Source organism: Platichthys flesus, chromosome 3 (genome assembly GCF_949316205.1).
Source record: "Platichthys flesus chromosome 3, fPlaFle2.1, whole genome shotgun sequence".
NCBI lineage: Eukaryota > Metazoa > Chordata > Actinopteri > Pleuronectiformes > Pleuronectidae > Platichthys > Platichthys flesus.
Window position 1 is genome coordinate 17398468 of NC_084947.1, and position 141399 is coordinate 17539866.

Genomic DNA, 141399 nt, shown 5'->3' on the forward strand with positions numbered 1-141399 from the left:
GGCTGGATATGAATCAAGCTTTTCAATAACACACACAGTCGGTGCAATTATGGCAAAAAAACGGTGTCTTTGTCATTTTTCAATTTGAGTTTTTTTATGCGCTCGAGAAGGACTGCACTCTCACTAGCTCTTTATCCCTTTGTTATTTGTCTTTATTCTATGTCCATTGTTTTAGAAGCAGATTATGGCCATTAATCTGGGGAGGTTCTAATTTTAATCTAAATCCTAAATAGAGATGAGAGGCAGACGAGAGGTCGTAACCAGTACAAAAACATCCCTCTGAAAATGAATGCCGGTGGAAATCTGCTTACTTTGGACTTACATCCCCCCTCCTCCTGGGGCTGGGTGTGGGGGGGGGGGGGGGGGGGGCCTGTGGAGTCGGTCCATATGGCAGAGCAGTTGGCACATGTATATGTTTTGAGGTCTTCGTGGTGCTTCATGTAATTTACTGGGATATCACCAACAGCATCCTCTCTTACTCAGTGGAGGGTGTGTAATTTTTTCTCTCTCTCACACAACCTTAGTGTCCAGGCTGCCTCCTTATCTGAGAGGTGACACGTACGCACACAGCTAAATGTGCAGTTAGTGTGTGCGTGGATTTGGTGCCTCGGGGAGGACCACTGGAGAGTGATGAGCTGTGTGTGGCTGCATGACGGGATGCTGACGAGGTTGACTGAGTTTCAGTGTATGGTCACACGCCAGTTGGAAAATCCCACCCACTCACTCACTCAATCACTCACTCACTCACTCACTCATCTTTCTCTCTCTCTCTTCTCTCTCTTTTATAGGTTTTAATCCATCCTCTGTGGCTGCACAGGAGTTGAGTAAACATCCTGCAGAGCCCAGAGCAAAAATGAGATTTTATTTTTTCAGAGTAGGAGGAGGAGAAGGAGGAGGAGGAGGGGGGAGTTCAGAGGCTTTGGTGGCACTGAGGGTGAGAGAGAGAAAGAGCGACAGCTAGAGAGAGCGAAAGAGGTGCCTGTGTGTTTGTTTCACCTCCTAATCAGTTTTCCTTGGGGATATATCATCCACTGCAGCAGAGGAGAAGGTAGTGAAGCAGAAACAGAAGATAGAACAATTCAGCCCCGGCGAAAATCTGCTTCCATCAGGAATTTGAGCCTCACACAAGTAAGAGATTCCTTTTGAGTCAGTCTTTCTATTGGTGGCTGTAGAGCTCACAAGTTATGGATGCAAAACATGCTGGAGCGTTTCATTCTTTTCTTATCAAGTCATTTTGCTATGAAGTCAGATGAATACAGTAATTCTTTTTGAATGGGTGTGATGTGTGATACCATGATATTACAGTCCTCCGATGCCGTTTCACTTATTAGATCTGTTGTACAGCATCACTGACATGTAATTCGATTTTGTGCGCATTTGCCCTAAATGTTAATGCTTGGTTTAATTGTGCAAGAGGGATGAAACTGTATTAGTCGCACAAAGTATCTTTTTAACAGCCTGCAGGATTCCACACAGTACAGAGTGACCGTTTCATGAACAGCAATAAACATTTAATCCATATAGTCACATTTTGTTGTAAAATTATGTCTTTCCCTCCTCTCTCATGCAGCCATCTAGTTGTGTTTTAAAGTATTCACCCTGGAAGGACAAAAAAAAAAACCTGTCTGTGCCCTGCTCCATATGCATGAGTGCAGCATCTTCTTTCATGTTGCTGTCTAGCAGAGATCGCGACATCTCTCTGTGTGTTGTGTATTTCAGCCCGTGGAGGAACTGTAACTGAGCACTACTCAATTTCTGATTCATTATGATTTCTAATGTGGGTCCCTTTTTAATAATTTGCACTCGCCTTATTTGGAGCAACTGTCTATCAAAGCAAGTGCCGCAGCAAAGATCATTCTGTCCATTTACAGACAGAAATGAAGACTCAATGTTGTCGAAACCAGCTCGTGAACTGTGCTTACACGTAATCGATCCAAAAGTGGAACGCACTGACATACATGGGGACTTTGATGACTTGTCCTGAGAGATCCTGCTCCTGCCCCAGTTACCATCTCTGAAAAGACGGCGTGCTAAAAACTGAGAGCAGCAGCTGGAAAACGGGCGCCTGGAAACACACGTGCGTGACGCAACGGCTCTCTCCCCTGGCCCGAGTGCAAACGAGCAACCGCACAAATTTCACAGTTCACAGGCTTTAATGAGCTGCTGCAGCCTGTCCATCATACTGACTGGAGAGCACCTTACAGCAGACCTATAGCACCCAGACAGTGACACTGCACCAGGCATCTGCAGGATGTTAAGATCGTTTGTACTAAATCGCTCGGAGGGTATTTGGGGCACATCTGTGATTTTGCATCATCAACTGTTAGAGGAGTTTTAATGAGGAAAAAACATGCTGCTTTGTGCCGAGATGCTACAGCGCAGAGAAATAAAGCAGATGATTCTTTAAGCCACAATATCATTTAGGAAACTAAAGGAAATTATCGCATAACAAAAACCCAAAGATGGATGTAAAATGACATGCAAACGGTGAAAGAATGGACAAGCACTGATTCTCAGGGTAAAAGAGGAAGACCATTGTGCACTCACTGCAGAGACTCACCATCAGTTTACAAGAGGGCAGGTGACAGCTAATCAAACACAAATGCAGCCTGACCCAGCCCGGTACTCGGGCCTGTGTGCAGCAGCCTGGATCGAAATTGCTCTTGGGCAGCTAAAGAAATATGACCATACATCACCGGCTGCTGATACCGACTTAAACCTCCCCCATTTCTGCCCAAAAGCTGTTTGAAGATTTCCCTCGAGCTGCAAGGAGCTCACTAGCTCAGCGGTTTAAAAAAAATGTGTCCACTTCAGCAAGGAGTGTTTTAGAAAAGTTACCTTAAGTTTAAATTGCCACTGACGGGTGCAGCACTGATCCCTTCCTTGAGAAGCACAGGAGGAGATTGAGGGAGGCTGCAGATGTGCGCCGGTTGCCGGGAGACTGCTGTAGGTGGGTTATGAAATGCACGGGGAAGGCAGAGGCCAGTCACTCAGCTGGGAGCGTGTCTCGTTGTGTAATGGGAAATGACAGTTAAGGGCAAGGAAAGAGGGGAGGAGGAGAGAAAAGAGCAGGAAGGTAATGAAAAGCCGGTACAGATGTTACCAGATGTTGTCTCCATCACTGCTATTACAGTGCCAGTCGTCTTACTATCCTCTTGTATCTCTAGGTGACAGAAATGGACGCCCCTCTCGCCACCCCATGCAACATCCAGATTTGCGAGGTCACCTGTGACTCCTTCCGCATCATGTGGGACATGACCTCGGAGGACACTGCCCGAGCCACGCACTTCTTCATCGACCTGAGCCGCAAAGAGAGCAGGGACCCCAACCGCTTCAAACACAGGGTCTGACCATTTAAAACAGCTACAAATGCAGGCTGCTCCCTGCTATGTTGTCTGTGCTCCTTTTCCAAATTCAATTTACAGCATGTGATTGGCTGAGGAGTCCACCCTGCACTTTATTCCAAAATAATAATAAATGAATAAACAATCAAATAAAGCCTTAAGGTTCAGTGTGTAAGATGTAGGTGAATCTAACATAGGAGTTGAATATGAATGAATATATTAGTGAAAACCTACGTTTTCACTAATGTGTAATCATCTAAATTGTAAAAATTGTTGTTTTCTTTACCCTAGAACAGACTCTTTATATTTAAATACTTTATAGTGACTCTGGGGGTGGGTCGTCTCTACGGAAGCCCCCATGTTTCATAGAGTAGCCTAAACTAAACACCTTTTGAGTTTTTATGACAACTGAAGGCTACCACAGGTTTTCTCTCATGATAGGAGGGGGAGGATGAGGTGAGGGGTATTCGGCTGCAAAATGTAACCTCTAGTTGCAACAAGATTCTACACACCGTATCTTTAAATTAGACAGGGCTATTATAATTTTTATTCAGTTCTGCATGGATTAACACTTTTACTGCTTCATAGAAAACCACGGTTACACCCTTTCAGTCACTTCCGATACAGGCACAAAATTAAAATGAGTGCAGTCAACAGCCTCAGGCCCGTGACTCAGTTTTACATTGTCTCCTCATAGAGTGGACAAAAGCTGACAAATTCAGCTTCAGCACAAAACTGTTTTCATGTGAATTACTCTCTGTGCACACCACTAAATTCAGTACGAAAGGTGTAAAGAGACAATCTGATATAGATAGTTTATCTCTTTTTAAATAAACCTGTTTCTCCGGGGACTATCAATCACAAGCGCTGGGAGGAGATGCTTTGTACAGAGTTTTGCTGCCAGCTACTTTTCAGCTGCAGTCGTTGGATCTGCAGATGAACTGAACCTCTTAGATGAACCACATATATTTTCCAATTACCATACAGATGTCTAACTATTTTTAGCCGAGCTAGCTACTATGCCTAATAATAACTCTGGGGATGCGAAGTCGGTCAGTACGCTCCCACAAGATAAAATATCCCAACAACTAATGGAGGGATTTAGATGAAATTGCATATTTCTGACCCCAGCAGATGAATCCTACTGACGTCAGTAATCCTCTGACTTTACCTCGAATCGCCATTAAGTTGACATTTAGTGAAATTGTTTATGTGTTCTCGGATGTTCGGCTGCCATGACATTTAAACTCTGTCATCCCTCTGGATATATTAGTCACCTTGGTTATTCTCTGATTCGTCATTTATTATCTATCATGATTAATCAATTATAACTGCTTATCACCAGCATGTTAGCATTTTCATAATGCGCATGTTAGCATGCTTCGGTTAACATTTGGGTCAAAGCATCACTGTGCCAAAGTAGCTATAGCGAGGCCACATTTTACATAATTTTGGGAAAGGAAAGGATTTATGCACATTGATGTAAGTAATGCAATTAGTATTTTAGTGAATAATTTGATATGATTAAGTCAGCTCCTGTAGCTGAATTGTAAAATCTATTTCAGATGCACAACACTGACTGTAATTATGGCTCATTACATTGAACAGCTGAAAACTGGTTTTGGGAAGTCAGGGCAGGTGTAGGACTGAGTGAGCTCTCTGTGTTTCTCTCTCTCTGATACACAAAGTGGCACAAACAAACTTGCATCAGAGATGTTACCATGGATATATGGTCCTCTGAGTCTGTAGTAATTAGCTGCGCTTCTAAGAGGCCTTGGTCAAAACAAAGCCGCTGATTTGATTAGATGTATCCTAGTTACTGCAGCTTGGGTTTGAAGTGGAATATCAGGCTAATCAGGCAAAGTTTATGGAGGGAACTAGTTGAATTGACAATCGCATTTACATTTGCTTTGAAATGGAAATGAAAACCCCGGCAGTATGTTAAACCCTAGCATCCTGTCCCCGGTGTCAAGTCTTTTCTTGCTTTTTGCTCCAGGATGTGCCAACCAAGCTCGTGGCCAAGGCCGTTCCTCTCCCCATGGCAGTGAGGGGACACTGGTTCCTCAGCCCTCGGACAGAGTACTGCGTTGCTGTTCAAACGGCTGTCCGACAGCCAGACGGTGACTACCTGGTGTCAGAGTGGAGCCAGGTGGTGGAGTTCTGCACTGGAGGTAAGACACAGCCTGAGTGACAGCTAAGGTAACCCTGATATAAGGTATACAGCGGGATATGAGAGCAACACAAGAAAAGAACAAAGAAGTACAGTGCACAGATATGGCATAATAACAAGCCTGTCTGAGCACTGGGTAGTCATTAGCATATGAAAGAGGTGCAGACTTTATGTGATTACACAGTTCTTACCCACTTTGCAGACTATGCCATGGAACACCTACAGCAGCTTCTTGACAAGGCAAAAGGCTCCGCAGGGAGGCTGCTGAAATTCTCCGTGTTTTATCGCAACCAGCACACAGAATACTTTGACCACGTCAGGTAGGTGCTGCTCTCTTTTCTCTCTATTGTAAAACTACATCCATACCTGCAGCAATTTAGTGTAATGCTGTTTTCCTCTTCACCTTTTGGATTAGGAGGGAATGTGGGGGACTGATGCGTCCAGCTCTGAAAGACAACAGTGGCAGTCACGGTTCTCCCATTAATGCCAAACTACAGGGAGTCTTCTTCAGCTGCAACACTGAGTTTGACACAGGTCTACCTCCCAAAGACTCCCCTTATGGCCCGCTGCGTTACCAGGTCCCAGCTGGACACCTGCTGAACCCTGACATCTGTCTGTACTTTGCAGACTTCTACTGTATGTACACAGCCTACCACTATGTGGTGTTGGTGCTAGCCCCTGTCGGCTCAGAGGGAGATACCTTCTGTCGCACCCGCCTCCCCATGCTGGACTTGGCTGCCAACCCCTTCCTGACATACACTGCCCCCCAGAGGGAAGGGGAAGAGCCTCTGTTCTGCCACTCCAGCGATGTCATCCTCGAGGTGCTTTTCACAGAGCCGGTTCATTTGGATCAGGGCAGCGTGGAGCAGATCAGGGGACATCACCAGCTGATGAGTCTGACCACAGCCAATGCCAAGAAAGACCCAAGCTGCAAAGTGTGCAACATTAGCGTGGGACGCTGAGGAGGATGTGAGACGGAGCTGGGAGTGTGTGAGCCTACAATGCTGAAAGACAGAGTTCTGCACAGGACGAAACAGTAGAGTTCATTGTGTGTAGGTTAGAAAGCAGAGGAAACAGCCCACCTCTCGGGGTGTGTGCATGCTGCTTTGCTTCTTCCCTCCTACCTGGATTAGAATAGTGAGTAACTTCCAGTGTGTTGGAAGCAGGAATGTTTCATAATCACAGATGGAAATAGAAAAAACTTCCACCCGTGACTGCTGAACAAAACATAATTGAAAAACTACACTAAACATGATAGGCTTCAGAATAATGGAAAATCTGTGATCCTTGTTTGTGAGAGTCATCTGTCCTCTCTGGTGTTTTTATGGCATTTCCTACCTTTCTTTGACATTTTCTTTCCCTCTTCGATTTAATTTCCCCCAATGCTTGATGACTAGTTTCATGAATTTATTTTTAAGTTTGATACAGCCCACAAGTTCAAATGCACAAAGTGGGCCCCTTTTATAAGAAAATGGCTTTAAATATAGAAATCATAAAAAACATCTGACTACTGCTGCTTCTTGTGATGCTCAGTGAAGTCACTGCCAGTCTTTAAAAAAGCCTTATAGTCAAATATCTAAACATTATGTACTTGAATCCTTCATTCAAAGGTAATCAAAGAGTTAAAATTGATGAATTAACTGTTCCTCTGCCCTGCAATTTGCTGGCAACCTGTCCAAGGTGTGCGCCCCCTCTCCCCCAGTCAGCTGGGATTGGCCCCAGCTCCCATCACGACCAGCAAAAGATAACAGATTAAAATAATGGATTGATGGATTGTAATCCTTAAAGACACTGTCGGATCTATGTGGCGAAGCAGTGACAAGCTTGATGCAGCTGTCTTTACAAGTTACAGCTCTAAATGGACTTGTACTAATTGCTTTAAACAATGCAGTAAAATTGTCAAAAAAGAGCCCAATGTCTAAATGTTGCAAAGCTACAGTAAAAGTAGGGTGATTCATTGTGTTGGAGTTTTGCACACCATGGAGGAAGATAATGACGATGCCAACACAGTGAGCCCTGCCATCAGTCTCTGACAGTAAGCCTCGGCTCTATAAACAGGACCGAGCTAAGATTAGCTTCTCTCGTGTTTCTGTTTGTCGGTCCACATGACCTATGTGGGAATCCCAGCATCCCAAACATGTGAAAAGGGATCCACTCCCTCGTGCACTTGGGCTGATGAGTTGCCAGCACGTAGGAAACGACAATAGAGTGCCCCCGAAGAACAAGGCCACCTAGTTGTGGATGAAATGTGAGAGAGAGCTGGGGGAGAAAATTTAGTTACACAAAAGTGACCAGTATTTAGGTTTATGGAAATATAAGATTCAATTCAGTGTGATGCCAATGTAATAAAAACTCTTCACCTTATTTTTATCGAGAACAGATGTATTACGTATGATGAAAAAAATGATATTTTTATAAGGTCAGTAAGTCATGCCCTTTCACTTAGGCTCTTCCCACAACAGAGATGTGAACTCAAACACACTGCAATGCTGTAATTTTGTCCATCGTTATTGTCCCAAAAAGGTTTGCTCTGCCCTCCAGGTGAATAACATAAACAGAACTCTATCTTCCTTTTGGCATCCAGCACTTTAGGAATGGCAATGTCAAACTCAAAGATGTCCGTCTGTGGTCCTCCGAATCGTTTCTGCAGGTACGTACAGGGCACGTCTTTGTAGCTCTGCCAGGAGTCAAAGGTGATGCGCACACGCACGTCCTTCTGGAAGCTGAGGTTCCGGATTCGAACGGTACCTTGGAGGGCCTGTTCTGTGACACTGCAGTTCTCCAGGGTAACCATACTCTCTGCCAGCTTGGCCCGGAAGGCCTGGAAGTCTGCAGAGGGTTGCGGGAAGCCCAACTCGAGCCGTGTCCCTGGGCAACACGTGCTGACGGTGCAGCTGTAGCTGTTCGCTGTCATGCTTCCCATGTCAGGCAGTGACGGCAGGAGGTTGAGGTCGGACTGCTCCTCTTCATCGGAAAACTCCCGCACAGCTGTCAGGGACAATCCTCTCGAGTCAGCGAATACCACATGTTTATTCTTAATTGGGATCAAAACATCATCGTCAAAGTCGTCATCATCCAGAAAGGACAGAAAAGGGAGGGCTGGGTAAGCTTGGCTCAGGATGGGCAGCTGATCTGACACCTGAGCACGGAGGCATGGCCGCTGAGGTTTCAGGATGGGAACCCAAACGTGAGGACACAGTTGTTTACGCTGGTTCAAGCACAGCCTGACGGCGATCTCCACAAGTCCGGCAGACTGGGCCCTTGACCCGAAGCCAGCCACTGGCCGGACACTTGCAAAGAAAAAAAAAATGGCTTTATGGTTTCAATAAAGACTGCAGCTTTGATGATTAGAATTCACCCTCACTCAAACAAATTGAAAAATTGATGAAAGATAATGCAGCAGGGACTCTTATTATGGCTTACTTTGTATTGGAGATCTCCATGTTGGTGGTCGAGGCTGAATTATGGAAATATTATCCTCAATGTTTGTGTGGAGTTCTAGTGTGGTGGCAATTTCTGTGAATCAAGCACAAAGTTAAACACTTCAGCAGCTGCAGATGGACTCACAGCACTATTACCAGAATGACATGTGCTATTGGCAAAGAACAGAGGAAAGCCCTGTGTTCTTATAACACCCCCCCCCCCCCCAACCTGCCTTCACGTCTCGGTTAAAGAGCCCTGGAGTGACACCCCAGGTGTGACATCCCAACCATATCCAATGAGACCATAAAGTTGAAGCCTCAATATTCATAAACCAAAAGTTGCCCTTTTAGATAAACAATCTGGTCAAACTTTCCACACAGGTCTGCACATGCTGTATCACATACACCAATTCAAACATTTCCAGTACACTGGAAAATAGAGCAACAGTATTTTAACTAATCAAAATCAATGCTGCGACATATCGAAATAGTCTCACTTAATTGAAAATCTTGCTTACACACATGAGCAGCAGGTGGTCGTCTGCAGTCTCACTCATCCCCACAGGAGTCTTGCACAGTGTCCTATATACACTACCTCACTTGTCATGTCATGTTGCTTGCTCCTCCCCCTTCACTCTCCTGACCAATCAGCTGGATGTTGTGGTTTTTTGCACATCCTGTTTCAGAGCATACAACGATTTGAGCTCATGTACAGCAGAAGTCCTTGTTTTTTATTTTGCCATGCTTTCATTGTATGTAGCTTAGTTCAGTTTGACTGTCACTACATGGAAATGTTATAGCATCAGTGTTTTCTGTAAAGGTTTATGTGAATTTATGTCTTTGTACAGTCACCTCAGATGTGTCATCTACTGAGATAAAACCACATACAGGTGTACTGTACTGAGCGTGTGGTCTACATGTAATTCTACCCTGTGGAAACTATTCCAGTCATCCTGGGCTCTATTCTCAGACATGTCAATAGACACAGATCCAAGTTCACGGCAGGTTGGCTTGGGTCCTGATGAGATCGCTGTCCCACAGTCCATAAACATGTTTGACGCATAAGGAAGAGCCGGATTACATACGAGCCGCAGCATGCCAGTCAGCTAACGGAGGAAGCTATTCCAGAATTGAGCCAAGTACGTGCATACATATCGAGTTACATGACACTCACCTGCTATATGCAGAGATGTATTTAGACACCAAATTTAAGGACATTTGAATGATTTAAATTTAAGAATTCTTATGACAGAGGCATAAAATTCAAAATTTGTCAAAATTTGACTTTCCGCCATTGCACGAAGACAACAAGAGATCTCACAGAGGTCGAATAATGAAGTTGATTTCTGTGCTGGATGAATAATAAACTGAAATACTCTCATAATCATTCAATCATTCACATTTTTAAGGTTTTATTCTTTTAAATCCACATCTTTAACAATTTCCAAAGTAAATGTGAACACTGCTTTTGATTTCCAGCATTTAAATACAAATAGGGGCATTCATGTGCTCTAAATACCTCATCTCTCCACAGAGATTCAGGATTTGATATTATCTAGATCTGTAAATCAAGATGATGACTGATTGTTGACGCTGTTTAGTTCAGTGCAGGCAAAAAATAGGCACTGACCGCTCCCTCTGAAATCCTTACATAACAAAGCTATTAAAACAATCACAGATAAGACAATGTTCCACACATCCTCTCAGGGTGAGACTACAGAGAAAGAATCCAAAGGATCTTCCATGCTGTGAAGCAGAGCGGCGCTGAAAGGCAGATAAAACCGGATCCGGTAGTCAAGGTGAAAAGATGCATGAGAGTTAGGAAAGAACGACATCAATAAGAATACAAATATTTATAATGATAGTTTACATAAGTGTGAATATCACCATAATGAAACAAGTCTTTCAAATATACACGCAAATTGATATCTGCACCAGGGAGTGATAGGCACTGTGATGCCAAGATAAAATGTCACCTTCAGGTCATTGGATGTTTCCTGTTATTGAGCAGCAAAGGAAAAAATCCAATAATCTGCAACTGCATGTAGAATAAAGGAACGATGACCAGTAGATTTGATCTGAGTCTTTACATGTCTCAGAAAACACGAACACCAGAATGCGTTATAACCGTAAAAAATTGAATTGAACTTATGTTATGTAATGATTTTTTAAAAAAGGCCATGATTAACACCACAGCACTGCAAAAGCTGGTTCTGTAAAGCGAGTTCATTCCCAGCCTTCACTTCTCATTAGTGGTGATCTTATATTTTGCAGGAATAGTTTCCACTGGGTTACATCTCCTGGAGCCAATGGTGTCACAACTTGGGTGTTTTCAAGGACGCGTGATCTCTGCAGGTTCATGATCACCTGGAGCCATCCACACCAACATACAGACCTGGAACAGAAAAATCACTGTGTGATGGCTGTATTTCCTTGTGAATTTATTTATATGTATTTATTATAAATCTCAGACTGTTTTACAGATATATATCCTTTTTTATATTTTTTTTATTTATTCAATTATTTACTTTCTCAGAAATGTTTTCACATATAGTATATAGTATCTTTATCACATCTCTTTTAGCATTTGACTCTTTCATCTTTACCATTTTCATTGGATTTGCATATGATTGTTTTATCTTTATCATTTTATTAGCCATTGTTGATTTTCTCATTTCAAATATGAGATTCACAATAACGTTTCCTCGGTTCTTGTTAATATTGTCTTGATTCGTGTATTTAAAACTGGTCACTACAGTACATGATGCAGTAACCACATCACCTGAAATGTCCCCTTTGCTCACACTAAGCTGAAGGGTTACACACCTTTTAAATTGAATGACCTGCAATCTGTCAATCAACTGAAGTCTAACATTCCCCTTAGTGATTTAAAATCTTTGTTATCTGGTGGTTTTCATGATTCTTGTAAATGTTTTAATTAAGTTCTTGTTGTGCTTCTTTTATTTATCAACTCTTTGTTGTGTTGTATTTATTTTCCGATTGTAAATGCCTCCTAATCCCCGTTTTTTCTTGAAAAAGAGATACAAAAATTTAAATAAATGGATGGGGTGGTTAAACAAGTGGAGGGTATTGTTTTTATTATTGTGTAAAGCACTCTGTATTATATTGTATGAAGTAAAGTCTTACTGCTAAGTTATGCAAGATGAGAAGTCTGACACATTGTAAACAGCCTTAAAAAAAGGTTTTCTGTCATACTCTGTTGCCAAGAAACAATGAACACTGCAAAAACAAGTTAGATCTAAAAATACATCCAGATGTCACAGCAACGCAGCAGCTTATGTAAGATCTGCAGATATGAATTAGCAGACTTCTGTTCAAGAGGGTCTGAGGGCAGTGTTGAGATAATGAGACAGATGAAACAGTAACACTTGCCGTTACTTACCTCCACATTCATATCAACTGCACAGCTCCACTCGAAACCAGTGGTGCTATAGTTCGATACCGCATCAGGTGCTGAGAGCCCTCTTCAAGATCCACAACATATTCTCTGATAGAAGAGATGCAGCAGAGATATTATCAGTTGTTTTAGTATCTATAGAGAAACATGGAACAGTACTGAATGTGAAAGGGTAACACTGCCACCTACTGGGGTTTTAAAACAGTGACAAGGAGTCAAGTGACTAAAGTACCTCTGGTCGTCTGTCTCAGGCTCGACCAAGATGTTTTCCTGTCTCTCTTTCACCCGCAGAAACACAAAGGAGTCCAAGTAGGGCTGAGGCACTGGGGTTACATAAGAATACATGGGACAGTCGGTGAAAATATCAGTGCAGGTGCCACCATATAGAAGCATTTCAGGTATTAGGTCATGTCAGAACAAAAATGATAGAGCCTGTGTGTTAAAACTAAGAGTGAGTTTTACCTGCTTTGATCATATCCACCGTCTGTAGGTTGGGGGGCATGCGCTTCAGTGCCACAGCCTTCAGATAGGTTTCTGTGTTTGCTAAATACCTGTTTGACAGACAAGAGTTTTAAATCTCAGGCTACATCACATGCAGTTTGAAATTTGCATTTTAAAAGGAAAAGTATCTACATCCAGAAGAATCAGGAAGCGAATGAGTGCGGCTGTGTCATCCTTTCCGAAATATCTGTTTCTACCCAGCAAGACTCAAATGCAGACCAAGCTTTTTAAAGTAAAACTGGGCCAGCAGCGTTTCCAAATGTCTTTGTTTTTCTCTGAGTAGTGGCAATGGCAGGTGTAATGGTAGGAACACCGGTCCCTTTTAAAACTAAAATGTTGTTGTGTGGATGAAGCCACAAGTATCACAACAAAGCAGCAACATACACAAACAGCTCTGACATTGTCCAGCTATACTCACTCTTTGGCAAAGGCAAACTCTTCGGGTGAGAGCAGAGAGGGCTCCCCCTCGCCTCGAGACTTTTCTCTCTCCAGGACATGCGGGAAAAACTTCTCAATCTTGACATGAGAAAAAGATAACAAGGTAATCTTGTCAACAAATCTGAGTGGAATTAGTTTTTATTTGCACGATGTATTGTTGATGTGAATGACCTTCTGCAGACGAGAGCGCAGGTAGCTGCTCAGAACGAAGCGGATCCTATCTATCTCCATGCGATGGATACTGGCCTTGGCGTCACCTTTCTTCACCCGCTGCAAGTTGGCTTCCTATTGACATGAACATCACCACCATTTTATTCATAACTGACAAGGACAAGAAAAGCAACAACGTTCCCTGGTTATATTATTTGATTATTATTATTTTTATGAACGAAAAAATAAGTACGGTCAACTTCTGTGTCAGCAGCTGGATCGGCCATAGGTATTCCAAACAATAGCAGTAATACAAGTCAGTAATCTCAGTCAAGTTGAACTATGTGCTAGTTAATTAGCATGGTAATGCTAGTGCAGTGATATGTTCAGCTTCTCAAATCTGCGCTTATTTTTAGTTTCACAGCTGACGACAGACATTGATGAAAATAAATAATAAAAAATACTTCATCCAGGCCTGTATGCGCCTATGATATAATTTGAAGTATATTATCAAAGTACTATTTCAGTCAACACTACAGCACTCACAGATATTCGTTTGTCTAAGTACGTTTAGCTCCAATGTGTGTGTACTTGTGCAAAGTTTACAACACAGCAGGTCTTTCCCAGCATGTTTAAAGTGCAGTATTAATACTTGTATTGACGCAAGGGACGTGAATACTTTCTCCACCACTGCAGCCTCATCCGATGTGATGTCAGTGCAGTTACACGGAGCTGTGGTCCACACTGTGTCTGCTGTGTGCTGCCATGTAGGACGAGTGTTTGTGAACATACAGTGACGATCAGCAGCTGCACTTACCATGTGAGTGAGCTGCTCCATCACACACTCCACCACCTCCGACCTGTTCTCCATCAGCTCCGGGGAGAACTTCTCGTTCAGCCATGCCTGCGACAGGTTGAGACGAGAGCATGAGGACCGAGGAGACAAGCTAACCGGGGACAGAAGAGTGTGTCTGCGGCTCACCTCCTCCAGCTTGACGATCAGCTCCGCCGGGGTCATCACGTCCTCCTGGCTGTCTTCATGGCTGCCGTCGTCTGACAGAGCGTCCGACATCGTTCGCCGAGTAAAAACAAAGCACACAGAGCTCAACAGAAACTTAACATGTGCATTTACATCAGAGCTACAGTTTCAAACGACCGGAGCAGACTGAGTTGGATAGTTTAGCTCGGAAGACAAGTCACGAGGCGGCGTGTTTATCTCTGGACTTATTGTGTGTTGGCGCCACTCTGACGGTAGTCTCGCGATATTTGGTTCCGCACACGTTTTCCCTGCACTTAGACTTGAAGGCGAGTTTTCCCCACAGGTTGGACGACTGTAAAAACCAACGCCTTATACAATTATTGTGATAAGATGTTATAAGGCTAGAGTTGCTATCATGGTTCATGTAGTGTTCGGAAAGACTTTTCCACTGCAAGAGGCGACATTGTAACACTGTCAAGCTAAAGCGGTGCTTCCTGACAGTCTGAATGCAGGGAGATGATGCTTCCCAATAGTGCAATGAACACATTGAAAGAAAGTATATAGAGACCCTGATGAGCCAAGATATTTTTTTTAATATTGTGCACACAAGATAAATGCTGATCAATAAACTATTTTTGTTTTTAATCACAGACCACGATTACTGACTTTGATTTTCATCTGTAAATAACTTTTAAGTGTGAATTTGAACATCTTTTGAACAAAGGCCTATAAGATAAGGCCTACAATAAGATAAGAAGTCCTTTATTAGTCCCGCATTGGGACAGCAGCAGAAGACAACACATAAGTAGCATGCAGTACTTGGGTGAAGGAGTATAATGAAATGGAGATATACAACAATATATAGAAAAAATAAATTTATATATATTAAGATGCATTTATTAGTCCCAAACACATGCACAGACATGCAAAGGCACACTTATGCAGGTAGGGAAATTTAATCTCTGCTTTTGACCCATCTGGTGCAGGACACACAGAGCAGTGAGGGACCATGTACGGCGCTCTGGGATATATGTGTGATTAAACTGTAATGTGTAAAGAAATACATTATTTTTCAGAATATGAACAGTAAATGGATTGCACATAACGGTTTATGTAAATATAGAGCATGTAAATATTAAGTGCTCATTCTAGGATAAAGAGAGCAACAATTCGTACAATTTAGATGAAACGCACTAGTGGAAACATCACTAGGATTATTGTAAATTCAATTTCTGCAATTATATCCCTTTCACCTAAATGGACCTTTGGTGCATAACAAAAGAAAAATATGAGAGTTTTGACAACAGTGACACAAATTTTCAAGCACAATTTTGAGTCAAACATCACACATCAGCAATCCTGTGACCATACTCAATGCAGTAATCTCATCGGGTCTGTGTGGGTGGGGGCTGCCTCACTGAATGCTCCATAACCACAGGTTCTCAGTCGGGTTGGCGAGTATGCCCTGTATCTGAGGACTGTACGCTATGGGCAAGACGTCGGCCAATCCATTATTTAAAGTAAGATTTTTAAGATTTTGCCAATTAGTTTAAAGGCTTTCTCAAGGCCTACAGCCTTGTGTATATATCCAACCTTTTAGGGCATATTTAATTATCGCTCTCACAACATGAAAGTAGTACCTTTGTTGTCGGATCTCTATCTTCGGAATGCCCTTGAAGATTTTCCCAGTAGTTCACCATCAACTGCTTCTGCTTAAATTAAAAAGGCATTCGCGTCAACCTCAACTTGAGGCAGACTTACCTACTTGCTCCTCATTCTGACCCTGTTAGCTATCAAATATTAATTCACGTGCAATGATCCAAACCAAACCTCAATCGTGATCAGTAGCTTTCAAAATACATACCTTTGTCATCACTGCACACTTTTAATAGATAAATTCACGTAAAACCAGCTGTAGACGCATATAAACAGGACAATTAAAACTTTGACATTTTCTGGCAGGCAATAACTTTCTGAGAGTTTAGTGGTTTAGCTGTTTGTTCTAGTCGCAGGGAAGAACATCATGGAGATCCAGACAACAACAACAACGACGGTGAACACGTGGAAGGCGATGTTACTTGGGCTGACAAAGGAGATCATGACAGAGTTTCTGGGGATGTTTATCCTGGTAGTGAGTACCTCCCTCTACACCTGTCATCCAGTTTAAACTGCCGCTCTTAATATGAACCTGTATGCTAATAAGGTGTAAAACTGTGTCCGCAGGGTCTCTTAATGCTGTCTGTCATATGTCTCCATTAGCACAAATAAATCTGTGTCTTGTCAGAGAGTTGCTAGAAATAATAACAAGCTGTGACTCATCTTTATTCATCATATCTCATCCATGGTGACCTATTAAACAAAAAAAACTAACCATATTATTGTAGATGCATTAAGTAATTTTTCCATTCAGTTGAGGTCAGTAGAGAAATTAGCAATTGGTCAATTCACTTTACACTTCAGAGCAGAATCTGTATTTCTCTTCTTTTTTTAAGAGTTGTTTCTGTTTCTGTTAATGTTGGGTATAATTACAATTACCATTCTTCCATCCTTTGTGTTTTTTTTTTTTCCTTTCTGTCCCAGCTCTTTGTACGTGGTTCAGTAGCCCAGGCGATGTTCACTGGAGGGGCTTGGGGCAACCTCTTAACCTACAACATGGGAGTTACTCTGGGACTCATGTTGGCCATTTACGTTGCCAGTGAAGTGTCAGGTAACACTCGCACTTCATATATATATATATATATACATATACAAAGTCATTACACAATTGCTTCTTAGTTCAGAGAAAAATGTTTGATCCTGTAAGTCAGTTTTGTGACTATCAATTATTTTCATCATCATATAAGCATTAATGTTGATGATCACTGGGGCAGAAAAACCCGCATGGCTGATACCCCCTGGGGTGTTACCACAGTGAGGTCAAAACCAAGATCCCAGAGAGTTAAATAAATGACCGGACACACTGCCACCACAAAGACTTGTGGCATCTCAACGAGCTTGGGGACAGAAGTTGGACCATTTTAGTAAATTTATTAATTAATTAAGAATCAGCAGCTATTTTGTCATTTATCGTTTAAGGGCAAACTCCAGTTGAACACATCTGGATGTCTTGTGGGGGTCCACTGCATGACAGAAGGGATGGAATATAAAGCTTTTTGTTGCTTCCATTCATCTGCTTTGTTGTAGGAGCCTACTTGAACCCTGCAGTCACCTTGGCCATGGTGGTCCTGAGGAGGCTGCCACCGATGAAGTTTCCTTTGTATGTGGCGGCACAGTTCCTGGGTTCTTACGCTGGAGCCCATGTCTTCTATGGGTTGTACTATGGTAGGTGTCAACGTGTAAATCATCACTATGAGTCACTATCTCAGAAAGCAGAAAAATCTGGTCATGACCCAACTTATCTATAAATCCTGCTTCCTGATATTTCAGTACAGTTTTTTAAGTGTGATCTATTAATGATAATGATGATTGAATTTTGCTTTTCTCAGATGCGTTGATGGCATATACTAATGGAGTATCTCATGTTTCTGATGCCAATGGCACAGCCCACATCTTTGCATCTTGTCCTATCGAATATAACTCAGTCCTAAATGGGTTTCTGGATCAGGTAGGGGCTTAAGGTTTATAATAACAAAAAACGTCTGCTGATACTCTGTAACTACTTTATCCACATGGATGATAGAACTTAATGGGCTTTACGAAAACGGCCTGATGACATGACAGCAAAGCCCATTTAGTATCTTATGTCAGCTATTAGCCTTGGAGGGCTTTTACCTCTTTTTATGGAATTATTGATCTGTGAGCGTGCATTTTTTTAATGCCATCATAAATGGAAAAAACCCTCTAGTGCTGAGAATAACTATCATCTGTTATGGATGTGAGGTGAGATTGACATGGAAGTTATTGTATTTGTGTAGGCTGCTAGGAGAGTTTGGGTCTAACAAGTTTTCTTTTCTTTCACTTGTTGTTGATCATATACATGTTGTGTGCTTTCAGTTTGTGTTGTTTGTTAAAATGGCTTCCCAACTGATTTGATTTTTAAAAGGCCATGCTTTCTGCATGTAACAGCATTAGTGAAGTAAATCAAATAGCAACACCAGCAACATTAATAGTTAACGTCCAGAGTAATGATCAACTCACCCAGGAGTGACTTTTTTATGGAGCTATAGTAACGCTGATTTATACAGACTGAAAGTAGGATAAAGGGGAAGCCTCATGATGAAGCTTACACAAATCAACAGGGCAGATGGGGTTACTGAAAAACATCCTCTCAATAACAACATCAATAGAACGTAACTGTTGTTAATTACCTTATGCTTTTTTAAGGTGATTGGCACAGCCGCTCTCATCGTGGGCATCCTGGCCTTCACGGGCGAGAACAACAGCGGCAATCCAAAAGGCCTGCAACCTCTGGCCATCAGCCTGATCATCATAGCCATCGCAGTGTCCACGGGTCTGAACCCCGCTCCCCTCAACGCAGCTCAAGACATCAGCCCATGGCTCTTCGCGGTTGTGGCCGGCTGGGGCCTGGATGTGTTCAGGTAATTATAATGATGTAGAAACAAAACCTGCTGGTATAATCTATGACAGACTGTGTTTAAAATTTGCAAACATAAAATAGGGAGTTTAGGACTTTCTGAACTATGTTGTGATTATTACCAGAGAGAAAAATGGAAGGAATCTTTTTTTACCCTTTTAGATTTTTGGGGGTTTAAAGGGGATGGCATCCCCCCCTCATCCACCGACAAGTCACCTACTCAGTACAAGTTTTTGAAAATCATTGTATCAGGCCAACTCGTTTATATCCTTTCAATAAATGAGCAGCTTGACATTTTTGGGGATAGTTAATACTCTTCAGGGATACACGAAGGTGAATATCTCTTTTTGCTCAATACGCCTCAATGAACCAGAGAGTGATATCATTCATCTCTCTTCTCTTAAAGCAAAAATACGATATAGTGTTATATTGTCCATGTAAAGTCATTTCTAACCCTTAGATGAATGAGGAAATTGTCTCATATGAATGCTAACAAGGTCTTAACATGGGAATGTTTAACCTCTCTGCTATACTCCCATATGATAATTAAGATTAGTTTCTCCCTCACTGGTAAACTTTCTTACTCCATGCACCCAGTTTGCAATCCAAGCTTTCTGTTAAGAATTTGTCTGATGTCAGACCTTGATTCAGTAATTTCCTTAAACTTGACAAAGCTCTGAGCCAGAGAGGAACTAAAGAGGTTGTGTTGACCTGCTCAGCAGTGGCCGACCCAATCAAGGCAGAATTTAAGGGTTTAATTCATGCAGGAAGCTGTGATAATAACTACAAAGCTAATTTGTGCCTTGTCATTAATAGTCATGTGTACGTGTCCCTACTGCAGAGGTGGAGATTCCTGGTTTTGGATCCAGTTGATAGGGCCCATGGTGGGTGGAGCACTTGGAGCTGGCATTTACGCTCTCTTCATGGAGTGGAACCACACTGAGCAAGTTATAGAAGAGGAGAGAACTACTTTCACGGCATTGTTTGAAGTCATGGCCATGATTTAAAACTGGAGGAGACGACAAAAATGTTCTTCTAGATGAAGCAGTTTTAATTATTTACATCAGCAACTCAGATGATTTAGGGTTGGTTCAAAGCATTGAAAATGTATCAACAACAATACATAAATTAAAACATTACCTATATGTAAAATTGTCAAAACACTGTTTTTTCCCATGATTTACTGTGTTCTTGTGATTAGTTATGCTTAAATCCTGTGAGCAGAAAAATGGGAAGTTGCAAAGACAATAATGAGGTCAACAGGCTGTTACATACATAATCCTGTAACAATGGATGACATGCTGTGAGCACCACTGTCAGACGATTAATGCATATAGACCTATACAGAGTGCTGGTGTCAGATGTTTATTTTGTCGGTGGCTCTGTTGTTCAGGTCTGGGATTTTGGGTGTGGAGGGCCGATGATTTTAGGAGCTGTGTGTGTGTGATTCAAGGCAGTAAAATAAATTGAAGGCAGAGGAGAGATGGGCCCAGGGCTAAAAGCTGTGGAAATGGAATGGTTGTGTGTAATGAAATTAATTGTGACAGTGATATTCTGCTTAAAACCTCTCGCCTTTAGGCACGGTGTAGGGATGGTTTGATATATGGCAATTTAGTTATTGTGAATGGAGTTTGAGATATTTCAAATTAAATGTATTCCATCTGAATAAATTTGTAATATGTATTGGAAGTAAAGTGTACTACCTTATATACAAAAAGACGTGTATAATAAAGTTTGTTTGTATAGCCCGGTGGAAAGGTTATTTTGGGTCCTTGAAAAGTCATGTATATAAACTTACAGACTCATTTATTTCATTGTTAAGACGTAAAGACACATCATGGAAATAAGGAAATTGAACAATGTGACTTATTGACTTGTTTTCATATTGGAATATTTATTGTTTGTGTTGCTTCATGAAGTGAGAATAATCAGATGCATTTTCCTGTTTTGTCCACTAGGTGAAGCCATTGTTCACTGATTGGTTTCAGAGTTGTGTCAGTGAATACTTTCTTTTTAAGATATGGCGATATGTGGCCCTTACATTGAACCTGTTGAATACGTGTTGACCCGAGGATCTGCATCAGTTTCACATCTCAAGCTCAAATATAAAGTAACATTAGATAAAACACCTGCTTTCACTTCCACTCACAGTCTTAGTCCAGGCGAGACACAAACTAACGCCTTCTTCTGCTTTGGTTTCAAGCAAATATAAAAAAATTGTCAAGAAAGTATAATGAGACAACAAATAAGCCACAATGAAAAATATCATCCTCGCGCCTTCCACCCCCATGTTTTATAAACACAGTCCCAATGACATCATGAGGAGCGAAATCTCATGATGTAATTGTGTGAACTTCTCAAATACCTTATAAGTTCAGTTTCAGGCGTATTTCATGAATTAATGACCAAAGGTTATATTTTTTTGTGAATGTTGGTTTATTCATTCATTATCATTTAATAAAAATCTATTTAAATACATATAATTGAGATTTGCGTGAACATTTTTTTTAACACTGATATGAGTCAGATATTACAGAAACATCTATTCAGAGTACAGTACAATGAGGAAAAGAACACAAAGTTCTTAGTTTCAAACACGGGCAAACGTGTTAAGTGACAAAAGAGACGTATTGGGCGAATAACAGACTATACACAAGTGTAGTATTATGTGTGACAGACCGTTGTTGAGTAATGTCCTTCAGAGTGCATGCAAAATTGGACTCATCCAATGACAAGGCCTTGTATGTTTCCCACTGATACACATGAAGCTATCACTGCCCAGGCGTGTGCAAATCTGTAGAGCCTATTGTGTGTGTGTGTTGCGTAACTCATTACATCTTTAAAACACTAAGGCCTCCCCAGAATTACACAGCGCATTACAAAAGTGGTAACAAGCTCAGTGTCTGCCTTTTTCAGTGGGAACGAACTGGAATTGAAACCTCAGAGCTTGGGAGGATAACTTGGATTCATGGCAGGCATGGTGTATCCAGTGTGAGGGTGGTGTAACAGTGGAACAGGGTAGGGATATGGATAAACGAAAGAGCCAGCTAGAGCAGAGGGAGCTGGACCCACTGGTATATGACGGTACATCAGCTGGGACTGTGGTAGCCTCATTCTGTTGGGGAGAAACACAGGGTGGAATGGAGGAGGATGCCGAGAGTCTCTCCCTGATTTGTCGTAGCTTGACAGGACGCACAGCACCGGCAGGGAGGCGGTGGCCTGGGACACACTCTGCTGAGAGACAGGACCTTTCTGTAGCAGCGCCCTGGATTTCTCCCTCTTGTCTGTCGGATAAACCCATGGAACCCCGTTGCTCAGCTTCTTAGCATGATTCTGATGGCCGTCCGGGTGCACCAACCTGCCCTGGTGGATTTTATAACTCGGCCGCATGGGAGCAGGCCGCAGGAGCTGAACCGATTTTGGAATAACTTTGGTAAAACTGGAGGAAGGAGTCGACTGGAAAGGATGGGTGAAATATTTGCTACCCACTTTGTGGACTTGTTCCAAATCTTTAATTTGGCTTTTTATTGAGTCAGCGGTTAGTGGTTGGGAGCTGAGCTGAGAGATGTGCTTATTTGGTCCTGCAGACTCTTTTGATACCTGAGTAGAGCCCCCAGACTCATTGTCCTCACCACAGTTGGATGTCACAGAGCTACAAAAGTTTTGGCTCAGCTTTGAGCTTGATGCAGGCTTATTTTCATTCCCTGTTGGTTCATCCTCTGATGACACAGAGAGAGGGGAGGGGCTGCGGGAAGAGGAGGAGGATAAAGGCAGCGGGGAGCCATCATCGGAGGAGCTGCAGTTGTGGCTGGAAGAAGCCCGGGCTGGAGACTGGGAGCAGCGGATGACCGAGGGCCTTTCTTTATCCTCGCTCTGTGGACTCGGGGGCAAATTCAAGCTGGCCTGAGCCATGCGCTTTTTTTTCTCCAGAGGAGAGATGACCTCTGCAGCAGCAGCAGAAGGGATGTGAGCAGTCCAAGGATTCGATGTGGACACTGGGAGAAGGGCGTAGACAGAAGTGCAAAGATCAGTGGGGGCTCTGATTGGCTGAGAGCAGTCTGGATACTTTCTGTCAGACGCAGCAGCCCAGAGAGCCGGGTGAGGATGAATCACTGGTTCACTTTGGCAGTCGGCCTCTGAACTCCTCTGGGTCTGTAAAATACAAAGGATATTAAAGGAAACGCTCTATGTACAAATTGTGGAACATATTTTTCTAGACTTTTTCTTCAGAGACACGTTACCTCACAATCCATCTCTCGATCCGACTGGCTCCTTTTTCTCTTAAGCTCTACTTTTTTAATCTTCCCATCCAAGTTTCTCTTGTACGGTTTCCGTGGTTTGCTTGGGGGCAGAGGTTTGTCCTCCTCTCCTTTAACGTGTCTTTCAAATGGCAGCACAAGCCTGAAGAAATGGGATTATCAGTCTGATCAGAATCTGTCGTGCTGATTGAATTGACAGGTTGGGAAACAGAATAATCCTCACCTCTCATAGTGCCTACGAGTGCATGTAGCAGCACTGGTGCTGCCAGGACTTCCTCCCAGCTCGTCATACACTTTCTTCCAAAGACGCTGTGTCGTCACCTTTACACAGAAGGGGGGGGGGGGGGGGGGGGGGCAGCTCAAGTCAATAACTGTTACAGTAATTTAGTTTTTTTTCAATGTGTGAGGTATAAGTGACAGCTTTTAACAAGGATACACCTTTCTGTGATTAAGTTAGAGGCATTGGTACCCCTAACATGATATATCAGTGGTTTAAAGTCGAACAAACTGCTGCAATGTGTATTTTCCATGTCCTCTCTTCTGCCTTTCTCTGGAGCTGCAGACAGAACAGGCTGCCTTCGCCGGCCTCTTGAACCCCTCCCCTGATTGGCTGACTGCACTTTTAATGACACGCAGCCAGGCCTGTCAATGTAGGAGTAACATCCCGAGTTACAGTACAGTCCCTACTGACACCCTTCAAGTAATCACAGATAATAAAAGACCAAAACATTTATTTTACACAATATGGGCCCTTTAATACAAAAAGGCTCCTGGTCTCTTCTTCTAAATATAAATTAAAGGCTGTATATAACGATGGACGACATGACAGCCCCCCAATAGTGAAGCTAAAGTTAAACTGGTGGCTGGCTGCAGTATAGGTCACATCCTGCCTCCTCCATGTAAACAGATGGGTCATCATGAACTGAATAAAAAGTAAAAGTCAATGCCTAATAAATTATTGTCAGAGATGTTTTCTCTCGTTTTAGGTAGTTTTATCACACTGGTATATGTTCAAGTGCTTGGTTTGGTCATGATTTGATGCTGTAAACATGGAGTGAAACGTTATGATCGACAGCTCAGGATGACCTCACTTCCGTAGCTCCATAACCTGATCGCTTCTGCCCAGACCCTGGCTCCAAATATGCAATATTGCATCGTTCATATGTGGTATATTTTAGCTTTATCTGTTGATAGTGGGAGGAAGTGGAGACATGTCATCCAGTCTAGAGTACAAACTAAAGGGCTGCATGGGGGTTATACAATGAGAAACAACTGTTGATAATAAATTGTTATCTTCTTTTTGTTCTGAAATTGTTCAAAAAGGTTCATTTATTACTATGTGTTTATCATTTTTATTAATTAACTTGCTGTTGTGTGCATTCTCACACTGCAAAATGAACTTGCCTTTGACCTTTGGTTTCACTTTGTATTGAGGGTTCAGGCCCGACTCTACCTGCTCTCAGGTCTACTTCCAAACTGTTTTAAAGAAAGGCGATTGAAGGTTATCATTCAAATGTCACGTCTGCTGAGAGAACCCTTCCATTTTTACATTTGTCAATGCGAAGGCGGCTTTATATTTACACCCAGAGCCGCGGTGGAGACAGAGATCAGGGTCTGCTCTTCCTTTCTGCTATTTCAGTATATGAGCTTCGCTCTCTCTGAACTTGTCCCTGTGTTTCACCTTTCATTATCAAAAACAACTGTGCGTGTGCGGTGACGCTTTGACAGCTCAGAGGAATTAATGTCCTGCAGTGTGGTACAAAACCACAACGTGTGCAGCAACTGACATATTGCGCATTTTCCACTGACAGACAACAAAAACTTGTTCTGCATCAGCCACACGACTGTGAACAATGAAGAACTTGAACTTACCAAATCGTAGCCTCCACGTTTCTCAACGGCTTTGTAGATCCTCCAAAGATTAACTGGGGGTGGAAAAAACACACGTGCAATCCTATTTATTTCAAATTCCCCTCGAATATTGTGAAAGCATGACGCTGATGAATATAAACTCACTCTGTTTGAAGCCCAGATGTGGGATCCTTTCTATAGGGGAACCTTTTTCCTTCATGAAAGAGTGCAGACTTGACACAAAAGCCTTCTCCTCCATCTGCACTGGACTGGGCCTCGTCTCGTCCTCACATTCAGTCGTAGAGTCATGAATCTCGATAACAGCGGGAGAAGCCTGGCAAAGCATGCGAGAGCCTGTCAGGTATACAGCTCCTGTAAATATGAAAGGGTCCACTGCACTGATGTGAAACCTGTTTTACAGTTGAAGGTATTTTTTATGGATGGGAAAATGACACAGGCAGTCCTCTCATGGGACCCAAAAGTTGAAATGAAACATCACAATCAGAGGAGGTTTTCACCGCTACTTTCTATAGATAACCGCTGCACATCCTGTCTGCAGAGATAGTAGCAGACTTGTGGGGGGTTTGGTCTGGAGTTGTCATAAATGTCACTTTGAAAAACAAACATAAGCCAAAATAAGGAAGTTATATATTAAGTATTGAAAAAGGGTATAGAAGTGGTGGTAGATGAGAAGTCATCATGCTGAAACTAGCTCAGTAGAGGGTATTAAATAAAGAATAAAAAAAAAAGAAAACACTAACAACTTTTTGAAACTAACACTTTAGTAGCACTTAAATGGCACTTACTTATAGCACTTTGTAGTTTTGCTTTATTTGAAGAAATTGTACTTTCTTGATTCTTATCGTCCTTGGTATGTACCCTCGGGTTTGAATGCACTTATTGTAAGTCGCTTTGGATAAAAGCGTCAGCTAAATGAAATGTAATGTAATGTAATGTAATGTAATTAAAACGTATAGCCACTGTAATACAGCAAATGACGTTTCATTCAAGATCTTCACTGCAGATAAACCAGGTAGGATGAATACAAACTTCACTCTGCACACTTTATATCAAATCCCAGCACACAAAGGAAGAACATTTTTAAGTTGCTCTGGAGCATTAGCACAGGCAAAGAGAACAGTCCATTCTAAACAGGCAGGTATAGAATGGACACTACTCTATAATAATATCTAAAAACACTGTACTTCTTCAGAATTTGGGTGTGTAACAGCCAAGACGTCCAGAAGTCCACTGTAAGAAATTGATAATGTCACTTTTTGTGGTTTGCAGGAAAGCAGAAATGAAACCGTGAAGGCATGCACAATGAAGTACATCAGTTAGGAAGATGTCAAAAAGAGAAGTGTCAAGCAGCGGAAACATAAGAAGAGAAACTGTGAATGCAGGCGACACAGTGTCTGAACACCGGTGATATTCTGGGTTTGATTGGACGATGGTTGTTCTCAGAAAATCTGAAATGCTGAAGCGAGCTGAAAAACTTGACCTCGTTGTTTTGTGATGTGGACGATGTTAAGTGAATACAATGGATCCGCCTTGTTAATAAGGCCTGACAGGAGAATCCTGTGCTCTATCCAGAGCTTGGGACATGAAAAGACACACTTTACTCTTAAAATGACCAGCTTCCATGTGAACTGGTCAATTTAATTATTCGTTAATAACTTTAAGTATTTTTTGTAACAGCTCTTTTAGGGTGTTTTATTGTTTGAGTAGATGTTTTTTTAGAGCTTGGCTGTATCTTATTTCTTCGGGCTTCTTTTTTTGCCCTCAAACACATTGCCTTTGGGATTAATAAACTTGTATTGTGTATTGTATGGCATGGTATAGTTATGGTATAGTATTTCTATTGTATTATATTGGACTATATTGTATTGTAATATATTGTATAGTATTATATTATATTATATTGTATTGTATTGTATTGTACACAATACAGCAACAACCTTTTTCCGGTTATGAGGACTCTGACTTAAACAGCACAACTGCTCATATAGTCACTTCTGTTATTGTAGCAGAATCACACCTGATGGTCAATCATATCAAATATTTCTATGTGAAATCTCACTTTGCCACTGCGTCGATCAATTTTCATAGTCTGGATGTCACCGGTGACCACAATGTCAGTATTTCACGTTGAATCACCGCACGTAGCAGCTGCTTTATTTCAGTCATTGTACCACACAACGGCTCGAGGTGGTTTCATATTGAATCAAGTTCCTGTATGCGGTTCCTGGTTCCGAGAAGTAGGCCTCCAGTGAGTAATAGTGAAGGTGCAGGCCTCTAACCAAGATAACCCGACTGAGTCACAGTCGGGTTGAGCTGTGATGGACTTCACAGCTCAACCTGTCTGACTTTCCACTGTTACTCTGCAGCGCCAAGTAGAACAGCTCGATATATTTCCAGGACGATTGGCTGCTTCAAAGTGAAACACGGTGTCTACCTATATTTGCATTTGCAGACAAAGTCGTGCGAGAGGGACGACAGCATATGAAATTTCAAAATTTGGCCTCGGGTATTTCATCAGTAAAATTCACCGATCTTCACTTTCAGTCAGTGATTCACAATACTTTCAGGTTCCTGCCTCAATGTCTGCCTACAGGAAACGTCTAAGCCACACAGGGTGGCCTCTTGTCTGTAGATCTCTCTCTACACCGTAAAGCAAATATCATGTTGTCACATTCAGTTGATTTCCACTGTCTGATTATATTTTGTGGAAAACCATGTGGGTGATGTTGATGTCAAAGTGTAGATATGTGACTCTCTCAGTGATTGTCAGTGGCGCTCTGGGTCGCTGCTATCGACAGGCCTGAGGTCACCACACAAACCACTGGGCTTTCGGCTCGCATAATCAGTCTTGGAAATTTCTCATATCGTTCGTTTCGCTTCAGTTACCAGAACAGACTACCGGCTGTGGAGACCTCGTGCAGTCTCTTTGTGCGAGGTGAAATACCGTGTGGTGGCTGCGTGACGAGCGCGTCCCCGTCAGAATACGAAGCAGAATCCTCTTACTCATCTCACAATCGAGACGAAACTACTGGACGCACGCAATCAGCACTTCAAAGACCAAATCTGCCCACTATCTCAAATTCACCAAAACAGGGAAATGAAAACACAACTCGCTGTGAGGAGTCATGTCAGAAGTCCCAGATTAACTGTAAATGATTGAACAGCTTGCTAGAAGAAGGCCAACTGACACCTCATCTGAAGTTAGTACCTGGTTCATGGTGCGCTTCTCTTCAGTCTGTTGGGACGTCTCTCTCTGGTCCTCTAGAGCTTCACACATGAAACACAGACATGGGATTTACAACTTCGCCCTGAAATCGATTCCGGTGAACTGTGTGAATTTGAATTCAGGGAACCACCGTGTCGAAACTAACCACTTCTTCATTTCTGGAAAAATTCCTGTGTAGCAATGAACTGTCTGAACAGGTTAAAACATGGGTTTTATATATTATAAATAAGTAGATTTCTTTTAAGTATATTTTTGCTGGTTGGGTATGATTTACTTTTTGTTCATTGATCAGGTGACCCTTCTGTGGAACATATTGTCAAATGAGCCTGATATGATACCACAGGTTGCAAAACCACTTCCTGCTTGTAAGCTGCACTGTATGACAGTACTAAAACATCTGTGACTATAATATTACTGTCGCTACTGGAATAGAATACATAGAGAAATGTTGCATGTCTAATTCGCACCGTGAATAAAGTAATACAACATGCTGGAGCCCTGAGGATGAAATGTAATTCAGATGAAATATCACACACTCAATTCCACGTATCGCCCCCCCCCCCCACCCACACTGATATCATTTATGTGCACAACCAACATACTTCTCTTTTGAGATCACTTGTTTCCTGTGCTGCGGCTTGAACCTTTAATTCTGCTTTAATTCGCTCTAACTTCTCCATTTCACGTGTTGAAGAAATATTTTTGATGAACTCTGTCTAACGTGCACTGACACTTCATACATTTCTTCAACTCTAAATTCAAACATGTGTGTAAATTATATATATTATAATATTATCAAGCGTCATATTCATCTCAGTAAAATGACTGTCACACACATTTATTTAGGGTTGAGGTTACTGACATATTCCTGAGGCATTGAAGCTTTAGTAACATTTTCACAAATCAGGGAAATGTAAACAAGTTTACTTTTGCAAAAGCAGACAGTTTTTAATAAGAACAAGGAAAATGATTAAAAGTCTAATATTTTTCGATTTTTCAGTATAAATAAAAGTATTTAAGTATTTAAACCTGCTGCGATCAGTGTCTGGCTTCAGTGAAGATGAAAATAATTCTCACCCATCTCTAGAAGTTGTCCTCTAGTCTCCGGCTTGGCTGTGTTTTGTGACAATAACTCACGTGGTGCCCCAATAACTCCACACCTCGAAAAAGGAAGGTGTCTCCACAAGACAGTTTCATTGGTTGACTGGTGGCACCACAGTCCTCCCCCCTCCACCCCCCCCCCTTATTTACTCCTTCTGAGAAAGTTTGTTCTCCTCAGAAAACTTTTTAAATTGTGTATCTAAGCACAAATGCTGCACAGAATACAATGCTGCACAGATACATTTGCTGTTTGTTGCTTCATTCCTTAAGAAAGATTAAGTTGATGTCCAATGTTATAAGCGACACATTGTAAGGTCATAACTAAATCTAACATATTTTACCACAAATTACAAAAAAACACTAATACAGTCTTCATTATAATAACTTATAATAATTTAAAAACGTTTATTTTTTGAGTAAAAAGTGATTAAATAGATTAATATAATAAATACAAGAAGACACAGGATAAAATATTAAAATTAAAAGATATTAATAATCCAAGACAAAAATGTAGAAGACAATAATAAATCCTCATTCATCATTCGTCAATTTTTTTATTGAATGTAACTTTTAGACAGAATAAGACCAAAGCCAGTGATTATAGCCTGGTCACCCTCATTGCTCAGGCAGAATTTACCGAAATTCATACATTTCAGGAAGTGAAACAAACATTCAGCCCATGCCCAGAATAAATGTTAAATGTCTCTAAATGACTCATATCAGTTCCCATATGGCTTTATTATTGGAACAATGTATTTGAGGAATATTTGAAATAAGGTACAAACTGTCAGATGTACATCAGTGCCTCAATAAGTGTTTTTACTGTCTCATTCACCATCAGACAGAGTTTTCTTATCAACTGAGTTATCTTGATTAAACGTCATTGTTTCATGTCACTTGGGCTCTACTACATCCGACATGTGTGGGGTTGTGCAACATGGAAAATCCCATTGTGTTGAGCGATTGTACATGTGTGTGTTAATGCTTGAAAAAGAGGAGGAGTCACAAAGCATCTTCTGAGAAGTAACACAAGAAGTATTAAACACCACAATGATTCAACACCTTCAAAGTGTCTTGCTTCCCTCGACGTGTGTATAGTTAGTGTGATGATTAAAACACTGCAGATGTGGGGGGAGTTCAAGAGTTACCAGCATAGCTCATTGGGAGAAAAGCGATTTAATGTGATGGTGCTGTAAATATACATGTTTACAGTATGTCTGAAGAATAATTGTTAAGGAAGTGGGCTCATCGGTTTGGAGTGAATCATGTTTGAAACAAAATACAAAGTCTACTATTGTCTGACAAAAGGTCATTAGTTAGTGTATAAGCATTATTCAAACAGGAGTCGCATTTGTAGTTTTGAGTCATATAAGCTAACAGTTCCAAGTTTGATTTAACAGAAAGGAATTGGACAATAAGGAACAGACCAGCACAGCAGTGCAATGGGTGCAAGTTTAAAACAAAGTAGAAAGAGTTACAATACTAAAGATGCAGGGCCTGTGTCTCTGTGTGTCCCCCTCTTGCTAATGTGTGTTTCTGTGTTGCCGGTTACCTGTTACCTGACCCGTCTCCCAGGAGCACAGGAAGCTGCCCAGTCCCTCCATCGCTCTGTGCTCTTCACTCTTCACTCCACCTTGCACAAAGTTCCTGTTTAGTTTGCTGGGACCATACACCATCCCACTGTTACTACATAAACACTCATTCATTAGCTGTCCCATTGATATCCCTGACAAACACAGCTCATATCACAGCATGTCTTTTTGGTGGTTTGTTTGAAAAATTAATTTGTATAGATTTTCCTCTGTAGCACTGTGTACTCCCCATTTATTTGTATTCTCTGTCCTGACACTGTATTGGAATATGTATATATTCCAGAGAAGTGCAACCAGGGAGGTAAACAGATATGCAGAAGGGTGTTGGGCATTAATTGACAATGAATTTATTAGCTGAGTAAACACATTTTCTAACTTGTCAGAGATTTTAGTCTTTACATTTCAAGGAAGAGTCAAAGACCCTACTTCTTTAAACTGGTTTCTACTGACCATTGTCTGAAATATAGTGACTAAAAATATATTGCCAGATTAATGCAGAATCAGCTTTTTCCACTTCAGTGGCATGTGGGTAAAGCACATCATATTTGTCTGTACTGTTAGTAATGAGTCAGAGGGCGATGTCTTTAATTTCCCTGTTCCTCATGGCCACACCAGTGACCTCAGAGGGTATCAGGGTCAAATAGCTTGCGTTCATGTTTGATTAAAGAGGAAAGTTGTTTTATCAGTGTTGAAAGTAGTAAGATGTATGAGTGACAGCTATAAAGGAACACCCGATGGAATTTGCAGTGAATATGATTAAAAACATTTAAAAGAGATTCAAATAATTTAATTTGATAGTTTTTTTGAATTTCAGACTTACTGTGTTTTCCCTCTAAAACTACACATCTCATGACAAAAACACTGTCGTGCCAGACAGCCGCGCTCAACACTATCCACGTTTCCTCCCCATGTTTTTCGAACCTGCTCAAAAAGGGGAAACCCTTTCGGCCATCTGCTGTGGATAGAATGTGACATTTCAAAAATGATTAGCATCTAAATGTCAAATGAACCTAGAATCTACAGACTGTCCAAATATCGAGGGAGTTTTTGTTCTCTTTGGTTTGATAGATATGAAACTCATTTTGGTTTTTGAGTACTTTTTGAGTGTCAAGATGATGATTTACGCTCTCGGCACTGCTCCTGTACAAAGATGTAATGTAGCTGACAAGCTGGGTTACCCGTGATTCGATATATGATTTATTTGCAAACATCAGGCGTGTGTTGAGAAATAACTTAGTGAGTGTTTATGTCATTAGGTTTTATGAGAGAGGTGCTTTTATTCCAGGTAACTGCAAATCTCTAGAGAAAGAATCTAACTCACATAACAATTGTGGAGACGATGAGCAAAAACATGAGAAAAAATCCCCCGCGATTCATTTCAGACTTTCACTGACATAAACACACAAGGTTGAGGTGAGGGCAGAGCAGTGAAAAATGAGAACATGAGGAGAAAATATTGTGAATAAAACATATTTCCTGTCTAAGTGAGTCACTTTCCTGGGAACAATCCTTTAATGTTTCAACGGGCTGATCTGATTCCCGTCACAGTGAGAGACAGTCACTTTCTGGGTCAGACAGTAGAGTTTCCCACAATATATGGATTTTAAAACGGTGGCTTCTTGTTTTAGGGTTGAAAACAAAGTGACAGAAGATCTGTAATCATTTAAAGCAGAGATGTAAAGGGTGAGATTAAATGTTTCTGGATGGTGTAGGTGTATGTGGAAAGGATCCCTGAAACTGAGACCAGATGACAGTTTGATTCATTTTGTGAAAAGCACAAAAATAATTTAATTGAGCAAAATTTCAGTTCTGATTCCATACGTGATTAGATATTATTTAGGCAGAATTTAATGTTAGTCAGGGTCATTAAACCCTCTGGTTATCATTGCACAAAATGAGATTTATAAAAATTATAACAGAGAATTTAACAAAGACGCTTATAAATTACGAAGCATAAATGGAGATTGTTGTTTAATATTAAGTGTTAATTAATAAAATTGTTTTCATTTTTTATTTTATTTTTTCTTTCAACCCAGGGGAAATCTATTGTGACATCTTAACCTGCCTGACATGACTTTATGTAGATACTCTCATATGAGTGTGAGGATGGGACATACCCCCAGTGAATAATGTGAAAAGGACAGAACAAGTGGGTCTGTTTGATTTGAGGGGAAGGAGCAGGCAGAGGTCAAAATAACCAGAAATCTCATGTGTGTACATTGTTTTGTAATTATAAATATTTATTTAATTTGTCGGACACATCCTTTCTCATTCACTTCAACAGAGTGAAGGATGTGGGCAGAGGTTAAATCAGATGTTTCGTGTGAAAATGAAACTTATACCTCAGGTAAATTCCCCCGTCTGTTGTCTAATTCCAGGAAACTGATTGTAGAACACACATATAGTCTGTGTATATACGTCTAAGTTCCTGTTAGACTTCTCCTTTCTGAGATGTCTGCAGCCGACACCAGATGTGACCGCTTAGAAACGATAAGAAAATACAAGTTTGTTTATTTATTTTAATATGAAGAACGTGTGTGCATTACAATAGACTCTGGAAAAACAAACATGAATAATGCAGCGGATCCATTATGCCCTTTTTCTATTCGTGATTGATATCAATGTTTCTTGTTGTCGATTGACCTCAAAGCTTTAAAAGAACAAGAATTTACTTCCGAGATAAAAACAGTGAACTTGCATAACTTTGTCAAATGTTAAAATGACACCAAGCACTTTTCAATACCACTCATTATGGCACCGCAATATCATACATGACTCTTTGAGATCTGAACTGAGCAACACTAACGTTGACTTAGTGTGCTCCTCTCTTCAGCTTGTCCCTGAAAAGTTTAATATGTTGAAATGATTTGGTTCAAACGAGGACTTGAAATGAAAACAAGCCGTTGCAGACTCACAGTTTAAGGGAGCTTAACCATTTTTTGCATCCCCCACTAAAAGTCAATCACAGCAAACATCAGGGTTTTTTTCTTCTTAAATATTCACTTCAAACACAGTCAGGTCAGTACAACAGGGTTTGAAATCCACACAGAATGCAGGTTCAATTGCATTAAAGAACAAAAAGGAAAATTCAGTCTCCTGGTAAAGAAAGGCAAATCAAGGCAAAAGATTACACTGTAGCTGGTACCACAATTTTAGATTTTTTTTCCTGAAATGTACAGGCGCATACAAGTAAAAACTAAATAATACCTCAAATAGAACTGAGGTCACTTTGTAAGGAATGTGAACTAGAAGTGCTTTTCAGCTCTCTACTGAATTTAAGACTGAACAAAGGCAGATACTGTACTCCATCACATTTACAGGTAAAGACTCATTTTAGGGGGAGTAGGAGGGAGTTGTGATCAGTTTATGGGTTTTCACAAATCCATAAACTAAGCCAACAGTTTCTTCCAACATCAATAATTCAATGGAATTTCTTTCTTGATTTAAGAGAGATTTCAAAAGATTCTGGCCTACGACTACCATCTGTTCATTGGTCTGTGATGTGGCGGCTTGTTTGCTCCATTTCGGCCTGATTGCTTTTGTGCGAGGACAGACGTTGCTGTGTTGTTCTGTTGCAGAGGTCCTCTGAGGCTGTCAGTGGGATGATCTGTGTGGGTCGGGGCGGGGAACTGGGAGGGCTCTGGGCTAGATGAGCTCCACATAATTGGCTGGAAACATTCCAAAATGGCCGTCAGGGCTATAGCCTCGCCACCAGCCCTCGTCTATCATCTCGATCCCGGCAATGAGGTCTTCGGGATCAAACGAGATTTCTGTGTCATCGGCTAAAGCAGAAAAAGAGCAGAACAAGTATGACACACAAGTTCAAACATTACAAGTAAATAACATCTTATTTCTATTTTAAGCAGAGATTCACTTGTTTATAATTCCTACATTGAAAGAAATGTGAACTAGTACAAAACCTGGAGTGCATACCTCTGCTAAGGCTAATGCTCAATGGAGCCATGTTAAAGTAAAACAAAAAAATCTGGATCCACCCAATAGGTTCTTACTTATAAATAAAAATCTGTGAAAATCAATTACTACCACTACTTTTATTTCAACAGTAGTTTCATTGACTGAATGGCACTCAATACAGCGCATATCTCCGCCAAAGCCAAAAAGTCCCCTTAAATTCAATGAAGCTGCACTAATCTTCCTTCACTCATATCAGTCCTGAAAACATGCATATTTGTTTAAAATCAAAACCCATGAATTATTCTCTGAGAAAAGAGTGTATATGTTCCTCGTCATCTGCCCCCTGACGCTGATCCGCACCAAAAATTAATGTGTTCTTCCCTGAAACACAATGTAAAAAAAAAAACTCACCAGCCTGATAGTCATACAAGGCTCTGGCACAGAGGCCTTTGTCAGAGGCCTCCTCAGGAGTTGCCTCATATGAGCTAATCTCCTCCACCTAGGAGAGAAATGAGGTCAGGTTGTGTTTCATTTTGATTTTGTATGATTGAAAAGAATTGATTACTAAAATGTAAGTAAACAAGCACCTGAGCAGGCTCTTCAAACGCCGTCTCCTGGACGGAAGAGCTGACAGCTGGTGCCTCCTCTGGAAAGAGAGAACAATGTCAGTATGATACTGTCTGAGCTGTCCCTCTACCAGCAGGTGGCAGCAGCAGCTGATCCCGGCAGCACAGTTTAGCTGGAGGGAATAACACAGTTGGTGCATTTTTATAAGAAGCAGATGGGAGGGTTGGAGGGATGATGATAACACTGAGGCGGGTGTTGTGTGAAATGGGCCCCACCTTTCAACTGCTCCTGGGGGGCTGCCTCTTGCTCATCATACTCACACCTGGACTGCCCATCATCCACATCAGGCTCTTATCACCCAAAACACAAGCACAGACATGCATGTACACAGAGGAACACGATCACAAGTTCACACAGGCGGGAAACCACCACCAGTCTCAGACATGCAGGCATGTTTCACACAGGGAGGAACAAAAACCCACAGTACTCTCCACGATTCTTATGTACACAACAAGAAGACTGAATGGAAATATGCCACATGATGAAGTTCATGATCATGAGGAAAATGACTATGATGACTAACAAGAATAACAATGAGAAAAGAGAGCTTTTAGTTTGACTCTGTGTATGCATTTGTGTGTGTGTGTGTGTAAAGCGCACACCTGTAGCATGGACAGGAGAGGCGGAGCCTGCTGGCACAGGCGAAGCTTGGCGCTGAGGTGAGCTGGCTGGCTCATGTTCAAAAGCTGGCTTAGAAAGAAACGGGCTTTGCAGACGCCCTGATCAGAGACACACATGGAAGCCCCAAACCATGCAAAATATGGACGAGAGAGAAAAACAAAAGAGCAGACAGGGTGAGCAGAAAAAGAGAAGACACCATGATGGAGACACCGCGTTAAGTATGACTATGAGACAACTAAGCCGTTTTCAGACATGACCTCAGGGTAAAATCTGGAGAATTGGCTATGGAGTTACCAGCAGTTTGCCGTACACACATGCACAACACAGCGGGAGGTTTTCTGCACAGACGAGTTGACAACAGCAACAAATCCTCTGCATTATTAAGGCAAGAGGTGGAGCAGCCGGGTACAGCAGACAGAGGCATGAAGTGACGTATTAACTCTACTGCGTAGATCATGTGATTTTGTTTACTGCACCCAGACACAGTCGTCAGCTCTGACATCTCCGTCAGTGGTTTCTACCTGTGTCACCGCTTTCTCACCGGGAGACATTTGTTTTCTTTTAGTTTGTTCATTTTTGTGTCTGTTGTGTGTTAGAAGCGTCATCAACCCCTCACTTGCTCGTGATGAATCCAGCGGAGATTCCCTGCTGTGTTCACACATACTTCTCCTGGATTTCTATGGACTCTATACAAGGAGGCCAGGCGGATAAAGTCCTTAGAAACTGTGGAGCGTCTCACTCTGTCATTTGTGTTAACACATGCGCCTCCTCGGGAGAAAATACAGAGGAACTGCAGAGTTGAGTGCATGTCTGAAAGCAGCTCTAGACAGTCTTGATGGAAAGTAAAAGCTATAGGTTGGCGTTGGTAGCCACTGCTACCTGCCAAGAGGCTACAAGAGCCTGACAGAAATGTAGGAGAGGCTTTGGCATTTAAAGCAAACATATATAAGCCGAGGGCCCCGGTTAACGTCTGCATGATACCTGGCTGGGGGCTGACAGGGGCAGCTGCGGGAACGTCTGGCTCAGCCGGAGCGATTCCCCTCTCTCTCTGCTTAAACATCTCTCTAGGGTTCATAGCACGCTGAGAGATGAGAGAAGCAGCCTCCTGGGAAACAAGGAAACAAATCATACTTACAATAAGCAACTATTTGTTTTTTTATGTGGTGGAAAAGAGAGTTGACTGTCTTATGGAAAGAGGCCATGCAATAAAGACAGGTGAGTGAGGTTGAGCTTAAAAGAGACAAACTGTTGTCTTGGGAAAGATAAGAAAAAGAAAAAGAGTTTGGCCAAAGAGAGATCACTTTCAGGGAGGGGAACTCACGTTGGCCTTCTCCAGAGATACACCTCTCTTGACTGACTTCCTCTGCACTGCTTCCTTCTCCTCCTGCTCCTCCTGATGACGTTGACATCATTGTTGGCACTGCTGATATTCGCTACCTTGCTGACTTTAGCGTTTACAAGATGCTTGCGCTACTGACACTTACTCAACTATCAACATTATCATAGAAAAGTAGTAAACGCTCAATGTAAACATAAACTTAAAAAAAAAAAATCACACTCGTCTCAATCACATCAGTGCATCATCTCAGTGTCAAGTTAAATCATAGTTGAAACCCATCAAATCAAAATGTGATCATGTCAGACACTCACCCAGCGATGCTTCTCCATCTCTTTGCTGTCAGCCTCCTGCTTCTGCTGGCTCTTCCTATTACACAAAAGGTCATTTAGAATTAGAGAGAAATATTATCTGAAACTCAAGCAGAATGGTTTCGCCTAGTTGCCACCTACTTTTGATGATCGATTTGAGAGGACTTCTCCTTGTCCCTCGTCTCCCTCACAACCGCCTCCTTGGCCTCGCGGTCTTTCCTCTCTTTCTCCAGCTGCTGGCGCTCCTCGTCTGCCCTGCGCCGGTCCTCCAGGCGACGTTTCTCCTCGTCTTTCTAAAAGCCACACAGACCAGCCAGGTCAGCTTTGATTCATGATTTTGGCAAATATTTTAGAAAAATGTGGCCAAAAATAATTCAGTGCAGGAGAAATACTAAGAAATTAACTAATATGTTCAATTCAATATGGAACTGAAGTGGGTCAGAGGACTTCAGCCGCATAAGAGGTCCTTCAATGTGGGCCAGGACACATTAGTGCTAAAAGAAGGTGGCTACATCAAAGTCCACCTCCAAATGTGGTCTGAGTGATCAGATCTTAAATTTTTCCTCAATGCTTCTTTGGAGCCTTTACACCTGATCACTCCAGATGGATGTTCTGATACCGAGTCTGAATGGAGTATTGGTGAGAGCTGCGCTGCTCAGCAAAAACTTTAAAATGGCAAAGTTACAATCAAGCTTTATGCTGTCTATAGTTACATGGTTTGTGGATAAAAAAACTGCCTAATTATTGTTTTTCAACAGGATTTTAGGTAAATGACAAAGTATTATGGATGTTTGAACATTGCAAATATTTCTTGAATGTTAAATTGTTACATATCAGTTGATCTTGCATATAAAACTAAAAGTGTTTGTTTTTAAACTTCAGGTTCTTTTCACACTGTCTCAGAGGGGAAGTTCAGTCAGAGTTAATTCAACCTAACTTCAAGAGCTTACCTCTGCCTGAGCCCAGAAGTTGTCTTTATTGGTCTTTCTGATTTCAGACATAGCATTGGTCTTTTGGTACACTGAGCCCTGCAGGGAGGAAAATATTATTTAGTATGATTGGGTTAACATGACAAGACAGTTTTACAAAACAAGTAAAAAATAGAGTTGTCTGTTTGACTAATTCACAAAAAAACATACATACACATTATGTTTGAAGTGGGTGTTTTTTTTTTATTATCTTTAACAGCCACGCTCAGATAACAACCAATGATTTATTTCTCTCTTAAAAGAAGTTTAAAAAAAGTTTTTAGTTTAAAAATCTGTTTTTAGGTTATCCTAGTACATTGGCATTTTCAAAAGGTTTTGCTTCAGTGTGTTTGAAAAGTCTGTTTTCAATGGTAAAATTCCTGGCTTAGAGAGAATGGAAAGCCATAACATAGAGAAAATAAATAACTCAAAGACATATCAAATGTCCCCATGTTTTGAGATTAGGGAGCCACGTCATAATTTAACCCAGAGTTTATCTTATCCGTCGAACAAAAGCAAACAGGCGAGTGCATACCACAGGACCCTGAGGACCACTGTCCTGGAAGCGGCTGGAAGTTTCTTTGTGGAAACTGTAGTTGGCTCCTGAGGCTTTGCCCACTTTTTGCATGATCACCTCGGGTTCCACATCCTCCTCTGCTCTGGCATTTATTGTGACATGGGCCCCCTGAAAAAGCACAAAATGTAAGTTCCTCTTCATATACGGGCAATCACTAGTTGGTGTTATCTCGGTTACTGCCTGCACCACCAGGTGGCTTGTTTACATGCTCTGTCTGCTGGAATAATATGACATTGACCCTACTCATTAAGCTGCTGCATTATTCCAATAATTGCCTACACCATGCTATATGCTACTTTCTCCAGTCTTTGTTAACAATAGTAGAAATTTAAATGGATTTAAATCTACAGTCAAGTCTAGTATGGCATTCGATAGAGTAGTTCTGTTTTTTTTTTTTGTCTTAGATATCAATTGCCCAAATGTGTCTGATTATTTTCAAAATCCATGAAAATTCTTCAGTGTAAATAAAATGCCAAAACTCACAATGTTAAGAAAAAGAAAAATAGGTCATGGATCTGCCCCCTAATCTGGATCTGTACTAAGGTTAATGGGTTCTTAATTGGTCATGCCCCACCCCACCACAAAATTTCGAGCAACAATCATACAAAAACATGAAAACATAACCTCCTCTGCTGAAGTAATAAAAGCGTTGTTACCCTGAGAAAATTGCCCATGGAGCTGACATGATTTGCACATAATCCTTTTCTTGAGTCATTCACTCCTTCCCCAGTCTGAAACACAAAGAATTGTTCTCCAAGTTCCAGGATGGCAACAACAAAGCAGACAAATAAATGAGCAAATTGTTGAGTGCAGCACTAACCCAGTTGATGAGGACATATTTAGGCAGACCAGAGTTTGGATCCTCCACCCGGCAGAAAGCATACATCACTTTTCCACTGTTGAGCTCCTCAACCAGCTCCTCCAGGCCTCCATCTGATGCATAAACATTGTGGAAAAAGTCAAATGGTTTCTGTGGTTGGTTTTGTAACTGTGGACATTTCTTCCCTCTTACAAATCGCAGGGTGAGACAGCGGAGGCAAGCGATCCTTTTGTGCTCATATTACAGCACTGCAGCGGTTTGCTGACAATGACATTCCTGAACATCTCTGATATTATTGAGTTAAAAAGTGTCCACTCAGTTACTCACCTCCTTTTTCTGCCAGGCGGATATCATTACTGTTGCCCTCATAAGTGTACAAGGCCCTGGCGGAAACATCAGATAAATACCATCTTAAACAGAGGACACTGACTGACGGAGAACTTGTTCCAATGTTGATATGCATCTTGTCACAATAAACCAAACAATAGATATTTTGTAAACCCATTCAACCTTTTCTAAAGATAGATAGATAGATAGATTACATAATGCAGATGAAGTATGGTTGAATACTTATACTTAAGTACAGGAGCTGTTTTTAAATCCCATTTTACAGCAGCCGTATCAGTAAACTTTACAGGTTGTGTGGCCTGCACCATTTAAGAGTTCACTCACTTTTCCTTCCTCCTAAATACAATATGAAAATGACCAGGGACTCGCAGTTTGAGAATAGCTGGACCCTTATTTAATGCTGGGCCATTCCCATATTATCATTCCATTTGATGTTTGAATGGGCCTAATAGCTAGTTTAAGTTAGAGATGGGTGGCTGAGTATTTGCTTTCTCTGTAGTAACTTGTAAGAAAATACCAGAATATCACATTGATCAACAGATGATGCTGACATGCACTGACAGAGTAGGCAGGGTTAGGCAAGTCCATGAATGGCATTATGGCAATTTTGTTAATCTTATATTGCCATAATCCAAAATCATTCATGACTATAAAAGGAGATACAGCTCTAATCTAATGCCTCATGAGGAGGATTTTTTATTGATATTACGAATATATGCTATTCACATCTTTGGTTCACATTTCATAGGAATAATATATGCATTTAAGATTTGGTCTAAGATTAGTGCTGCACAGAAGAACCACTTGACCTGTCGCATAACAAATAGGACCTAGATGACACCTGGGCTTGAGATACACTAACATGATGGGCACAGTAACACCGAATATTAGAGCAGGGGGCTGGACAGTATAAATGTCACATGATTATAATTTATTTTAAATTTCAAGACTAATTTTAGCTCCTGAGTGAACATTTTACACTCATTTTAGGTGAATGACAAAATATTTTACTGATATGAGGTAAAACCAGCATGTGTGATACCCCCTCACTATGCATGCACAATGCAGAAGCAATATATCAATTATATATTGAACCTCTGTTGTATTACTATTGATGAAAATTACATTTTGATAATTATTGATATTATTTTATTGCCTAGGCCATAAACAGTCCCTTTCTTCTGATCGATACGAGGGGTGCAGTACATCCAATCACAGGCAGTGAAGTAGAACTCACTGGCTTAAACAAAACTAATCACTTTAATGTCTCATCTTTATATGTAACCCTTTCAGATGAGATATAGAGAGAGACCCTGTGGTGGTTCGGGTTATTTGACTGAGAGAAGAATGTCAGACTCTCATAACATGAATGTGGGGCAGGAACTCCCTGGACAATATCTGCCTCGGATTAATTACCTCAGGTCATATTAAACACCGCAGCTTTAATATGAACCTTGATGCATAGAGGAAGTCTCTAGATTTGACTTTCACACATTAGTCACTCACATTCGCTGATTTACAACCAGGAAGTGAGTGAACTGGTTGAAGCTGCCAGCAACTTGTTTAGTCTCATTTCAGGACAGACAAGCTTATTAACAAAACAAGAAGATGCACATGAAGCATGGAGGATAATTCTCCATGTGTTAGTTAGTTAGTGCACCCAGCTAATGTTAAATGTTACTAGCTCGCCTCCAACAGAGGGACAGTGACTTCGAGAAGCCCCCTTGTAAATTAAGCGTATTCCAGTCAGCCTAATGGCTGGTTTAGTGAAACAGAAGTGTTGTGGTTAACCGGGTCACAGGTTAAGTTTATCTCACGTTAGGTTAACTTAAATACTTATCGACTGGCTCTGCGCTAGCCATCGCTTCAGCTAATTCAATAGCTCCTTCGCAGGGCTAACACTGCTGTTGTTGAAAGATGCTGCTTCTTACCAGTTGGTGCTGGATTTTTCATCCACCACTTCTTTGAATGCTGCCGTTAACGCTGGGCCATTTTTGCTGAGGTTGACTGCCATCGTTCTACTGAGTACAGCTAGCCTGCTAGCTATTCGGGATGCGCCCTTCCTACCGAGGGGAGGAGCGTCGAGGATGATGCTGACTTTCAGCTGAGCAGGAAGCTGGTGTAGCTAGCGGCTAACCCGCAGCCAGGGTAGCCTTCATATGAGGCAGCGGGACATTCCGACAGGGCGGAGCTAGATTGTGTTTGGTTCATTGCAAACTTGTATGTGAATACAGGGGCGGCTCCTGGTACAGGCGACATAGGAGGTTGCCTCGGGCGCAAAACGCCGAGAAAGTGGCACAAGACTGATTTATCATGACGTGACACTTGCAATGTACAGTTACGTTTCACAATCATACACTAATCACGGGACAGTGCGTCCCGGGGTTAGAAAAGGTAGAAGCGCCGAGAAAAGCGGTCCGCCTCCTTTCCTCGCCCCTCTTTAATACTTTTGCTGTTTGCACCAGCAGCGTAGTGCCGGGAAGAACCGGGAAGCGCCGGGAAGCGCCCCGGACACACACACACACAAGCACATTATCTCCTGCTGAATTTTGGCAGGCTGTCGTGTTGACAGGACTTCAACCACCTATTCATTCATTGCACAATATAAAAAAACGAAAAAATATATATATATTTAAAATATATATAAACTAAATTAGATCTTTTTTTAATTTAATTAAATTTAAAAAAAATGCGCACGCACATCCTGCGCAAAAGACTACTGCGCACATCCTGCGCACAAGCCCATTGCGCACATCCTGCGCAGAACCGAACTGCGCACATCCTGCTCACAAGCCTATTGCATATCCTGCAAAGGAGCCCATTGCGCAGGAATTGCACGCGCAGTTTTTTTTTTTTTTTTTAATTTAATTTAAATTAAATTAAATTTTTCATGTTATGGGCCGCCTACGAACTAGGGCAAACCACCTGTTGACTTCAATGAAGAACTAAAAACATTAATAAAAGGGACAAATTATTGTGTGTGTGTCCGTGTCATTCTATGCTGCTTTTGATAGACCCGTCAGAGAAAATATTTTCTACTTTTCTACATATATTTGACAGCCTTACTTAAAAGTTACTTTTATATTTTCGAATTTTAGAAACTGGATGATTTAACATGCTTCGAAAAAACCTATTTTTAGAGAATAACCCAGTAGTTTTGACCTTGTCCTTTGACGCCATACAAGAATTACAGTCTCCTGCTGCTTGTTTCCATGTGATGTCCTGAGGCTGCCCCCTGCTGGCTGCTGGGTTCCTCTGCTGCTCCTGCTTGGTTTGTGAAGCTTGTGATTAACTAAAGTTAACTAAAGAAAATCTTCATTATCCTTCAAGGGCAATTTGATGTACAACCAGCAACCAGTGCACGACAAAAATAAACCAATATATACAATGTAAATAAAACACAATATAAAAACCCTGGAGACTAAGTCGCCTTACAGAAAATTACCCTTCAACTATTTAGATATTCTAGAAACATTTCATTCTACTTTTAATTTCCTGTTGTTTTTCTAATTATTATTATGTTGGTGACATTTCCTTGATAAATGTGTGGAGGTTTTATTACCTCTGCTAAGGAGTTTATGTTTTCATCTCTGATTTGTCAGTCAACAGGTTTATGTAATAAACTACTGGACCAATAACCACACAACTTGGTAGAAGGAAGCTGCATGGATCAGAGATGAACCTCTATGGCTCTGTTGAGCTCTACTGAGTGCCAGTCTAGTGAATGAATCTGGATTCTTCTCTCAAAGAACACCCCCCCCCCCCCCCCCCATAGGGTTTGAAGTGTGTCGCTGATGAGGTGTTTTATAAAGATGTGAAGGAATACGTCAGACCAAGTGAATCCACTTTATTTCAGCATGAACAGAAAAAAAAGAAGGGAGATTATTTCACCGTTTGCAGCAGGACAACCTACTGGATTTTCCCTCTCAAACAATGAAGGTTACTCTATCTCTTCAGTTACTAATAAAGCTCTGTTCAGTTAGACACACAAAGGGATATAAGAACTGGGGTTAATGAAAATGCAAGAGAATTCAAAACCAACACAAATTAGTACTGCGTCCCTGAAATTCAAATATGTGTCCCTTCTGTATTTCCAAAAACCCTTTTAGCATTTGGACACAAAACACTGGCATGAAAATTAATTAAACATGGACACTACAGGGGTTTATCAGGCAGTCCATTCCCAACCTACTATATTGCCATCTTTCTGCTGCACGAACCTGAGAAACTAGAATACATAACACATCAGCATAATTACTTAGGTTTCATTGGCTGTGACCAAACAGCTGCACTCCAGTTGTTGTCCTGAATGAGCTTTGCTAATGAAAGAATACTGCATAGTCACATACGGTATGCGTTGAGAGCGCAGCATCCTGGTTTAAATGTTACTATCAACACATCTTGGTACTCTGTGTGCAACATCATACTGTGTCAAGGTTAAATTAAAATTAATTCCACTGCATACAGTACAAGTGACACAAACGTTTTGTGATAACAGGAGAAAACGTCCTTCAAAGTCATACACAACACAATATGGATGATGGGTACACAGTTGTAGCGATGATGGATACATGCGTATTCAAAACACATGAGCTGTTAAAAGACCTACCTCGTACATAACTCACCATCAAGTAGATAAACCACAGGTCTATCAGAAGAATTTAGATAAACCATTAATATTAGAAGAAATTTCCTTCTCTAACAGAAAAACTGTCTCTGTTCACACCTTAATCCTAATATAGCTTAAAAACCCAAAGCAAAGAACTAAATCATTTCAACATGCATCAGTAGACATTCAATTACCTGAAATAGTTTTAATAAAACATGCACTTGTTAAAGTGTAGGTGTGCTATGTCTTGAAAAACAGCTTTGGATTCCATTCACATGTGCACATGTACCAACTGTAGGCAAGCCAGCAGCTTAAACATCCTCCTGGATGGCTCCCTGTGTGCTCGCACAGAATTTGCGCTTCCGCCTCAGGTGTGTCCCTGACGTACATGCTGCGGTGACAGACTGCGGTTAGAGTCAAAGATGAATCAAAGAAAGATTAAATTATCAGGTGCACAATTCAGAAAGCAACACAAAGTAGAGGAGGAGAAGAAAGAACAATATAGAGGTAAGAATCATCCCGATTGTGGACATCGTTTATGTTTTTTTTTTGTCGACATGACGTGATATGCTATCAGTACAGCTGATTTCAGACTCGTTTTATATTTTTTATTATATATGTTTATTGTTTTATATAGCTTACAATTTTGTCTGCCTGTGTGCATCTGTATACAGTCCAAAAGTTCTTGGGGATGCATGACAGTTTGCGTGTGTATGTTGGGGGGTGCCAATCTGAGATCTCGCCTAGGGCCGGCCCTTTTTGAATATGTTGGATACAGTTTGAAACATATTTTTAACATGCATCATATCAACCCTTTTGGACGATTAAAGTTTGATGTTGGAATGTATGGCGTGGTCTGCACCGCAGAAACCTCGCAGTACAGCCCGTTAAATCAAACACACCCTCTCTCACAGGCACGCTATATATCAATAGCAACTTTTTGTTGATCCCATGTGGATAAGAATTGTATCTACAGTGCATGAAGAAATTGGCCCATCATTGTTTTTCGATTAATACATAGTTTTTTTTTTATTTGGAGGCCACTCACACCACCCTACTAACACAACTACATAGGCTTCTAACTCGTGAGGCTTTTACCTAGGACCAAATTGTGGAATAAAGAGACAGAAATGGCTGCAGACAAAGGTAAACCAAGATGAGCTTTATTCACGTCATGACAAGGTCAATAGTTAATCGTATGTAGGCTGTGTGAGGACATATGGATGTTCATGCTGGCAGTTCAAGCACAAGTATTCCAGATTTTTAAGATGCATGTCAGCTGATCCTGCATTCAGAGAAAGCCAGGCGGAAACATTTCAACAACAAAAACAAAGGAAAATGTATACTGGTACTGTTCAAGCAGGTTTCCACATCTACTGATGAAATGATTTACCCATATGGGGGATATACAGCCCTGATAGCAAATTTACAGTTTATGACTCTGTGTATATACAAACATGAGGGTTAAGGCTAAAATTTTAGTCAGAGGTGTTAGTTGGATGAATTGTAACGAAATCCCTGATATCTTGCTAATGGCTGTGAGGAGGATTCTCCAGAGTGCAAAGCATGCCAAGCTGCCTAAAGAAACTTTACTGAGCACACTGGACAATGGAAGTCAATGCAACATCACCCAGATGATGAAATGAAGAGGCTGCATTCAGTCGGAACAGCTGGAAGATACCCTGCTTTCAAATAAATAAATAGCCAGATGAAGTCATGACAATGCTTAAAAAGTTTGAACTAGTACTATTACAGGCAAGTTATTTTTAATTGTGGTCAGTCAGCAAAATTACTTTGAAACAGCATTTAGAGGATACATTTTTTAATTGTTTTAATATATACTGTATTTCAGGATAACCTGATTTGACTTTTTTCTCCACTGTCATTAACAATCATGACGATCTATATTCTGTGCCTAATCCATTGGGTTTATTCTACAAGCAGATCTACTAATTTCATGCTTTACTATGCATTGTTCTGTCTGAAACCATTCAATAATGCCTCAATAGCAAAAAGAACTTATTCTCCTTTCAAACATCAAATAATTCCCTTTATATTGGCAGCATCAGCACATCATGAGCATGATTTAAAAAAAAAAATTGCATTTGCTAACTACTTAATCCAACAGTCACAATGGGTTACATTAAAACTAATATCATGACAAATCACAATCATGTTCACTTCTGGTGACATGAATGAATGAAACAAAAAACCCTAAAACTAAAGCATTTAAAGATACAATACAAAAGGTCACTAATGTATCACTTAGGCAAAACAGTTTTAGTGTGGATTATGTATCCCAAAAACAAAACAAAAACTTTTGCAGACCGATGATGGATTAAACTTAAGAAAAAACTTCACATCACCTGATACTTAAAGCATATAAAACTGTCATGGTAAGTTACTTAATTTGTCCACATAAAGTAACAAGACACATATGACTTCAAATTACTTGGCTCTGCAAAAAGTGATTCTGCTCAAATTCCTCATTTTGAGTGTAACTGACACCAGCTGTAGCCAAAGGCCATTTCATTTTAGAAAAACACTAGCATGTACATGTTCAACAGCATCATTAAACAGCCGTTCGCATCCAAAGTGTTGTTCAAAATGGAAATAGTGACGAAAAAAGGACTCAAGGACAACGAGTGAAAGAAGCCCTGTGTGATGAAATGACAACACAGACCACCAGGGCCTACATGCATTCAAAACCCCAGGAGTGCAGAGCACTAGGTTTTCTTTTTAGTAGCCTGGTGATATGGGCCCTGGTCATTATTCTCAACATGGGTCACTGCATGTAAAGGCTGATGATTTGGTTTGATACCTGAGTAACTTTACTGAGGAGGCGGCATACAGCTTAGCTCTATGCCAAAGAGTAGCTATGTTCATAGCCACACAAGAAACAAGTCATACAACAGCAGTATTTTGTGCACTATGAACACCAGCCATGGGTGACTACTTATACAGGATATAAGGGCAATGACACCATGTGAGAAAAATGAATGTTGACATTTGCCCCGTGGGGCACCACGATGGTGAGGCGAGGGCCAGCAAGCTCTTCCCAGCAGTTCCCTAATATCTTCAAACCAACTAAATACTGCCACGATATGAAATGCATTGAGTGATAAGAGACCAATCCTTCTTTGCGTCTTTCACATTGTTGCGGGGTAGAGACAGTATGTGCCAACAGATCAGCTGCTGGTAATGGCACAGCACCATTTTGTGTTGAACAGGGAACATTCTGCTTCAATTGCACATACACCATTTGAAAGTAAGGACACAGAAAGGCCACTAAATACAAGGAGATAAAGTAATAACAAGACATCCAGTGGGACACAGACAGTACCTCAGAAATAAAGGGACAGCCAATCTCCTAAATTAATCAAACATTTTGTTTTCTGAGTAGCAAAAATGATATGACTCTTTGACAGTAACAATGATGCAAAGGAATAGCAACAATGACAGTGATGAATACAATAGCAGGAGAAACAGTTGAAAGTCTGAGTGTGGTGGCATGGACAGTGGTTAGTTTTCCAGTATTCCATATGGGAGGGCATAATGAGCCCATCAGGTCCTGCTCAGCAGATCCATACAAGTCATGAAGGACAGCACATGGTAGCAGCTCAGCACACGGAAAGCCAGGTGGCACTGTACCTCATTGTATCGCTTCCTTCTCCAAAACATGGGCTATTGTCTAGTTTATTTTTCCTCTGTTGCTTATTTGTCTCAAGTTACAAATCAAACGTGTTTATTTTGTTCTTGTTTGTATTTTGATCTCCCTGGCATTTTTCACATTGCATACTTCTGGGTCCATTCTCTCGCTAATTTGTTGTACCTGTAAAACACATGCAAAGTTTAGAAGTAATGATTTAGCATAGTCAATATTTTAACTCCAAGATTATTAAATGCCAGTGTGTTACACTCACTTTTCCCTGTCAGCCTTGTATGTGTGCGCAATCTCTGGTACCAGTGGGTCATCCGGGTTCGGATCACAAAGAAGAGAGCAGATAGACAATAAAACTGCGGAGGAAGGAATCAGAAAGTTCAAATTAAAGATTGCAATAAATGGGGAAGAAACAGATACGACATTAATGAGTACAGGCCAATTTTTGTCGAACCTCCAACACTAGTACAGTGATATTTTGGATAAATATGATAGAAGGGCCAGGCAATATTAAAAAACAGTCAGTAAACACATGACCGAATAACTAGAACTGGCTATATGCTACTATTTTGTAGATATCATTTTAATCATCAAACGTACATAGTAATTTGAATGTATCCTATTTAAAATATTAAACTGAAAACAAAACAAAAGAATAATTTTATTTTAAGGTGTGAAATAATTAATCTAGCTGCTTTCAGACATGCACTGAATTATGCAGATCATCTGTATTTTCTCTAATCTAAGGAGGTCTGAACGCAAATGGTCGAGTGAGACGCTCCAGAGAGTCTAGGGATTTTATCTACCAGGCCTCCTAGTATAATGTCCGTAGATATTCAGCAAACTGCACGTAGACTTCATAGCCAATTCACTATTACCCGCAGGGCATGTCTGAAAAATTGCTCACGATACAAACCTGCTATGAACAATAAAGCAGCAACAACAAAGTCCAATCTAAAAGTAACCACTTCCCCTTGTCCCATCACGTTTAGCGAGTAGCATGAATTTCTGCCATTCATTTACTGGTTACAGAGTCAGTGCCCTTGTACTGTGCATGTCGGGTCAACATTAGACATATTTAAAAATTAAAGTCAACAGTGTTAGAAATGTCTTATTTTATCTCTTACCTTTTGATACTGTAAGTGCAGGTGACCATTGTGATCTCAGTATATCCAGACAAATACTTCCATTGCTGTTGATATTAGGATGGTAAATTTTTGTGGTGAATGCAACCTGCGACAGAACAGGAAAAGATTGTTATACTTCTCCAGTGAAGCAAATTATGCTAACAGTAAATATAAAAGACGACTATGATTGAATTTAAATGATGTGGGACATGTGATGCCACAGCAGTAGTGACACTTAAGGCATACCCTTACTCACTTTGGGTGGTTTGAAGGGATAATCTGTCGGGAAGTGGATGGTGAGGAAAAACACTCCGCCCTGATATGGGCTGTCACCCTAATTAAATAGAAATAGAAACAAGATAAGTTTTTCTACAGCCATTATGATGCATTATTCAATTGGTGTAATCTTCAGAGTAACCTACCGGTCCCATTATTGTTGCCTGCCAATGAAACACTGAGGGAGAAACAAATTTTTAGTATATATGTTGAGATGCAAACACGTCACTGTAATCTTAGAAATGTCTCTCTACATTCAGATTTGGTATTTTGGGGTTGAAGCATATGCAGATGCAGCAATTTTCTAACTACTTACAATCCTCTCCGACTGGTCCAGCAGAGCACTGCGCAGGTGGGTCCCTCTGCAGATCTGACAGTTCCTAAGAATTACACAAATATAATAAATCATCTTTGATGTACTGGTCAGTTGCAATGTTGTCACAACAGTATTCTGATAAGAAATCTTATTCATTTGAAATCAGTGCTGCAAAAAGAAATTATATTGGTGTGTGTTAGTTTTAGTAGTAAGCAGTACTGAGTGAATATAATGATGCTAGAACGTCACTCGGGACAAATAAAGTGAATGTCAAAACTATAGATCGGGAATTTATTGTATACATTTTGATATAACGTCTTGCTTTGCTACAGAAATGTCCCTTTTTTTAAACACTATCGTAACTTCAGGCTTGATATGCAATAGGATAAACACATTTGAGGAGGGGACTATAATGTCATGATCAACACTAAAATAAAGACAGGTAGCAATTACTATTCGTCCTTTCAGTGGCTGTGATGTCTGCTTTCCAATCTATATTAATGGTGGTTCATGGACAGATGATTCCATAAACGCTTTCGTCATCAGTTCAGTTTTTCCATAAGGATATCGACTATGAAGGTCACAGAGATAAACAGAATCAAATTAAATAGGTTCTATAGAAATAACAAAAGCAAAACAATAATCTTATGTGTTAAATTCCATTTAATATACCCGAAACGAATGTCAACTTTCACCAAATCCCATTACACGCTCGTCATGAAATGACAATGTGCGCAGGAGGATTGGTTTGAAAAAGACATTAAGCTTGTTATTTAACATCTCTTGATAGGGAAGCCTATCTATTCTGTTATATAAATACACACCATGGCCTGCTCCACTGCCCCATTTGCCATTCCATATATGGCAACGCTGACACCAGGGTTCAATTTTGGCAACCAGCAGGCAGCTGTCATTCAACGATTAAACCCATCATCATCAGCAACAAGGATAGAGATAACGAGTTAGCAGTTCAATAACAAACGCTGTGCACGTCCACCGAGCAAACCACAGCTCATCCTAACCTTTGCTGAATGACTGCTAGCCTAGCGCCGCACTTGGACACGGCTGATTTGGCATAAGCTAGCCACTACGGTGCTAAGTTACGTCAGGAGAAAAACGAAAACACAAATTGCACGTAAACAAGAGGCAGCTGTCACAACAACACGTCGGAGAGGTCCTTGTCGGCCTGCGTTAGTGTAGCAATGCACCAACAGGGCCAGCAGCGGCTAGCTCGTCTTTTGTCTCTGTGTTATTCTGAATATTAGCACACAAAGCCAACACGGCTCGGGGGAGGTACACAAACAGCTACACGCCACTGTTAATCTTCACCGACGCTCCAACGCTTTAAAAGCAGCTGGTTTGCGATGTGACTGACACAAAAAATAAATACACACTCACCTTCTGTATTCTTTTCAACGCCATTGCTCCTGTGGCTATGCTAGCTGGCCCGTTAGCTAACGGTTAGCACCTCACACATACAATTCGGCTTTTGTGGCCGTGCACTCTCAAGTCTCACTTCGCGTACGAGCGGGAAACCAAGTCTGACATACAGCTGGTTCGGAGCTTTTCGGTTTCTAGGTAGACGTTTGCGAGACGAAGTGTTAGAGCTTGATCTTTCTTTAGACTGACACTGAACAACCAAGGGATTTAGCCTCTTCTCTCATCGCTGCTCCTCTACGAGGTGTCTGAATGTCCAACTGCTGGGTAATATCGCGAGACTTCACGAGGAATCACAATTGCATATGTCATGGCTGTAGTCCTTAAGTAATGTATATATTTATCTATTCATATTTCTACATGATCCATTTAACATGTATTCAAATGACACGCTTTTTTTCTATGCGTGCATACAATAAACAAATAACAAACAATACATTTTTTGTCTCTTAACTGAAAGTTAAACATAGTGCCATGAATCAGGTTTGATTTTACTTGTCAGTTGCAGTATTTCATAACAGCTCTACTCTTTGCAAGGGAATCACATTCATTTTACATGAAGTAATAGTTTAAAATCTATTCATAACAAGTACAAATAAGTACATATACTGTAGGTACCGAAAAACATGTATTTCATTTTGACAGTTTTTTCACAATCCATATAACAAAAATGATGTGTACTTGAATTTGGCTATAAGTGCATGTTATATGCCATTCTAATTTAGCTTATAGTTCATGAAAGTTCAAAGGTGATTTAAAAAATATATAATTCCATTTTTAATAACAATATATAATGTTATGAAGCAAAACGCCATACCAATACTAGAAATTTTATCCCAAACCTATCCCTCTGTACTTATCACATTGTCTATCACATTCTACCTAACATAAATTAAATATATCTTTAAAAATAATTAACTCGCCATCATGATCGATACAATTCTTCACACTCATCACTGAGTGCCCTGCACTAATACCAGATTGGAAGATAATGCTCAAACAGCATACATACATACATACATACAATGGCTATAGAACTTTTAACATAATCATAGCCTGTGACCTGAACACAATGAGTGAGGCCAGGTGTCCACAAGATGTCACTGTTTGAAAAGAACAAAAACGAACGCAAACAGGATTAACATGATCAACCATGTGATATACAGCTCTGACCAGCTTTTTGGCAAGAGTCACAGTGTCATTTGTCAACCTCAGTGTTTCAGGCTCATGATCAGCTGATTCATTTAAAGAACTGTTTGTAAGTCATCTTGAAAAAGTGCATTACAATGGAGCAGCGAAGTACAATGAAGTGCATGTGTATTATTTACACGTACATAAGAATGAAGGAAAAGACTATAGGATTGTTCATTCAATACCCAATCATTGTAAAGGCATATTCATCTGAGTCAGCTGCGTGCTCCAGTTTCTGCATAGCCTTGTCTCGCAAAGACTCATGAGCTCCCCTTTATATATCTTAAACAAGGGGGAAAAAAGAGCTCTCATTATTTTAGTGGCTATGTATGAATGGGCAGCAGTGTTCATTCTTCTTAAATGGCTGATTCAGTGTCAGGTTGAGGATCCTATCGTCAGTGTGACACTGAGAGGGACCATTTTCCTTTGGAAAGCTGAGGATTCCTTCAGATAATATCTTATTGTTTGCTCATCTCTGTGCTCTCAATGACCTGCCTGTCCTCGGGGCCTGCCTGTAATCAGATTCTGCCAGCAGCAGAGGTAGCAGTTTGGGTCGTGTGCAGCAGGGGCCTTGTGCTCCGAGTTTGTGTTCTTGGAGAGGCCATTTATCAGCATGAGGTTTTCAGACACAGTCAAGCCCACACTTTGTTGGCTTGAAGCTTCAGCTCACAAAGCCTCCCACAATCGCCCTACTGTAGTTCCCTCTGATATCACATGTGTAACTGACAGAGGCGCTGGTAAGTCCCTTAGTTAGGGGGTGCATGCTACCTTGTAAACATCCGAAGCAACAAGCAAGACATGCCTTCCTTCTTTTGGGAAACCTATCAGTGACCAGTGTGGGGAATTTCCCACCTATACCCAGAAGTTGAGTTTTTAGTTACAGGCCTGGTGCCCCGAGTTCCATATTGATGTACGAGCCGAGGTGTGAAAGTGTCAGAGCTGGGATGATATGGGTGGGGGCAGAAGCTTAGCTGGCTTTCTCATGAGGAATATAGCCCATAGTGCGGTTATTTGAAACCTTGGACTTGGCCGTCAGTGATCTGTCTTTTCGGTCACATGAATCATCATCAGTTTCATTGTATAGCAGAAAGCAGTGCTCTTACTGCGGCAATTATGCTAAAGCTGTGTCTGCGCTCAAGTATTATTCTCTCTATGGTACTTTTCCCATGGTTGCCATGACGAGGCACATCTGCTCACTGCCGTTTTAAAAATCAACTTAACTGGGTCCTGCCAATGTCTGAATTATCCAATAAAAGCCCAACCAATTATTGTTGAGCACAAGCTGGGCTCCCAGTCCCCAGAGGTGTTCTACCTTGGGTCAGTGTATTAGCTTTCTGAGGGCTCTGTTGTGCAACAAAGATCCATTGTTCGCACATACTAAGAGATATTTGTTCACTCCTTGTATCAATTGTCTTGATTTGATTATACACTCAGGCAATATGTGCAAGCAGCGCTCATGTTTGCAGTGAAGTCAGCACTCTGCACAATCTTATAATTCTTGAGCTAAGCAACTGGAAAAGGGTCATTATGAATGGAGCAATCAGCGTTTCATGGCTCATTTCCTTAGCTGTGATTTGATTTTGCTTGTCAGTGCTAAGGTGGCCTTTGACCCAGAAAACCTCTGAATCATTCTTCAAATCTCCCCCGTGCTTTTGTGAGTATCACTGGGAAAGAGTGTTACAAATTTGATCAATATGTTATAGTCCATTATAAGTTTGTTTATTTCACTTCTACTTCTCATCTTCTTGAGTGTTGGACATTAAAACAAGCTGGTACGGGACTGCGTGTTTGTTTTTGGCTCATAAGATTTACATCATGAAATCATATAAACATTTACAGCTTCAAGAACGTGCTTATTAAATGGTATTACATGCACTAATTGTGGCCATGGAGAACTATCCAGCTTTTATTGGCCTAATTGCATAGCTGGTTACTGGATGTCTCATTTACACACAGGGTTGCTAGCACCAAATATTACTTTATTTTGTGTTTTATTTCAGAGCACCTTTTTCTTTTTTTAAGTGACAGGCTTTTTCCCCCCTTATGAACAGCTTTTAGCCAGGTAGTTTAAAGTATTGCTGTGCATCAGATTATAGCAAATGACATGTTTTGCTTTTAAAATCATTATTTATTCTTTATTTGGAAAAAATAAAATAATCAACATTCATACAAATGTAAATGCACCAGTCAGCTGAAAGACTAATTTTGTATTAGTAGTCCCTTTGCCAGATGTCCATGGGTATCCTGCTGTGATAGGGTTGATATACTTGAGGAAAAGAAAAAGCATCACCAAATGTGAAAACTCACATGAACCTCACACTTAACATATGTACCATATCATTTCATTCTTTCCACATATCACTAAACATTGTGGTTATATCAGAAAGAATGACTCATGAATTCTTCATCCCAAAGATGATTAATGTTTTTTTTCTTCTCTGATTATCCGAATGTAATATCTCTCCGACGAGAGCAGAGAGAGTGAGTTCAGATGCAGTCCCCCGTGTCTGCCACCTCTGATCCACCCTTATCAGATGTGCATCATGCCGAGCACAGACACAAATCACACATAGTCATAAAGAACCAGTAATCCTATGGGGTTAAGCACTTAAAGGACCAATCCCTTGGGCCTCTGTGACTCTTGTGTTGCAACACATTTCTGGCACGGTGATTGACAGCTCAGGAAACTGTTTTACAGTGCTGCTCTTGCAATGAGTAGCCCCCAGAGCGTAGGTAATAACCAGTCTGGAGTGTTGACTAATACATTTAGCGGCGACTCTCCGCAATCAAATGTGTTCCAGCTGTTTGAGTTCTGATGACAAATTCAGGTTTTCCCAGTTTGCTGAGCTTCCTTGAGAGACAAAGGAAGGATTTCCTCTGAAACAGACAGGCAGTGGCAGCACCAACAAATGGCCTGGTACTGTTATCAAATAGAAAGTCTGACTAAATATAAATATAATATAAATCATCTGCAGCCTGCATGTGTCAGTGCAGAAACGAAGCAGAGAAGGCGACAGCTGACACATTGTTGTCTACAGGATGTCTCCTTGGACATTGACAAAGATTCATAGACCAAAAGAGGTAAAAAAAAAAAAGCTGCATCATATGATCATAGATTTTGACTTCGATGAAAGCAAAATATCCTTTTTAGCAACCACCAAACACATGCAAGCACTCATGGGAGATTTGAAAAGCCTGTGACAGTTGCTACGTGGTTCAGAAGCTGCCACCTGTTGTTTGACAGGCTTTTACTCTGCGGAGGTGTGCACTGTGTGTGATTGTGTGTGAAAGTAAGTGACTGGGACATCGGGGGGGGGCTGTCCATCCTGCTGCACAATAAACAGTTTGTTTCCCAGGAGCACCCCTCATGTTCCTGTTGTTGGCTCCATCGGCGCTCACTGGGAAACGTCCTGGTCTCTATTGTCCGGGAGGTCAGGGGGTCACAGGATGCTCCTAAAGGCCCAAAAGGGGAGGTAAGAGGTTGGATAGTGAGGCGAGATAAAGAGCCAACCCCCACCTCCTCCCACCACGCAACCCTTCAAAAACAAAACGTTAAAATTGCTTCTTTTTCTCTGTCTCTTCTCACACCGTTTTTCGCTGGAAGCCCCAGTCGTTGTTAAGAGTTTCAGGAAGTGGAATCAGGACAACGCACAGACTGACTATTTCTTATTGAACATCCTGATTGCCTTCAGTACATGTGTAGTGCTCTGTTCCTTGCTTGCGTTCTTTGCATATCTTTAATGGAAGCTGTGGTCCACAAGCTTTCCCATACAAAATTGGGAAATTCAATCTAAGTAGCTAACAGAGGGTAAGGCACATCATTAAAAAAAAAAAAAAAAGGCCAAGAAAGGAGTGGTTGTATTGTACGATTTTCCCTACACTAGTGTTATACTTGAACCACAGGAGCTGAGAAACAGATACATGCCTCTGACTGCAGTGACCTTTTTAAACAGGATAGCACATAAACAACCACGTAAATGCAGTTTTTGGCGGCACAATTAAATATATCACCCTAGAACAGCAGACGTTTATGACGGTTAAACAGAAACACCATGCTTTCATAATGGAAACTTGTTGCACCTCTCCTGAGGCTATTACTAACTGACAGCAGCGGCCGAGGTGTAAATCAGTTTAAGTTCTTGTGTCTGAGGGAAAACAGCATCCACACAACATTTCTTGTGAAGATTATTCTGAATGTTTTTGAGAAATAGTCTTATTTCTTTTATTGCGCTTGAACCAAGAGCTGTAAGGGGCCTGCAGACCGTCCCAGTCTGTGCCTCAGTGTGCTGGAGAAATGGGATGAGGAGACATCCTATTCTCTAGACGTTCACAGGGACACTCATTTATCATTTTTACGGCGCAAACTTAGCAGCAGCTTTGAACAATATTCCAGATGTTTGTTGTTTGGCATTTTATCAGCTGTTTTCTAATGGATTGCGATGAAAAGGCTTCATATTTGTATCTGTCGCCAAATTGATTTAATTTAATTTCAGGCATGTGTTTGTCACATTTGATGCATATTTTAAACTTTTAACTGACAGAGTAAACATTTCTAATTTATCGCACACTCATATGTTAAAAGGACTATTTCTTTCTGACTGTTATTACAAGAGTTGAATAAGTATTGAAAACCTTTGCCGAAGTAAACCTGACAGTGTAAATATACTCCAATAAACTACAAGTACAGAAGTCACACTACACACACACACAAGTGATGGAGCAGAAGTTTCAACAGTATAATGTAACATAACATGGAAGCGCTCAAATAAAATCAGCTGAATGTCCTTAGTTACATTCCACTGCTCCATAATTGTGTGTTTTCATTATTCTCAGGCTTGTTATTGTACGTGTGAAGACTTGTAGTGTCTCGCGTAAGATGAGCCATTAATAGAGGTAATATGAGAGACAATAGGTGCAGCACATGGCCATCCTCATTTTTCAACCACAGGCATTTATGAATATAATGCTCACAGTGTTAGTTACATGTTATGTATCCTCCTCTAGGCCTGACCCTCACCTCATCCTGCCCCTTCATATCAGGTTAGTAGCCTCACTTGAGGAGGGACGTGACAGCTGGAAATGGTTTGAGGCTCTCTGGATAGTTTGTTTTCAGACCACGCTGCAGGGAATGGATGAGAGACACGTGTAGGTTAGCCTTTGGCTAATGCGCCTCATGGTGATAACACTCTTTCTGTGCATGATATCACTGTCAAAAAATCTGCACGGCTGCACACTTAGTTGGTTCTTAGTGTTCTCTGTGAGCATGACGAGCAGATCAGAGCCGTCCAGGTATCCCACGAATGTGTCACTGTCTGAGTTAATCAGACGCGTCTGTGTTTTGAGCACTTTGACCTGTTGGGGATTCATTTCCTGGCCCGTTGTGTTTCTAAGTCTGCAGTTGGGGTTCTGGCATAATTTGCGTTCTCACTTCCCAATCCTTCTCAGATGGTGGGGTGCTTTTCGTCGCTTTATGACCAAATAAATCTGGCTGGTGCCAAATGGGGGGAAAAATGGGATTAAAATTCCCCCTTTCGCTGTCTTGAGGAGCCCAGCTGCACTGCACTGTTTGTTTTCCACTGCGAGGTGCAGCTGCAGAGGCGAGCATTATGGAGAGGTGGGCCAAAGCAAAAAACAGAAATGAATTATTTTTATTGGCACGCACCTTCCTATTCGCTGAGTGATAATTGTACAGTGGAATTAGAAGGCAACAGAACAACAGTCTGGTTCAGATATTGTTAATGTGGTTAAACATGCTTTACTTGTAATACTGACCTCATACACAGCGGCTTTTTTTCTCACAGCTTAATTCCCATCACACAGCATAAATAGTGAGAATACTGAGAATGATAATAACTTGAACGGCGGAGAGGTGGTGTAAACTGTGCAGAGCAACATGTGCAGCAGTTCAGTTGTGCAGTATACAGACGCTTTTTTAACAACCACAGAGGAGTGGCCAGACATTCACACACATAAGGAATGAGCTGCAGACACAGAGAGAGAGAGAGAGAGAGAGAGAGAGAGAGAGAGGGGTTTTGTTGCACCAACGGATACCACAGGAAGAAATGTGGTGCAGCAGGTAAGACTGTGTGTCTTACCTGCTGTGAGTGTCTGTGAGTCATATTATCCGGGCAATAGCACCACTCAGTTAATTCTCTCTTAATGCTCTCCGATGTAAATGAGTGGCAGGTTCACTCTCTCATCTGAGTGCAATCACTAGGCATCTGCCCCGACCTCAGAGAAAAGTTCACCAAAGAAAAGAGGGAGGTGTTTTTATCTTTTTTTGCTCTTTTCTCAATTATCCACCCTGTCTCCTGTCATTTCCCTCGAAGTGCTTTCTATCCTCCACAATCATCTCAATTTTCACTTCTTAGAGTTTTAGATGTGTCTGATCAGCGTGACTCTGGTCCTGCCCGGCACATCAATTTACTAACAGCAAAATACAGCGCCTATTTCCCCCCCTGCACTAATGACAGCATTCAACAAACCAGGAAAATGCATCTGTAGTTTCCACACAGTGTATTTACTATGTTTCACTTGTAAAAAAAAGAAAAAACGGCAAAAATTTCATCCCAAATTAGGGCTAGCCCTTACAAATGATATACTCTAATTGATATCTATCATTTTAAATGTCGGATATATGTTGGCTCTCATTTTCCTCATCACCAATGGGGAAACAAATCAAGTAAAATGGTATAGACGTTGATAGACACCCAAAAGAGCAACATGACCTGTTAATCACTATACATACTGTTCTTCTCCACGGCAACCCCTCGCTTCCTGTGTCTGTGCACACACCCCACCAGATGTGCATGTTCCAGTATGAGGCAATCACCAGCAGAGGGTTGTGCAGTAATTCTATGGAGGAGAATTTTCACTGACCAACACATAAAGATGATGGTTTTCAGACTGTGTGCATTGTTCTGACGCACTGTGTGCTGCACACTCTCATCGTATTACCAGAGACAGGAAAAAAACAACTCAAAAGGCCACTAATAATAAGTCATCCATGTGAAAATCAAAAGCCCTCGTGGACTGGGAATAAGTTTATCTTCTCCTGTGGATACACGCTGACAAAACCAGCAAGGACGCTAAAAATATGCAAAAGACTTGTGGTGCAGTTTCCCAAGGCCAGAGAAGGGAAATAGACTGACAGTTTCTCCCTGACCCCTTAACTGCCCCCCTGTAACCTCCTAACAACCCCCACGGGGGATCCTGTCTCTATGTGTAAAACAGACAGTCAGAAAGCATCCTGGAAACTCTAGAGCCACAAAAACAAGAGGGCGTGAGGAAGTCCAATAAGCTTGTATGTAGAGGGCTCAGTCGGGAGATAATCTCGAGGCCACACAGACCAGGCGCCAAGCCTATAGAGCCCAAAAGCTCTGTGGCGCAGCCGAGCAGCGTGATCATTGTTGTCTTTGGAAAGTAAGCAGATTCAGTGAGGCCAGTGGTGAGAAAGCCACCTCTCTTCTTGAGTGTCTGCTCCAGACCCTGTTGTTGACGTCCTGGGCAGGTGCAGCTGCTCTCTACAACTGCATCAAGTAGAAGCCCCTTGACACACAAACACACACAAACACAAACACACACATGCACTTGGGGCAAGAGCTTGGATGTCACAAGACAGGGTTATATGGACAAAGACAAATCTACCATTTTCTTTAATATCTCAGCAACAATCAGCGAGGCACTGCTGAGTTAACACAGGGCCCACAGAGATGAAAACAATGGCTGGATTCTTCTGGCTTGAAGATGGCTATGGGAAATGGCAGGGATGCCAGGGCTGATAAGTGACTGAGGGGCTCAAGTTACTTCCAGCTGTCTGCAGCCGTGCATGCCTCAGCGGAACGTACGGTTCACGCATAATGCAAACCATTTCATTTGCGTAATGCTCATAAAACAAAACCCCCTCAAAAAACTGCGGACATATTAAATAAAGTCAACAGCCTCTCACTTGGACAGGGTTTACATCACAGAAAAGAATCCCCAGTCCTCGGAGGAGCGGCGCAATGCGTCCTCAGCTGAGAAAACACAGACGGTTGAAGACTGTGACCTTGTGAGCATTAATGTTAACTGGATCAATAAAACCAGGCAACAGCAGAGCGCCTGGATGCAGCATCTGGAAAGAGTCTGACTGATGCTTTGGGGACAGGAGTCAGCCACAGAGCCGTACACAGTAAACGGTGTCCATGAGGACCTGTTGGCATTGTTAGCTGGGCTTCTTTTTTCCCCTCCACCATAAAACACAGACTTCCATATAGACAGAGAAATAAAAAGTATATTAGTCTTCTTGTAATTAAAATAACGAGACATTAAAGTTAATATAAAATCAGGCCAGTAAAAGATTAACAGTGTTTAATACAGACTGTGTTTTTTGTGCTGGACTACACTGAACACTAGTGCCACATTGCATTAGCATCACCTCAGTACCAGTGAGGGCCCCTTCTTGTCCATTTGGAAAATATAAGTACATTTTCAAGCTGCACTCCAAAGGGAGAGTGCTTTTGGCAGGCTTTGAAGTTCACAAAAATAATGCTCCTTAAAAGCATCCTCTGCGATACAGAAAAACATGGACATGTATTTCAGTCAAGAGGCCTGAGTGAGAACTTCTTAACAAGGATGTAAATCCGCAGTGGAAGACTCAGACGTGTTTGATGTCTTTTAAGTCTCATAATGTTTTATCCTTTGCACAAGCAGCATTGATTTGCTTTATGGAGTAATATTCAGTCATTTCACGGAGACGTGTCAAGGCAGACTTTATATCATTGAATTCATTTTGTCACATTTTTTAATTTTATCATTTAATTTAAGAAATGTAATGATTTTTTTCTCCTCCTGCAGATGAACTCCTTCTTGTCTCAAAACCTGCAGGACCCTTCTGGAAAAAGGATACGACAAACGCAAAAGAACACCAGAGAGAAGGAGAAAGGCAGGAATAAAACTTTGCAACCGTCTTTTAGTTTCCCTTCTCTGCACAGTTTAGTGATTCAGTTACACCCTTTAGGCAGTAAAAACTGTCATCTAATCATATCCTCACACAGTCTTAAATGCCACATACGCCCATACCAGCCTGGAAAGGGGACCTTTCTGCGGATTAAAACGGATATGAGGTTATTTTTGTGAGATCCACGATTGCGTGCGGCACTCCCATCCATACTTAGTGTGATGACTGAGGAGTTGAGGTAATATAGCAGAGTGGTGATGCAAACGAGTCGCAGGGGCTCGTCATCTGCATTGCATCCTGCTGTACGGTGCGAGAGACAAATGCTTTGTTTTTGATCTTTTGAATCTGTTGATCCTTCTGTGATGTCAGGGAGAAAGTTGACACATGAGGAAATGCATCTTGGGATGTTTTAGAAGAATGTGGACAATGGATAAAAAAAAAAGTAGAGGTGGGACCATATGTTTTTCTATTTAAAAACTGGATTGCTGTTTGTTTAATGGCTAAACCTTTGCCAAGGTCCAAAACACCACTTAAAATCCTAAAAGCTGCATCAAATTTCACACACAAATCAGTTCCCTAAATATGGCAGATTTTTTGAAATAATGCTAATACACTTTATTTGCATAGCATCTTTCATGAAATGCAGTTCAAAGTTATTAACATACTCTATTAATCAAAAATAAAAAAATGTTAATAAAAATGGGCAAATTGAATGATACAAGAAACAGATTTTTTTATGTAACAAGTAATTAACATGACATTCAAAAGGGAAATGTTATTAAATTAAAAAATAAAACAATTCGAATTAAAAAATGCATAAAAACATAAAACAACAATAGTTATAAAAGTGCTTGAGTGCCGACAAGTTTACAGTTGCTTGCTGAACTAGCTTCTTTGAAATCTTCATCCAGATCCTGACTTATTCCTTGGGAAACTTATAGAAAGTGAAAAAACATTCCTAGATCCGGATCCACAACAAAATTGAATAGGTCCTTCTCTGAACCATACCCAATCCTCCCAGCCTATTTTTGTGGAAATCCATTCTGTCGTTTTTTTGTAATTTTGTTCACAAACCAATAAACAAATGGAAATAGGAGACACGATAACCTCCTTGGTGAAGCTAATGGAGCATGTTATGTGAATAGGAGCATTGCAGATTTTGAGAAAGAGACCCATCTGTTACAAATCATCTAGATACGTTTTGCCCAATTTCTTTTTGCTCCGTCTACCAACATGTGAGAGGTACAAAAAACAAATGGAGACGTTGTGGAGGGCCCTCTGGATTAATGAAGGAGCATGATCAGGGTACACTTCAAAAACAATCAAGTGAAACCTAAATCTCCTGAAGTGAGATGGATGGAAGCAGCAGTAGCACATTGTGTGATCTGACATGTCCTCCACACACTTTAACAAGTATTATTAGAGAGCTTGACAGGGAGGGTTTGGCCTGGCAAGACATGTTGGAAGCACTGCAGCAGATCAGAGGGAAGACGAGGGAACTGCTTTAACACCTCGGAAACAGTGGGGCGAGGAACGTGACAAGGAGATGGGAATTACTGCTGAATTAAGCACCACTTTGATTGGAAACTGATTGACCGATGGTTGGCAAAACATGAAAGGATGACCTTGAATTCTCCAAAGCGAGTATGGATTGGCACGCAGCATCGCTCCCTCTCTCTCTCTCTCTCCTCCCTCGCCTGCTTTCTTTCCCCAACTCTCGCTTCCCGTAAGTCACACACATATACACGTACACACATGCACACACACGCGTGCACCCTGACAGGAACACACATCACATGCAGAGGCACACACATGTACATTGACACACAGTAGCGCTCCAGCTCTGCGCTTTTTCCCCCCTCTTATAGCGAGAGGGGGGAAATGAACACACAGGCACGTACGACAAGCCAGAGTTGAGAGAGCAACTTCAAAGTAAGGCAGATGCAGGGACAGCATCCTCTGAATAAATTTTCTGGCCACCAGTCGATCTGCCCCCAGGCTAAGATTGTGGTTGTTCGCATCTCTCGTGACCCCTCATCAACTCCCAGTTACAACCAATCCTGCTCTAACAAGGCAGTCATGGGGAGTATATGGAGGGATACCAGTGGTACTGTAAAGAAGGAGATATATTTCTGTCGCAGGTGTTCAGAAATACATTTTTCCGCATACATTTGATTGGGAGATTTTCCACAAAAAATAAAATAAACAGTGTGCTGCTGGCTTGATGAATAAATCAGTGTAAATAATAATATTAATAACAACATCTTTATTGATAGAACACCTTTCAACCACAGTTACAAGGTGCTTGACATGTTAAAAATGTAGAATGAATGGCAAATAATAAGAAATAGTGAACAAACAATAAGAAATCATTAAAAGCAAATAGAAGCAAATCAAAATGAAACTTTACAAAATAATTAAAACAGCTTTGTACCAACGTAAAAAATCCTACATATTGAATCTAGCAGTCAGAAAATGTATTTGTCAAAACATAAATTAAACTTTCCAATCAGAACTAAGCGTGACCATTTAATGTTTTGACAATATCCATCTTCTTTTTGCCCTGCTGTCTAATTTTACAATAAAAACTCCTCAGGGACAGTTTCATTTTCTTATTTTCTTTATCACACAGGTGTCATATGTTGCAGGTTACTGTGAACAAGACTCCCTCTGCATGCCAGTGGTGCTTCGTGGCACGCTGCAGAAAGTTAGGCATGTGTGAGAAACGTCAGTGTTCAGGACATGTTTCTGTTCAGAAAAACTGCTTATGCATGTCATTATTCTTCTTCCCGTGTTGACTTGTTTTAATATTTGATTTCTGTATTAATCTTTTATAAGGCTGTGCTACATGAGCACAGAATGATTGTAATTGCACCTGCTGGGACATGCAGAGTCTATTACATGTGTGACATGTGATATATTATGGTGAAAATCTGTTGTATTTTCATGGGTTTTGTGTTATTTAATTCAGGGTATGGAAAAATATGTTGGAGTTTGGAACCAAAGCAAAGGGTTGCATCATAAATGTGGATGAAGAAATAATACAAACTAGTCCGTGCATCTTTTGGGGGATGCACTGTTCCATTCTCTGTACAGAGTAGCCCAGAAAAACAATGATGTGCAGCCCTGAGGGCAAATATTCACCTGTGTGTGTGTGTGAGTGCACGTGTGTTTGTGTGTGTGCACGTGTGTGTATGTTTGTGTGTGTGTGTATGAGTGTGTGTGTATATGCAAGTGCAAACAAGTATATTTATGTGTGAATACAAATACACACAATGTCGCGCACACACACACACACACACACACACAAACACCTTGGAGGAGAGGGGATCTAATGAGGCCCGTGGAGACACAGCAGAATTGTCAGTCAACCCTCTGCTTGCTGACATGCAGTCGACAGCATCAGCGACTTCTTTTCTCGAGCCTGTCGACTTGCATCAGAAGTTCAGAGAAGTCTGAGGTCCGGTGGATTTGGACTGAGAGAGACGAAGACAGGAGGAGGAAAGTAACTTTTCCAAAAGAATAAAAACTTATCAGCAAACTTAGGTGAGGTACAACTTGGAAAACGTTGCGAGTCTCAATGGTAAAATGTTCTTTCAATGCATTTGAAAACATGCAGTGATTCAGATGTATATGGAGGTTATTCCACAGAGAAAAAGAGAGAGAGAGAGAGAGAGAGAGAGAGAGAGAGAGACAGAGAGAGAGAGAGAGAGAGGGGGAAAAGCTGCAACCACTTCCCTTGTTCTTCCAGGCTGCTTGCAAAAGCAGGCCTCCAATCCTGTTCTTCAAATCAACAAAGGGGCCAGAGGCAGAGAGTGAGAGAGAGAGAGAGAGAGAGAGAGAGAGAGAGAGAGAGAGAGAGAGAGAGAGAAAAGTGCAACAGGCTTGTCCTGGGTGTTCAGGGGCGTGTTGCCTCACTCCCTGTCATGCCTATAGTTGTGCCATAATAGGCCATGCTTATCCCAGGTGTTATTGAGCTTTATCTTTCCCAGTGTATTGTTTCACGACATGCAGACATGCAATTTACATGGCAGTGTATAATTAGGACTTTCTCACTGGCCTGTCATTTTCACACAGACAGAGGCAGTGTGGTCTCTGTGGCTGCTCTCACCACATCGTCCATTTTTATCTGAATTTAAATGTACTTAAAACATAATTAGGGAAACACATCATTCGTGCATATTCTCATATGTTGATTTCAACATTTCAACATTGTCAGGTAGTCCATAAAGGGGCCACAATTTACATAGAAGGGGCAATAAAGACCCTTTTCCTCTGGTCAAAAAACCCACAAACACCCACTTACATCTGGCTTTTGTCTGCAATGGGGATTGATTCAATCAGGGATTCACTCCAGGTTCAAATTACTCTGCATTAGACAAATGTTTTTTACCGGCTCTGCGTCCGTTGAGCAGTGAGGGAAACAAGACACCTGGGTGAATGCATTAATTTGGCAAGACAGCGACAAGAGAGTCTCGGTTGATGCGTTTGTGATTTCGAACAGACCCACCAGTTCATCCTCTTATTTTAGGGGGTTGAAAAAATTGCATTTACACACAAATGTTGGTGTAAAAGCTGTAAGGTTCGTTAAGCTTTATAAATGCCAAACAACTTTGAATAAATGTAGAAAATTATTCCCTGTTAGTTTTAAAAAAGAATATTGACACGACAGGGAAACTTCAAAGGGCCTATCAGAGTTCAACTGGGGCCAGCGGCCCCCTCGTCCAATTCATTGAACCGCCCCTGGATTCAATTATATTTGATGAACATCTATAAATGTTCATAAATTAATAAAATATTTATTAATATGTTTATTATCGTTCTTATTATTACTGTTATAATTGTTGTTGTTGCTGTTGTAAATAAGCATTATAATAACTATAGTGAAACGATAATAATAAAAAGATGTAGTGCGGGGGTTTGAGGGTTAAGACTGGGGCTGGTCTCCACGCTGGTGAATGAAGTGTCGGTTTTCAGCTCTAACTCCGCCCCTGGTCGGACGGGCTGCGCTTTTTCTTCCACTTGAACGACCAAGTAGTTTTTCAGGGCGCATTCCCCGGCAGCGATGTGGAAGGAGAGGGCGACCACGTTCACCTGAAACATTTCACACTTACCTATCGCATCGGCTTTTGTTCCTCAGTTCGTTTCTTCTTTTATCCAGTTCACGAGCTTGTTGCAGGAAAAACAACTTGTGGGAAGAAAACACGCGCGAGAGAAGTGAAGACGACTGAGCTGCAGCCCGTGGCCGTTTTTTCCCCCCCGTCCTCTTTCTGTTTTCTACTCGAGCCATTGTTTGGATATTGGGAGATGAAATCGGACGTGTTTCTTCTTCCTTTAGCAGTCGCCTGGACTTGAGTTGTATTTGTTGAGGTCACTTGGATCTGTAAGGGGAGAGAGAAAGTACCCCCCACCCCCCTCCATTCCTGAGCAGCAGCAGCAGCAACAAACACGGGGGCCACAAGTTGTCCGCAAGCTGCGGAGGAGGAGGCGAAACTTTGCCAAGTTTGCGCTGCGCATCCGGCCACCGTCGCCATAATTATCCATCGATATTTTTCCCATCCGCGCGCGTGTCGCAACTTTAAACTGTGGATTATTGTTGTCGCGAGGCTCGCCATGGACCACGGCGCCGCGTTCAGGGGATGAGAAGGGAGTTTCGAAACATGAACAGCGCCTTGTAGTTTTGGTGCGACTCGCTCCGGTGGCGCGTTTGGACTACGCTCGTCCGAGACGCTATATACGTATAATAGAAGTGAATAGGTGCTGAGCCTTGCTGTTTCCCCCTGTGTGATCCTTCATCCACTGCTGTGCCAACATGCCACAGCTTAACGGAGGCGGCGGGGACGACCTGGGGGCCAACGACGAGATGATCTCGTTTAAAGACGAAGGGGAGCAGGAGGAGAAGATCTCCGAGAATGTGTCCGCGGAGAGGGACCTGGATGATGTGAAGTCCTCCCTGGTGAACGAGTCGGAAAACAACAGCAGCTCGTCAGACTCGGAGGTAAGAAGACCCCCGTGCAACAGCATGCACACATGTTCTCCAGCCCGTCCAATGCAAAGGGGTGTGATTTTTTAATGCTGCTGCAAAGTTTCAATATAGTTTTTCTTCCCCATGCGCGTGTGTGTGTTTTCTCCGTGTCAGCAAGCAGAGAGGCGCCCCCAAACCAGAGTGGACTCAGACAGTTATGAGAAAACAAGAGACTACTTCAGTGAAGGTAAAAACTAATAAAAACACCCTCGGTACTTTCCGCGCCGGAGCTGGTGATTGTGCCACTTTCAGTGCCTGCATTAACCATGACTCTCCTTATTTTCTGTACACCCCTGTAGCACTGAGGAGGCAGCAAGATGGAGGCTTTTTTAAGAGTCCTCACTATCCTGGCTACCCGTTCCTCATGATCCCAGACCTCTCCAACCCCTACCTATCCAACGGCGCGCTGTCCCCCAGTGCCAGAACAGTAAGTGTGGCTGTGGATGTTTCTTTATCCTCTTTACATTGCACTCAGCGCGACGGGAGGAGGGAAAAAAAGTTTGGCCGTGCGTAAAAGTTCCTTGCACACTGACACACCGCCATATTCCCTCCGAGTGGCCTCTCAAGGAGTACTAACTACTTCTTTGTTCTTTTTTTGAGGGGGGATATAAATTTCTCTGTGCCACCCAGCCCTCCACCCAGGGCCTGCATTTGACAACTTCTCATTCGGCTCAAAGTTCACACACATCAGTCATTCTAAAGGGATTAATGGCAATTTCTCAGTGAAAACACCCTGCGCTGCTCTCACTGGATCTCATAATTACAGTCCTTATTGTGACCTCGCCTTTGCTAAAGCTCATTTTATCTCATGTGCTGACAGATATTTTGCTGGTGTTATTGTGAGATGTCCATTAGAGGGGCAAGGTATTATTTTCAAGTTTCCCACTGTGATCCCTTTCCTAAAGTAGGTGTATTCCTTTAGTTCGCAGCTTGGCGTATTTTTAGGCTTTGTGCACACATTTTTTAGAAACAAGACGTTCATATCCTGCAGTAACATCAATGTAATACCTCGCTTTGACTCATATGGGAGGCACTTCACCACAGTATTAAGGCTGACAGTCCCATGTGAGTGTTGTTGATGCACAACTTGCTGCATGACCCCAGTTGTTCATTTGGTTGTGTAAGGCCTCAGACCATTCACATGCATGTTTTTTTTTCTTTTTCTTTTGCTGCTGCCGCTGTGCAGTATGTTCTTTCCAGAGAAAAGTGTTTTCTAGTTAGAAATATCACGTTTGACATGGCTTACAGCTAGTGAAGAGCTGGGAGTGACCATCATTTCACACCAGTTAGCAATGAAGTCGCACAAAAACTTTCATTGTGATAAAATCCCATTCTATGGTCAAAGAACATGTCAGAGGAAGTGACGACGGAGAAGAAGAAAAAAACACAACGCACTTTAAACAATTCAACCCACCACTGCTTGGGAGCGTAGCCCATTCAGTACAGTTTAAATGGGACTGTGCAAACTTCCTTATAATAATCCCTGCTGGAGAGCAGAGTTCCTCCGAGCTCGTCCATCCCCCAATGCTTGCCCCCCCCCCCCCCCCCCCCCCCAAAAAAAACAAACAAAAAAAGTACTTTCGTTAAGGCCTGGGAGGCATCTGACTGAAAAGACCACCCCCTCCTATTTTGTCTGTCTCCTTTTCAGTGTTCCATGCCCACTCCCCTCTCCTCCCTGTATCTTCCATTCAATTAGAAAGGCGTTAGTTGACCATTGTTATTCTGAGCAGCCGTGATGGCTTCATTGGAGGTCTCCATTGGAGCTCATTAACTAAATGGCCACTCTGCTCACTCTAGGGGATAAATACCCCCCGTGTGCATGGTCTACCTCCATGCTTCTGAGTACTTATTTTTTAGGAATAATATATTTCCCCCTCATTATATTTACTATATTTTTATTTCTGAAAACTTTTGTTGACATAATAAGGAAAAACCCTAATAGTTAAACTATTAATTGATGTACTAAATAAAGCTACTAACAAACCCATTTAATAGTCTGGTATTTGGTTTGTCTGGTAATTGAGTGGATTTTTTATCGCTCTATTACTTTATCTCTGCTTTGTTTTGACTTGTATCAGTCCTATGGAACCCTCTTGTTACCTTGTGTTTCTTGTCCAGCAAAACAAAAGCTGCAAATCAAAACGGCTGTTCTGGTTCCTCGTGACAAAGTAGCAAATAATTGGAGAGGATTTAAAATTTGAAGGTATAATCCTCCATGTTATGGAAGAAGAAATGAGGTCAATGGGACAGAGTGAGCTGGCTGTGTCAATCATCGCCGTGGCAGAAAACAAGCAGGCAGACAATGGCTGGCATACTTAGCAGATGTCTGAAGGTCCCTACATTGCCCTGTGCTCGCGGCTTAGTGTGAATGCAGTGCATTTGATCGATGAGAGGATTGTTTCAGTGCCTGCTAAGGCTCAAAGTCAGGGGTTGGTTTGTTTACACCTGTGGATAAAGTTGAATGCAGTCGGATATACTGGATGATATTTACAAGTGGCTTGCCCCCACGTCAGGCCAATGACTTAGTGTCACTAATGAGCTCGGCAGTTGAGCATGCAGTATTGTCCTCTAGGATATATGCTGATGAGCTTGTGAGATAAAACTTGCCCACAGGGTGAACTAATTAGTGTTGCCACCTCTCTTGGTCTTTAAATAAGATTTATTTGTCTTTGAAAGCTTTGCTGTTACTGACAGATTTGCTTTATCACTGGTGTGGATTGAGGTTGTACGCGTGCTGCACGAGACAGTATATTCCAAATGACACATTTTTTGCCGATTAAATAGAAATTTAAATTTAGGACTAAAAATAAAATACTACTGAAAGTTATGCAAAATTAAATCAGGATCCCAGCATGTCTGCAGGGACACATCAGTTTGCGAAATGTGGCTAACGTTAGCAGTGCTAGCAGCAGTAGCCCTCCTAAATTTCAGGCGAACATCAAGATGCAAATTAATTTGACATGCCTACACACCACCTTATTTTCTTTTTCTAGATATAAAAACTTATAAACTTTGCTGTTATTTTACGAGATGCCATCTTTCATCAGTTTCTAACTAGCTAGTTTTCATTATTCTAAATTGCGCGTGGAGAGAAGGGATTTCTGCAACTCCTTCTAGTGTCAGATGACTGCATAACATCTTGGGCGCCACCGTGAGCTAGTTTTCTACGTAAATGAAATTTCAATTATAACTTAAACCGACCAGAATTAGTAAAGATCAGACAAATTAGTGAGCGAAGAACAGTCAATTATTGAGCAAACAAAACATGTGCATCCCTACATGACGCATTATCAAATAATGTCTCTGCATAACATTATGCGATGCTAGTCAACAGAGATAGATGTATCGATACTTTATTGATCTCGTGGGAAGTTTAGGAATCAATGGCTTGTATTTCCACACGTAGAACCTCAGTATCATACTGTAGCTGTGAGGCCATGTTAGACCTAAAAAATATTTGGTAATTGTAGATAGAACAGTGTGTGCTTTGTGTGTATTTTTACATTTCCTGCATGTATCTATTTACAACTCCCCCTTCTGGCCTGCAAACGTAGTACTGTTGCGTAATGATAAAGCTATGAGGAGCAGTATAATGCTTACATACATAGCAGTATTTAAAAGAACACCCTGTTAAAGAACAGATACAAGATGTTGCACAAGAGTCACCTTGCAGCAAATTTCACTCCACAATGTGCTACATGAAGGATTTGAGGCCTGAACTTTTAAATTTGGATGTGGCAACCCTATCATGAGCAATGAGAGACAGGGCTACATGGGATCAGCTCAGAGTTCCCCTGGGGGCCAAGCATAACTGATTTAAAGCCTGCTCGGAGCTGACATTCCGCTGTAATCCACCGAGAGCTGAGGAGGAGGTTTTATGTTTGCAGAGATGTTCCACCAGACTTCTGCCTGCCATGGTCTGCGGAGCCAAAAGAGTTTTTTATCCCCCTACGAAGTCAACTCGACGAATGCAGCTCATTGTTTGTCGACTCATTGATGTGATTATCGCCACATTGTCCCCGTAGCGACCGACCAGTGCCAGATTTAACTACGCTTGACGCCATCTCTTGTCAGCTTCACCTGCACTCTGAGATAATTCCGCTAGAACATCATCATCGTCACTTAAGAGTGAAATGCCTCTTGTGTGTGAGAGGTGGCGAGTGAGTGAGAGCGAGGTGAGCCACTCAAATACATCTTCATCAAATCCTGCAGTGGGACACTCCATGTTCCGGGCAGGAGTGTTGAATAGAAAATAGTTGGAGATTGAAATATGAATGGAGAGCTTGTATTAGTCTGAACTTGTCAGGGGCTACATTTGCATGCCTCTCCGGCTTCTTTTTTTTTCTTCCCTTCCCATTCTCTCTGCTGCTTTTGGTGCTTAAAAATGTGCAGACAAAGAAAAGTCAACACAGACATTGTCCCGCTGAATAAAAGGGCCTCTCCCTGCATAAGCAAAGCCTGTTTGTGTTGAGGTGTCTTTTCATCAGGTGGCTCACTTGGAATTTTACTCACCTTGCTGCGTGTGTGTGTGTGTGCACACATGCATCCATGCGTGCTGCACGTTTGTGTGTGTGTAAAGTCTGTGGGGGTGGGGGGGCATTCAGGTGAGGCTATGTGGATACTCTTGCAACAGAGGGAACAGTGTGCCGGACTGGGCTCACTTTCAGACAACCCTCAGTGTTGTAGCCCTGAATGTTAGCGGACAAATATTTTTGCAACCAAGCGCTGTGTCAACACAGCGAACATTTTTGACAGGGTTTATAGTTTTTGAAAGATTTTCTTCTTCAAAGTTAAACACATCAACATCATTGCAGCGGCCCTGTTAAATTAGGAACAGATTGCCAGCGACCGCAGAAATGCCATCGCTTGCTAAGAGCTCTTGCCGGGAGTGAATTATTTTGATAATGAACTCTTTGCTTGTGCTTGAGAACATTGAATTGAAAATGGCAAAACAAATGTTTGGAAAAACGCAGTTTTATTTGTGAGAGATGAGAAGATGCCTTGGATATAATTTGACTTTTAAATTTTTTTTATTTTAATTGATTACCTTTACATTTTATTACGCATTTAAACAACTGTATATCTCAGCAACATTTATAGCACACAGGGGTTATCAAGGTCACGTGCAATTAGTGTAACACAAACCAAAGTAGAGGGTTGAGGTAATTTTATTGCCATAACATGTTTCTAATGTTCCACTTTACACATAAATCAATGGTGACGCAACCAACGAGCCACTTAAACTCTGCAGCTATAGCAGTTTCTTGCAGAATCTTTCCTGTGGAGTTTTAAAAGCAGTTTGCATTTTGTGCTCATGCTTACTTCACAACAGCACTCTTGTAGAACTATGTGAAATGGTGTCAGTCCTGGTCTGTATCCTACCCTGTTTGGTCTCGGCGGAAAGTGTGAGCTGGCGTCAATTCCTCCTGCTACCCCATAGCCCGCTCGCTACCTAAACCCACCCGCCCACCCTTCCGCCTGACATTAGAAATTCTGTTTATAGCGCTCTCTGGCTCTCGAGCGTGGGGCCCGTCAGGAGCATCTCAGCACCCTTTGAGGAATGGATAACCAACATCTCCCCTCTCCAGCCGCAGACTCCCCATGTTCAGTGACATCAATGAATCCCTTTGATGTGCCAAGATGAATATGTGTGCAAATGTGTTTTTATCAATTTATGTGTTTTTCTCATTTGCTATGTTTGGCCAGAGCTGCTGCATAGTTTGGTACGTTGCTTCTCTTTGCGAAACATTTTGGGGCAAACTTGTCTCTGAGTTGAGAGACAGTTGGCCAGAGGTGAACAGGTCTATGACACCTGAGCTCTCACCAGGATTTCCACTTTTCTTACAGCGGTTTAAGTGTTTAAAGATGTTGACTGTGTCTGTTCAATATATGAACAAACAAACTCCTGTTGCAGACTTGGATGTCAAAGCAAAGCTTCTACCTATTTGCAGAGGAAACTGCAGGTCATGTCCTAACACATTCAGTGGTGCAGGGTTAAGCTGGTACGAGACTCAACGGCCGAGGAGTTGAGGTTGAAGGGAATTCAAACCTCACCGTCTTCATTCAGATAAAAAATGATCCGAAAAAGTGACACAAAAGCTTTGACACATGTTGCATGATGGAGGCAGAGGTGTTTATCCCAGGTTATCGATGTCTGTTTAGTGGCATTAATATGGAGTCTCTGTGTGGGGGGAGGGATCCTAGATTTGCCTTTCTCCCAGGTGACCCCAGTCCTGAATTTATCCCTTAAAAACAAACATGAGATCATTGTCATTTAATAAGCTGAATATATATTGATTTATTCTGTGGTAGTCAAACTAAATTACTGAGTTTAATTTTTTTATTATTTTCTCAGGGGTAGGAAGAGAACTAGAAATTTGTAATCAAGTAGAGGTACTCTTTATTAGCTATCTTTTTACTCAAGTAGAATCGAGATTACATTTAACTCATATACATTTTTTAAAGTAAGTCAATCTACTCCATGCGTGACATTTTATTTGTAAAAAAAAGTTGAGGATTGAAATGTCATATGCTGATAATAATGATACAAATTATGAAAATATTTAAAATTTAAGAAAAATATGTATTCTCCCAGGTATGTCAACCCTACAGCAGGCCCATTTATTTATAGAAATATTAAATTACATAAATCAAATAGCTGCAACATATTAATAAACTAGCGTCAAACTACAAACACAAACAAAGTCTGAGTAGTTGTCAATGTAGAGGTAAAGGTAAAGTTACATCTGTCACTCTGAGTCCAATGCACTGCAAAGACATCCTCAACATACTCAATGCAAAATATAATAAGCGATTATAGATAAAGATTATAAATATAGATTTTAAAAATACACTATCAAGTTAAAGGAGGAACCCCCCTTTGCCACTGTAATAAGAGTAAATGTGAAGAAAGTTGCGGGATGAAATTTTGCTTCAAAAATTCTAAAATAATTGTTATTCAAATAAGTACCCGATACATTTCCTGTTGATCAACACATCAGTTAATTGATTTCAGATCTCGAAGACAGAATTTAGACATTGTGGATAAACCGATTATGAACATAGCTCCTGCTTTCAGCCTCAAACTGTATAATAAATGTAAGTGATGAAACCGCAGGGGGAATGACAGTAAACTGTGCTGTGTGGACTGTCCCATAAACGTGCATGTGGGCCTTTTTCATACCTATAACCACTACTGTTTAGCTCACATAAAGAAATGTTTTCCCTGCATAATTGTGCCTTAAATGCTTCGCTCCATGCTAATAAAACGTGATTATACAGCAGGAAGAAAAAGAAAAATCTCTAAACAGGGTTTCATCAGTCTGGTATTCCAAGCAGCTGTTTTCAGTTTAAGCTCTGCAGGCAGCAGGAGAGGGAGAGCGAGCAGGCAGGAGGAGAGATTGTTGATGCGATGTGGTGGTGGGAGCATAAACTGGGGCAGATACGGGTCCTGCGATTCCTCTGCCTGTTATCCCGAGGTGGGCCGGCTTCCAGACCTTGAGGCAGTCGCAGCCCAATCAGCAAACAGCAGGAGTCCATCAGATCATGCACGTAGCATCAGTACTATAAGATTTGTATCAGGATTCGCTTCAGTTCACGTACGGGGCATAAAACGCTCCCTCCCGGCAGACGGTCTGTTAAAGGCCATGTCATACAGTATGTGTGTAGTATCAGTGAGGTTGTAGTGGTCATACTAAATTAAGAAGTGGATGGATATCCGTCGAGGATGAGCTTAGTTGACAGCGAGAAGTGCAGCTGTTTCTTCTTGTTGAAGTTATAAATCAGTCTGGCTGCTTCGCTCTGAGTCTGTAACCGAGCAGCAGGTTGGGTCTGCTGGCGTGGCTCAAGTCCCCCGGCGGATAAATGTCACTTCAACATGTTGCACTTGCAATCACGTGTGGCCCACTGCACAGAGGCATTCGCCAGTTCATTGGACTGGGTCATTTTTACCTCCCTAGAGGATTATGACATTATAGCTTTGTGCTTAAGTTGTAGCGTGGATCTGTCTTTGATTCCGTGACATAAAAAAATTAAACGTACACATTCTATAAACTTACAGCTGTAACTGCTGAGAGTGACATGCCATCTGTAATTCAATTTTTACCTCCAGCTTTCTTTAACAATCTTAAAGAGAGCCACAGGAAAGTTTCCATGTTGGAAACAGTACAAGTGTCCCTTGTGGGATACATTTACTAAGATTCTCTTCCATCCATGTATTTTGGGGGTTAAAGTTGAAATTTTGTATAGACAGTACATAATCATTAGTTTGACCAGTTTTATCGTAGTTATTTTAGCTGCCATTGTCAGCATAAATGTATTCGCTAAACAGAAATGTGTTTGTTTGTACAGGATTTTCATGACCTATTTAATTTAATTTATATGTGGCCGCTGGGGCCACAGATGTCCATGAGTGATGGTTTCTGATCATGTTACACCATTGGGGGGCCAGATGAGTTTTCCCATTGGCCTTTGCTCTTTAAAAATGACTTGGCCAAACAGTTTCTATTATTGGACACCTTATTAAACCAAATCTAGAGACGTTTCGAACAAACCTGAGCCACTTTCCATAGAAGGCAATGTCCAGAAGGCATGTCTTTCTACGTCTACTCTCCTCAAAGAGTGGCAGAGAGGCGGAGCAGCAGTTTTTTATCCAGACGGAGGCCGTGCACAAAAGATGCCTTAACACATGCACAGCAACCCTGAACTTTCCTACATATTACCCTGAGGATTTGTTTGTGTGAATGCAAAATGTCAGAATCAGCCGGAACAGACATTCAATGAAATTGATCCTGCCAGCTCCCAAGCAAAGACTCCATGCAGTGTGTCCAAAAGAATCATGTGCACACAGATGAATCTGATATAACGCAATGATGTCATGCATATGGTAATTTGGAATACTGCGGGTTCCACAAGATCTCAGCTATGTCCAAAATTTTGCACATAAATCATACACGGCCCAGACCTTGTATTGTTGAGTTAAAGTGTGATACAGCTATGTTGCAATAGGAAGAGGTTAATACATATATACGAACAATTTCCCCATGAGATGAGGCCACGTATTGATAATAAGTTAACCACTGGGTGCCCCTTACTTCCCCCAGTTACCCTCATAAACCAATTGTACTTGTTAAGAAGTCACAATGTTCTGCAGAGCATCAAATTCGATTAAAGCCCAGCAAAGGCCCAAGTCATCTAAAATGTGTAGCCTCCTTATCTCCGGCCAGACTTGTGGATCCTGTTAGAATAAACAGCAGAAGCAGCAGAAACTTCTGATGGGCTGATATTTTTACATCAGGCTTGGCCTCAGGATGCATCACTCTTTCCTGACCTTATCTACTCAATTTAAAATTATGAGCTAATGTTCTTGATTAGTTATGAGTAATGGCTGTGGTTTGGGGCCTTGTGCTCCTCAGACATAAGACACTCTTTAGCGATAGCACCATTTCCCCCTTGTGACTGCCTCAGATGATCAGCATGATTGGGTTTCTTTGTTCTGAGATTTTTGGGCTTCGATCATGTACTCAGGTTGATCTTTTGCGCCCTATCTTTTCGAGAATTGTGGATGATGAAGAGCGAGGCGGGTTTCATAGTAGGCGATGGCGATGGAGAGAGCAGGGTTGGATGGCAGCTCCGGGCCCCCTTCGACATAATCCCTACAAATGTGACTGACTTATTTGCTTCAAATTTAGAGTAGCTACATTAGAAAAAAAGATCTAATCAGCCCTATATGACATGGAGTAGGCCAAGGAGCCCTTTTGTTTGATTTGTACATGGGATGGAGGGGCTGGCTATTGGAAATCCCTGAAGCAGGCTTTAGGGGCAGGTCTGATTCTCGTGTGAATTGGGGAGGCTCTATAGCTCTCGGCTGACTTGACTGGGGCTGTATGGGTGTGTTGGCAGGGGGAGCGCCGGTCATGAATAGGGTCTTTGACTACCTCAGACTTGCCCTGAAAGGCAGGACAAAGACCCTAGGGCAACGGCTTAGAGCCTCACAGCTGAGCTACAGAATGCTTGGCCCAGTCTTCCTCCCTCCTTGCCTGATTTAAATACTACAGTGGCTTTCAGCATTCTGGCGACGGAGGCCTGCATTCACCGAAGCACATTTACCATCAACTTTTCTCTCTGTTTGTGTTTACAGTGTGCTAATGCCGGTGCCTGTTTACGTAACCCATTGTATGGACTCCATCAGCGGCGCTGCTGAAAATGCATCAGTGACTCCTAAAACTGCCTGAAGATTACCTTCATGTTGCTCGTATTAAGCAGAATTTATTTAGCTCCACACTAACTGCTGGCATATGTGTTTGTCGCTGCTAAACACAACTCCTCTCTCATTATGGAGCATTCTTGTTTATCTCTGTTCAAGATGGCGATATTGCCCAATAAACAAGATGTAACCCGGGGTACAAGTTGAACTGCTCGATTGTTTTTGACAGATTGGTGCGACTCTTCGGCTTTCGAGATTTGCAGGGGCAGAATAAAAAGCCATAAATCTTTTCTGCAGAGTTAATGGGGTTATTTGAGTCCTGTCCAGACACTCTCTCCCCACAGAGTGTCTAGTTTCAGATGTCACTCAGAGCTTTGTTTGCCTCCCAGGGTGAAGGGTTAGAGGTTAAGGTTCAGGGCCAGTTGGCTGAGTGGCCACAAAAGCCCAGGCTTCCCCTCAGCACATCCGATCTCTTCTTCCACACCAACGTGCGGTCTCAATGAAGGGATCAGTTTGCAACATTTGTCTCCTCTTATTATAACCTCAAATTAATTTTCCCTAACACGTGTGTGATTGTTGAGGTTTGGTCCACAGTTTCAAAAGGAGTTAAGATTCTGGGTTTTTAAACTGTAGTTGTGTCTCAGTGGTAACATGTGTAGTTACGCAGTTACATTTTTCGATTTGTTTAATTGCTTTTGTTGTGCAGCTACTGTGTCGTGCTATGACACAGGAAAACAACTTTTAGTTCATATTATTTGTAGGATTCAAGTTTTTTTGCTAAAACACTCATCTTTTCTTCCTCTGTCGACGTCAGTCACATTTCTAACAACAAAAAAAGACTTCTCCTTTTCTTTGTTCGAAACTTTGTGAGCCCATAGCCTCACCCTTGTCAGCCCCCACCCACAATCTCAACTTTTCTCCCTCCCACCCCCCACCCCAAACATATCCTGCAGCCAGGTTTATTATGCCGTTTCACGCAGACCAAAATTGCAGCTGCATGGAGAACAATCTGGAGCACATTAGCTCAGGCGCTGTGATTTATAAATTGTTTCTCAGGCCATAAATCCCTGCTGTAATTGTGCACAAGCACCCCTCTCTCTCTCTGTCCCTCTCCGTTCTCTCTCTCCGTGCGTTTCTCCCTCTCTCTTGAGTAGCTTACAGTTCTTGGGTTAACACTTAATTGTTTGCAGAAGTGTGCAGTTTGTGTTGAAGAGAGGTTTGTTGCATTGTGGCTCACTTTTTTGGGGGGGCTCCCCGAAAACAGAACTTAATGAAAGATAAACTTTCCTACTCGTTTTTTTTTTTTTTTTCCGCTTATCCCGAAACCTTCTGTGTCAGGTGGTGCGAGATGAATGTCCAAAACGGGGACGTGAGCATTCGTCTTCAGCTGCATGTTGCTTTGGTTCGTGCTCTGCATTCCTGAATCCTGTGTAATTGTAAGGGGCCTCTCCTAAACTCTGTCCCTGGGAATCTGATATTTACAGCAGCCCCTGATCGTAATCACCTTGCCGTTCTCATTATATTGTATTGAAACTGAAAGATAGCAGCAGCTGTACGTATTGTATTAAATAGCATGTCCAGCCTTGAGCTCTCTGTGGGTCTGGTTAATGTAGCGAAGACATTTTCTGACTCGGAAAACTGGAACAGCCGATATTAATCAATGCGAGTTCGTCAGTACCGAGTAATTCCTGTCATATCAACAGATGAGAAAATCTGACGTTCTCAAGTGTTTGCCTCATGTTTCAACTCCATTACTTTTGCTTCGCTTTCAAGAAACTTGATGTTCCTTGAAGAGGAAGGACCCAGCCTCATGCTCCGAAGGCTTTTCCTCCAAACCATGAAAACCTATACCTTCTTTACTAGAAAATGTATTCTATGCAAAGCTCCAGACGTGTAAGACGAGCGTGAATTGAATTTATGGCCGAACCCCATCACTAGATCATGATATAGCACTCGATACAGCTACGAGCAGCATGATGAAAATGAAGCCTCTAGATTCCAGGGGGAATGACTTTTGCAAATGTTTCAGGTGTAAAAACCGAATGATCTGGCCACGTTCCAGACCTCCCTGCAGTCTGCTGACAATGCACATAACTAATCCTCGCGAATGTCATGGTAGTAACTTGTGCACTGTGTCGCACTTCGTAGGGGTTTAAAACTACCTATTAAAAATATTGTCTTATTCAGCTAGATCCAAGCATTGAGATTAATTTCTGCTTCACCATGTTTTGTTATCTGATTTTGCCAGCTAGACGAATAGTTCCTACCGGTTAATTCAACAGATTTATTTGACTAAATTTAAGGTTTTATCAGTCTTATTTTGGTCATGTCCCTAAATGCTTCTAAAAGCATTAATACATGATAGGGTTTTTTTCATTTCTAACAGTCGGTGTCTGTGTCCATGTGTACGACAGGACCGGGCATACCTGTGGCTGGCGAGTGTGTCTGTGTGTGTTTGAGTAGGACAGAGCCGGAGAGGGGAGGCGGGGGGGAGGCAAGGAGGAGGCAGTGGGGTGATAGGGATGTCAGGTAGTAAAAACTGAGATGAGGCAGAGCCCAGAAGTCTGTGGGGCCTGGAGATTTGCGCCTGCACTCGGGAGAGCAAACACAGGAGGCATCTGCAGGCAGCTGTGTGTACGTGTGTGTGTGTGTGTGTGAGAGAACAGGGGGGGAGGGGCTGCCGCCGCTGCTCAGGACAGGGGGGTGGGGGTGTGGAGCTGGGTGGTGGTGAGGAGAGAGCAAGGAGGCGGGGGTGGAGTGAACACAATCAGCCCTCTGTTTTCATAAGACTTGTGGTATGTGAGAGCAGAAACAAATGTGTTTAATTTAGGTCCTTTTTTTTCCTCCCTCTTTCCTTCTCCACCATACACCCACTTATGCCCACCTCTGTTCTCCAAACTGACTTTCTCCCTCCGAGATACCTCAGTGCCCTTCCACCCCCGTCAGCTGCACTCGGGAAGAAGTTTTTAAGGAAAGAGCCAAGAAAAGCAAAAAAATAAATAAGGGGGAAACAATCACCCACTGTGCCCTGTCAGGGAAAAAAAAGACAAACTCGTAGCAAATGTATTCAAGGTTACTCTCGGAGAGGGGGGGTAAATATTTATCTGGAAAAAGAAGAAGAGAAGTATTATTTTTATGTCTTCGCAGAGACTTGATTGCTGTGCTGTGGTATTTGCCCTGTTCAGTGTGTGCTGGACTTATTATTGCCTCCTAAATGCCTTGGCAGCAAACTCCGTATTATATTGGTCACCCATGCTGTCTCCACTCAATTTGTGTTTGGTCATAAATGAAAAATCCAGGTCTCACTTTGGTGTCATTGGCGTAGACTTGGACGCGCAAAGCACACAAATGCATGCACACACACATTTGATTTCTAAGTTGAGCCTTACTGTAAACATCCAGCCAGCCTCTGCTAACCACCTCGAGTTCTGGAGTTAATTATACAGACGTTTACGGCTGTGAATGTCAATGAAACGGGGCTACTCCCCAAACAATAAAAACAGTAGTGTTCCTGTGCGACTGGACAAACAATGCCACGGGACATGGAAGAGGAGGACGTCTTTTGACATTCGAGGTGTAGCCCGTCCTGACACCAGATCACACTGACACTGAGCGGAGCACCTTCCGCGACAATTGGAAGCAGATCTCCCAGGTACGGGAAACCACATAACTGACTTCACATAATTGACTTGAATAGGCTACACACTCTCCTCTCTTGTCTTTATGAGATGGCCTTGCTCTCACCAGATGCATACTTATTTTCCTGTGTTTCTAATTATACAGTGAGTTTTATATGACCTGCTGTTGTGCCGTGTAACAGAATTACTCACTTATTCCTAAATTCAGCCTCAGTTTAAGGACTTTCCTGGAACTGCTCTCTGATTAACAGTACCTGCAAATCCTTGAACCAGGCCAGCAACAATGGCGGCTTCGTTGAAAAAGTTATTCAAGCTCTATGATAACACTCCACAGGCAGGAAGCAATAACTTAGAATCTTGTCTTGCAAAAAGTAAGAACGAAGAAAAATAAACCCTGAAACAAATAATTGCTTGAGTTGCAAAAAAAAATACAAACTCCTGCTGAAGTCGGAGCTCCCTCACTCTCAGGGATAGAATGTTAAAGAAGCCTTTAAAGAGGGGGGGGGGGGGGGGTACCTTGGCCCTGTTCTCTGTTAATGCTGTTTTATTACTGAAACAGCAGTAAATTCACTCCCTGGACTTTTCAAATAAACCCAGCCTGGCCTTGTGCAGAATATGTATGAGGCACTCGACTGCTCTGTGAGAATTTCTGTGTTGGATCTGGGAAATCTTTTGTTCAAAATGTGGACTACAATTTATATGCAGCATAGTAACGCTGCGAGAATAATATTGTGTTAATTTGGAAAAAAAAGAAAAAATCACCAGACCATACAATAGATTCTACAGTGCGTCCTCTAAAGCCCTAGAAGGGACATCTAGAAACTAAACGTGTGCTTCATATAGACGTAGATGATGCTTCGGGCCAAGTGTGGAACCATCTTGGAAAAACCTTGCCGCTGTGTTGTCGGGACCTCCCTCACGCTGCCTCCCCTCTCCTGCTCTTCTCTCTCCCTCTTTGCACTAATAGTTCTTTTGTGTACAAGAGCATGTTAAGAGGCCAATGAGCCTGGCCTTAATAGGGCCGCGTTGCCATAGAAACCCCTGCACTCTGTATGTCTGACCTTTGACCCAGTTTTTTTTTACTGGCTGTGAAAAAGGGAGCAGGATGACCAACCAGGTCACAATAGACGCCCGGCGAATTGAGGGAGTAACCCTGTCATAGTCACTTAACTTCATTCCTCTATGGGCTAATGGACACTTCAAATGTGGTAGCCATTAGCAGAACGCTATTTCCACCGTAGCACCACCGGCTTGTCAGGGTTAATATCATGTAAACCAAGAGAATGGGGCGAGGATCTGAAAATGGGATAACAGTGGTTCTTATCGTTATTTAATGGGTGTCTGAGTAAGTACTGCTGATCTACAGAAAATGATCCGTGGTCAGAAAAAAACCTTCACTCTGCTCAGCAGCACAATGTTTTTATGTCTAGGTCTTTATAGATAGTTTAATTAATAACTTCCTCCGTGACTAATCTGCTTACTTCATATTGAACCGGATAATAGGACACGGTCCCCATTCAGCGGCCCAGTAGTGCATTGCGGGTCTGACCAGCTGAGCCGCTTGTCGTTTCCCCATCAATTACACAGCAATTAGCACAATGACTGCCGAGGTTTGCTTGAGAATTGTCAGCGCTATTGCTGCTAATGTTGGCAAACAATGAGCCTTACTGCAAACCCTAAGTCGAGGCGGGAGCTACTTATCACGCAGCCTTTGTCCTGGAAAGCTTTTAATTGTGTTTCATGCATAGATCAGGTTGAGGTGTCAATGGCCCCGCATGAGCAGCAGATATCAGCAGGGAAAACCATGGAGGGACTGTTGTGTCGGGGCCTGACTGGGCTATTGTATTGAGCTGTTGTTCATATGGGCAGGGGACAGTAATTAACACCTCGGCCAAACAGCAAGCTGTGTGGCCCATTTGTTTTCTGTTGGGGGGTAAAAGAAAACAATGGGGAGGGGTTCTCCACACAGTAGGTGATTGACATTATCTGCTGGAGCGATCCGCCGAGGCATTCCTGCTGCTCCGCCATTCACCACAAGTTGGGAGAAGCCATTTCACAAGCGTCAGGCCTCGTCTGAGCTGCCACTTTATACAGAGGCGCTCTTTTATTTGTTTGCTCTTGATTGATTGAGTTAATCCAATTCAGCACACACGTCTAGACACATATCTGTTTTAGCTAGTACTTACTATTAGGCTTTTCCCAAAGTCAGTCTATGTTTTTAAATTTATTTCTATTTAACAAATATAACAAAAGTCTTATATATTTTTTTTATTTTGTGGATTTAGTGGGATTATCACTTCAGCTCTGAAGGCTGCAGATACAAGCTTGAAAAGTTTGGGATTTTTCTCTGTCCTTTTGGCAGCGGGGCTGACTTAGTTTGACAGCAAATGTCCAGACATCTGTCTCTGCTCCATGCTCTGATGTTGGCCTGCAGTATGGCACCACACACTTCAGAGATGACAAAGACTCTTGGCTGGGTTTTCCTCCGCTCTGTGAGAGCGATGTAACAATTAGAACCCAGCTCTGGCAGGCCACATGCCCCAGAGCATATGTTGTATTCTCTCTGTACGAAAAACCAAAGGGCTCCAGTGCAGCTTCTTTGGAAAAGTTCAGTGGCATCGCTGCCACCTTTGTTGCATCTGGGTCCCTGTAAAAGTAGCACATTCTACTGATGTCTATTCTGAGTGTTGGAGGCAGAAGGGAAGCCTGGAAGACAATTAGAGAGCCACAGAAATGGATCAGCTAAACTTCACTTTAGCTGCACATTTCTTTCAGTTCTCTGTCCGAGTCTATTTACCACAGCTCCCATGCTGAAACAGGCATTTTTTTCTACTAAGATAAGGGCATGTGTAAAGCATTACTAAATGTCTTGCAGTTGAATTGATTTTAGTTTTATGTTTCAATCTTTAACATCATTTAAATCCAGTCTTTATTAATCCTGTAGCTCTGTTCTAACTTTTCTCTCACACTTCCCTCTTTCTTGTCACCCTAACACTGAGAAAGTTTTCGCTGTGCAGCACGGCCTGCAATTCCTCGCCTTTTGTTTCCTGAAACAACTCGTAGACCCACACACCCTCCCTCCCTCTCTGTCTCATGTGTTAGTGAGCGGTGCGCTCGCTGCTTCTGGTCTGGACTGAAGCTAATGTGACAGTGTGCGGCTGGCATTACCTGGCTGGAGGTTTCGGGGAGTGTGTGAACCGTTGCTCCACAGGGCACACTGGCAATTAAAAGAAAAGTAGACGCTCAGGAAAAAAAAGTGCCTGGGGGCATGTTCCTCAGTCCTGGCAGAAGCTGTCAAATAAGGGATGGATTGGGTGGGAGAGCAGGGGTGGGCACTGCTGGGCTCGACCAAACGCTCACAATAGCACTTGTTTCATTTGTGGAAGGACTCATGATTGACATAGATTAGACAGAGAAAACTGCATTGTTTTGGATTTTCTCTCTGGAGAGCAGCATTCATTAGGCACCCTGCACACAGCGGAGTAAAGTTTCAATAGGGAGCTAGCAGCCTCTAAAAGCAACTGCCTCCTGACAGTTGTATGGACTTGGGCCCATTAGTTGGAACCTACGATTCAGCCTTGAGCAGTATAGTGAAAATGAAGAGGGCTGATGTCAACTCTAAGAATTCCCCCCTTTTTCGAAGGGAAAAAAGGGTCCCCTTCCCCCTGCCTCAGAGCGCTGTTGGACCCCAGCTGTCAGGAAACAATACCCTCTGCCTGCTCCGACAAACTCATTCCTGAAAATGTTTTTTTTTCTCCCTCCTCTCCCTTTTCCTCCCGCCTGCCATAATGTCTTTTCCATTTTTAACCCACAGCCATCCAAGCTTCCTTCCTCCTTACAAATCCTGAGTGATGAATGAACTTTTAAAAAAATCAAATCCTGAATGCATGACTCCACCGGTTTACTTGTCTGTCATCGTTTATCACTATTTAAGCTATAGTGACTTTTGTAAAGTGGACAAAGCTTTGCACACGTCCTTTAAGAGGGTTTGTCACTAATATGTGTGTCAGATACCATTTCTTGTCTTTCCATTCGTCAGATGTTTGCTTTGGGTGGACGCCAAACTGTTTGTGCACAGGAATTTATAAGCGCAATGCTATGTAAATGATAGGGATGGTAAACACTGCAAAATGAATGTATTGGCGCTGGGGGAAATTGTGCAACCACCTCAGATACTCAGAATTCACTGCTCGTGACAAACTTTCATGCCCAAAAGGCAACATGAATAATAAACCGTGATGCTTTTATTTGTCTAGAATAAACAGAGTTGAATGAGCAAAGCATTACCTTCAATAGGAAACCCATTTAATTAATTTGAAATTGTACCAGGGAGAAAATCCACATGCATGACAAGCTGCTGCATCCGGTATTTAAAGTGATTCATAAACCAGATGGTTGAGCCGTGCTTTCGGAGCTCCGGCCTCATGCTGTCTTCATCGAAGGAGAATGACAAAAAAAGAGAGAGAGAGGAAGTAAAAAAAAGTTCAGCTTCTTGTATCGAGCTGTAAATCACAAAAACGTAGCCCCGACGCCATGTCACAGCAGCGGCAAATATGCAGGCAGCAGCAATAATGAGACCAACTGTGGCGGAAATCTTTGTGACAAGTCTGAAAAAAAGAGAGGGAAGGCGAAACACTTTCACAACATCTTATGATAACTTTGATACATGTGTGAAAATACAGTAATAGTGACAGGAGGAGGAACGGTGTTTCGGGGTCAAATGGCCAAACCCGCTTGAGTCGGACAGACAGGTGTTACCTTCGAGGCCACAGCGCAACCTTTTTCGCGGCTGCTGCGTAGATGGGGCTTCCTTCCAGCTGTCTCTTCCCACCCCCTCAGCGATGGGCGCCCACAGCTGGCCTCCTGTTTTTCCTTGACAAACGGCAATTTCACAGTCTACCAGTCCGATGTGTTCACATCGTTCTCCCTGCTCTCCCCCGTGCCAGAAATGACTGTCTGACTCCAGCAGCAATGTGGCTCTCATACAGGTGTCTGCTGGAGCTCTCTGCGGGTTTGACACCATTCATAGCACTTTTCCACTCTCTGTGAAAAGATACAATCCCTGTGGTCCAGTAATTTTTAAGTTTTAAGGAGTGATTTTCTTCACTTTTGACTCTTTTGGCCGTTGGTTTTAATGTCGTCCCTATTTCCCCCCCAGATTTTATTGCTGTTCATGTTTTCCTTGCAGTGGGTCTGGTTTTGTTGTTTAACTCTGCTCCCTTCCTCTCACCCGCAGTACCTGCAGATGAAGTGGCCTCTTTTGGATGTTCCCGGATCTGTAGGACTAAAAGACTCCCGCTCCCCAACACCAGGACATTTAGTAAGTGGAGATTTTTTGATCAAGCCCCAAACAATGCATAAACTGCAGGTTAAGCAGGATTCTTTGTCGGAGTTAAGCTCAAGTTTCTTGTGTTGTACTGATTCAGTGCACGCACCAGTAAGATTGTGTGTTGAGGAAGCTGCACAAAGTGGGTTTGGCGGAAGAGAAACATGGCTGGTTGGAGGAGGAAGGAGAAAATTCCCATAATTTCCACATTAAAATTGCACACACCAAATAACTGAACCATGGTGGTCAAAAACTTTATGAATCGGAACACCAGCAAAATCTCACTGTTCAGCTTTCCCTCTTTTTGTGGCACTAATAAAACATTTCCCTCGGGCTACTTGCATCGGGACGTTAATCCAATCATCAAACAAATCATGTCAACTTTTTGGGAGGAATCCATTTACTGTAAACCATATCAATTCTGTAATCAAACTATCCCCATAATGTGGTTACTCGCAATAATTAACTTGTAGTGTGCATGTAAATGTGCTGGTTCCCACCCGTGCACCGCTACAGCACCCGCAGGCCAACTGCTGAACAGGCTGTCTGTCTTTGCCACATTAACTCCACCATAAATCTCTCCAGTGTGAACCTCCCTGCCTGAACTTCACCACGCAGGTGTGAACTAGTCATCACTGTGTCTCACTCCAGTCAGACAATGCAGGGCCTCAGCAGACCTGTTTGGTTAGTGGCCGTGCTGAGGGACGTGTGTTTGGGATTCCAAAACATCAGATAACACGACGCATCTATCTCGACATCTCACTGGCTCGATTGCATCGGGGCGTTTTTCTGGTTCGGGGAGTCGTGTCAAACGGTGCGTGGAGCAGAAAGCCACGATCACCACAAGTCAGTAATAAGAAACGTTGCGGCTCAGCCCCTTGACCTCACATACCCTGGCTAGACGCGCCCGCCGAGCTTTTGGTTGAATCCCTGCATCTGCAGCGATGCACATGACAAAGTCCTCATTCAGCGCAGTCAATAGGATCTTGTTGTGATGGGGACAAAGTTTGCTCATGGGAATCCGGGACAGACTTAAGTCTCAATGGAAACCAATTAAAGATATTTAATTAGAAGAAATGCTGACCTTCCAGTGACTCGGTTGATTTTTCCCGGAGAAACAGTCAAGTAGATTTTATTTACATAGCGACAATTCATAACAGAAGTTGTCTCAGGGCACGAAGGGCGGGTCTAGATTATACATACAGTGTTAAAGCAGATTTTGAAATATATGAATCGACATTCTAAAATAGTGTTTATGGTAATAACAAGTGAATTTGAAGGAAATGAAAGCACAGCAATGACTGAGTTGTCTGTTGGTTTGTTTCGCTTTACTTTTCATGCGGCTCCTGTGTTTCTTATCTTCGTTTATCATTTGGCCTTCCTCTCTGTGAACGTCACTGAACCAGAGAAATCAATTCAGATAGAAACATTGTTGAGGACTGTAGAAAACAGTTCTTGTAGAATTGCTACTCACGTTTTCTGAATAATAAGTAGCCTTCACTTTGTGCACATAAATACAGAAACAGCCAAGATTGGAGCAGTTGTTCTTTTGCTTCGTGTAGGTATTTTGAAAAATGCTTGTACAAGGGAAGTTATATATACTTAAACAGGATCTATGACGTCATTAGGAGGCTTCTTCATATCTTTGATTTTGACACTGTTAAAGTTAATTCTTTAACTTTTAACATTTCATTTATTCTAACGACTTTACAGAGTTAATCGCAGCTTGATGAGATAGCTTTAATAGGAAGCCTGAAGCACAGAAATATGAGATAACATCATTGTCTTAAAGCTCGTGCTACACTGTACTTTAAAAGCAGCATAACATGAGAGGAAGTTCACTGAAAGTGTAGCAGTTCCCATAATGCGAACTAAAAGAAGGAAGTCCCCATGCTTGATCTGCTGACCTGTTAGCAGTGGATCATTTGATGTGTTGTGGGAAAGGATAATACTGGGGTACAGAGGGTAGAGAGTGAAGCACCCCGGCTCTGCCCTTACCCCCCACTCTGGGCCAGGAGCCCACATGCCCCTCTGGTGTGCGGCTGCCGCTGACAGGGAGCCAGGCTGATTATGTGCTCATTACTCCAGCCGAGGAGAGAGAGAGAGGGAGATGTGGGAGGGGAGCAGCAGGCTGGCTCCCCAGGCCTCCAGTCTCCCCAGGCCCCTACACTGCACTAATGAGAGCAGGGGGAGCGGATGGGCACACGTGGGGGGCCAGGGATTACTGCCCAGGGCCAAGAGGAGCCGGAGAGAGAGACCTGGGGAGAGGCGGTGAGGAGACACCAGCAGGGACTCCTGAAGCAGACCTGTCCTCCTTCAGTCGTTCAGAGAGCACAGGTTCAATCTGATGTTGTGTTTTAATGACAGACGGACATGATTTAGTATATCTCGTCGAGGGACATATTTTTCATTTGCAAGTTCTTTTTGCATAATGATAGCTCACTGAGAAGGGCAGTCCATTTCATAAATCTCAGACAATGCTGATATTTGATATTTTCCGTGAATGGTATCATCTCACCTATGTCCGTGGAGATCAATTCAATTATTGTTGCTTAATATCAATAGATTTCTGCTAATTCTGGCAAATATATAACAAGAGGAGACAATGTCAAAATGGAGAGGGGAGCTTTCTGTGTGGACGAAGAGTCCAGGGAAGGAATGTCCTGTCACTGTGCAGATTGGCTCCATAAGGCCTGTATGCTAATCGGAGCCTGCTCCGGCCTGAGATCCTCAATTATTCAACAGACAGGTTTGTTTAGCATTCACTTGGTATTGCTTTTGGTAGTAATGCTGCTGGTGGTGGTGTTAGTTGGGTAGGGTGGGAGGACTGGGAAAGAGCGTTGCTATGAATCACACCTCACCCCTCCGTGCAGGCACACACACACACACACATGCATTCACGCACACATGTGTCCAGCACCCCCAAAACCCCCCCATATCAGCTCCTGTGTTCAGAGGGCTGCCTTCTAATGAATAATATATCAAAGGTGCTGCAGGGCTTGGTGATGCAGTATGAGGAACTTGTCAGCCCATCAGTAGTGGCCGAGCTCGGCCAGGGAGACGCAGAGAGTAAAGCAGGAAGCAGAGATGGTGCGGCTGTCCAAAATATCTGCCTCTCCTCCTCATCTTCACAACGTACCCGACTCACAGGCATTAACCGTCTGCTGATAATGATGTCTGATCTGCGTGTATTCCCCGATCCCATTAATTTGTCCACAAGACCTATTCTCTGTGTCATTACCAACTAAACTGACTGCTACTGTTGCGCCAGATCCGAAGGAGCTGTGACTCTTTAATGAGGCAGAACTGACCCGAGTGCCAGTTTCTCTCTCACCTATCAGATCACGACACGCTCAAATATGTGCTGATCTTCACTTGACAGGGACACAAGAATCCCCCCCTTTGTTTCAGCGGTGTCCAGAGTAATAAAGCCAACGAGGGACCTGGTCCTGTCAGCATGTCAGAAGTGACTTAGTCACCGTATTGTTTAAGTGAATTGAAGTGACCGGGCCGAGAGCAGCATTCCATGGATGCATTTTGTTCCCTGCATGTGTCTGGTGCAGTCGTCAGCTCTCATCAGGGCTGCAGGCCAGTTTAATTCCAGATATTAACTGAAAAAAGATGCATTTTTCCCACCTTCTCTCAAAGCAATACATACACTTGCTTTCGACCTATATCCGCTCAGTTAGACTTTTGACTGGGAGTCTGGTGAGATTTTCTCGTTTTGCATTAGGCAGCGAACAACCGGGATCCATCATGAAATCAAAGGCTTTGGGAGGACTGAACTGAATACTGATCTGAGGCCTGCAGCCCTGCTGGGCCACTGCAGAGACAAGATCCTCTTCAGAGATGGAATAAAGAGCCAGTGCTTTGATTCCAGCCAAACTCAGAAATTAACAAATCTGGGATTTGAAATTGCAGAGACGCTGTTTATTTGCAGCAGAAAATAATGTTTCAAAAATATTTATTAGCACAGTCGATCCCAGTGAGATTAGTTTGTGTTTGTGTCCATATTCGCTGTGCTGATTTTCTTAACCCTCTCAATTGATTTAGTGACCACTGGGGATATCTCACAGCAGTAATATGACGCCGCTCTGCTCTGTATTATTCTGACCTAGAATATTCCTGCCAGTGACCTTTTCGGAGGCGATGACCAGACGCCGAGCCCACGTTGTCAGTGATGAATGACATAGTTTGCTATGGTTGATTTTAAGGACATACGACACGGTCGGTCCCCTCTCACGTCCGCTTCCTGTTGGCGTTGACAAACAAGGCTTGGATTTCTCAGCATGCCAGGCATTCTTTTCACCCTGTCTTTCCTGGAGTTTTGAAAGGCCTCTGAGCCTCCCACCCAGAATCGCCGAGCATAAAGCCACACAAAGCTGCGGGGTTATTCAGTTTGTTCTAAGCTCTCTTCCCCATCGGCTGTTTGCCTAGTAATTCAATTCAGATGTGCAGGATCCAAAAACATGTTTGCTTGAATGAAATCCACCCCTCCACCCACATTGACCAAGGACTGTGCTTTTCTTAGCGCCGTTCCAAGTTGGACAGCCAAATGAGGTACTGCCACCTCGGCCCTTTTAGCATCGAACCCTCTTAAGAGACAGACATCTTTTCTCTGCATCGGCTCAGCAACTTTTAGCCGTGTGTGTTTTTTTTTCTTCTTTTAAACATTCCTGTTTCTATGTCCAGTGGCTCTAAGACTTGTTCTGTGTGTTTTTGCTCGCTGGCTGTGAGGTATGCGCCACTGCAGACATGTTTGCAACAAGCGCGTCTGTGTATAGAGCATGATTCTGTCTGTCGATGCAGATACCATCTGGTTCCAGGTTGGGCTCTATCCCTCCTATCACGTCGATGTTGTTTATATTTAAAACACGGCTCATGTTCCTTGTGGTTTCCTTATTACACTTTGCTAGTGGGTCATGAAACCAGACGTATGAAGCTGTCATGGGGTGGAGGAATATTACCTCTACACATAAGGCAAGTGAAAGAAGCCATTGATACATTCGTGTTTAGGTTTAAGTCACGATTGAGCCATTAGTCTAGTTTTTCAGTTTTACTAAACCATATCTTATGCTCTCAGAGCTCCGGGGGAAGTTGATTTATTCAAATTAATTTGTGAAATTATCCAAATTTGGATTTATTTCATAAAAAAATATTAAATGTTTGATAAGGCCTTTATTTCTCAGAAACAAACAAGTAGGGTAAAAGTCAGAACAGCTTTTCCCTCCACACTTTGTCATGCTGCTGAAGTGAACTAGCAGCCCAGAGTTGAAACTAGTGCCTCGAAACTTAGACACATGTTACAAGCACACGATTCGTGTATTCCAGGATATGAATAATGAATGGCCATCATTTCAGATTCTCACAGAACTGCTTCCCAAAATGTGTTGGCACCCAGGTCTAGAGGTCTCGAACAGCGCTCACAATATAGGGAAAAAGCAGGCGTATTGTACATGAAGTGGAACAACAAAGCACAACTTAAATATACATGACATGTGGGACCTGGGATTTCAGTTCTATCTCTGCCACGAAGCTTTATCAAAGCCTTTTCAGTGTTGTGTGAAACCACCGTTATGTGACCTCATATGATCTAAAGGCCAATTTATACATTTGTATTAAAGAGGCAAGTAGCCTCACATGCACCTCTGTAAGCTACATCCATATTAAACTCAGCAGCAGTGATAATCCCCGTCCAATCCAACAATCCTGAAATCACATGACCATGTTGGTTGCTTAAGAAAGCAGAACATTCTAAGAATGATAAAAAATAAACAATGGTGAAAAGTCAGATAAGGGATTGATTCTGTTTGATCGAATGCATTACTGTTTGCAATCATCTCATCCATGCTACAACACAGCTGAGTTTTGGGACCTGAAGTGTTTCCAAACTTTTTCTGAGCTCGAAAACTCGTAGTTTTAATCCACCATTAGTGTGGATGAAGCCTTAGAAATGTAACTGAACCTCGAACTCAAAAACGAAATCCCCCCAATGGTCGCACACGCCTTCTCACCTCCTTGTCCTTATCTCTCTCAGTAATTTCACTAAAAGTAACTTTTAATAGTTATTATGTTATGTTATTTAATTATTGAATAGCTCCAACTCAGTCATGATCTGCTCAGTTTGAAGTGAGCACATAATGAGAAACCTGGTCACACACCAGTGTTCTGGTGGTGTAAGCTCTCAAAGGTGTAGGCCGCTTGCTTAGTCGACGGAGTTGATCCAGTGCAGAAGCATAAAGCAGGCTTAAGTCTGGAGAAGCCAACAAAAAAAAATAACTACTCCTGAGCAAAGTGTTCTTAATATAGCCGTGTGTAACACCAGTAAATATTTTCCTCACTCCAACTGGAATTACCAGAATCAAAGCATGCTTTAGACATGGGAGAAACCAATTTAGTACAAGATTTAAAAGGAGGAAAAGGTTGGACCCCAAAAAAAAGCTACACTTTGGAACAATTCTGTGCAGCGTGAGGCAGGAGAGTGTACAGACGTCTCAATGCGAACCTTGTTCCCGGGCAGACCACATTGGGGAGAAACGAGAGGTTGGGATGGGGGTGGGGGAGGGATGTTGAAGAAAGGTTAGCTTGGAGGAACAAGACTCCTTTCTCCCCCACCACACCAACCCCCCCAGCCCCCACCCGTTGACCCTCCCATGTGACAAGTTGAGCCAACAAGTGCTCCATTCAGCCGGGCAGCGAGAGGAAATGACTGCGAGGCTGAGCGCTGCCTAATGAAAGTAGAGACGCTGGTTATTATTATTGTCTTCATCATCTTTGTCCCAGTTTCATTGCTGGTTGGACGTCGACCGGGATCTGAACTTATTTCAGAAAGTGTTGTTGTACGTCTAAAACCTCCACACAGATTCATCTACTCTCTGATCTTCACCTCTTATCTGCAGTTACACAGGATTTTTAGTGTTTTTATAAGGCTCGGGTCGCCTGTGGTATAACGTTGCGGTGCGATCCACCCATGGGTGTCTGCTTATATCCGTCGAGAGGCTGCTGTGAGACTGAGTGGGAGATGATGTCTCCACTTGTTTATGGGTATTCAGTTTACCTTCGCCTGATTGTGTTTGTTTGTGGCCGGCTGGTGTGACTTCTGGACTCTGTGGCACCGTTGTTTTTCTTGCTGGACTGAACAAACAGTTTGCTCCTCAGTTAAATAACTGTAATGCTCTTGGCATGTGTCTGTAAGGCTTTTGAGTGTTCCTTGGTTCCGGTCCAGATTGCATCACAGGGCTGGTCACACGCACAGACTGTGTTGTTTACCATGGAGGGCACACACACACACACACACACACACGTGATGACCTAGTTACTTCATACGTCTCTTTTGGACAATTGTCACCAGAAATCATGTGCAGTATGAGATAATAATGTGCTTGTTTCAGCAAAGTAACTCTGTTCACTCTGTTTTGAATGTCGTGCCCGTCTCTGGCGCTTATCAACTGTCTGTTCTCCGCTTCCTCAACAGTCCAACAAAGTCCCAGTGGTGCAGCACGCCCACCACGTCCACCCACTGACGCCGCTCATCACCTACAGCAATGAACACTTCTCCCCCGGGACGCCGCCGTCGCACCTCTCCCCAGAGATCCTCGACCCAAAGACAGGTGACGTCTCATCGATTCACTTAACTCCACGCTGAAAATCTTAAAGTGACAATAAGACTCGACTTGAAATGTGGCTGTAAAAATTCTAGTTTCTTTTTTCCTTTTCTTTTTTACGGAGCTCAGAGGCGTCATTGCTTTTCAGTTGCCATGACTTCAGATAGTGATGAAAAGACAGAGCAGCATTGAATCATAATCGACAGAAAACTGCCTTGAGTTCAAACTAAAGGGGTCATGGAGCAGGTTTCTGTGGACAGTCAGTTGCTTTTCCTCCCCCCCTGGAAATCACCAGAGAATTCACCACAGCGTCTGTAGAGGAGGAAACTACAAATCTTAAACAAATACATTTGAAGCCTGTGCTCAAGCGACAAATTAACGTGGGGTTTCGAAAATATTTGTATTTGATGAGCTTGCATTTTAATAGCAGTTTTTTCTGTCTGTATCACCTGCAGGTATCCCCCGGACACCTCACCCATCAGAGCTCTCTCCATACTACCCCCTGTCTCCTGGTGCGGTCGGTTCCATCGCTCACCCTCTGGGTTGGCTCATGTCACAGTAAGTCCCATATCCTGTCAGCTGATGTGTTCTGTTCCCTAAAAGTGTGAGAACTTATTTGTTTTCCCTTTTCAGAAACTATATTGACATGACATGATATTACCAGTGAATATGTTGGTCAGCCTTTTTTAGAATCAATTTGTTCTGCAAGTACAGTATGTTCACTTGATATGATATGTCATCACTCCACAGTTAATGTTAATGATACTGATATATATATATATATATATATATATATATATAAAGTTCAAGTTAAGTCAATCAAAAAATATCAAAATATATAATGAGTATAATCCTTCATAGTGTAAGTGCAGGTGAATCATATCAGCACAAAAGTAAATGAAAACATCCAAGTTCACCAGGAGGAATTTATGAACATTTATGGGTTTTTCTACGGGTCTCATAATCAATTGCAACGGTGGTGTTCCACAAGTGGGGGATTTGAGTTGATGAGTAAAGGATTAGTGCTGGTGGGTTTGCAGTTGGCTGTGTTTGATCCACCTCTCGCTGCAGCTTTCACTCACTCTGTCCCCCTCTCTGTCTCTCAGGCAGGGCCAGTCCATGTACTCCATCCCTCCGGGGGGATTCCGTCACCCCTACCCAGCGCTAGCGATGAATGCCTCCATGTCCAGGTGAGCAGATCATATTCCACAACACCCCCTACACCCTCCACAAACATGCTGTAATCACGTCCGCCCCCTGCCCCCTTTGCAAGCCTTTTTAGACAGGGGTAAATAAATGGCTGGTGTGCACCTAAAGTTCCCATTGTTAAGCTGTGATGGCATCATTTTATGGAAATCTCACAAATCATGTTTGGAATGTTGTCTGCAGAATTTCAAAAAGTTACTTTTGAAAAGAAAAAAAACTGTCGGATCACGGACAGCCGGCGGCGTTCAGGACTACAAAGGGATGTGAGGTCTAAGTCTATCACAGACAAGTTCAGCTTCCTAAATAGAGCGGACGCGTTATTGGCATTCAGTACCCCTCTGCTGTGTTTTCTCTCAGAGCTAAACTTCTGTGGTCAGACCAGTGCTCTGAGCCATTACACACACACACACACACACACACACACACACACATAGCAGAGAGATGAAAGGGCTGAGAATCGATCAGGACAAATCAAAGCTCATCTGAACCTACACGTCCCATCAGACTAAACTCTCTGACCCTCTGTCAAAATTGGAAAGATTTGTAGCGGGTCTTCCGGTGTTGGTTTGAGATGAAATATTCAGAGGGGTGTGTCTGTGATCGATAGCATGTGCAGCCCCATCCTGAGGTGAACCCACCACGAACAGATCCTCACATGCCTCACACACATTTCAAGGCTATCTACTGTGTCGGATTCAGTGCATTCCAAACATTGCACTGATCCACACAAACACACACACACACACATGCACACACAAACAAAAACACACACACACAGACCAGTCAATCATGACATGAACCTTAATAGGATCATTTCTTTTAGAATGTGTATCTTGACTGCTTGCCGTCACTTGCAGCAGCTGCAGCCGAGTGATTCACTGGAGACTTAGCAGGATGTTTACCGAAACAGTCAATATAGGTTTATTACCAGGGGAATGATAAGGCACCTCCATGTTTATACAGTCTAAATTATTAAATACTTCACAGAAAATAGGAAGCGAAAATATCAACTCCTGATTAAGAGGGTTTTACTTTATAGAGGCAGCGACAGTGAACGTTGACTGAGTGAAATCAAGCCTTTTACCATCTTCCTGTGTGAGCCCTCATTACCTTCAGTGCAGTTCATTGTTGTTTCTTGATGGATAGAAACAGATAAAGAGCTTCAGCACAAGTTCCCTGCGGGTTGATCCACACTTTTCACCTCATGCAAGTGCCTGGCCACACTGTGCATTGTCCGGTGTAACATGTTGAGTGGCTTAAATAGAGGAATTTCAACACTATAGAACCGTAACTATAGTATGATAGAGCGGTTTGGAGCTTTGTGCGTTACAATGCTCCATTGTATTAACAATTGGAAAGTGGGAGAGCCACTTCGTAAAAGGTGATCTGTGTGGACGGCTGTCAGAAAGCTCTCCATGGTCTGGACCGTGGTAAGGAAAGTGGTTTCAGGTGTCATGGCCATGCTGTCACCATGGCAACAACACACTTCACTTTTCTCCAGCCATCGCAGAATAAAGGGGCTTTTGAAAAAGTCTTTATTTGAACAAAAAGCAAGCATGTAACTCTTTGTGCCTATGAATTAAGTCTAGACAGACGCAGTAGGCGCAGTGGATTTCTTTTTCCACCGGGTAAGGCAGGGCAGTAACGTGCCAAGTGAGTCGGGCCTGCTCAGAAACGTGCTGTCAAACCCAGCCGTTAACATGTCGCCTCCCTTCGTCTTCTCAGCTTGGTGTCCAGCCGTTTCTCTCCTCACATGGTGACTCCGCCCCCGCACGGCCTCCACCAGACGGGCATCCCCCACCCTGCCATCGTGTCCCCGGCCATCAAGCAAGAGCCAGGCGGTGACCACCACGGCTCCTCGATGCATGGGTAAGGATAATTTGTTTTGTCTTCAAAAACTGCTTTTGTCTTTACCCGTGTTGGCCATCTTGTACCAGAGCCTCTCATTCCCCTTCACGGTTTATTAACTGCACATTTTTAATGTTTCGGATTAGCAGGAAATCCCCTGCTCCTCCCAAGAAAGAAGAGGACAAGAAGCCTCATATCAAGAAGCCCCTGAATGCTTTCATGCTGTATATGAAGGAGATGAGAGCCAAAGTGGTGGCGGAGTGCACTCTGAAAGAGAGCGCTGCCATCAACCAGATCCTTGGAAGACGGGTAAGTGGCACGGACAGAGGCGTTCATGTGAGTTTATAACGCTGTGTGTGTGTGTGTGTGTGGCAGTTCTTTGAAATATTTTGTCTCCGTCCACAGTGGCATTCCCTGTCGAGAGAGGAACAAGCCAAATATTACGAGCTGGCCAGAAAGGAGAGGCAACTCCACTCCCAGCTCTATCCAGGATGGTCAGCACGGGATAACTATGTGAGTGACACACGTCCAACATCAGCTCCTAAATTAATACTTTTTCACATTTTTTCACGTGTTTAAGTCAAATATTATATGCATAATTTTAGTAACAAGTCTTTTTTCCCTCGCTGAGGTGGTTTCGTTTCGCTATGAAAAATAACGTTGTTTTATCTGTGCAGGGAAAGAGGAAAAAGAGGAAGAGAGACAATAAACCAGACTCAAAACCAGAAGGTAAGAGGCCCTAACTTCCTGAAAGCCACAATTTGTTTTTTTTCTCTTAACATACTTGTGTATGAAAGAACAACTGTAACAGTGAGAGGTTTATTTTTCTTGTGAAGCTTGAGTGCAACCTTGAGTGGGTTACTGCATGTTTATCCTGTTATTTTTATCTGCCTCTTTTCTGCATGGAGTCCTTTCTTCACTAACACTCACTAACTTCTTTCCCTGCTTCTGTGCTTTGACAAGCAGCTTATGAGGTTCAGTGCTAATAGTGGCAGGTATGTCGGCTGTTGTGCAACTTAATGACAACTGCAATTCCTTCAGAATAACATTCAAATGTGGGCTAAAGTACACATTTGTAGTGTGTCATGTTCATAAGTCGTACACCATCTAAATATGTTGAACACCCCGTTTTCATTGTCCCGCTTGTGAGTTGTTGTCAGGTCTGAACATATCAGAACTTTCAGCGCCATTACCGTCACTGTCACTCCTTCACTGCTGTCGCCGGCAGTATTCAGGGACTTGAACCAGATTCTCAGCCAGCAGCCAATCCATAATTCAGCCCTTCGCTTCTCCTTTGTTTTCCTCCCAGACTTCTCCATAAGAAGCAAGAAGCAGTGTGTGCAGTACCTGCCCTCGGAGAAGATGTGTGACAGCCCGGCGTCGTCCCACGGCAGCATGTTGGACTCACCAGCCACTCCCTCTGCGTCCTTGGCCTCCCCCGCCGCGCCTGCCGCCACTCACTCCGCCGAGCAGGCGCAGCCGCTCTCGCTCACCACCAAACCAGAAGGACGCATGCACCACCACCACTTCTCCCTAGCCGGCAGGGCCTCTGGATCCACATCTTCTTCTTCCTCCTCCTCTTCTTCCTGCTCATCCCAACCCTCCATTTCCATCCAAATGGGTGGTTCAGGTAGCCATTCGACTACACCCATCCTTTCTCGGCCAATCCCCTTCACCTCCCTGCACCACTCCATGCTGTCCCCACCTTCCCCTTTCCATCAGGCAGCCCTTCACTCCCATCATGCCCTGTTCCAGTCACAGCCCCTCTCCTTGGTAACCAAACCAACTGAATAAATCCGCAAAGGCCGTTTCTCTCCCATGTATTGTGCTGTATATTGCTTTTCTTTAAAATAGATATTAGAACAACTTTTTTTCTAAATGATGAAAAGGAAGAAATGTTATTAGTCAATATTTGACTGCCTCCTTTTCTACATCTCTCAATGAAACAAAGTGTATTTTTTGTAAAGTTTACTGCAGAACTGGTTTCTTTTTTTTGATGCATTTATCCAATGAACCTGTTGTATAAAAGAACCAATGTACATAAAGTTTCTTTATAAAAACAAAAAGGAACAAAAACATGTTTTCTTTTTAGCCAAAACCTGATTAATGTTAGTATTAAGTTTAAGTCATAGTACTGGCCAATAATTGCAGCCCCCCCCCCCCCCCTTTTCAATTCAAGAGCGTGTGCCCCTTCTTTGACATGTTAAATAAACATTTGAAATTGTTTCCTAAAAAAAAAGAAACGTCTCGCTTTGTCTTTTCACGTGCATTCACACTGTGTTCTTGTCATTTAATAAGGAGAGACGTCTTTAACGAGGTAATGTGGTCTGGGTTAATATTCTCCTAATAGGGACCACGGTGCATAACAAGTTGATCACTGTCTTTATGTAGGTGTTGGGAATAAAGATTTAATGAGCAGCGTTATGTCATTACAGCCACAAGGAAAGTCCATAACACACCTGTCATTTTTTAAGCTTGTGTTATGGGTTAGTTCTGAACAGGGAACGTCTTCAAACCTCACTGACTGTGGTTAAATGTTTAATAAAGCAGAATTAGGCCAACCACTCTGGAAAAATGAGTCCCTGAACCAGGCTAGCAAAAAAACATCCAAGCCCCAAAAATAAATACAAATGAAAAAAATAATAGACGACTGCTCCTTCTTGGAATACAGTGTCCTGCAATAACAATGAGAAAACAGCAGGTCAGATCGGTCCCAGCGCTGGGATCCCCTGCCCGGGCTCCCCGTTCCTCTTTGCACTTTTCACTGCATCTTTATTCACTGTTTGGCATGCTGCTTAGGCTTTAATTAACTCAGAGGTAATGGGATGGAGCCCCTGGGACCTCATTAGGCATTTCAATTAGCGAAAAAATACACAAGGTAGGTTACAGTTTTTGGTGGCCTTGGAGATGAGGAGTAGTGCCAGGGATGGACCAATTATGTCAGAGAGGGAGGGGGGGGCCATCGGATCTGGGGTACTGGCCTGGTTGAGCCCACTGGCACATGGTGTACATTGTACCATTAAAAAGACGCCTTACCAGATAGTAGACAGCACCAGCAGACATAATGGACCGATGCTTTAATTGATTTTCAGCAATCAGATGCTACATAAATGATCTTGACATTGTAGATCTATAGGAGTCCAAGCCATGTATCAATGCAAATTTTACTTTTCATCCGTGCACACTGATAATTGTCTGTAAGGGACTCAGATGGTGACGCCAGGAAACATGTATGCCTAGATATAGACAGCGTTCAATAAAAAACACATGTGGACTGAGGATGTGTTTCCATGCCTGGCAACAAACTGTCAAGTCGTCCACCCTCCCCCCCGCTCGGTTTTAAGCCATCGTTAGCCGTAATAAGTCTTTGCTTGTTTGCTGCTCTATCTTACATCATTCGGAGCAGAAATCACACAGTGCCACGGCTGCCTGTACTCGCAGCCACTTCACCAGTCTGTCAGGGAAATTACAGGTAATGAGTTGTCAAAACAGCCGGCAAATCTGTCTCCTCAGGGCCAAACATCACGTGCAATGTTCAAGACAGTAGCCTTATTATCAAACTGTGTCCAAGTGAATGATTTCCAATGTGCTGGTGATTTGCAGGTATCTTACTGGTAAACATATCTCTGCCTGTTTTTCTTTCTTTTTAAACATTTATTTATTTATTGAAGGGATTCTGTTAAAACATGATTATTACATTTTGAAAATCTTTGTGAAAAACGGGTCTTGAAAAATGCACTAGGTCCTTAATACATTAGGTGTGTATTACTTATGTCAATGGTCATAACCCACATTGAAAAAACATTTTTTTAAGAGAAATCCTTTGGCAGCATGCATGGTTTGTAATGTCTTCCTGTGTTGTATTTTTTTCTGGACGATAACAGATAGTAGCATGCTCTCATTAATCTACAAGACCAACAGGGAACTGATAACTGACAGCTCACATCTGGTTACAAACAGGGTTTCTGAAGGCTCTTAAAAGGTCTTTGAAAGTCTCAAACTAGATTACCTGAATTCTAGGCCTTAAAAAGTCTTGAACATGTAAAAGACAATACGTTCTAGGTCTTAAACACACCTGGGTAGGTTTGAATCATGTCAACGTTTGTTGAGCATTACTTCCGTTGCATTGTAAAAAGATATTTAGTTTTTCTCCAAGAGAAATGTTTTGGCCGCATGCCGGTAATGTCCTTATGTGTTGTATTTCTATCTCAATGATACAGATATTAGCATATCGTAACTGTAACAAACCTACAAACAAGACCAACAGGGAACTGATAACTCAAAACTGAAACTTAAGGGGATTTGAGTACTGTGGGCTCTTAACAGATCTAAAAAAGTCTAAATTTAGTCTTCTCAATTTTAGGCCACGAAAAGTCTTGAATACATTTAGGTATGTCTTAATTTTATAAATATTAATTTGTTCATTTAAGGCTACTTCCATCGCAGTTTAAAGTTTTAACATCATTAGTTTGTAATGGTGAACTGTTTCTCACTGATGCACAGATTAGCTTGCTGTAATAAAACTACAAACAAGACCAACGTGGACCTGATACCTGATGTCTACAAATACTTCAGAAAAAAGACTCTGGACACCTTTCCAGGCTTATCATCTGCGAGGCTACTTCAAATTAAACTAAATCAAATTTTATTTGTGCAGCCCATATTCACAAATTTAATTTTGCTTCAACTTTATTTCGGGTACTCTAAGTAATTCTGGGATGCTGATATTCCATCATATTGTGCTTGACATAGATCCTAAATTTCATTAATTGTGATCTTAAAGGTAAAAGAATGTAAATGTTGAAACCTGCAGAAACCCTTTACATAGCAGATAAACTAATAGGATATTTAATACACGTTCATATTTTTGAAATTTAATATACGATGTGTTTTCTGTATGCCCCCATGATCCACTCACAAAGTAACATGCCGCTGTTTATCTCTGATAATAACAGATCTGGTTCACATCCACTCAACATCTGCCATGTAAGCACAAGGTCAGATTTAATACATGTTAATTTTTGCTCATTAAATTCTTCCAATCTCTTGCCAAGGTTCTTTTTTTGGGGGCCTTCTTTTGATCTTGAATTTATTCCAGGTTAACCACGTTATAGTTCACGTAATATTGCACCAAGAACTGTCATTTCACAAAAAAGAAGAAAGACAATTGCATCAGCATCATTAGGCCTATATCAACACAATAACACATCTTGACACTATTGTGCACACCAACTCCCTGACCTTATATTCCCGTTAATAACAGGATGCTTCACGTGTGGTTTCCCAAAGTGTTATTAATTGATTGTTTCTGTAACATTCACAGAGCTTAGGAAGACTCAGCTGGTGCCTTTGTGGGACCAGGTATGGCTGGCTGTGAGCTTAAGAACCTCCTTAATGTTTTATTCATAGCCATTTGACCTTAAAGATGGAAATGCAAATGTGTGTCAAGAATGAGAGGGATCATTGGACTTTTCAAATGTCAAAGAGGCTGCAACAATTAAGACATATTCATTACATGGACCCACAGGTCCCCCACACCCAGCTGAGATGTAAAACACCTACAATTAACATTTGGATCATTATCTCACCTCTCCAAAGCTGCAGCACAGGCTCAACTGTGATTCCTACAATGTTGTATTAGCAGCTGGTGCTCAGCTACAAAGTTAATTGAATTTAAAGTTAATCATTTTCACTCCATTGATTATTTTTGCACAATAAATATTGATGTTTCAGTCACGCAATCACATGTAGATAACGTAATCTCTCCGTTTTTGTTTTTTTTAATTCACACTGCATATCAATACTGCCATCTGCTGATAAGGTCAAACACTGACACACCCGTCTCTTCTGGAGTAAATACCCCCGTCCTGTCAGCATCAAACCAGAGGGTGGCAGCACCACCACAAATGTTAAAGCTCGGTTCTTCAATAGAAAGAATATATATTTAATTATAACAGATTAAAATAATGGCCATACATCATTTCCCTTTCTACCTCTACAAGTCCATATCAGCTGTGTACCATGGGGGTTTTAACAATAGGAGGATGTCAGCATCACATACAGAAGCAACTACAGTTTATCTGAATCTAAATATTTATTCTCCCTTTGTTTCAACATGTGCCATTCAAATTAATATAAATAATGTGGGGATGATGTCGTCCAGCTGGATTCACAATCAGAGTGTGTTGAATGTGCAAACATGCATTGTTTTACTATGTGCAGCCTTTATGCAGCGTATGTGCGCAGCAAGCGGGACTTTACATCGTCTCTGTTAGAAGAATTGAACACCATCACGTGGCGACAGCTGCCAGATGTGTGGCTTGTTCCAGGAGAACATGAAGTATAAGAGGATTTCTTGTCGCCAAACTTGTGGATCTGGGTTTTCAGGTTGGGAGCAGTGGCTGGGAGAGAAGGTGATTGTGAAAGTCAATGTTTGTATTTGAAACCTGAAACTGTGTCTTCTTTTTTTTTTGTTGGTTTCAGATGCAGCACTTTTAATAGTAAATTTGAACTTTGAGTGAAATCGGTTTAAAGAGAGGGGGGAAGAATGGTGATCGTCCCTGTATGTTGTGTTAGGCAGCATGGGAACATTTGATATTGAAGGTTGATGGAAAGAAGAAAAACAAGCTTAATTTATGGGCGAACTAGAAGTGCTAAGTAGAGAGACTGCATATCTCCATCAATCTTCTCTAAATTACCCCACTAATATATATCATTCTACTAAATAACCCTATTTTTTATCAATATGAACAATTCTCTGAGAAACCAACGAAAACGTAAGATAAAAATGGCCTAGCTCACAGTTTCTTCCCTGACTCGTAAGTTTCGTAAGTTTCCTTTTGATCCAGCTGGTAGTTTTTGCCTGATTCTGTTGCTGATGGTAATAAACAAATTTAATAAATATAGATGTAAATTCACAAACAAGGCAAAAATCTTTGAAGGAAAAGGAGTGATAGCCTACATATCAAAAATGTCTTCATCAAAAGAGAAAAACTCAAACATGTAAAAACTATACTCTACGTTTGTAGATTCAATTAATTTTTTGGCTATATTAATTATTTATTTCATTTCTTATATCAATAATATAAATAATTTTTATTTCACCCCCCCACCCGCAGCGAACCCTTTACTGCCTCTACGACTGCCTCTACTGCTTCTCCGAGCAACAACCCCCCACCTCCCCCCATCACCCCCTGCCCCCCACCACCCCCGTCACCACCTCCCTCCTCACCACAGACCTTTTCACACCTCCCACCCCCAGGACATCCTCACATCACCCACAGCCCCCCACCATCTCCTGCAACACACACCTCTCTGCACCACCCTCATCACCTCCACCCTCAAACCCACCACTGACATCCCCCAACCTACAGTCTGGTCTCCACATCACAGCCAGCCAGGTGAGGCTCAAACTGAGGACAGCTGCGGGACTGGACCGCATCAGCCTTCGTGTGCTGAAGACATGTTCCAGCCCGCTCTGTGTAGCTCTTCAACCTGAGCCTACACCTTCAGAAGGTGCCAGTGCTCTGGAAAACATCCTGCCTGGTCCCAGTGCCCAAAAAAGGACGTCCTGCTGCACTGGAGGACTACAGGCCGGTGGCAATGACCTCTCACATCATGAAGGTCATGGAAAGACTGGTCCCGGCACAACTCAGACCACTGGTGTGCCCATCACAAGCAGTTTGCTTATCAGCCCCATGTTGGGGTTGATGATGCAATCATCTACCTGCTGCAGAAGGCTTACTCCTCCCTGGACAGACCCAACACCTCTGTCCGGATCATGTTTTTCGACTTCTCCAGCGCCTTCAACACCATCCAGCCCAGACTGCTGAAGGCCAAACTCGAGGGCACGCAGGTGAGTGCTCCCCTCATCAATTGGGTCGATGACTATCTGACGGGCCGACCGCAGTTTGTGAGATTACAGAACTGTGTGTCTGATCGTCTGATCAGTAGCATCGGGTCCCCCAGGAAACTGTACTGTCCCCCTTCCTCTTCACAACATACACTGCTGACTTTAAGCACTGCACTGAGATGTGTCATCTGCAGTAGTTCTCTGATGACAGGGCCATTGTGGGGTGTGTTGAGGGCGGGAGGGAGGCTGAGTACAGGGACCTGGTTGACCGCTTTGTGAAGTGGTGTGGGGAGAACCGCCTGCAGCTCAACGCGGCAAAGACAAGGGAGATGCTGGTGGACTTCAAGCCCCTGCCCTCTCCTGTCTGCATCGGTCGGACGGATGTGGAGGTGGTCCGTGCATACAAGTACCTGCTGGGTGTCACACTGGACAATAAACTGGACTGGTCCACCAACACAGAGACCGTCTACAAGAAGGGCCTGAGCCGGCTTTATTTCCTGAGGAGGTTCAGGTCCTTCAATGTCTGCAACAATCGGCTGCAGATGTTCTACAAGTCTGTTGTGGCGAGCACCATCTTCTTTGCTGTGGTGTCCTGGGGTGCGGGCATCAAGGCTAAGGACGCCCACAGACTGAGAAAACTCATCAGGAAGGCAGAGTCGTTGGTTGGCTCTAAGCTTGTCACCTCTTCTATATATCATATCATATTATATCATACTCTTTGTATATTCTTTGTATATATAAGTCTATATACACATATTTGTACATGTGTACATGTTATTATTATATTTATTACTATTATTATTATATATACGGTTGCTGCCATTACTACTGTATACTGCTATTATATTGGTATAATTACTATCATATATAAATATATATTATGTTATATTATGTACTATATATACTGTACTATTTTTATATACTGTCTAACAATAACATTACCATCACATCATCAGTAATATTACCATCATCTTGCCACTGCACCTTATCTATCTATTTATCTTTTGTTTCTGTTTTTAATCTTTCTACCTACCTCAATATTTTTTTTTTTTTAATTTTATTCTATTGTATCATATTTTATTGTTTTCAAATATACCGGCTGCTATGACGACTTAATTTCCCTTCTGGATGAATAAAGTAATCTATCTATCTTAAATTAATTTTTAACTTTAATTTCACGTTGGATATGCTCATTTATATATATATATATTGTCTGTTTGTATTTTAATGCCAGGGATATTTCTATGTGTTTGTGACTCCATGTCGTGTAATAAAGTGGTTCTTGTTATAGCTTCACTCCGCCTGCAGATGGCAGCAGAGCATCACCTGCGTGTTTTGGGCAGCAGAAGAAGAGCTGGCTGGCTTGTACCCGGAAGCAGGAACAGATTTGAGTTGTCAAATCCTTCAACCTGTCGAGCCGGATTTGTCAACGCGGATTGTGACGTGTTGAGCTCGAAGCGGACACACACTAGGACACACTGGACGGTGTGTTGTTTTCTCTGGTGAGACGATGAAGACGCTTTTCCTGCTCCTCACGATATCTCTGTGTTTCTGCTCGGTCTCAGGTGAGTGGAGTTTGGATTCGTTTGTTTTCCTTCCTCCTTCAGACCCACTGTCAGAGAAATATTGGTTTAATCACCCACGTTAGCTAATGAAGCTAATGTCGGACAGCAGCATCCTGACATGACGCAGACGGTGTCAGGTTAAACTAGCCACAGAGGCCACCCTGAATGGAAACACCTCTCTGTTTAAACCGCAACCGCTTTTATTCCCTGTTACAAAACAACAAATACAACAGTAAATGGAACGTTCCACACAGTAAAAAAGGCTCTTATTGAAATCATTTCTAGTTTGAGGGCCAGGGAATCATACTGCCAACCACAGTCTGACTTCTATTGTTCAACATTCATTCTTCTTAAAACCTCCAAGTTCCTGTTAATTACAGTTTGGGGACATAATGAATCATCTAAAACTAGAATTTGACCCTCACCAAGAATAAAGATGTGGCCATAATATGGTCAATAATGCATCTATGCACCTCAGATGACAATGAACTTTTCCTGACAAATTTTCACAGGACCAATTTGCCTGGTTACTATCCAACGTTGGATCAGCGGTGTATGAACCTTGGGTAAACGATTTGGGGTGTTACATGGGTAGACCAACACTGTCATATTCAGGGTACATGTACACCAGTGGTCACCAGCCTTTTTGGGCCCAAGATCACTTTTTAATTCCAAATGTAAGCCTAGATCTTAGATTACATTTCATTTCATATAGCTGACACTTTTATCCAAAGCTACTTACAATAAGTGCATTCAACCACGAGGGTACAAACCCAGAAAAACAAGAATAAAGAAAGTACCATTTCTTCAAGAAAGCCAAACTACAAAGTGCTGTAAGTAAGTGCCGTGTAGGTGCTACTTAATTGTTAGTTTAAACTTTTTTTCAAGGGTATAGTAGGAAGAGGTGTGTTTTTAGTTTGCGGTGGAAGATGTTTAGACTTTCTGCTGTCCTGATGTCATTGGGGAGCTCATTCAACCATTTAGGAGCCAGGACAGCAGACAGTCGTGATTTTGTTGATATCTTCCAAAAATGCACTTAGGAGGGTAATACTCGTTATTTTTGGCAATTTCTGTGGAAGACTGAAAGTACAAGAAATAAATATACATAAAGAAGGGCAGTTGTGCAACTTTTTCTATTCAATGCACAATATTCAATTTAATTTCAATTCATATTTTCAATGCAAAATATGTAACTTCTCAGCTCCTCAACATGTTCTGCAGGGGAGCTGCTACTGCAGCACAATGTTTTTACATAAAGGCCTCGATTTGCATATGGCCACAAATATAATTATTGCACTGTTTGAAATGTACACTCTTGTGCAATCCAATACAGTACACTGCCATACATTTATTACATTTTCAAAGCTCAATTTTATCAAAATGTCTGCTCTGTCCCGCTCTGCCCTTATCGCGCATGCAATTCTCACAAAGCAGTCGAGAATGCAATGCCCCCTGTTCACCGAGTGGCATAGCTTTTCGTATTGCTTTTTGTTCTTTTCAATCGTCTCTCTCCTCTAATCACCTGTCTTTTAATTTATTAAATATTAAAAATGGCCAAAATAATGATAATGAACCTAAAATATTTTTTAATAATGTAATTTGCACTCAATTATCCTGTACACATACTAGATAAATTGGAGACAAATTAAAGGAACAACACACAATTGTCTTAATAAAGTGTTGCAACACAACATGCTGCCAGAACAGCATCCGTGCATCTTGATACTTTATACCTTCAAGTCTGTGGACGCATATAATTCAAATTATCATTTTCATTTTCATACTGATCATGCCGTTTAGTGACTCCCCATTCCTATTGAGCCTGTATGGAGTAATATTTCCAAGCTATTTTGCAGCGTGCAGAGGCTGACTCCTTTGCACTGAAGTCATGGCCATCATGTTACACTACACCGCATATAATCCATTTGATAAAATTGGGGGAACTAACCAGAACAAGATAACTGAGGACATTAATGAAAAGATGGGACAAATATTCCAACGGTTACAGCTGGAATATAGGTATAGTAGTGAAAGGCAAGCAAACAGAAAATGGCAGCATGCATTGCTTTTATTATCAGATTACTTTATAGTCAGTTGTTTAAGGTAGGTTCTGTGTTCTAATGTCAATTTTAAAATCTTCTTTGATTTACTTACAGGGGATCCAGCACAAGATGTGGTTCCACCTTCAAACAAAAAAGAACCAAGCCCATCTGTTCAGGCAAACAGCACCGACAATCTAGCCAAAATGGGGAAACCTGAAGAGACGTCTGCAAATAAAAGTCAGGCCCAGACCAAAAAACCAGAGGCGGTAACTAAGAAAAACCTGTCTGATACAACGACAAAAAGTCAGGATAGCAAAGGCCCAACGACAACGGTTCAGAAGCAGGTGCCTGTTTTGACAAACCAAACCGAGAAGGTAGCACCAAAACCGGATGTCAAGAAGAAAGACACAACTGAGGAAAAACCAGAAGTAAAAGCAGCTGAGAGAAATCCAGGAGGAGAAACTGAGAAAATAACAGATGAAGAAGCAACTGACAAAAAACCAGACGTAAAAGCAGCTGACAAAAAACCAGAAGTAAAAGCGGCTGACAAAAAACCAGAAGTAAAAGCAGCTGAGAGTAATCCAGGAGAAGAAACTGAGAAAATAACAGATGAAGAAACAACTGACAAAAAAACAAAAGTAAAAGCAGCTGAGAGAAATCCAGGAGAAGAAACTGAGAAAATAACAGATGAAGAAGCAACTAACAAAAAACCACAAGATGAGATCAAGAAGGAAAGTCCAGACGGAGAAGAAGATGGAAATGGTGGAAAAACAAAAGATAGACTTCAGTTTAAGATACCTGGAATGGGGGAGGAGACAGAGAGCAGTCATTTCTTTGCCTACCTTGTTTCTGCAGCTGTACTTGTGGCAGTGCTTTACATCACCTACCACAACAAGCGCAAGGTACATCTTTGGTTCCCACTCAGACCACTTTGAAGTTACTAATACTAATTTGGGTCAACCATTGTTGTCTGTGTATTGTTTTTTCAACATCAGTAGATGTAGAAGAATGAAACTCAAACATTTGAGCTCTAGCTCTGTCACGATTCTATTTTCACTCAGATATCCACCATATGTAATGGAAATCTTTTTAACTCATGGTAGTGTCTAATTTTATGAATGCTAAATAGCCTGTGAAGCATATTGCCTTTTATTTTCCCCTTTGTTTAAAAAAAAGAAAATCATTGTCCATACAATCTTCACTTGACAAATATATTCTAAATATATTTACATATATCTAGTGCAGACGAGAACACAAACAAACATACTGGTCCAATAGATGGCAGTTAAGTCTTTTATCCACGATCTGTCAAATTCCAGAGACAGAAAAACATTGTGGTCCAAGTAAAATAAGTCAAGGCATATACTTGTGATCCTGGTAATGTGGTGCCGTAATGATTTATTTAGCTGCAAACTTGTAATTAGACCCCAGCAGTGTCAACCAAACAGACGGAAAAAACGGTATATAGCTGCCGCTATATATTGTCGTTTCTGATTCATGCTCATTACACTAAGGAACATTGAGCATACAGGAAGTACTTGTGATTACATCATTTTCTAAACGCTCCATTTTACATTTTCCATGACAATCTGGCATTTGTAAAATCTGTTTTCTTTGAAGACTAGGCTAGCAAATTGAAACAGTTATTGAAGCATTTTTTTTTTCATTCTCTGTTTTTTAGATTATCGCCTTTCTTCTGGAGGGAAAGAAATCCAGATCCACTCGTCGACACAATTCAACAGAATACCACAAGCTGGAGCAGGAGGTAAATTGATGATGTACCCTCCCCACACTTTTCACTCGACCTTTCTAATCTACTGTCATCAACTAAGTTGTGATTTATGAATTTTCTGCATTGTCTTTCAGCTGTGACCTGAAGTCATTCTTATGAAGATATTACCTGGAGCAGCTGTTTGCACTATGGGTTTTGTGAGAAGTGGGCGAGCGGACATCGGCGTTAGATATTTTCTCGGGGGGGCAACTTGTGTTAATTGCTCTATTTTGTACGTTGTTTTTTTTTAGATGCTCATTGCATGACTATGCAGATTACATTGTTGCCTTATTGAGGGACTTAGTCAGTGAAGGTTTAAAAAAATAAAAAGCATGTTATTTTTGCACTTGCGTCGCTATTCCACTTTTGAGGCAATCATATAATTTGACCCGACTCAGGTTATTTCTGTAGCAGATAAAAAATGAGCTGTTTGGAATCCAGCCTTCTTTGTATAGTACATTAGTGACTGCACTGTGTACGTAAATAAGCCATTTGAATAGTAGTAAAGTATCAGGTGTGTAAACTTTCTGTGCAGATGTTTTAGATGTCTTAGATAAAATGTATTGAGGTTCACTTTAGATGTACAGTAGAACCACAATGGGATTTCGGCTCATGGTGTTGGCCAGTTGAATGTAAAAGCAACCTTTATTTTCAGATGTTTCAGTTTTCTTCCCCTACAGCTTCTTAAAGGCTGATTTGCAAACATGCTGACAGATAAAGATAGAAAAAATAGCTTATCTTTAACAAAAAGGTTTTCTTTTTTGCTACAGGAGGGATGAAGGGATCAACACCTCTCTCATAGCGTCCTGGTAAATATAGCTCTAATACAGCTAAGCTAGGCATAAAGACTGCATTTCTATGAGAGAAGGTAACAAAATCTACCCTCCAGCTCACTTGGTATTTTTGTTTTGTTTACACCAAACCAAAAGTTATATGTTAAGGGTTGCAGTTACTAGATGGAGCTTCATCTTTAGTGAACAGGTTGTTATCAATGTTCTCGTCTCAATCTTCAAGCGAAATGTCCAAACATGTTGAGCCGGTGGATTTAAATGCAGGGAACGAACTTAAGTTTTAACTGCTGTCAGGGTGGTGGGTTTTAATCAAAACGGTGAACTGGAAGAGGAAACTGGCAAACAGCTGCATTGTTTTGTCCGTTGTGCACTTTGGACAGAAAAGGGTCTCTGGGGATAAATCGATTGACCACTAATGCATTATATTTAAACTCTCCTCTTGAGAAATGTGTGTGTTGATGTTTAAAGCTGACTTGTGCCAAATTATGATTTAATGTGAATCAGTGTGTGACTTTTGTAATGTGCCTGTTTCATAATTTAATGCGTTTTTTTTTTTTTACTGGGTCATAATCTATGGGAGGGCTGCTGTGATGAAAGGATACGTTGTCAGTTTTATCTTAGCAGAATCAAAGTATGTCCCAGAAATATATTTTTATTGTGAAATCTGCAAAGCTGTAGTTTGAATAGTCATTCGTCGTTACAGTTTGGTCAAAACCTAAAATGTGTGATGACCTTATACAGCTAAATAGCTTAAGCATAAGGTTTATTTGATTTTTGTTCGAAACTGGCTGTCTATAAAAACGCTGTCCTTCAAATTTTTCATTGCTCATCCAACTAAAAAGACTATTGCCTCTAAAATAAATGCTCTTTGTACTTTTCTGGTCTCAGATGAGTTGTATTCCTGAACTGCCTTCACAACTGCTTTGCTAATTCATGTTCTGACTTTATGTTTTAAGATATTTATTTGAATATTAGTACCACATACAATGATGTATAAAGGTATCCAGTACAATTTGTCATCCAAAGGTTATCAAGAAAAAAGAGTTTGTGTGATGATTGATTGGGTCGGAAAGAAGAAACATTTCACCAGGGATGGGAAATAAAATGATAATAATTGCAATAGAAATTTTCAAAAGAAATTTTACTTATGTTCATAGTATAAAGATTTATTGCTTATTCATTGTGCACAACAGGTTGTAATGATCTACCTCAGATTTGTAGAATGTTTTGCTGTTTAAAACCACAACTTTCACTCAGGAGCAAAATTATTATATTTTCAAAGATTCATGTTATTTCTATATTTAAATAGTATTACAAATCAAATAATTCTTCCTTTGTTGCTAAAACTGGTTTAATTAAGAATCCAATCCTGCTAACTGAATATTCAGACATCCAAAATGTACCAAGTGTCCCCAATAACTTTTCAGGGGTCAAAAAGCAAGAGGCAAGGAAACACTGGTCTTTTTACGAGTATGTGTTGGTTTTAATAGAACATCATTCTGAAAGTTGTAAAACATTGTTTATGTGCGGTGTTTTTTTTTCCACACACACAAACACACACAAACCCCCACACACACAGTATATGTACAGATTTTTACACACACACAATAGGTCCTCACAGTGCCGTCATATTCCTGGACTCTTCTTCGTAAATGTCTGGTATCTCTCCGATGGACGAGGGCACCATTCGGACGGAGTTGCACCCACGAAGCACCATCTCATAGCGGATGAGCTGCTTCCAGAAGCCCACGTTCGGCCGCACCATGGGTCTGGAGGTCCTCACGGTGCCGTGGGCCTCCAGGAGAGAGAGGCCGCCGTGGCGCATGAGGAAGGCGATGCACAGCGCGGAGGAGCGGCTCACACCCGCGTTACAGTGCACCAGCGTGCGGCCTCCGCCCTCTGCAGTCCGCTGGATGATGTCCGACACCCGGTCGAAGTGATCGATGAGAGGGGAGCCCGGGGAGTCGGAGAGCGGGATGTGGATGTGCTCCACCCCGGCGGCAGGAGGACAGCTCCACCTCGTCTCTGTGACGCTGATGATACAAGAGATTTTACAGCTACTGACCTGAGCGGCGTCTCGGGCCGCTCGGCCATTACTGAGGTAGAGATGCTCGGTGACCTGACACAGGCCGGACAGACCTGCAGGACCAGACGGACTCATACACACAGATCCACCGCATGGGATCCACCCACACGGTCTATTGTATACGGTCTATAGATCCACCGACGCTCTGGTGAAACTGCGCGGGACTGCCTGGCACTGGTAGGGCAAGTCAGGACGGACAAACCGCAGACGTGTATGCGCACACGTTGTCGCCCCCTATTGGAAGAGTTTTATTTAATTGAAAACAAAAATACGTTAGTGATTCATACATTGACCTAGTTACATTTGAGATGTTCCGTATGACTGATTTTTATTGATGCTGTGCCAAGCTATGATTAAAACTATGCTCATATTTTACAAAAAATTACTCAAATATTTAAATAAAGGGAGCTCATTAATGATTAAGAAAAACCATTCCCAACCGGCGGCCAAAAATTCCACTACACTTGGCCTGTATCATTTTCTTTTCCTCCAAACAAGCTTTTTATTACCCTTTCTAAGAATTTCCTGATTCTCGTCTGTCCACTTTGACTCACGGCAGGTGGAACATCACAAGCTGACCTGCTGCCATTATTGGTAATTTGTAAAAGAAGAGCTTTGCAGATTGGAAGCTACCTGTGACCCAGAGGTTGTATGTCATCCCATTACATCTCTTCTGAGGAAGTGAAGAACACGTCAACATCTAGTACCAAACCCATAATGTAAACATTAGTTTCCTTCTGACTGCCTCATGCAGCATTATGTTCTCTGACTTCTGAGAAGTTGACGAGGAAGAGAACTCGAAAGGAGAACGATGTTTATCTGAACAAACAGAAAAGCCAACACAGTTAGTACCAGAGACAGGGTCACGTGAGGAGGACCCATCTACATACAGAGTCAAGTCAGAGTGAGGAAGAGGTGCGTAAGAAAGGTCAGATTGTGGTGAACACTGGACTTGAAGTTCAGCAAAAGAGTTGTGTTGTTCCCCGTCGTCCCCAAAAAAAAAGCAGAAACAGATTCATAAACATGACAACAGAAAATCATGTTCGACCTTATGGGATATTTGTCAAATTTTACCGTGCACAGGAGAGGTTTTGTGAAGCGACCCCTCATTTCAGTAGATGTGGGTTCTAACCACAGAGTCACCTGCTGTCTTGCATCACTGTTACAGAAAGAGGAATCAAACCCAGCATACAGTTGCAAACATAAAGTTCAACAGGAGGTGGAACTTTGAGGTTGCATCATAAGTGCACAGAAAACATGACAGTAGTAAGACATTGATCAGTGGAATTTTCCATTACAGACTCTGTTACTAAAACTAAATTGCATCTCTTTACCAGACTCTTGCATTCACTTCCATGTCAGAGGACTCATCAAGTCCATTGAGAAAGGATTTTGTTGTGGGTACAGTCCATGGTGCAGCCTTTTGCAGCCTGCTTTGGGATGTTGTGTTACCAAAGTAGAATGGCATGTAGCCCACAGTATATGATACTGTGTTCTTGAGGAATTTTTGACCATCCTCACAAATTACTGTATATTTAACTATATAAAATGTATATTGTATATTACACATTATATTTGTACAGGAGAATAGTGCCTGTCCAAATTCCACAGATACTCCATTCTCTCTCCAAGCAGTATCAAAGGTTAGGTTATAGATAAAGGACCAACCAACAGTACATTGTAGGGTCTACGTTGAGGGACTTTCATATCTAACTCAGATTTCCCAGACAGACAGGCACCAACTTCAACTTTTATCAACTTCAACTCTTTTGCGTATTTCACCAGTGGCAAGACGGAAGGACACGATGTGATTTAGGAATGCACGTTTTAGCTTTTACTATCCGATAGGATGCGAACACCTACATGTAACATAGAGATTGACAGCAATTCTAGCCATACATGGATGTGCAGTTGGAATGGGGGATGCAAGTTGAGTAATATATAAAGAGGCTGTGGAAGACATCTTTAGATTTGTGAATCTTATCCTTTCACCAGCTTCCAGAAAAATACCATAAAAGTTGTCATTGTGCATCACAAACTTGTTTAATTCACTTGTATATTGACATTATTTCTTTACAAATATTTAATTATTTCAGAGATCAGTTTTCCTCACACGGATTTGATGTAGACCACAACTGTCTACAGTTTATTTGTTTAGTTCATTCTTTTGCTCTGATGTTCCACATATGATAACAGCACAGTATCATGATTTACTCACACCCAAATCCCCTGGAATATCTCACTTTAATGTCCTTTCCTCTAGCACCACCCTTTGGCCGAAGAACACCACAAAAACCTCCACGCTCTTGGGAACCCTTTTGATTAAATGTAGAATTGAAAATAGTATATACACTCCTGATCAAAATCTTAAGACCAGTTAAAAAATTGCATGAATTTGCATTTTGCACTGTTGGATCTTAGGAAGGTTCTAAGTAGAGTTTCAAAATGCAAAAATAAGAAATTGGAACAAGAGCCCAAAAGTTGTGAGCAGGCAATTTATTGAAAACAACAATTTAACTGAAGTAGGCTGTTCATCAGCTGATCAAAAGTTTAAGACCACAGCTCAAAAAAAACCTTAACCTCCTAAAACAGAAATTAAAGTGTCAAAAACTGACTCAGTAATGAGTAGCTCCACCATTATTGTTGATCACTTCAAAAATTAATTTTGGCATGCTTGATGCAAGTGTTTCCAAAAGGCTAGTGCGAATGTTGCGGCAAGTGGAGAAGATGGCTTCACCAAGGGCATCCACTGTCTGGAACTGAAGTCCATTTTTGTAAACTTCCCTTGCCATCCATTCCCAAATGTTCTCAATTGGATTAGGATCAGGGGAACACGCAGGATGGTCCAAAAGAGTGATGTTATTCTCCTGGAAAAAAGTCTTGGTCAGACGGGCATTGTGAATTGGAGCGTTGTCCTGCTGAAAAACCCAGTCGTTACCAACCAGACGAGGGCCCTCAGTCATGAGGGATGCCCGCTGCAACATCTCCACATAGCCAGCTGCTGTTTGACGCCCCTGCACAACCTGGAGCTCCGTTGTTCCATTGAAGGAAAAAGCACCCCAGATTATGATGGCGCCCCCTCCACTGTGCCGCGTAGAAAACATCCCAGGTGGCATCTCCTTGTCATGCCAGTAACGTTGGAAGCCATCAGGACCATCAAGGTTACATTTTTTCTCGTCAGAGAATAAAACTTTCTTCCACCTTTGAATGTCCCATGTTTGGTGCTCCCTTGCAAAGTCTAAACGGGCAATTTTGTGGCGTTGAAGGAGGCGTGGGCTTTGAGGACGTTTCTTGTTTTTGAAGCCCTTCCTTCGCAGAAGCCGTCTGATGGTTATTGGACTGCAGTCAGCACGAGTAATGGCCTTAATTTGGGAAGAGGATCGCCCGTGTCTTGACGGACAGCCATTCGGATCCTCCGGCTCAGCGGCGGTGAGATTTTTTTGGGTCTACCACTTGATTTTTTTGTTCCACATCCCTGAGGATCTTTTAAGAAACGCAAAATGACTGTCTTACTGCGTCCAACCTCAGCAGCGATGGCACGTTGTGAGAGGCCTTGTTTATGCAGTTCAATAATCCTACCACGTTCAAAGACGGTGAGCTTTTTTGCCTTTGCCATCAAGAGATCTTCACAGTATGATTAGTTGACAGAAAATGACATGGAATCCAAATTTTTTCACAGATTTTGGCTTTTAAAGGCTGTGGTCTTAAACTTTTGATTAGCTGATGAACAGCCTATTTGAGTTAAATTGTTGTTTTCAATAAATTGCCTGCTCACAACTTTTGGTCTCTTGTTCCAATTTCTTCTTTTTGCATTTTGAAGCTCTTATTATAACCTTCCTAAGATTCAACAGTGCAAAATGCAAATTCATGCAATTTCTCAACTGGTCTTAAGATTTTGATCAGGAGTGTATTATCTTTTAATATATATACCACAAAATTCGTCACATCTGCATTACATAAATTAAATAGTGTGTGTGAAGCATTTGCATAGTTCTTTAAATCTCAACACAAATTACTTCTTGTTTTTCTTCTTATTGTGATTATGATTATTGTTATTATTACTATTATTATTAAAAGCCTTTACACAACACTTCAAGTGCTTCACTGAAAACATGAGGAGCTTCATTAAGTCCCAATGCAACAGTGATTAAATACGAACCACACAATGAACCACTGCGGTCAAGCCAGACGAAACTCGCATCTCTGTGGTCAAATCAGCCGACACAGAAATTCTACTGCACTCATTTACTGACACTTATGGTAAACGCATCCAAACCGCCCAGAAAGGTGACGGCAACGGAGTACTCGAAGTTAGAGGAAGAGCTCATGTGGGCCTACGTCCGGTTTTCAAAATAAACTGTTAACATTGAGCTTATACAAAATGCATAATTGAAAAAGAATTTCTTGGATTAAATACACAAGAAGTATACATTGTCTTACCTGTGTCATTTATATGAATAGCATTTTGACAAGATCAATTATGAGATTTTACAAAAATAAAAATCGCTTCAAGTAGGTAATTTCTGGATACTTCAAAGTACTGTAAAAACACTTTGCTCAATAAGTTCAGAGTGAAACTGATATGCCTGTGTTCAGGACCTCTCTGACTACCTACATGCTGAATATAAAACATACTTACTGTATAGATTAAGAGATTTTTCAAAGTAAAATCCATCATTTTCACTGTGGAATAGAACATTTCAGGATATTTCAAAGTTCAATAAAAACACTTTGCTTAATAAGTTCAGAGTGAAACTGATATGCCTGTGTTCAGGACCTCTCTGACTACCTACATTCTGAATATCAAACACATTTACTGTATAGATTAAGAGATTTTTTCAAAGTAAAGTCCAACATGTGTACAATCAAATCAGTTCAATCTATACAGTAAAAAATATTTGATAAATAGCATGTAGGTAGTCAGAGAGGTCCTGAACACAGGCATTACTCTGAACTTATTGAGCAAAGTTTTTTATAGAACTTTGAAATATCCAGAAATGAACTGATTTGATTGTAGGGGAGAGAGGGGTAATGTGGGACATCGGGTAATGTGAGATTCCCCCTGTATCTAGGCAACTGAACATTTTTGTGGTCATTTGACCATTATGTTTTCAAGCCCCTCCCATTCCCCCATTGCCATGAAGGAGAAGTTGGTGCTGGTGCTGTGGAAATATGTTTTTCACAAAAATGGTTCTTTGCATGTAAAAGTAAATTTTCTTGCTTTGAATTTAATCAACTGTTGTGTCAAAACAAATAGAATCAGGTAGAAAACTTATATCATACATGTTGGTGAACTTCCAACATATAAAACCATGTGATTGATGCTAGCTGAACAACCCTCAAAAGATTCATAAAGATAAAAGAGAAAAGGGAAGTAAAATCAGCAGCCTGGGGTGCAGTAGCTGAGGTAAAGAGAATATTCACAGATGAGATGGAGGAGGAGCTTGCCAAATACATAATTTAGCTGACCAGTTCCATGGCCTTGCTCCAGTTAAGTGCCGTGAACTGGTATTTGAATACGCAGAGAAAAACAATATCCTTGTCCCTGCCAATTGGACAGAGAAACAATGTGCCGGTAAGCAAGGGTGTGCAAGAGATCACATGAATCATAATAATCATAAATGTGCTTAAGTGATCAATCCCCATGATTCTGTTACTAGTCTGATATTAGTTTTGGAATGTCTGGTTGTCAATCTAGCTGTCGGGATTTTAACTATTACAACATGTTGTCATGGTAGTTTTAAAGTGGAAAAAGTAAGCGGACTACTTCACCCCGTAGCTGGGGTAAAGTGGGACACAAGACCACTTTTTTTAAAACAATCATATTTTCACTGCCCTTTGTCCTGAAGACATTCTGTTCATTTTCCATTTCTAGAAAACATCCTGAATTATTGGGAAACGTGTCAAAATATATCATTTTTGCTCGCCTAGAGTGGAGCAAATGTAATAAATGTCCCGCATTACCCCGCTCTCCCCTACACGTGTTGGACTTTACTTTGAAAAATCTCTTAATCTATACAGTAATTATGTTTGATATTAAATACATTGATAATTTGAAAGGTCCTGAACACAGGCATATCAGTCTCTCTCTGGAATTATTGATCAAAGTACTTTGAAATATCCAGAAATTAGCTACTTGAAGCTAAAATTATGTGACTTTTATTTTGTAAAATCTCTAAATTGATACAGTCAAAAAGCTATTCATACAAATTACACGATAAATGAGACGATATTTACCTCTTGTGAATATAATCTAATCAATTTCCTTTTCAATTATGCATTTTGTATATTTCCTGTATGTCAACAGTTTATTTTGAAAAAAGCTTTGGATGCGTTTACCATAAATGTCAGTATGTTCGCGCAGTAGAATTTCTGTGTTGGCTGGCTTGACCGCAGTCAATGAAAGGATGTGTGTGTGTGTGTCTTGTGTGTGTGTGTGTATGTGTGTGCTCGCTAGTGTGTGTGCGTGTCTGAGTGTGTGCATAAACCAGTGGATCATGAAGTTAAAAGGAGTTATGTCACAGTGTGTCTCAGTAGAAGTGCAGCAGCAGCAGCAGCACAGTGTGTTGTTGGGTTTCAGGTGGATGCTGCTGGTGTTGGTGGCTGCAGGCGGTCGCTGCTCTGTTGCCCTGGAAACACAGATGGTGGATGAAGGGCGCGCATACAAAAGAGAGTAGAACCTGTGGCGGCGGCGGAGGCAGCAGCTGGAGAGCGAGAGAGCACCGGCTCATTCAGTCCTGTGCTCTCTCTCTCTCTCCGTGGTAGGGGACGTTTTCTCTCCCTCCCTCCCTCCCCCTCTCTCTCTAACACCTTCCATCCATTTCCTTTGTCTCGGGGGTTTTCCGTCTCCACTTGTCCCTGTTTACCCAGGACTGGACCATCCCGTCAGTCAGTGCGCAGCTGTTGTTGGCACTCCCACATCTGCTGCTGTCGGCTCCACAACCATATAGACGACGCTCGGCCGTGGAACATGTTAGTGTGTGTCTGCGGAGAGCCGCCTTTCACGGCACAAACACACACAGACACACACAGACACACACACCCACAGAATTGCGTGTGTTTGCTTGCAACACTGCTTTTTTTGCCAGGATGGAAAGAAGAAGAAGAGAAGGAAGACGTGGTTTCTTTTTCACCGCGATGCTGCAGGACAGGTGCGTGATGAATTAAGGAATCAGGTAGGAGAATGAAAATAATCCCGTAGTTCATTTTATTCTCTTCTTCTTTTGCATTCACACTCATTTTGACTGTGCTTAATATCAACGTATATCACATTGGGTGATTTCAGTCCCCTGATTGGATAAACATTCACTCATTTACCATCCTGCAGCAGAGGGCCTGGTGTGAGGAGAATGTCTTGCCTCAACGTGACACCCTTGGGGGGTTTATGAATATCAAATTATGTTTATTTATGGAAAAACAATCTCTGGTGGAATCATGGCATGTTCAGATATACGATCTGTTTAATCTTGCCGCTGTAGGCAGTCGTAGGCTACAGCATAGCCAATACACGGGCTTTCATCAGATAGGTAGTTTAACATATATAGCATGACTGCAGTTTCTGTAACCTATTGTTGTACCTTTTAGACATAGTCTAAAGTTCTTATCTTATGTGAAATATATAATTATTTAGTTTCTGGGTCACTATAAGGCAATGTGGGTCAAAATATAGCAACAAATTTGATTTAAAAGCATAGAGGCTAAACTGCAGATGTCTATGATCAGCTACTTATGTTTTATACATTGATTCTTTATGCCTTATCTATTTAGGTAACCTTGTGGACACTGCTGCACGGACATGACGCTGTACTTATCTACGGAGCTGCTGACAGGTCACCTTTCAGGACGCCAGGAGGATCCACATGGGAACCAACAGCTTGACAGGTTATGTGTATTGGCTGGATTATCTTTATTCACATCGTGACAGAAGTTAAGGACAGGCACATTCACAGGAGACTTTAATGGCAACTCTGTCAAGCCAGTAAGATAAATTACATCAATTAAGCCTATTTCCTGTGATCCATCTTTTAGCATTGGGTGTATTTCATCCCTGTTGTCTCTAAATAAAAAGGAGAAATGAGAGAAGGGCCATTCCCTGGGGTTACACAGGGAAGACAGTTGGGTTGCGTCCCACTTTTCTGCTGCTTTGTGTTGTGTGTTCCTCTCCAGTTACACTGAAGAAAGAGCAGATCTGGGCTCGCCCTGGACCTCATTGTAAACCTGGCGACATTGCAACCCCCCCCCCCCCCCCCCCCCCCTCCGCTGTGCCAACAAGACTGGTAAATGATCTCTGGGTATATTTACACCACCCTGACTTTTATTTCCCTCATGTTCACTTTACAGCGTGAGTTGTTATATAAGGGTTTTGGATGAATATAAACCGCTGAGCCCATTTCTATGGAATCTTATCTTGGCTCTGCCCACATACAGTGTGTGTCCCTCCCTGTTTATATATGTGTGTTAAGCCCCTGTGCTGGCTGAGAGTGCAGATAAATGGGGAACAGATGGAACATGAGAGATTAGTTATGTGTTAAATCGCTGCCATATTTTCTGCTATATGCCACTCTCCTTTCCAGGATTATGGTTCAGAGGGGAGATAAACCAACCTAAAAGAGTAGACCATGACCAAATCAGATTAGCATAACCTACTTTTCAGATTCGTTTATTCAACATTAGGCAGGATTATCCTGTAAAAAAAAGTGTTTGCATATTTGTTAGACCGCAACAGAAATATGTCTTTAAAAGCATGTCTTGTAGGTGTCGTCAACAGGAATGTAAAGCTCATCATTGTTCACTTTCTTGTAACTGTATCCCCCCCCCCCCCCTCCCCCCCTTCCCCCAGGGATCGATGCACGATGCCACCACTGCTCTCCTGCACCTTCAGACGGAGAGGATCCATGTTGGAGTGTTCCCCCACCTGACAGATGATCTCTGCTGCCTTTGTGCGTCAGTGAACGCAGCTTTGAAGAGTTAAAAACCCCGCCGCTCCTTAGTGTAGTCAGTGTGAGCATGATCAGATTAAACAGGAATGTATTTCATCTGAAAAAGTTTTTCGCTGGAGCGTTGAGGTTGTTTTTTTGTCACCCCCTCAAACGTCTGTGTTTCACCCCCCTCATCCCCTGCTGTGAGTAATACCAAATCCAGCTTCATCCACCCCCGCTCTCACTTTTGGCTGATCAAAACCACTGACACTGCAGCCATCGAACGCGTCACGCTCGCTTTCCTCAGCTGCCGTGTGCAGTGACCTCTTCCCACTGTTACCTTGGTAACTCTGTCTCACGCTGTAGTCACTTCTCGCCCGTGTAGGAGACACTTTTAACAACAGTGTTTCCTTGTGTGGTCATTTCCCAACAAAGCAAGAATGTATCTGGGCCAGGACCAGAATACATTGTTATACATTAATGGTATTCTAAGTGTGTGAGGATGGTGTCCACACATTTTACAAAGTGTGATCTACACAGTATGTCTTTGTTTGTCTTGAATCCTCCTAATTTGAGTAACTTTATACAGAAGGTTTTTTTTACTGTCAGTGTGGGTGTGTTTGTGTGTCTGTGTGAGTGCTCTGGTGTGTATGCATGGGCTCTAATCAGGTTTGTGTGTGTTCATCCTCGCAACTGTGCATGTGTATTTGTCTGTCTGATATTTGCACAGGGCCTGAAACTATAAACTGCTTAACTGTGATTTCCCCATAGCCGAAGACCTTCTTTAAAAAAAAATGTGCAAACGCCACTGGATGTAACAAAAGTATTTACATATGATTCTTAGCATTTGTTACGACCTCATTGTAGAACCAGTTGGGTGATTGTGATTTAGATAATCACAAGAATGCTGCTGGAAATTAATGGTGTGTAGTTTTCTAAACAACGCCTGCTGGCATTAATTACACTGCTCGGTTGCTCGCAGCCTCGTCATCTGATACTTAAGCAAATGACATCAAATGCTAATAATTACGTGCAAATAGCTTTCTACCCAGGTCTGGATCGTACTACTAACAGTATCTCACTAATACCTAACAGTACTAATGTGTGCTAATGATGATTACTAACCTGTCCTCTGAATGCTGTTGGCTGGCCTGGTTCCTCTCTAACCCAATGACTAACCCTCTGCTTTACACACTCCTCTCTCATGACCCTGCAATCCTTCTACCAATGGCCACCATCAGATTAATTATTAATCACAAAGAAAAATCTAAAACCTTTTTAGGGTGAGCTCGTCAAGAAGGGTTTCAGGACATGGGAAGGGAAATGTTATTAACCACCAAATGAAAAGAGGAGCAGACGCAGCTGCTGGTATAAAGATGGGTTGACCACGCACCTAACAGAAGCTGACTCTCATCTGATTCCACGTGATCTTTACAGTTTATTCACTCGCCAAGGGCTGAATCCAAACATTCGGAGAGCAGCTTTGTGTCTGTGTCTGTGCCCTGCGTGGTCAACCTGTGCAGGTGAGTGCCTGGCTTGTTGTGCAGTGACACACACACAAGCCAAGCAAACCTCCGCTCCACTACTAACTCCATATGGTGTTGATACTAACAATGGCGAGGGTGTAAATACCCGCCTGTCGCTCTTACTAACATCTCTTTTCTCCCTGACTGAAACACGTTCAGTCCTGATGTCTCCTTCTTAATTTCCTTGATCCGATCCGATCTATATGAGCACCAATGATGTTCCTTAAATCACATTGCATGGAAACCTTTATCCTAAATATCCTCTATAGTGTCATGAATAAGTGCAGTGAGCCGTACGACTAAAACATCACAAGTCCTGTTGACTGAGCTCAGCAGCTACTAACATCACCTGAAGTGAACAGTTACTAACCCGAAGAGCGTTTTCAACAGCTCTCTGCAAACTAACAAACTAACCCACTAATAAACTAATGATCTAACAAAAACAACAACTAAATTTACTAACTCACTTTGTGATGAGACTTACTGAAGCAGCCTGATTTTGAGGAGTTGCATTATTTATTTAAAGTACTAACAGAGTTAATATTTTATGAATTCATGACAGGATTGAATATGCCTGCGTGTGTGTGTGTGTGTGTGTGTGTGTGTGTGTGTATGTGTGTGTGTTTGTGTGTGTGTGCGCGTGTATCAGAGAGAGCACAGAAGAGCATGTGAGTGTTTGCGCAGAATGTGACATGTGACCACAGTCATCGGAGCCAAATGTTTCCACTATTACTCATTCAAAAGAAATGAGCATTAACATGCCTCTAAATCTCAGTTAAGACAATCGGCCGGTGCATGTGAATGCATCATGGCATGTAAATAAAAAGGAGTTCAATGTATACAACTATTTTTATTCCTTATTTCTAATTCATCAGCTGTCTTTTACGATAAACTTATGTAATAAACATATCTAAACAAAACAGGTTTTCTGTCTCTCTTTCATAACAGCTAACAACCAAGCGTAATGCAAAAGGTCCCGTGCAGCCACGTATTCGACCAGCACAACATCTTCACTCTCCTGACTGTTGTTATCATACTCACACATCATTACTGCCCACACACATATACACAAGGAAAGATTCAACAGTAGTACTCTCATACTGATAACATTGGTTGTGTTATTTAAAAGATAATAAATAAAAAGTCTTTCAATGGTCTGTATCTGAATTTGATCTCTGAACCACTTGGGGCTTGGGTTTAATTTTTCTAGGTAAGAAGTTCAGTCTTTTGTGACATGCACATATATCTGGACACATTTATTTTTTAAATGAACTAAGTTACAAGTGATCTGTGTGGAGGGAGTTTTTCAAGGTTTGTTCATGTTTACAAGTAAAATAAGTTTAAAAATAATATTAATCTTGGTACATTTGGCTACACATCAGTAGGATTTTAGATTTGTCATGGGTGCTTTGTGACAGCAGGGGGCAGCAACCCTTCACGATTTTATATTTTTTTGGTGCAATATGAGTTTTTCCACTTGCTTATTGGATTTTCAGCAGCTGCTGGAAAAAGGTTTGCACTGGTGTAACGATGTCAAACTGTTTACTATTCATTTTGATCAAATTTCACGTTGATGGTTAAAACTACCCGTCTCTGAATTTCTTTAAACCTCATGTTCTATTATGGGATCGTACTTGGTGACTTAAATAAAATAAAAATAAAAGTGTGACACATTTGGTTGTTGATTCCAATCCCTTGTCTGTTGAGATAAAAGGGTCAAAGGTCACCAGCAATGCAGACAGCATCAGAGTCCAATAACATTAAATCCGCCAAAGTGTCCCACGGTTTGTTCAGCCATGACCAATTAAACTTCTTGATGTATTTATTACAAGTACTAAATACATCAAATACATCTAATAAATACCTATTTTTCTTGTTTTTCTGGTTCTTATGCTCCAACTAAATGATTGACATTTAGTTGGAGTATAACAAACACACACACACACACAAACACACACACACACACACACACACAGACACACAGACCTCAGTGAACCTTCATTCCAGCGTCCTCCTTCGCCTGTGTCAGACAGACGAGGGTCTACTCTGCTCTGCCCCTCATTTTAGCTCGATGTGATCCAGATGAGGGGGGGTTTTTCCAAAGGTAGGAGCAGCGCAGGGCCTGGGGTCTTCATGGGTCAGCTGTAATTCACCACAGAGCTCAGAGAGCAGAGTCTTAACACCCACAAAACCCCTCACAGTACAGTGAGGCTCCACTTAACGTCTTAAATATCACACAAACTCCAGTTCAAAGGGATGTATGTTTGGATGAAAAAGATGAATCGGCTTAATGATGTTCTCCGGTGGATGGTTAGTTTTAAAAACACACTAATGCTCTACAGGGATGAGGATGTCACAGAGATATTAGTGGCCCATTGAGAGAAAGAGAGAGAGAGAGAGAGAGAGAGAGAGAGAGAGAGAGAGAGAGAGAGAGAGGGAGACTTGAAGCGATGAAAAATGGGACAAGAAATATCTCCACAATTAGGCTTTCGTCTCAGAATTTCACAACTTATTTATTTCCATTTTAGTCCTTGATTGAAAAGAGGAATCTCTGAGCACAGTGCATGTGTGTGTGTGTGTGTGTGTGTGTGTGTGTGTGTGTGTGTTTATATGTGCGATCCAGCTCTGTGTCAACAGAGACTCCATTACTGGGAGGATGTCTACTGGAATAGTAGCTCACTGTCTCCAGTGGAATTTGTCTAAGCTATAAAAGATGGCAAAGGAGAAGAAGAAAAAAGTAAACCTTCATGGGAACTATTTCTCTCTGCAGCGTTGACGGCAGATGTTATTAATTTGAAGAGAATCACATTTATTTACATGCACTGAATGTGTTTGTGAACGGGAGAATGGCAAATGGCAAATGCAGTGTAAAGAGCTTTGGGTGGTCATCAACACCAGAAAAGCTCTATATAAATACAGACTATTTACAATGTTCTTACATTTTGTTTTCATTCTTTATTTATTCTAACTTAGAAACTCCAGTTGCATTCTGCAGCTTTCTTGTCTGTCCAGAGTCTGTGTTATTCTTGTAATAAACAGAATATGCAGTATAGGCACAGTTAGACCATTGCATTAGGGGAAAGGCTACTCAAGTACTCCAATACTTTTAGTACTTTAATTACATTTAAAAGCAAGTACTAACTTTTACTGAAGTAGAAACATTAATGTTACATTTATAATTCTTTATGAGTAAATTTTTGTCCATGTATTTACATTTTAATTAAGTGAAATGGTCGAGTGCCTTATCAACTGCTGGATATATCTGTCCAATAAGGTAGCTCCACTGTGATGTGGTGAGATGGTAATCCTCCCTTCTGCACATCTCATCCGCCTTCTCTCCCTGATGCGTCTGCTAGTGAGGATAAATATTTTGGCTTAAGACGTCAGCGTCTCCAGAAAAAAAACTTCATTCCTTCACCCTGCAAGACAGACCCATGTGTCTATATTCAGAAAGACACACACTTCAGCAGCGCCCGGCCCTGCAAAGTTTAAAATAGTAAATCCCCTCAAAGGCAGTTCAAGGCCTAAATAGATATTTCTCCCCCTGCAGGTGTGTATGTGTGTGTGTGTGTGTGTTTATATCTGCATCTCTGCCTCGTAGTGAGAATGAAAACGAGAGACTATGTCATGGTTGAGATTCTCTACTTTTAGGTGGTATATCTTATTATGGTCTGCTGCATGCTCAGTGCTTAAATTATCTTATGAGCTGAAAAAGAAAAGTATTATTATTATTTTTTATTTTATTTATTTATTATGCAAATACAGCTGTGCAAAATATCAACTGGAAGCACCTTTACAAACTCCAGTGAAACAACCCCCCTCACAGAGCAGGTAAATAATAAAATGCCATGCAAAGTATTCTACTAAAAGTTGTGTTTCACTGCAAAATGTTGGAAATTTAGCAATATTGGTTTAATAAAAATGTATTCTTACAACAAACCAAAGGCTCTTTCATTTTCATTAGAGAAGATGTTGCATATTTCTTCATGTATCATAAAATTAGCTCTCGCAGTCCACTACAAAACAAATGCACACAAGACTTGGAGCTCGTGGCCGGTTCTCATATTATTTTGGGCCCCTCTACAAGTATGGGAGAGCGGGAAGGAAAGTGGAGAGCAGCAGAATTTGGGTCAAGGGTTGCAGCTCTTTAAATGTACAATAGGGGCTTTAAACATGAGGGTTAGGGGGAGTTCAAGAAAATGGTTTGCAGACTTTTAAAACATTGAAAGACGTGAGAAACGTGGCTAATCTCTATGAACAGGACGATCTTTGTATTCAGAAAAGTGCAGGTTCTTCACTCTGTCAAAAGATCCCTGGACTGACCTGATGCTATATCAACACAATGTGCATGGTGTATTCTGGAAAATCTGACGGCACAGGTTTTTCTTCTGCATTATGCTGATGGAAAAATGACCTTCAAACTTGTAGTCGGGTTTTGTGGAATATTTTACTACAGCTATATTCTCTCTCCCCTGTTTCTCGCCTCACATCCTTCCCCCTTTTTCTGCTTCTAAACTTTTAAATCATCTTCTATTAAACTATTCAACACATGATCGGCTTCCATTAAACTATTTGACACATGATCCACTTGGTCACACCATTTCCTCCTCGCTGCCGTGCCATTCTTCCAAACACTGAATCCTTGTTAATGGTGTGAAAATTGTGATATTAAGTCCGAGACCCCGTGCTTCCTAAATGTCTTTCTTTTCCCCGCCTGCAGCCAACATCCAGAGAGCAGATAAGCAGACAGTCGGAGAGGGCCAATCTGTCCTGCTGGACGGTAAATGATGGACAGTAATTAAAAGTTAGCTAATAACCTCTTCACACCTGACATTTCAACAGGGAGGTCTTGGACACCATTATCTACATATAGATTAAACAGTATAATTGGCAGGGAGATAGGGTTAGGAGGATCGCGAGAGGAAAAGGAGCAAGAGAGAGAGAGAGAAAGAGAGAGAGAGAGAGAGAAAAAGGCCAGGCCATCGCCAAACCATTAAGCAGAATATCTGAGTGACACTCTGATTTTTCTCCTCTTGCTAATGCGACAGGAATTGAGCTGAACTAAAATGCTAAATGAATGAAGCCTATCTCGGCGTGGTTATTACCAGGGCAAACATCGGCCACGGAAAATAGCTTTAATTTCATAATAATTGCTGGATGGACGTGACTCGTTAGAGACACAATGTGAGAGTGAAAAGTGAGGGAGAGAGGGAGAGAGGGGGGAGGAGGACGGGAGAAACTCTTGTTAGTTGGGCTGCATCATTTCTGCTCCCACACCACAAACTCATTGATAAATTACAGAGTGGACTGAGACATTAGTCGACCAGCCATTACGATTGTTGAAATACAACATGTAGAACAAACATGCTCAAACAGTTTAACACGTTCATGTTTCCTACAGCTATGTACCCAACAATAATGTGGCATTACACATGCATCACTTAATAATGCACAGAGCTCCTGGGGGCTTCACTGATGAACGTCTAGTTTAATAACCGCTCACTTTCCCAGATCAGTGGAAACTGCTGTCGTGATGAGATTGACACGGCACTGTCAGGCTGAAACCGGCAGTCAGTTAGCCTAGCTTAGCTCAAACACTGGAAGCTAAGGGAAACAGCTAGCCTGCCTGGGTCTGTCAAAACACAACACCACGTCTAACCAGATCACTGCCGCACTTCAAAACAGAGAAATCTAGAATGTCACTCAGGAGTTCACAGCCGCCTTATGAAACCACATTTAAATTCACTAGATCCAGATTTTCATACTGATCTGCAGTAAAATGCACACACTCATAAATATCAGTCCTCTGCAAATACCACATTTTTTCATCAAGATCCATGAATTATTCCCTGAGAAATCAAGGAATGTGTTGACAGAAAAGGTCCTGGATCTGCCGCCTAATCTGCATAAATGGATTCTCCCCTGACCCAGACAACATCCTTCCACCAAGTTCCATGGTATTTTGCGTAATCCTGCACACAGGCAGACAAACAAAAGGCAGATGAAAACATAACGTCCTTGGCTCAGGTAACTACAACATTTAAGTGTGTCGCATTTTGTCACACTCTGGTCTCTCTGAGTAGTACCTCAACATAGAGGTTCTTTTTGAGAAGTACCTTGTTGAAGATGTAACATTTCTTTCACAGGTATTTAGAGCTTGTGTATTCCAACCTGAGCCTTTGTGATCCAAAATGTATTCTGAAAAACCAAACTGGTGAGCAGAAATAAGGAGTAGATCCTGCACAACAGGAGAAGTTAAACAGATGGAAAGACATTGTTCATACAACACCTCTATAACAGAGGTTCAGATTGTTACAACTCCCCTAAGAAAGTGATGTAGAAGTTGACAAACAGCTCTCTGTCTTGTGCTTCTCCCAACAATAAATCAAGTTGACGTTGAAAACTGAACAATCAAGATGAAAGCATGCAGGTACTTGATCCCTTTAAATGTGTAACACAGTTAAATGTAACCTTTAAAAACCTGCCAGGTCACTGCTGTGTTATTCTCTCATTATTGTTCAGTGATGAATATAAACCCTCTCCACAGCTATACAAGGGTCATTTAGGCACATTTTTGGATAGCCTTTGATTTTTGGTCAATTATTTTTCCCCGTCTGAAAAGGGGCAATTAACCTACTGCTTGACGCAATTGCTTTTAGCCAGTTGTCTTCTTTGTATTTTTCTGCACAAGCAATTTATTGAGGGATAATAGCCCCCTCTACCTCCAACCTCCTCTAAAAGGGAGAGAAAAAAAAGTATTTCAAATTGCAGATATTTGCCACTTGCTCACTTTAAGAATCAGTTGCTATATCCTGCGGTATATTTTAGTGGTCGAATATGATTGCATGCAGACAAATAATAAACAAATAACATAAAAGTGTCCGCTGCTTTGGTGGATTTTGAATTTGTGGGAGAAAAAGGGAAGATTATTGTTGAATTAATGAACTTAATGTCATAATCTCATCAGTACAGTGGCCCTGAAGTGCAAATCACAAAGCAAAACAACATGTCATAAATCAGAATGACAAATGACAAAACACATTTTTTCAAAACACAAGACATGCAGTTGGGAGCGTACGTCAAATCAGCAATGAGCATTGTCCATCTACAAGTTAGTGCGGTTATGTTTTCTTATTTGCTGTTGTGATTTACACTTATGGTCCGCCATACATCAGTATCCTATAACGAAATGAACATGTCAACACAACTACACAAAGATCGTGACTTTGTCTTTGATATATGTTTGTCTCTTGCTTCTGTAAAACTGAAACAAGATTTCAACTACTAAAGCTCACTAGAGTGAACATCACATACAATGTGTTAGACCATCGGTGTTACTATATTCTCAGCCAAAGAAAATTTGCATACAGACTACTAAATCAGCAGTGCTCAGTTTTAATAAATTGTGTCACACTGAATGTAATACTTTCTATTTAAATGTCTATAACTTGTCTGAGTCAACATTTGTAACTACTAATATTTAAAAAAACGGACTCAAATATTTTTTTTCTGAATTAGGTTGGCTGTTTATATCCTCTGTAAATGTTAAAGATGCTGTTTCAAACATAACATTTTAAACATTTGTTTGAGAATTTGGGATTACGTTGACGTTGAGGAATGTGTCGTTAAGATGTAGTTACACTCTCCACCACTAGATGTCCCTCTTGCTTTAGTCTGGAGGCAGCTGTGCTGGCCTTGTGGAGAGTGTATCTGAGCCATCTGTCCATGACTTGTCTCTCCAGACCTCGGGTTCATCCATCATGTCCAGAGGTGCTAGTCTCTCTGAAACCAAACAAGAAAACATTTCTTTATTCCTCGGCTTCATCTGTCCGCTCGGCTCTTTCCTCTCACAATCTCCACATTCTCTCTCCACCTCGTTCCCTCTCCGTCTGTCTCTTTCCGTCCCTCCGCCTTCGATAAAAGGATCACTTTACTGTTTATACAAGGGGATTGGTGTTGTTAACAGGTGTAAGGTAATGGGATCCCGACTGGCAGCCAGGCACAGAGAGGGTCGCACCCCCTCCTCTCTCCAACACCAGCGATACTCCTCTGATGGATTGCACCCACCATTCATCTAAATTATGTCACTGGCAATGAGCTATCAGTTCAATCTGGCCTAAACGAAGCACAGGGTTTGTTTCTGTTGACACTTCCTCAGCACTCACTTCTCCTCCTGATTACTGTCAGGGCCTGTAGGAGTTACAGAGCTGCTCAGCCAAGTTCTGGGTTGGGTCCCTTTACTCTGTGTGGGTGTGTGTGTGGTGTGGCCCCTTTTTACCCTTTTACTCTGTGAAGGGATGATGGGGACAAGGATGGAGACTTTGAATTTGCGTTCAGCATCTACAGTTTGCTGTTATATGAACACATGCAATTACTTTAGACCCTGGTTTATCGGGCAAATCTGAAAAAAAGATTTGATCATTAATGGCATCAAGTGCAGTTCATCTACCACGGCAGAGTGATCCGTCCTGTACCGAGTGGAAGTTGAACCAGGCTTACATGACTGTGTAAATAGTAAGGTGCTTCTTTACTTCTGCCATTTTAATCGGCTCCAGCCATTTTGGATCCTGTGTTTCTCTTCTCTCCCAGCCTTCTCCGTGCGTGCCCTCCTCCTCCTCCTCCTCCTCCTCCTCCTCCTCCTCGTGTTTAATTCCTTTTTCTCCTGTTGACCCTTAGAAATACTCCCAGCTGCAGAACAGATGTTCAATATCTCTTTCTTCCTTTCTTTCTTTCTATATAACTCCCCAGACAATGACTGAATTGATCATTCTGACCACACAGCAGGACATACCAGGTAAACCATAATTACCATAAAGGCTGTAACACCATTTACACTTCTTACAATTTTGTCTTTCTCTCTCCTGCCACTTCTTACCATTTTAATTTCACTGGATGTTTCTCTCAAGTTCAAAGTTGACCTATAGGAATTCCTCCCTCCTCCAGTGAGTGCTTTTGGGAAGAGGGCGAGTGGGGGAGCGCGGGCGGGAGTGAGAGGGCCCCGAGTGCAAACAGCGAAATTCAGCTCTGCTCTTTCCTCTCATTGAGTAAAAGTATTCCTAAGGAAAGAACGAGTTTGATTCATTGAGAGAATTCCTGAAGCTGATTATTTTATGTGAAGCTCGTTAAAGATGAAGTTCAGTCTCCATTTTCCTGGTGGTCGAAAACGCCTCATGGCTCAGTCTTCTTCACTAGAGCGGTGTAGAAAAGCAAACAAGCAGAAATTGACAAAAGGGAGAATTAAGAGAAGGCGCCGCCATTACACTGCTTTTGTGATTTGCTGGTTAATTGAGCCTATCCAACACATTGTTAGCTTGTTATATCAGACAAAGAACCCAATAAATGTTCCCTGGATTACATTATTACAGCTGTAAAAATGTACCCAGGGAATCGGAGCCTCGATATAAAAAACTTGTGATCATGCCTCCCCCATATTTATTGTTTTTTATTGAGTTCTTCATCCACAGGAGCCAAATATAGAACTAAAGTCGCGCTGATAGAAACAATACGCAATACTTAGTTTGGAGTCTACGGCAAGCACTTTAAAATGCACATTTTACCCATGCCTGACAGCAAATTCACAAGACTTACAAAAGAAAGCCCTTTCACAACATTTGCGTCATTCTTTTGATGTCTAGACATTATATGTTTTTCTTTTTTTATTCCTGAGAAACTAAAAACCCTCCATCTGACAGGCTAGTGTGTCATCTCCTAAGAGAGAGGTACTTGACTGAAGTCACTGTGTAGACAGTACAAAGCTCCAGCGTTGGTCCATATTCATGAAGGTGTAGCTATTACTGACATATTTTCTTATGGGAACAAATCACCACTAGGCCGTGAAGAAGCTGCGGTGTAAACCATACAGTCTCTGGAGCTTTGTCACATCCAGCTGATCTGAGTCCAGTTTTTGTGCCGTATTTTGCCGTCTGAGGAAGTTCCCATGGACGGGACAGTTTTCAATCCCTTCCCTCAGCAGAGTCAGAGGGTGGATGGTAAGAGGGAAGAGGGGAGGTTGTGTGTGTGTGTGTGTGTATGTGTGTGTGTGAGAGAGAGAGAGCAAGGGTTGGGCTGACAGGAGCGAGAATGTGAGGTGAAGATCAATGAGGTTTGAACGCAAAATAAAGTGCAGAAGTCAAAGAGAACTACAGAGGGAGCATCTGTTGTGTCTTCTGTTCGCAGCAGTTTGGGGTTTTGGCCTCCAGTGCGTCAGGGTTCAATCTGATTCTCATGATCTATTTCTGGAGGTGGGGTGGAAATGTCAAACGATGGGCTGTGATTCGCAGACAAAATGTCTTCTTTTGTATTAAATTAAGCATGCGATTCTTTTGCAAGCTACAAATTGTCACAACATTACGACAATAGAGGGATTACATCAGAAAATCTCCAGAGAGGAGACACACATTCAGTGAGAAAACTTTTCTTTTTCATTAATCTTTTAGATTACTCCTGCCATATTTATATAGTATTCTTTTTTCCTCCGTGAAGTTACAATGGTTAAACAGACAAGCTGCAAAATGCAGAGTTTCATTGCTTCAGACAGTTAGTCAGTACCAAGGGTGAGCTTTCACAATTGCACTCTTTGTAATTAATGCAAATAACCCGACAATTTTAAGTGTTTGCTGACCACTTACAAACACGCAACCTTAACAATGGTGCTATTGATCAGTCGCACCGATTGTTTTTCTTGTGTTTGTTGAGACCATTCCTCTCTTTGCCAATATCCCGCCCTCCTGCAAGATGACATTGAGCATGCGACGGGTTGAGCACACACGGGAGTGAGGGTTAGCAACAAGTCAATAACTAAAACACAGCAGAACAGTGAAGGTTGTGGAGGTGTTGTATGCACGCAGACTGCTAAGTGCACGTCTACCTGTGAGCATTAGTGCTCTTGCATGGCTTGCAGGCTTCTGTAGTCTGTTACAGGGCCCAGGTATTCCTCCTCTACCTCATTAGTACTGATTTACACCACGGCAAGGTGGAGGCAGGCAGGATGGACCTCCCACCTCCCCCCACTGTTTACACACACACAGACACACACGCACACACATATTGCCCTGTACTTCCCCCTCTCCCCCCTTTCCCTCCTTTCTCCCTATCTCTCTCCTTCTCATTCTCCTGCCGTGCACAGACAATGGGGCCCTGGAGAATACCGGCTTGTGCTGAATTATTCAAATCAGCAGTGGCAGCAAGCCGGAGAGCAAAGGAGAGAGGCAAGGAGGTGGAGGAGAGAGAGAGAGAGAGAGAGAGAGAGAGAGAGAGAGAGAGAGAGAGAAAGAGAGAGAGAGAGATAGAAGATAAAGAGAGAGAGATAGAGAAAGAGATTGATAGAGAGAAAGGCATTGTAGAAGTGGTGGATCTTGTCTCTGCATGCAAATAGCCTCTTGCTCCTCTTTCGCTCCATCTCTCTGTCTCCCCCTCTCTAGTCACCCCCTGCCCTTCACTGCTTCATTAATACACATCTGTACCCCAGCCCTCCCATCCACCTCCTGCCTCTGCTCGCTCCTAGTGAGGAGGAGGAGAGAAATAGAGGAGAGGGGGGAAGAGGAGGTGATGGTGGTGGGGAGGGTGGGAGGCGGGGAGGCACTCGACAGCAGCAGCACGCTGTTGGCAGGAGGAGAATGCGCCGGTAATTAGCCAGCACCGGTACAGACGAGAGAAGAAAAAAAAACAGGAAGGAGAAAGGAGAAGAAGAGGAAAGGAGGAAAAAAAGAGCAAAGCTCTGAAAACAAGTCTCATGCCAGGCTGAACTCCCCAGAGGCGAGACCTGGACATGACGGTGTGCAGTCTGGGAACAAAGGGAGGAGAGGAGAGCTGGGAAAGAGATGGGAGGCTGAAGAGTGGGCCCATGACAGCACCTGCAGAGATAGAGAATGTGATTGTGTGTGTGTGTGTGTGGGAATGTAGGCACTATTTTCTCTCATTGTTTATGCCGCTCAGTGAAGGATGCTGTCAGATGTACAGATACAAGATTCATCACCAGAATTTCTGCCTCACACTGTAAGGTAACAACTATGTTTATTTGCCTCATATAAAAAAAGAATATCTTTTAAAATTTACAAAGATATTCTGCTGTCAGGATCTGCTGTCACAATCCCTCTAACACTGATTGGCTGTCTGCATCCACTTCCCCCCCGGCTTCACCGAGGCTGCACAGCACCACATATTGAGACAAAAAGCCAAGAGGGGCCGAGGTTTACATCTGTTATTAGGCAAGCCATGAAGCATAAGTTAATTTATAAATCATAATTATAATAATCTTAATATTCTCCCCGGCAACATATAGCTGTTGAACGGGTTGCTAGGCAACATAGTGGTAAATGGTTTCTGGCAAAGCAGATCATATTTGAAGGGGGCTGTTTGGCAATTTACTTTAAACATGACTCAGCTAATCACCATTACTTATACAAACATGTAACAGACTAGTCTAGTCTCGATCATGTTAGAATGGCAGGTGGCATCTCCTGAGGTCATGAAGGTTATAGTGATGTAACGGAGGTATTTCTGTGCGTGGTGTTATCAAGTGTAAATTAACTTGAGAAGGTAATGAAGAGACTCTGACCTGCCCTCACTAATTTGCTGAAAGCCTCTAAATTGTGATTTTTTCTTTGATATATACTTTGAAAAATGAGAATAAGTGGAGACAGAGTGTGTTTGAGAGAGAGAGAGAGAGAGAGAGAGAGAGAGAGAGAGAGAGAGAGAGAGAGAAGTTGACCCCTGAGTCCTCTGTTAGCCTCATTAGTGAGAGGACTTGGTTCATTAAATGATGAGAGGGAGCCGTGTGGTCTAAGCTCAGATCACACACTGAGAGCCTGCGTCCCCGTGTTTCATTTCAGTTCAGCTAGTTTGAAACTTCAGATGAAATATGATTTCCACAATGAAATCCTCACACCTGAGACCTGTTCTACAGAGAAAGTTCAAGCCTTTCTCTTTGTAATCTGGCTTCACTAAACCTAACAAATGCAATCAGGCTCAACTTGAGCTGCTTTCAGACTGAACTCTGAATATTCTCCTGACATTCTCTGGAGGGGCTGCATGTGTGAAAGCAAATGTCCGAGTCAGCTGCTTCGGACATTGTCAAGAGTTTCTCCTGCCAGCCCCCCTACAAAACCACTGCATAATATCTGAGTGAGCCCATGTGCAAGTGGCTTTGTTGATGACGGATGCAAAACTTCCGCTTAAAAGAGGTAGCTGCAAATGTTTCAATATCATAAACATTTGCTAAACGTGCAGCTAAGTCCAACGTCCTTGCACGAAAATATTACAAAGACTAGGATGAATTGGAAGTGGAAGTCTGACATGTTTAATATGTCAAAAATCACATTGATCAATGCTCCTCCCCTCGCTATCATTGATGTGTGGTGGCCTCTCATGACTTGGCTGTGGATCAATTCTTCCCCTGTGGCTGAGCGTTTCAGGCCCTTCCAGCCGTGCAGAGCCCCAGGAGAGGCTGGCTGTGGTTTGACTGGCTCCGTGCTTCCCTCCAACAGCAGCCGTGGCATGAGCCAGCCAGCCGGCCAACCTGCCCGGCCTCCCCACACACAGTTTGGAGTGTCAGCCCACCGGGCTCTACTGGGACCTGGGCTTGGCAGTGATGGTTATAGGGCTCAGATGGGCGGTTGATGGGGCCTTCTGCATGGCAGCCCCATGAGGGCAAGTAGAGGGGGTGGAGGAGACAGGTGTGTTTATGTTCCACTTGTTGCCCCTCACCCCACCCTCACCCTCTGGACAGATGCCCATAACATTGATTTTTGGAAGTCAGAGAAGTCAAAGAAGGGGAGTCAGTCAAAGGAACACAAAGGGAGGCATGGTTCGGAGGGAGAGAAGGGAAAACATGAAACGATGGCATGAAAACTGATCTAAAAAGCTGCTCAATAAAAAATCAATAGAGGAGTCCTGTAGAGTGTGGTTCCAGATAAAAGCCTCCCTCCTCTACATAGGCCTGTGCATACGATTTCCCCCACTAACATATTCCCAGCCTAGGGCGAGAAACACACTTCCAGGAAATCCATTTTTCACAACTCTCTCTGGGCAGTTTGAGCAGTCCCTTCATGGTCATCAGAGTCTTTTAGAAAATGATATGAATATTACACCATGGTCTTGGAAGAAGCATTATGCAGGGTTGACGACTGAAGCGGAGTCAAGCCGTTCGGCTCAGCAGGTTGAACGGCTTTGAGTAATCAGGGTTTGGGGATTTTAATTAGGACAATTAAGTCCTAATTGCAATGTAAACACATTGTGCTGCCAAAACCCCAGACCCCCAGAGTGAGGCCTCTGTACCGGAGCCTCCCATTTTGCTCCTCTGTCTAAAGAACAGCATGGCCCCCATATTGGACAGTAAATGCTATAAAGAACCTGAGTGAAACTACCTGCGAGGAGGACACCATGCGCATGACATAGATTCATCTTTTATTTGAATGCATCCTTAGTGGAGTTTTATTTTTACATAACTCAGTCTCAACTAAAAGCTCTTGTTGAGCAGGTTATGGGTTCTGTACTTGCTGCTTCAGTTAGTGGACACAAGGAAAGTATTAAGATCTTGTGCTGTCACTTGTTTAGATTTAGCTTTTCCAAATTCTTTTCAACGATTCACCACTGGACTCTTAACATTGTTTGACTCACAAAGAACAGTTCTTTTTTATGTAATATCAAAGTCAATGCAGGAAAACCAGAGATTAAAATCTTTCTTATTTTTATTACTAACTTAGTAGGCTTAGACTCTCTACAACCTTTTTCAGTTATGCAGCTGTGCTTTCCAAGACATATGAAGTGATTTAAGATGCTTTCAGACATGCACTGAACTCCGGATAATCTCCTGAAATTATCTGGAGGGGCTGTATGTAAGAACGCAAATGTCCGAGTCAGATGCTGCAGACATTCTGCTAAATTTTTACTGCCAGCCCCTTTTTAAAAACTCTGGATATCATCTGAGTGAACCAATGTGCTAGGAAATGATTTCTGCATTTGAGGAGACTGAAGAGTTAAAATCCTTTGAATTGCAATTTCGGAAAGGATTTAAAAAATTTTGTAGAACGTTTTATTTCCGTAAAATACTTGACAGAATTTAGTTTATATATTTAACATTTTTGCATATAATCCTCCTTTACATTACATTTCATTTAGCTGATGCTTCTATCCAAACCCTTATATGAGGGTTCAAACCCAGAACACAACAAGAATCAAGTGAACACAATCCTACAAAGTGCTACATGTTAGTGCCATATAAGTGCAGCTTTTATTTTTATCCAAAGTGTCGTTCCAAGAGATGTGTCTTTAGTCTGCGGTGGAAGATGTGGAGACTTTCTGCTTTCCTGAGCTGTTCTACCATTTAGGAGTCAGGACAGAAACAATCATGATTTTGTTGAGTGGCTAGCTCGCAGTGAGGGAGCAGAATATATTGTTACTTAAACACAGATGAAATAGCACTGTCATGTAATTATTTCTGCATCAAATACGGATATATTTGTATTATTCCTGTTCATTCTGTACATGCAGTATGTGTACTATAATGTGCATATACACACATGCAAGATCAGCCTAGGGTGATCGTCTTTCTTCCTCTCTTGTGTGTACACAGATGCATTGCTTTTGTTTGTCTTTCTCTGAATTAAATATTTAATCGCATTATCTTTCATCCTATGGTGACTGACAATTATCTACCCTGGTGGTTCGTAATGTAGATGTAGGCCTGTGCACACATTGAGGTGAGTGGAAATGTAGTGTCAGAGTGGACATAAAGGCCAGTTTAGCTATAAGTCAGAGTGAAATTAAAATACTACTGATGTAATGCTAAATGTATTGCTGTGAAATCAAATTTTCAGCGCAATGCCAGATGTGAGAGACCATGTAAAGAACACCAAACAATGTGATGAAATTACTTGTGGCTGCTGCTGAATAGGAGGGAGGGGTCAAACACACAGGACAGTGCCCGTTCAGCTCTGGAAGCTCAGAGATGAGAAGGAGCTCCTCAGAGAGCGAGCAGGGAGGTGACAGGGTGTCAGGCTGATGTCACCTCCCACAGTCCCACAATTCTGTGTCTGCAGAGGTCAAAAAGTCACGATGTAAACTGTGACTGTTTGTCTTCGATGGAATAAAATCTATATCCTCAGGTGTTTCAGGCTCAGATTTTTGTTGATTTAAATTCTTGCATCATCGTCGTTCTCGTAATTCATCATTGCCTTGTCCTTTTTGGCAGCTAGTCCCGTGTGGATGTAATTGGTGGTGGGCCTCAGTATGATGAGACTGCAAAGTGTTTTCAGTCCCTGATGTTCCCCAATCCCCACACATAAATTACCTCCGTCAAGCAGGCTATGTTTTTGTCTGCATTTGCTTGTCTGTCTGTTAGTTAGCAGGATTACACAAAAACTACAGGATGGATAAATAGGAAACTCAGTGGAAGGATACGTTGTGGGTCAGGAAAAGACGCCTTCATTTATGGTTCAGATCTGGATCAGTGTGCAGCTCCAGGAATATCTTTCACTCTCTTTAAAATGGTGAGATACGGCATTATTGAAATTTGTTGTGATGTCTCCGAGAATAATTAATTTATCTTTATGAAAAAATTAGTTTTTTATGGGTGTGTCATTTGGTGCAGATCCAAATGTAAATCTGAATCTAGTTTATTTGAATGTGTTTTCATAAGCTGACTGAAAGGACAATGAAATGCAACATATTCTTCTAACTGCTGACTGGTTTCCATTTGTGGTTCAAACCCCTGCTGTAGTCCCATAGGAAGAGATATGTTCCACTATCTGTTGCTGGAGACCTATCGTGCCAGTTTTGAATACAGCAGGGATCCTGGCTGCCCTTCCACACCCAGCTCACCTCCAGAACCACATAAGCACCCTAATTGTGGTGCCACTTCCTATTACGCATGTCATTCCTCATGCCACACTCCCGGCCAGCTGCTCAAAAGGGGT

General features: G+C 41.9%; 10 protein-coding genes and 1 long non-coding RNA gene across 18 annotated transcripts; 5 read left to right on the top strand and 6 right to left on the bottom strand.

Moving 5' to 3' along the window:
• The first annotated feature begins 960 nt into the window (after positions 1-960).
• On the top strand, positions 961-7665 carry LOC133949407 (phytanoyl-CoA hydroxylase-interacting protein). Its single transcript, XM_062383424.1, has 5 exons — positions 961-1128; positions 3168-3344; positions 5341-5515; positions 5717-5834; positions 5930-7665. The coding sequence occupies exons 2-5, from the start codon at positions 3177-3179 to the stop codon at positions 6474-6476; spliced, it is 1008 nt and encodes a 335-aa protein (XP_062239408.1). The 5' UTR covers positions 961-1128; positions 3168-3176; the 3' UTR covers positions 6477-7665.
• Positions 7666-7802: 137 nt separating this feature from the next.
• ppp1r3c2b (protein phosphatase 1 regulatory subunit 3C2, duplicate b) lies at positions 7803-9522 on the bottom strand. 2 transcript variants are annotated; one of them, XM_062383420.1, is made up of 3 exons: positions 9455-9522; positions 8938-9030; positions 7803-8804 (listed from the first exon to the last, which is right to left on the bottom strand). In XM_062383420.1, exons 2-3 carry the CDS (start codon positions 8955-8957, stop codon positions 7943-7945), a joined length of 882 nt encoding a protein of 293 aa, XP_062239404.1. In that variant the 5' UTR covers positions 8958-9030; positions 9455-9522; the 3' UTR covers positions 7803-7942. The 2 variants fall into 2 exon arrangements, with proteins under 2 accessions (XP_062239404.1, XP_062239406.1); XM_062383422.1 differs by having other exon boundaries at positions 9459-9490.
• A 1252-nt stretch (positions 9523-10774) lies between these two features.
• Positions 10775-14968, bottom strand: gins4 (GINS complex subunit 4 (Sld5 homolog)). Its single transcript, XM_062383423.1, has 8 exons — positions 14426-14968; positions 14261-14347; positions 13465-13578; positions 13274-13371; positions 12817-12905; positions 12587-12677; positions 12340-12444; positions 10775-11331 (listed from the first exon to the last, which is right to left on the bottom strand). Exons 1-7 carry the CDS (start codon positions 14513-14515, stop codon positions 12348-12350), a joined length of 666 nt encoding a protein of 221 aa, XP_062239407.1. The 5' UTR covers positions 14516-14968; the 3' UTR covers positions 10775-11331; positions 12340-12347.
• A 1502-nt stretch (positions 14969-16470) lies between these two features.
• On the top strand, positions 16471-19963 carry LOC133933861 (aquaporin-9-like). Its single transcript, XM_062381106.1, has 6 exons — positions 16471-16553; positions 17003-17129; positions 17606-17743; positions 17908-18026; positions 18746-18960; positions 19798-19963. Exons 1-6 carry the CDS (start codon positions 16494-16496, stop codon positions 19961-19963), a joined length of 825 nt encoding a protein of 274 aa, XP_062237090.1. The 5' UTR covers positions 16471-16493.
• A 1405-nt stretch (positions 19964-21368) lies between these two features.
• Positions 21369-29421, bottom strand: arid5a (AT-rich interactive domain 5A). 2 transcript variants are annotated; one of them, XM_062385080.1, is made up of 7 exons: positions 29391-29421; positions 28296-28354; positions 25232-25400; positions 25088-25140; positions 23439-23536; positions 23198-23357; positions 21369-23108 (listed from the first exon to the last, which is right to left on the bottom strand). In XM_062385080.1, exons 1-7 carry the CDS (start codon positions 29392-29394, stop codon positions 21897-21899), a joined length of 1755 nt encoding a protein of 584 aa, XP_062241064.1. In that variant the 5' UTR covers positions 29395-29421; the 3' UTR covers positions 21369-21896. The 2 variants fall into 2 exon arrangements, with proteins under 2 accessions (XP_062241064.1, XP_062241063.1); XM_062385079.1 differs by lacking the exon at positions 29391-29421 and having other exon boundaries at positions 28296-28458.
• Positions 29422-33511: 4090 nt separating this feature from the next.
• dbnlb (drebrin-like b) lies at positions 33512-42635 on the bottom strand. Of its 4 annotated transcripts, XM_062382599.1 has the most exons (15): positions 42461-42635; positions 40509-40564; positions 40182-40294; positions 40018-40092; positions 39320-39469; positions 38767-38844; positions 37958-38109; positions 37820-37874; positions 37491-37562; positions 37151-37274; positions 36151-36267; positions 35764-35838; positions 35509-35567; positions 35333-35420; positions 33512-34788 (listed from the first exon to the last, which is right to left on the bottom strand). In XM_062382599.1, exons 1-15 carry the CDS (start codon positions 42541-42543, stop codon positions 34652-34654), a joined length of 1434 nt encoding a protein of 477 aa, XP_062238583.1. In that variant the 5' UTR covers positions 42544-42635; the 3' UTR covers positions 33512-34651. The 4 variants fall into 4 exon arrangements, with proteins under 4 accessions (XP_062238583.1, XP_062238592.1, XP_062238601.1 ...); XM_062382608.1 differs by lacking the exon at positions 35764-35838; XM_062382617.1 differs by lacking the exon at positions 36151-36267 and having other exon boundaries at positions 42461-42633.
• Positions 42636-46285: 3650 nt separating this feature from the next.
• ube2d4 (ubiquitin-conjugating enzyme E2D 4 (putative)) lies at positions 46286-52214 on the bottom strand. The gene is made up of 7 exons (XM_062382641.1): positions 51917-52214; positions 50519-50582; positions 50349-50380; positions 50183-50260; positions 49927-50032; positions 49062-49155; positions 46286-48970 (listed from the first exon to the last, which is right to left on the bottom strand). Exons 1-7 carry the CDS (start codon positions 51938-51940, stop codon positions 48925-48927), a joined length of 444 nt encoding a protein of 147 aa, XP_062238625.1. The 5' UTR covers positions 51941-52214; the 3' UTR covers positions 46286-48924.
• Positions 52215-67125: 14911 nt separating this feature from the next.
• On the top strand, positions 67126-100163 carry tcf7l1b (transcription factor 7 like 1b). 2 transcript variants are annotated; one of them, XM_062384778.1, is made up of 12 exons: positions 67126-68082; positions 68224-68296; positions 68409-68536; positions 87188-87271; positions 94752-94887; positions 95337-95439; positions 95988-96071; positions 97813-97956; positions 98082-98244; positions 98341-98448; positions 98613-98664; positions 99245-100163. In XM_062384778.1, the coding sequence occupies exons 1-12, from the start codon at positions 67897-67899 to the stop codon at positions 99727-99729; spliced, it is 1746 nt and encodes a 581-aa protein (XP_062240762.1). In that variant the 5' UTR covers positions 67126-67896; the 3' UTR covers positions 99730-100163. The 2 variants fall into 2 exon arrangements, with proteins under 2 accessions (XP_062240762.1, XP_062240763.1); XM_062384779.1 differs by having other exon boundaries at positions 98085-98244.
• Positions 100164-107142: 6979 nt separating this feature from the next.
• On the top strand, positions 107143-112833 carry tgoln2 (trans-golgi network protein 2). Its single transcript, XM_062382654.1, has 4 exons — positions 107143-107352; positions 109509-110296; positions 111076-111159; positions 111261-112833. The coding sequence occupies exons 1-4, from the start codon at positions 107298-107300 to the stop codon at positions 111264-111266; spliced, it is 933 nt and encodes a 310-aa protein (XP_062238638.1). The 5' UTR covers positions 107143-107297; the 3' UTR covers positions 111267-112833.
• A 582-nt stretch (positions 112834-113415) lies between these two features.
• LOC133948710 (dual specificity protein phosphatase 18-like) lies at positions 113416-114327 on the bottom strand. Its single transcript, XM_062382667.1, has one exon. It carries the CDS (start codon positions 114115-114117, stop codon positions 113572-113574), a length of 546 nt encoding a protein of 181 aa, XP_062238651.1. The 5' UTR covers positions 114118-114327; the 3' UTR covers positions 113416-113571.
• A 6368-nt stretch (positions 114328-120695) lies between these two features.
• LOC133948719 (uncharacterized) lies at positions 120696-125208 on the top strand. 2 transcript variants are annotated; one of them, XR_009920089.1, is made up of 3 exons: positions 120696-121217; positions 121810-122318; positions 122882-125208. It is a non-coding gene; the product is annotated as an uncharacterized LOC133948719 (long non-coding RNA). The 2 variants fall into 2 exon arrangements; XR_009920090.1 differs by having other exon boundaries at positions 120704-121193.
• Positions 125209-141399: the final 16191 nt, after the last annotated feature.

Excerpts from the sequence above, each read along its gene's own strand:
- LOC133949407 (XM_062383424.1), top strand. The coding sequence starts at position 3,177 with ATGGACGCCCCTCTCGCCACCCCATGCAACATCCAGATTTGCGAGGTC. Across the intron at positions 3,345-5,340 it reads CCAACCGCTTCAAACACAGG|GATGTGCCAACCAAGCTCGT; the intron begins GTCTGACCATTT and ends TTTTTGCTCCAG. Across the intron at positions 5,835-5,929 it reads GAATACTTTGACCACGTCAG|GAGGGAATGTGGGGGACTGA; the intron begins GTAGGTGCTGCT and ends CTTTTGGATTAG.
- ppp1r3c2b (XM_062383420.1), bottom strand. The coding sequence starts at position 8,957 with ATGGAGATCTCCAATACAAA. Across the intron at positions 8,805-8,937 it reads ATGGAGATCTCCAATACAAA|TGTCCGGCCAGTGGCTGGCT; the intron begins GTAAGCCATAAT and ends TTTCTTTGCAAG.
- gins4 (XM_062383423.1), bottom strand. The coding sequence starts at position 14,515 with ATGTCGGACGCTCTGTCAGACGACGGCAGCCATGAAGACAGCCAGGAG. Across the intron at positions 14,348-14,425 it reads TGATCGTCAAGCTGGAGGAG|GCATGGCTGAACGAGAAGTT; the intron begins GTGAGCCGCAGA and ends AACCTGTCGCAG. Across the intron at positions 13,579-14,260 it reads TGGAGCAGCTCACTCACATG|GAAGCCAACTTGCAGCGGGT; the intron begins GTAAGTGCAGCT and ends TCATGTCAATAG.
- LOC133933861 (XM_062381106.1), top strand. The coding sequence starts at position 16,494 with ATGTTACTTGGGCTGACAAAGGAGATCATGACAGAGTTTCTGGGGATG. Across the intron at positions 17,130-17,605 it reads CGTTGCCAGTGAAGTGTCAG|GAGCCTACTTGAACCCTGCA; the intron begins GTAACACTCGCA and ends GCTTTGTTGTAG. Across the intron at positions 18,027-18,745 it reads TAAATGGGTTTCTGGATCAG|GTGATTGGCACAGCCGCTCT; the intron begins GTAGGGGCTTAA and ends TGCTTTTTTAAG.
- arid5a (XM_062385079.1), bottom strand. The coding sequence starts at position 28,364 with ATGTGTGAAGCTCTAGAGGACCAGAGAGAGACGTCCCAACAGACTGAA. Across the intron at positions 25,401-28,295 it reads AGAAGCGCACCATGAACCAG|GCTTCTCCCGCTGTTATCGA; the intron begins GTACTAACTTCA and ends ATGCTTTGCCAG. Across the intron at positions 23,109-23,197 it reads ATCGAGAGATGGATTGTGAG|ACCCAGAGGAGTTCAGAGGC; the intron begins GTAACGTGTCTC and ends TGTATTTTACAG.
- dbnlb (XM_062382599.1), bottom strand. The coding sequence starts at position 42,543 with ATGGCAGTCAACCTCAGCAAAAATGGCCCAGCGTTAACGGCAGCATTC. Across the intron at positions 37,563-37,819 it reads AGATGGAGAAGCATCGCTGG|GAGGAGCAGGAGGAGAAGGA; the intron begins GTGAGTGTCTGA and ends CAACGTCATCAG. Across the intron at positions 34,789-35,332 it reads CTTGTATGACTATCAGGCTG|CCGATGACACAGAAATCTCG; the intron begins GTGAGTTTTTTT and ends TTTCTGCTTTAG.
- ube2d4 (XM_062382641.1), bottom strand. The coding sequence starts at position 51,940 with ATGGCGTTGAAAAGAATACAGAAG. Across the intron at positions 50,381-50,518 it reads TGGACCAGTCGGAGAGGATT|TGTTTCATTGGCAGGCAACA; the intron begins GTAAGTAGTTAG and ends TTTCTCCCTCAG. Across the intron at positions 50,033-50,182 it reads ATCCCTTCAAACCACCCAAA|GTTGCATTCACCACAAAAAT; the intron begins GTGAGTAAGGGT and ends GTTCTGTCGCAG.
- tcf7l1b (XM_062384778.1), top strand. The coding sequence starts at position 67,897 with ATGCCACAGCTTAACGGAGGCGGCGGGGACGACCTGGGGGCCAACGAC. Across the intron at positions 96,072-97,812 it reads ATGAATGCCTCCATGTCCAG|CTTGGTGTCCAGCCGTTTCT; the intron begins GTGAGCAGATCA and ends TCGTCTTCTCAG. Across the intron at positions 97,957-98,081 it reads CACGGCTCCTCGATGCATGG|CAGGAAATCCCCTGCTCCTC; the intron begins GTAAGGATAATT and ends GTTTCGGATTAG.
- tgoln2 (XM_062382654.1), top strand. The coding sequence starts at position 107,298 with ATGAAGACGCTTTTCCTGCTCCTCACGATATCTCTGTGTTTCTGCTCG. Across the intron at positions 107,353-109,508 it reads GTGTTTCTGCTCGGTCTCAG|GGGATCCAGCACAAGATGTG; the intron begins GTGAGTGGAGTT and ends ATTTACTTACAG. Across the intron at positions 110,297-111,075 it reads CCTACCACAACAAGCGCAAG|ATTATCGCCTTTCTTCTGGA; the intron begins GTACATCTTTGG and ends TCTGTTTTTTAG.
- LOC133948710 (XM_062382667.1), bottom strand. The coding sequence starts at position 114,117 with ATGAGTCCGTCTGGTCCTGCAGGTCTGTCCGGCCTGTGTCAGGTCACC.